The following is a 143,031-nucleotide window of genomic DNA, read 5'->3' as shown; positions in this document are numbered from 1 at the left end:
GGGCGTGGTGGCTCATGCCTGTAATCCCAGCACATTGGGAGGCCGAGGAGGATGAGAACACCTGAGGTCAGGAGTTCGAGACCAGCCTGGCCAACACAGTGAGACCCCGTCTCTACTAAAAATACAAAAAATTAGCCAGGTGTGGTAGTGCGTGTCTGTAGTCCCAGTTACTCAGAAGGCTGAGGCAGGAGAATCACTTGAACCCGGGAAGCAGAGGTTGCAGTGAGCTGAAATCACACCACTGCACTCCAACCTGGGTGACAGAGCGAGACGTTGTCTAAAAAAAAAAAAAGTATATCATCAGATGGCCAGGCACAGTGGCTCATGCCTATAATCCCAGCTCTTTGGGAGGCCAAAGCAGCGGATCACTTGAGATCGGGAGTTTGAGACCAGCCTGGCCAACATGGTGAAACTCCATCTCTACTAAAAATACAAAAATTAGCTGGGCGTGGTAGCACGCACCTATAGTCCCAGCTACTCGCGGGGCTGAGGTAGGAGAATCACTTGAACCCAGGAGGCAGAAGTTGCAGTGAGCTGAGATTGTGTCACTGCACTGCAAGCCTGGACAATAGAGCTAGACTGCGTCTAAAAAAAAAAGAAAGAAAGAAAAGAAAAAAGAAAGTATATTATTAGCTATGTAAATTGTGAAATATAGTTTCAAAGTGGTGTAAAACACACAATTCTTCCTTGAAACAAAAAATATAACAAAGCCTAGGAAAGCCATCACAACCTACCATTACCACATCCTAATCATATGTGTCTCCCTCCTTAATTATTGTTTCCAAAGTTATACTCCTGGTTGTGCATATATCCCAATGTTACCTGTCTATGTTAACTTAAAGTCAAGTTCTTTGTCTTATTGCTGGTTTCCCAAGATCTAGTACAAAACTTGGCACAAAACCTTCTCAATAAATGATCACTGAATTGAAATAAACCTCCTTTACATACCTTGGAGGCACAAATAACATCAGGTATGCAAAAGTACTTTGGAAACTATCAAGCACCATACAAGAGCTGGTTATTACCAGAATGCCACCAGAGAACAGCACCTCACCATTGGCTGTCCTCTGTAAATTCTGTTACTGGCATATGTAAACCATTGGATTATTAATACCCATATCACATATGGCCAAATTTTACTCTGAAAATTTTGTTCTTCACCTGTCATTTCTAAACGACCTCTCCCAAACAATAAGATGTCCCCAATTTAAAATACTATTTCAATCATGAGATCCAAATAACTAAATCTAAAGCAACGTAACTGTATAATAGATAGCTCCAAAAATCACGGACTTCTTTCCCATGGAATAAAAGCTTTCCTACACTGCAGCCAACCTGACACCACACTTAATACTGCGTACATTCCTGTTAAAGGCTTGCTGAATTTTAAGCAAACACAAACCCTATACTCAAACTGTACAAGATAAAATTTGCTTAAGGGTATCTGTAGACAAATGAAACAAATTAGTCAGCTCTCTGTCCTGCCCTTTCTCAGAACTCAACTTCCCTGGTCTTTGAAGTTCTGAGTCACCCTCACCCTAATCTTCAGGTTCAACCCTTCCAACAACAACCACTTCCAGAGTTAATCCTGACCCCAGGCAAGAAGTAATATAAGGACAGGAAAGACCCAGGGTTAACTTTCACTTAATTATCCCCCAAGCAACTCATTGTTCCACCCGTCAATCTACTGAGCAAACATTCATTGACTACTGTCTATGTCAGGTGCTATACTAGGCTTGAGAACAATTATGGCTTTATGGTTAATTGCGGTCTCTACGAGGGTAAGTCTCCTCACATTATTATTCTTTTTTAACGTTGTCTTAACCATTCCAGGCTCTTGCCTTTTCATATAAATTTTGGGTTAAGCTTTTCAAGTTCTAAGGAAAATCATTAGGTATATCATTTAATTTATAATTTGGAGAGAGTTAATTTTTTCTTTTTTAAAATTTATACAGTCTTTATTATTGAAACATTGCATTTCCAAATCACAGTGGTTTCTACTGACACAGTGCCTACAATTCATTTCTTTATTAATTACAAACATTTCAGAGTAATTACACAGCACTTTATCTTGTGCCAGCCAAACTTCACAACAATGCTAGGAGGTAAGCTGTCACACCTACTGTTTGTTTTTCCCTCTAAAGGAGAAGGCAGAGAAAGAAAGTCCTTTGCAGAGTTATACAAATATTTGGCAAAATTCAGAAGAAATCTGAGAGGGCTATTGATAAGAAACTCTTTTCATTATAGACATTCATTCTATCCAAGAATGAGAGAAAAAATAGAATGGAAGATTTAGTCATTACTTCAATTGGAGAAATGAGATAGGAGAGTGGCTAACACAAAAATCCCTAAATATTGTTTTAGAAAGTATGAAAAGTGGACTGGGCGTGGTGGCTCATGCCTATAATCCCAGTACTTTGAGAGGTCAAGGTGGGCAGATCACCTGAACTCAGGAGCTCTAGACCAGCCTGGTCAACATGATGAAACCCCATCTCAACTAAAAATACAAAAAAATTAGCCGGGCATGGTGGCACATGCCTGTAATCCCAGCTACTTGAGAGGCTAGGGCAGAAGAATTGCTTGAAACTGGAAGGTGGAGGTTGCAGTGAGCCGAGATTGCGCCACCGCACTTCACCCTGGGCAACAAGAATAAAACTGTCTCAAAATAAAAAAAAAATATGTAAAGTGGCATTTTTATCCTACTTTGTACACTGCTTATATCTTACCTACGTAGCTCATCCAATATCTCATTGCATCTGACAATTATTTCTGACTACCTTTTAAAAAGATGGAAATGAACCAATTTCATAATTCATTTATTTATAAATATATATTTATACAAAGGGGAAGGGCCTAAAAGACTATTACAGAACTAATTTTTTTAAAAAATTCAAAATTACATATTACCACCAGATAGCATTTTCCTAGATAGGACTTTGAGTAGGCTGGGACAGTGGCTCACACCTGTAATCCAGGCACTTTGGGAGGCTGAGGTGGGAGGACTATTTGAGCCCAGGAGTGTGAGACCAGCCTAGGCAACATGGTGAGACCCTGTCTACAAAAAAAATTTAAAACTTAGGCATGGTGGCACATGCCTGTATCCCAGCTACTGGGGAGGCTGAGGCAGGAGGATTACCTGAGTCCAGGAGTTCAGGGCTGCAGTGAGCAATGATGGGTTGGCAATACTGCACTCTAGCCTGGATGACAGAGCAAGATCCTGTCTCTATGTTAAGTAAGCAAATGAATAAATAAATATTGGCTGGGCGTGGTGACTCACGCCTGTAATCCCAACTCTTTGGGAGGCCAAGATGGGTGGATAACAAGGTCAGGAGTTCGAGGCTAGCCTGGCCAACATAGTCTCTACTAAAAACACAAAAACTAGCCGGGCACAGGGGTGTGCACCTGTAGTGCCAGCTATTCAGGAGGCTGAGGCAGGAGAATCGCTTGAACCCGAGATCGCACCACTGCACTCCAGCCTGGGCAAAAGATTGAGACACCATCTCAAAATAAATAAATACATAAATAGTCCTGGCGCAGTGGCTCATGCCTGTAATCCCAGCACTATGGGAGGCTGAGGCCAGTGGATTACCTGAGGTCAGCAGTTCAAGACTAACCTAGTCAACACGAGGCCAGTGGATTACCTGAGGTCAGCAGTTCAAGACTAACCTAGTCAACATGGTGAAACCCCATCTCTACTAAAAATACAAAAAATTAGCTGGGTGTTGTGGCGGGTGCCTGTAATCCCAGCTGCTTGGGAGGCTGAGGCAGCAGAATCGCTTGAACCCAGGAGGCAAAGGTTGCAGTGAGCCAAGATCACGCCATTGCACTCCAGCCTGAGCAACAAGAGTGAAACTCCGTCTCAGAATAAAATAAAATAAAAATAAATACTTCTACTTTGTTTATAACTAATGTTGCAATAAAAGATGTATAAGGGCCAGGCGTGGTGGCTCACGCCTATAATCCCAGCACTTTGGGAGGCTGAAGTGGGTGAATCATCTGAGGTCAGGAGTTCGAGACCAGTCTGGCCAACATAGTGAAACCCTGTCTCTCCTAAAAATACAAAAATTAACCAGGCATGGTAGTGCACACCTGTAGTCCCAGCCACTTGGGAGGCTGAGGGAGGAAAATTGCTTGAATCTGGGAGGTGGAGATTGCAGGGAGCTGAGATCACACCACTGCACTCCAGCCTGGGCGACAGAGCGGGACTCCCCCGCCAAAAAAAAAAAGAAAGAAAGAAAAAAAAGAAAATACACTTTGGGAGGCCGAGGCTGGCAGATCATGAGGTCTGGAGATCGAGACCATCTTGACTAACACAGTGAAACCCTGTCTCTACTAAAAATACAAAAAATTAGCCAGGCGTGGTGTCATGCACCTGTAGTCCCAGTTACTCAGGAGGCTGAGGCAGAAGAATTGCTTGAACCCAAGAGGCGGAGGTTGTGGTGAGCCAAGATTGTGCCACTGCACTCCAGCCTGGGCGACAGAGTGAGATAGATAGATAGATAGATAGATAGACAGACAGGCTGGGTGCAGTGGCTCACTCCTGTAATCCCAGCACTTTGGGAGGCTGAGGTGGATGTATCACCTGAGGTCACAAGTTGGAGACCAGCCTGGCTGACATAGTGAAACCCTCTCTCTACTAAAAATACAAAAATTAACCAAGCGTGGTGGTGCATGCCTGTAGTCCCAGCTACTTGGGAGGCTGAGGCAGGAGAATTGTTTGAACCCGGGAGGTGGTGGTTGCAGTGAGCTGAGATTGCACCACTGCACTCCAGCCTGGGTGACAGAGTGAGACTCCAAAGGAAAAAAACAAAGTACAAGGTCAGGTATGGTGGTTCACATGTGTAATCCCAGCAGTTTGGGAGGGTGAGGAAGGAGGATCACTTGAGTCTAGGAGTTTGAGGCTGCAGTGAGCTGTAACTACACAACTGCACTCCAGCCTGGGTGACAGAATGAGAGTCTGCCTCTGAAAAAAAGAGAGTCCATTCTAGGCTGAAGGAACCAGAGGTGCAAAGGCCCTTGGGGCAGAACTCTGTATTTTTGCCATAGGAGAATTTTGAGCAAAAAAGTGTAAATATTTTCAAAGTATTAAATTATTGGACTAGGTGCAGTGGTTCACGCCTGTAATCCCAACATTTTGAGAAGCCAAGGCAAGAGGATCACTTGAGTCCAGGAGTTCAAGACCAGCCTGGGTAACAAAGTGAGACTTTGTCTCTACAAAAAATTACACAAAAATTCAATAATTAGCCAGGTAATAATTGTTAGTGACTGGTACATGCCTGTAGTCCCAGCTCCTGGACAGGCTGAGGTGGTGGGAGGATAGCTTGGGCCCAGGAGGTTGAGACTACAGTAAGCAAAGGCCTTGCCACTGCATTCCACCCTGGGCAATAGAGCAAGACTCTGCCTCTAAAAAAAAAAGAAATTATTGTATTCCAGAATGAATCCTCCTTGTCTATTGTATTTTATTTTTGTTATTTACTTATTTTGGGACAGAGTTGCACTCTTCTTGCCCAGGCTGAAGTGCAATGGTGCGATCTCGGCTCACTGCAACCTCCACCTCCTGGATTCAAGCGATTGTCCTGCTTCAGCCTCCCGAGTAGCTGGGATTACGCCCAGCTAATTCTTTGTATTTTTAATAGAGACGAGCTTTCATCATGTTGGCCAGGCTGGTCTCGAACTCCTGACCTCAGATGATCCACCTCCCAAAGTGCTGGGATTACAGGTATGAGGTATGAGTCACTGCACCCAGCCTCATACATTATTTTAGTACACTGCCAAATTTGTGAGAATTTTGCTTTTTTTTTTTTTTTTTTTTAAGAGACAGTGTTCTCACTGTGTGCAGGCTGGAGTGCAGTGGCTATTCATAGGCACGATCATTGTGCACTACAGTTTCGAACTCCTGGCCTCAGGAGATTCTGCTGCGTCAGCCTCCTGAGCTCCTGGCAGAATTTTGCTTTTCTTTATACTCATGAGATTGGTTTCTAATTTCCTTTCTTGAACTTCTTTTGCCCATTGTATTATTAAAAAGAGACAAGGTCTCTGTCATCCAGGCTGGAATGTACTGGCACAATCATAGCTCACTGCAGCCTCAATCTCCTGGGCTCAAGCAATCCTCCCATCTCAGCCTCCCAAGCAGTTGTGAATATAGGTGTGCACCAACATATCTGGTTAATTTTTTATATTTTTTGTAGAGACAGGGCCTCACTATGTATTGTCCAGGTCCTCCCACCTCAGCTGGGATTATAGGCATGAGCCATCACACCCAAAATGTTATCCCTTTTTCTGAGTCTCTTTTCCTTCCTTCTACTGAATTGATTTCTCTATTCCCTTTTTTAGCTGTGCTAATTTGAAAACTATAGATGTGTCTGGGCTTTTTAGTAGTTACTCTTGATTTTAAAGGGACACACAACTTTAAGTTTACTCTAAATGTCTACAGCTATGTCTCTCTTCCTGGGGAATACGAAGAGATTCTTAGCACACCATTGGACAGGTCCTCCCTCACTATTACTATTCAAGGCAGCACTTCTCAGAGTATGTTCCCCAAGGCCTTTTCAAGGGTCTGAAAGGTTAAAGCTATTTTTATAATAATACTACAAATTGTTCTCAATTGATTGACATTTATTAATGGTACAAAACTGATGATGGGTAAAAGAGCTGGTGTCTTAGTATGAATCTAGGCCGTGTTATTGAACTGTCCCAGTAGTCACTGTATTCTTCATCATGCACTCACAGAAGAAAAAAAGCCAGTTTCACTTAAGATTGCCCCAGATGAGAGAATAAAAACTGTTAATTTTATAAATCCTTGACCCATGAATACACATCTTTTAAAAACTGTGACTGAAGGCCTGGCGTGGTGGCTCAAGCCTGTAATCTCAGCACTTTGGGAGGCCGAGACGGCCAGATCACGAGGTCAGGAGATCGAGACCATCCTGGCTAACACGGTGCATGGTGAAACCCCGTCTCTACTAAAAAATACAAAAAACTAGTCGGGCGAGGTGGCGGGTGCCTGTAGTCCCAGCTACTCGGGAGGCTGAGGTAGGAGAATGGGGTAAACCTGGGAGGCGGAGCTTGCAGTGAGCTGAGATCCGGCCACTGCACTCCAGCCTGGGCGACAGAGCGAGACTCCGTCTCAAAAAAAAAAAAAACTGTGAGTGATAACATAAGAAGCATGCATAAAACACTTCCACACACAGAAGTACGAGAGTTGTCTCATGGAAAGACATTTGTGCGATCCTTTGAGTTGGGCTGAACTAGCTACTTTTCTCAGGGAGCACCATTTTTATTTGCAAGAACAACTGATAGACAACCATGGATCTACAGATGTGGGTATGTGGCAGACATTTTCTCAAAAATGAAGTAACCCTGTCACTTCAAGAAAAACAACTCAGTATGTTGTAATAGAAAACATTCACGCTTTCAAGTGAAAAAGCTATTAAAATAATCCCTCTCCCAACTACTTGTCTGTGTGAGGTTGGATTTTCTTCAGGTACTTCAACCCAGAAAACACTGCAACGTACTGAACACAGAAGCATATATGAGAATCCAGCTGACTTCTATTAAGACAAACATTAAAGAGATCTGCAAAAATGTACAAATAATGCCACTCGTTACATTTTTGTCTTGGTTTAAATTTTTATTTAGGGAAAAACAAAAACAAAAGTAAATAAATAAATTTTTATTTTGGGGCCAGGCACAGTGGTTCACACCTGTAATCCCAGCACTTTAGGAGGCCAAGGCAGATGGATCATTTGAGGTCAGGAGTTCAAGACCAGCTTGGCCAACATGGCGAGACTCTGTCTCTACTAAAAATACAAAAATTAGCCAGGTGTGGTGGTGCACACCTATAATTCCAGCTACTTGAGAGGCTGAGGTAGGATAATCACTTGAACCCAGGAGGCAGAGGTTGCAGTGAGCCAAGATAGTGCCACTGCATGCCAGCCTGGATGACAGAGTGAGACCCTGTCTCAAAAAAAAAAAAAAAAAAAAATTCATTTCAGGCCAGGTGTAGTGGCTCACACTGCTAAACCCAGCACTTTGAGAGGCCAAAGCAGGAGGATCACTTGAGGCCAGGAGTTCAAGACCAGCCTGGGCAACATGGCAAAATCCCATTTCTACCAAAAAGAAAAAATAAAACAAAATTAGCCGGGTGTGGTGGAGCATGTCTGTAGTCCCAGTTACTCAGAAGGCTGAGGCAGGAGGACCACTGAAGCCCCAGAGATTGAGACCGCAGTGAGCCGTGATCATGCCACCACAGAGTGAGACCCTGCCTCAAAAAAAAAAAAAAATTATTTTGGCCTTTCATCACAAAAAAGTGTTTAGAGTCAATAAATAATTTAAACTTACTGACTTGTTAAATTAATTCCTATGGTCACATTACTTTTCTTTAAGTCGACTACTCCTCCCACTATAGAAACTACCTTTTGCTTCTTGATGTCCACACTTTCCTTCTGGATTAACTTTTCTTCTTGTAGAGGTATATCCTTTAATAATTTTTTTTAAAGATAGGGTCTCACTGGGTCACACAGGCTGGAGTGCAGTGGTGCAATCTTGGCTCACTGCAGCTTCAACCACCAGGCTTAGGTGATCCTCCTACCTCAGCCTTCTGGATAGCTGGGACTACAGGCAAGCAACACAACATCCCGCTAATTTTTTGTAGAGACAGGATTTTGTCATGTTGCCCAGGCCGGTCTTGAACTCCCAGGCACAAGCAATTCACCCACCTCGACCTCCCAAAGTGCTGGGATTACAGGTGTGAGCCACTGCCTCGGTCTGAATTCTAGAAAATGTTCAGTGATTATCTTCTCAAACGTGATCTGTCATTCCTTCCTTAGCATTAAGTTTTTCAATATCCTTGAATGAAAGTTAAGGTTTTGTCTTACTTTTTTTTTTTTTTTTTTGAGACGGAGTCTCGCTCTGTCGCCCAGGTTGAAGTGCAGTGGCACAATCTCGGTTCACTGCAAGCTCCACCTCCCAGGTTCACACCATTCTCCTGCTTCAGCCTCCCAAGTAGCTGGGACTACAGGCGCCCACCACCACGCCTAATTTTTTGTATTTTTCAGTCGAGATGGGGTTTCACTGTGTTAGCCAGGATGGTCTCGATCTCCTGACCTTGTGATCCGCCCACCTCGAGCCTCCCAAAGTGCCAGGATTACAGGCATGAGCCACCGTGCCCGGCCACCGTCTTACTTTTTAAATCTCTCCCTTTTCTTTCTCTTTTCCTACTTTATCTAGAAGGTATGCAGTTGGCTCCACCTGTTCCTCGACACCCTTCAATCAAGATCTAGGACTTCACAGTGTTTTGAACCTTCTGTGTGGATACACTAATATTACAGATTCAGTCACTTGAGCAGACAGGTTACTTTACTGTTTTTGGTCAAGAAGTCATGTTTTTCTCCCTCACCCTCACTAGGCCCATTTTCTTACAAAGCAACAGTCCCAGACAGTCAACCCTTTTATCAGCCTGCTTTCACAAGCTAACACCCATCCCAGGCCCCAGCTTTGAGGAATACTCCCAGCTCCAGGCGTCTCTGCCATGGAGTTCTCCTAAGGATCTGTTTTACAGAAAGAGATCAGAGTCCCAGCAAACACTGATTCTCCACCCAGAGCTGGAGTCTCACCGTGAGCCTCACTTGTCACTAGAGCTTTCTCTTCTTTTCTTTTTTTTTTTTTTTTTTTTTGAGACTGAGTCTCACCCTGTTGCCCAGGCTCTAGTGCAGTGGCACAATCTCGGCTCACTGCAACCTCCGCCTCCTGGGTTCAAGCAATTCTCTTGCCTCAGCATCCTGAGTAGCTGGGATTACAGGTATACGCCACCGCGCCCAACTAATTTTTGTATTTTTAGTAGAGACGGGGTTTTGCCATGTTGGCCAGGCTGGTCTCAAACTCTTGACCTCAGGTGACCCACCTGCCTCAGCCTCCCAAAGTGCTAGGATTATAGGTGTGAGCCAACTTGCCTGGCCTCTCTTCTATTTTTAGTCACGTTTTTCCTTTCTGAACATTTATTTATTGCTACATGTTTGAGGCAGAGGAATTGTGTTGAAGCTGAACTCACTTTAATATCTCAATCAGAAGTTATATATCCTTCTATATTTTATAAAAATAGGAATATATTTTATAATTTAGTAAGTTTTTTATTTTAAATTTGTTTTACTCCCTTTACTATATATGTATTATAACAGGGGCAAATAAATAGCAGAGTCATGGAAGCAAGGAAGAGCAAATTCTGATAGAGAAAATTAATTTCACGGAACCTCTTGCCACATACAAAAAATAAAAGAAAAATAAAAGATTTTATTCACATCATTTCAATCACTTGCTTGCCAGCATCCTAAAATTTTCTGTGGATTCACTGGAATGGGCAGATCACCTGAGGTCAGCAGTTCAAGACCAGCCCAGCGAAACCCCAGCTCTACTAAAAATATAAAAATTAGCTGGGCGTGATGGTGGGCACTTGTAATCCCAGTTACTCAGGAGGCTGAGGCAGGAGAATCGCTTGAACCCAGGAGGCGGAGGTTGTGGTGAGTCAAGATTGTGCCACTGCACTCCAGCCTGGGTGACAGAGCGAGACTCTATCTTGGGAAAAAAAAAGGTAAGAAATAAATAAAATTTTAAAAAATGATTAATATGGTACATTTTGTCATATGTATTTTACATAAACATAAGAAAAATATACCTGAAGATATCATCCAGGCAACTGACTTTTTTTCTTTAATAAGAAAAAAACACTTTTGATTTGGAATTTGTGATGTGAAAGGACTAACAGTTAATCTTTAGACTTGTAAAGAAAAATAAGCATAGTAATAGTAATTGTGGCTACAAAGCAGAATGTAAATATGTTATAATTCATTAATAAAGCCACAATAAACTTTCATACAACATTCACATGATATTATTTAATATTACTACAAAAAAGTAATCATGAATAAAATAAAAAGACACTCTACTACTTAACTCACCAGAAAATAGGGGGAAATACCAAAGATGCATAGAGAAATGTGTGCAAGAACTTGTGTTAATGGCTGGGTATGGTGGCTCACACCTGTAATCCCAGCACTTTGGGAGGCTGAGGAGGATGGATCATGAGGTAAGGAGTTCGAGACTAGCCTGGCCAACATGGTAAAACCCCGCCTCTATTAAAAATACAAAAATTAGCCTAGCTTGGTTGCGTGCCTGTAATCCCCACTACTCAGGAGGATTGCTTGAACCTGGGCGGTGGAGGTTGCAGTGAGCCCAGATCACACCATTGCACTCTAGCCTGGGCGACAGAGCAAGACTCCCATTTTGGAAAAAAAAAAAACAAACAAAAAAAACCTTGCATCAAAATGTTAACATAGTGGCCGGGCACGGTGGCTGACGCCTGTAATCCCAGCACTTTGGGAGGCCAAGGCAGGCAGATCACGAAGTCAAGAGATTGCGACCATCCTAGCCAACACAGTGAAACCCTGACTCTACTAAAAATACAAAACATTAGTCAGGCGTGGTGGTGCGCACCTGTAGTCCCAGCTACTTGGAAGGCTGAAGCAGAAGAATTGTTTGAACCCGCGAGGCTGAGGTTGTGGTGAGCCGAGATTGCGCCATTGCACTCCAGCCTGATCAACAAAAGAGAAATGCCATCTCAAAAAACAAATAAACAAAAAAAATGTTAACATGGTTATCTCTGGATGGTTGGATTAAGGGTGAGTTCTACTTTTTTTTTTTTTTTTTTTTTTTTGAGACGGAGTTTTCACTCTTGTTTCCCAGGCTGGAGGGCAATGGTGTGATCTCAGCTCACTGCAACACCTGCCTCCCGGGTTCAAGCGATTCTCCTGCCTCAGCTTCCCGAGTAGCTGAGATTAAAGGCATGCACCACCACGCCCGGCTAACTTTGTAGTAGAGACAGGGTTTCTCCATGTCGGTCAGGCTGGTCTCCAACTCCTGACCTCAGGTGATCGGCCCGCCCCAGCCTCCCAAACTGCTGGGATACAGGCGTGAGTCAGCGCGCCCGGCCTGCTTTTATATACATTTTTTTCCCTCTGTGATGGGATCTTGCTATGTTGCCCAGACTGGTCTTGACTCCTGAGATAAAGTGATCCTCCCACCTCTGCCTCCCAAGTAACTGGGATTACAGGCATGCTCCACGGTGCCTGCCTTGCTTTCTTCTTATTCTTTAATTTTGACCAGTTTGTTCCCCACCTCTCGACCTTTAGAATTCCCACTCCTACTGCCTAAGACACTCATCCTATGCCTTCTTCACATGGCTGGCTCTTTCTGATCACTTAGATACAGCTCACACATAATTTAATTCCTCAGAAAGACCGTCCTTCATCATCTAACGATCTAAAGGAGTCCCAACTCCACCAACCACTATTATTTTACTGTTTTATTGTCTCCATGGCACTTTATCAGTATCTGAAATTAAAAGTTATCTTCTTTGTTTAACGTTAATCTCCCAAACTAGAATGGAAGCTCCATGAGGGGAAGGCCCCGTCTGTTTTGTTTACCTAATATGTTTCCCCAGGGCCCTGAAACCTATTATAGCTCATAACATTGGTTGAAAATGAATATATTTGTGCTAACTTTGTAATCAGAACAACAACAAAAAAGAACTTTTTATTTTTGAGACAGGGTCTGGCTGTGTTGCCCAGGCTGGAGTGCAGTGGTACAATCTTGGCTCACTGCAACCTTGACCTTCTGGGCTGAAGCCATTCTCCCACCTCAGTCTCCCCCACAGCTGGGACCACAGGCATGAACCACCATGCTCAGCTGATTTTTTTTTGTATTTTTAAATAGAGATGGGTTTTCACCACGTTGCCCAGGCTGGTCTTGAACTCCTGAGCTCAAGTGATCCACCCATCTGAGTCTCCCAAAGTGCTGAGATGACAGGAGTGAGCCATCACACCCAGCCCAAATTCTCTTCTTTTCTTTTTTTTCCATCTTGTCTAAGTCTAAATCTAAACCAAACTATTTTCAATAGAGAAAATAATAAAAGCAGAAAGATTTAGTTAAAAAAAACCAGAAAGATTAAACCATAAGATACATATTATGTACATTTAACTGGCAAAAAAATGTAAAAATGTGAGAAACCTAAATGTTGGAGAAGATACGGATCAGTGAGAACTCTTTATACATTGCTGTTGGAGTATAACTTGATTCAACTACTTTTGAAAAGAATTTGACATTTTCTTATCTTTATTATTTACATATTATCCAGCAATTCCACTCCTAGAAAAACCCTTTCACAGATGCATCAGGAGACACAGACAATAGTAATGTTTACGGCAGCACTTTTCATAAAGCAAAAGACTGCAAATCCAAATGTACATCAAAAAGAGAGTGGATAAATTCTGGTATATCAGACAATGAAATACTACACAGTGGAAATGAATGCACTGCAGCCACAAAAGATAACATGAATGAATCTCAGTATGATTTTGTATTATTCCATTTTTTTTTTCCAGACAGATTATCACTCTGTCCCCCAGGCTGGAGTGCAGTGGCACGATCTTGGCTCACTGCAACCTCTGCCTCCAGGTTCAAGCGATTCTCCTGCCTCTGCCTCTACAGTACCTAGGATTACAGGCACCCGTGTCCACACCCAGCTAATTTTTGTGTTTTTAGTAGAGACAACATGGGGTTTCACCATGTTGGCCAGGCTGGTCTTGAACTCCTGACCTCAGGTAATCCTTCAGCCTCAGCCTTCCAAAGTGCTGGGATTACAGGTGTGAGCCACCTAGCCGAGAGCAATTTTTTTTTTTTTTTTTTTTGAGAAAGAGTCTCGCGCCAGGCGAGGTGGCTCATGCCTGTAATCCCAGCACGTTGAGAGGCTGACAAGGGCGGATCACGGGGTCAGGAGATCAAGACCTTCCTGGCCAACATGGTGAAACTCCTCTACTAACAATACTTAAAAAAAAAAAAAAAAAAATTAGTTGGGCCGCACGTGCCTGTAATCCCAGCTACTTGGGAGACTGAGGCAGGAGAATTGCTTGAACCAGGGAGTCGGAGGTTGCAGTGAGCCAAGATCGCACCACTGCACTCCAGCCTGGTGACAGAGTGAGACTCCATAACAACAACAACAAAGACAGTCTCACTCTGTCACCCAGGCTGGAGTACAGTGGCATGATCTCGGCTCACTGCAACCTCCACCTCCTGGTTTCAAGCAATTCTTGTGCCTCAGTCTCCCAAGTAGCTGGGATTACAGGTGGGCACAAACACACCTGGGTTTTTTTTTTTTTTTTTTTGGTATTTTTAGTAGAGGTGGATTTTCACCATGTTGTTGGCCAAGCTGGTCTTGAACTCCTGACCTCAGGTGACCCACCCACCTCAGCCTCCCAAAGTGCTGGGATTACAGGTGTTCCAGTGAGTAAACTGGAACAATTAAACTTAAATGAACACTATCTTCAATACAATTTAAACTTCTGAAGTTATGTGTATCACTTTTTCTCTTTCACATATTTAGATGGAGTCTGTCACCAATAAAATTAAGGCAAATGTATCAGCTGGGTTCACTTAAATTTTTTAAATTGTACCTGGTACCCTTTACTAATCTTCATTAACATCAAGAAAACATAAAAAGTACACTAGTTGTGCTGGAGAGAAGGAAATTACAAGCAAGACACTGGGTTAAATCTAACAACTTATTAGGAAATAAGTTGAAGATGTAAAGTATAATATACAGGCAAATAAGAGTTTTCAGAAGGACAGTACATTCTTGAGAAAACCCTAATGCATGAAAATTTAAGAAAAAGTTCTAAGATGAAATGGGATTAATAATTGTCTTTGGGCCGGGCGCAGTGGCTCACACCTGTAATCCCACCACTTTGGAAGGCCAAGGCGGGCAGATCACGAGGTCGGGAGATCAAGACCATCCTGGCTAACACGGTGAAACCCCATCTCTACTAAAAATACAAAAAAAAATTAGCCGGGCGTGGTGGCGGACACCTGTAGTCCCAGCTACTCGGGAGGCTGAGGCAGGAGAATGTTGTGAACTCGGGAGGCGGAGCTTGCAGTGAGCCGAGATCGTGCCACTGCACTCAGCCTGGGCGACAGAGCGAGACTCTGTCTCAAAAAATAATAAATAAATAAATAGTCTTTGCCTGGGCACAGTGGCTCATGCCTGTAATCCCAGTATTTTGGGAGACTGAGGCGGGCGGATCATGAGGCCAGATGTTCACACCAGCCTGGCCAACATAGTGAAACCCCGTATCTACTAAAAATACAAAAATTTGCTGGCCACGGTGGCACATGCCTATGGTCCCAGTTACTCGGGAGGCTGAGGCAGGAGAATCACTTGAACCCAGGAGGTGGAGGTTGCAGTGAGCCAAGATCATGCCACTGCACTCCAACTTGGGCAACAGAGTGAGACTTCGTCTTAAAAAAATTTTTTTTTAAAGAAATAATTGTCTTTGATGATTAAAATATTCTAGAAATCTGAATTACAAACCCCCAGTATAAAGATGAAAAATGTCACTTCAGTAAAAAGAAATAAAAATAAAAATTGATTCATGTACTTGAGTAAAAAAAATAAAAATTAGGCCGGGCGCGGTGGCTCATGCCTGTAATCCCAGCACTTTGGGAGGCTGAGGCGGGTAGATCACAATGTCAAGAGTTCAAGACCAGCCTGGCCAAGATGGTGAAACCCCATCTCTAGTAAAAATACAAAAAAGTAGCCACGCATGGTGGTGGGTACCTGTAATCCCAGCTACTTGAGAGTCTGAGGCAGAGAATTGCTTGAATCCGGGAGGTGGAGGTTGCAGTGAGTCGACATCACACCACTGCACTCCAGCCTGGGCAACAGAGCCTGGGCAAGAGAGCGAGACTCCGTCTCAAAAAATAATACAAATTAAAATTAAAAGAAAAATGTCCCATCACCTTAGGATGCCTCTCTCCTCCACCTTTTTTCTCTTTTTCCTATTTTGGCTGTCTCACTCTGTCGCCCCGGCTGAAGTTCAGTGGTGTGATCTCAGTTCACTACAGCCTCAACCTCCTAGGCTTAAGTGATCCTCTCATCCCAGCCTCCCAAGTAGCTGGAACTACAGATGCACGCCATCATGCCCAGCTAATTTGTGTGTGTGTGTGTGTGTGTTTTTTTTTTGTAGAGATGGAGTTTTGCCATATTGCCCAGGCTGGTTTCAAACTCCTGAGCTCAAGCCATCCACCCACCTGGGCCTCACAATCTCTTCAACTTCTAAAAAGATTTTGAAGTAAACAAGACCAAAGAGTAAGAAACATATACAGCTAAATTTTACAAATAAGGAGTAAAATAAAACAAAAAACAAAAAACAGTCCTATTGGTAAAGAAACAGTAATCTAAAATGTTGTATTTACAAAGAAGTAAGTGTTTTGCTGCTTGTGAGTTACATGTTTTTGTTTGAAACAGCATCTTACTCTGTTGCCCAGGCTGCAGTACAGTGATGTGAACACAGCTCACTGTAGTCTCCATCTCCCTGAGGTTCAGACGATCCTCCCACCTGAGCCTCTCTAGTACCTGGGACAACAGTTGCACACCACCATGCCTGGCAAATTTTTAATTTTTTTTTTTTTTAGAGATGGGGTTTTGCCATGTTGGCCAGGCTGGTCTCAAACTCCTGGGCTCAAGCAATCCACCTGCCTTAGCCTCCCAAAGTGCTGGGATCACAGGCATGAGCCACCGTGGCCAGGGTTACACGTTCTACTTTGCCATATCCTACAGGTATTACAAGCAAATCTTCCTACAAAATGAGATTAGACTGATTAGACTAGATCTTTAAGGCAACTTCTGGTTCTAATTTCTTTTTTTTTTTTTGAGACGGAGTCTTGCTCTGTCGCCCAGGCTGGAGTGCTGTGGCCGGATCTCAGCTCACTGCAAGCTCCGCCTCCCGGGTTCCCGCCATTCTCCTGCCTCAGCCTCCCGAGTAGCTGGGACTACAGGCGCCCGCCACCTCGCCCGGCTAGTTTTTTGTATTTTTTAGTAGAGACGGGGTTTCACCGTGTTAGCCAGGATGGTCTCGATCTCCTGACCTCGTGATCCGCCCGTCTCGGCCTCCCAAAGTGCTGGGATTACAGGCTTGAGCCACCGCGCCCGGCCTCTGGTTCTAATTTCTTACGGTTTTACAAAGACAGTAATTTTAAGTAGGTTTTAAAAATTCAACTCTTAGGCCCAGGTGCATGGCTCACACCTGTAATCCCAGCACTCTGGGAGGCTGAGAGAGGATTGCTTGAGTCCAGGACGTCAAGGCTGCAGTGAGCTGTGATCACACGACTGCACTCCAGCCTGGGTGACAGAGCAAGACCCTGTCTAAAAATAAAATTTCAGTCTTCACACCAGATGCAATCATTCTGATCCTAATGTAAAACTTTTAACCCGTAAACCAAAATACAAGCTAAAAGTGTCTCCCTCTTTTGGCAGGGGGGGTGGGAAGAACCAATTCAGGTGTCTTGGGTTTCCAGGACTAGGGTTTTTCCACTACTAGAGTGGTGAACAGGGATGTTTCTAGTCCACTACTAGAGTAGTGAACAGTGTCTCATTCAAGAGGGAACACAACAAAGTGAGTCTGAGAAAGTCTTGTGCAAAGAGGCATTGCAAAACCAGCAATCTGGATAAAGATCAAAATAAACTTCCTGTAATCCCAGATGCTCAGGAGGCCAAGGCAGGAGAATCACCTGAACCCAGGAGGTGGAGGTTACAGTAAGCCAAGATCAGGCCACTGCACTCCATCCTGGGGGACAGAGGGAGACTCCATCTCAAAAAACAAACAAAACAAAACAAAACTGAGGCTGCCTAGATGAGGTCAAGAAAAAAATGTGCCGGGCGCGGTGGCTCAAGCCTGTAATCCCAGCACTTTGGGAGGCCGGGATGGGTGGATCACAAGGTCAGGTGATTGAGACCATTCTGGCTAACAGGGTGAAACCCCGTCTCTGCTACAAAATACAAAAAAACTAGCCAGGCAAGGTGGCGAGCGCCTGTAGTCCCAGCTACTCAGGAGGCCGAAGCAGGAGAATGGTGTAAATCCGGGAGGCGGAGCTTGCAGTGAGCTGAGATCCGGCCACTGCACTCCAGCCTGGGTGACAGAGCCAGACTCGGTCTCAAAAAAAAAAAAGAAAAAAAGAAAAAAATGTCTGTACCGTTCTCCCTTATCTGAAATTTAGCTTTCCATGGTTTCAGTTACCCATGGTCAGCTGCGGTCTGAAAATAGATGAGTACAATATCATATTTTGAGAGATGAAGAGAGACCACATTCACATAACTTTTGTTACAGAATGTTGTTATAACTGTTCTATTATTTGTTAGTTGTTGGTATCGGTCTATCTTATAAATTACATTGTGTATTAGGTCGGGCACAGTGGTTCATGCCTTTAATCCCAGCACTTTGGGAGGGCAAGGCAGGCGGATCATGAGGTCAAGAGATCGAGACCATCCTGGCCACCATGGTGAAACCCCATCTCAACTGAAAATACAAAAATTAGCTGGGTGTGGTGGCGCATGACTGGGTTACCAGCTACTTGGGAGACTGAGGCAGGAGAACCGCTTGAACCTGGGAGATGGAGGCTGCAGTGAGCCGAGATTGCACAATTGCACTCCAGCCTGGAGACAGAGTAAGATGGTCTCAAAAAAAAAAAGGTATTAAAGGGCTGGGTGCCATGGCTCATGCCTGTAATCCCAGTACTTTGGGAGGCTGAAGCCAGCAGATCACTTAAGCCCAGTAGTTCAAGACCAACCTTGGCACCATAGCAAAATCTTGTTTTTACTAAAAATACAAAAAATTAGCCAGGCATGGTTGTGTGTGCCTGTAATCTCAGTTTCACAGGCGGCTGACATGGATCATCTGAGCCGGGGAAGTCAAGGCCACAGTGAGCTGTGAATAGGCCACTGCACTCCAGCCTGGGCCTGGATGATGGGTGTGAGATCTTGTCTCAAAAAAAAAAAAAGTGTTGTAGGTAATTTAGAGATGATTTAAAGTATATGGGAGGATGTGCATAGGTAATATCCACATACTATGTCACTTTCATATCAGGGACTTGAGAATCTGCAGATGTTAGTATCGAAGGGAAGTCCTGGAACCAGTCTTTGTATAACAAAGGACAAATGTAGTTCTTCCTGGGGACTGTAGCTGGGAGTAGAGCAGAAAACAATTCCTTTTGTTTAATCCACATTAGATTTTTATTTATTGATTGATTGATTGATTGATTGATTGATTGATTTTGAGACAGAGTCTCACTCTGTCGCCCAGGTTAGAGTGCAGTGGCGCGATCTCGGTTCAAAGAGATTCTCCCACCTCAGCCTCTGCAGTGGCTGGGACCACAGGCATGCGCCACCATGCCCAGCTAATTTTTGTATTTTTTAGTAAAGATGGGGTTTCACTATGTTGGTCAGGCTGGTCTTGGACTCCTGACCTCAAGTCATCCACCTGCCTCGGCCTCCCAAAGTGCTGGGATTACAGGAATGAGCCACCACGCCTGGCCTTAGATTTTTAAAAGTAACACGCAACACTTTAAACATAAAGAAAATGTACTTTTAAGAAAAGGAACAGTACGAACTTTCTACAAATTTCCAGAAAACAGGTAAAACATTATATATTCTTGGTAATTATGAACTACTAGAGTTAAATATTTTGCCTTTTTGTCTCACCACTATTTACTGGGAAACTGAGGACTGAAGTATGCTTTGCTAACACCCTGACAGCTATCATACATTGCTTTCTTTGATTTGAGGATGGCATCAGAGATGAACCTACTCAATGTAACAAACACTTACTGCCCACTAGGTGCCAAGCACTATGAATCAGAGGTAGAAACACCTCTTTCAAACCCCACAGTAATAAACTTAGTCACCTATTATGACTATATCCAAGATAGGTCCCTCACCATCCAAAAATGTTCACTGATTGTTCTGAAATTTTACTTTTGTGATCTTAGTCTGTTGGAATACTGCATTTCCTAAAAGCCCATCTAGGAACTGAAATATTGATATTGAACACTAATTTATTTATTTAATTTACACACCTACAACCTGTAGCTCAATCACAATAGCCAATTACTGGTTCAACTGCACCAGTCTATTAAGTGGCTTGTTCCCCAACATCATACTGCATCATCTACATCTTGTCTGTCATCAAACCTTCCTCTCTGGGATTATCTATCTGGCTTTCCTCCTGTTGATATAAATTTCCAGAAACATCAGCTTTCATCAAAGAAATCCCACACTGACGAACTACAAGAAAAACTGTCCTGCAGGTGTGATTAGCCCATAGTGTTTAAATTCTCTTTAAATAACTATGAGATCTAACCTCTCTAGAAAAAAACTGAAAGCTGGCCACTGTGGCCAAGCAATGCACACAGCATGAGCCTCATCTGTAACGGTCACGAGTTCCCCAGTCTCCAATTGGCTTGTTTCACTCATTTCTATTACCTGTCTGGTTCTTGTAGGTGTTTCAGTTTGCAATCACTGGTCTAGCCTACCTCTATTCCAAACTAAAGCTATTCTTTCACATAAATAAAACGAGAACCTTTTATTCTAGCAGACATGCCACAGGAAAAGCTACTTTTCAAAAATTCTTCTAATCTTCTTAAACAAATACTGATTTCATTGTTTTGTTGAAACAGCTCTGTCCAAGAGACCTTTGCTATTGTCAGAGGTTATTCTTTAGACAATCACAAGTACCTGTTCTAAAGATCCTGCTCAAAAGGACAGCATGACTGAGTCAGGTTTAACTTGCACAATATTCAAATAAAGGCACATCTCTCTAAACCTCTAGTCCGTTTTGATTAAATAAATTAACCCTGCCGGGCATGGTGGCTCATGCCTGTAATCCAAGCACTTTGGGAGGCCAAGGCGGGCAGATCACGAGGTCAGGAGTTCGAGACCAGCCTGATCAACATGGAGAAACCCCATCTCTACTAAAAAAATACAAAACTTAGCCCAGCGTGGTGGGGTATGCCTGTAATCCCAGCTACTCGGTAGGTTGGGGCAGGAGAATCGCTTGAACCCGGGACGCAGAGGTGAGCCGAGATCGCACCGCTGGGCAACAGGATGAGACTCCATCTCAAAAACAAACAAACAAACAAAATACAAAAATTAGCCAGATGTGGTGGCGAGCGCCTATAATCCCACCTACTGAGGAGACCGAGGCAGGAGAATTGCTTTAACCTGGCAGGCAGAGGTTGTGGTGAGCCGAGATCGCACCATTGCACTCCAGCCTGAGTGACAGAGCGAGACTCCATCTCAAAAACAAAACAAAACAAAAATTAATGAATCAACCCATTGCTAGTAATGGGTTAATTTAACCCAGCAATTATTATTAAGTGCCTCCTTTTAAGGGTTGTACAATGTGCTAAGTTTTAGGAATGCAACGAACAATACACAGTCCTGCCTTTGAGGTTGCAGTCCAATACAAACATGCAACATTGATGGTAAGCACATAACGCAGTGAAAGCACATATGAAGGTTATCACAGAGGCTCAGGGATTTGTAAGGGGGAATTAACTCTAAACTAGTATTTGGCAGATGCGAGGAAGTGGAAGTTACACAAGTCAGAGTACTAATGGGCAGAGAGGGTGTTGAGAGCTTAAGCCGAGTACCAAGGGAGAATGGCAAGAAATTATTTTGGACAGATAAGCAGGAGTCAGATTACAAAGGGTCTTTGAGCCAAGAGTTTTCAGAAGTAAAACCTGAGCCTCATTCCTGACTCCTATGTCTTATGTCAATTGTAATGCAAATTTTATCCTAGGAAAAAGGAGTCATTAAAAGAATGAGAAACAGGGGCCAGACATGGTGGCTTATGCCTGTAATCCCAGCACTTTGGTAGGCCGAGGCCGGTGGATCACGAGGTCAGGAGATCAAGACCCTCCTGGCTAATATGGCGAAACCCCGCCTCTACTAAAAATACAAAAAATTAGGCAGGCGTGGTGGCACGCACCTGTAGTCCCAGCTACTCGGGAGCCTGAGGCAGGAGAATCATTTGGACTTGGGAGGCAGAGGTTGCAGTGAGTCAAAATTGCACCACTGCACTCCAGTCTGGGCAACAGAGCAAGACTCCATCTCAAAAAAAAAAAAGAGAGAGAAACAGGATACGAAGCTGAAGAAACACAAAAGGGAACAAAGAGACCACTACGATGGCAGAAGTTGGATTCCAGAGCATAGTAAAAGAGGAGAGCTGTAAATAGATGCCTAGTATAATGTGATAAAAAAGGATGCAAATACAGATTTTATAGATACAGTAGGGTCTTGTTCAAGGCCTTGGCTTTTACCACCTTCATGAATCAGAAAGCCATTAGACAAATGTGTTTATGGCATCAAGGGATGAATCGCAAAAGTAGAGACGTGGAATAGCCAGCGGAATAAGTGAAAAGCGTGACTACCAATTGCTTCATAGCTTCATGATCCTAGCAAATATTGAGACATGGTTATGCACTCCTCACTTCCATTGTACATGGTTATAATACATCCACAATGTATGAATATACACTGGTAGAGACACTAATCTGCAGAATTGTGATTGACTTCACTACAGCACTATCATCATTCTTCAGAGAAAGAATTCACTCCAATTATTTGTTGAACACCTACTACATCATATTTCTAAGACTTCAATGAAGGGGAACTTTCAGGAATCAGATCAAAAGCAGTGAGGTGGGGTCATAAAGCAAATAGGGTATTTTCTTTTTTTTTTTTGAGACGGAGTCTCGCTCTGTCGCCCAGGCTGGAGTGCAGTGGCACAATCTCGCTGCAAGCTCCGGGGTTCACGCCATTCTCCTGCCTCAGCCTCCCGAGTAGCTGGGACTTCAGGCGCCCGCCACCGCGCCCGGCTAATTTTTTGCATTTTTTTTTTTTTTTTAAGTAGAGATAGGGTTTCACCGTGTTAGCCAGGATGGTCTCGATCTCCTGACCTCGTGATCCGCCCGTCTCGGCCTCCCAAAGTGCTGGGATTACAGGTGTGAGTCACTGCGCCCGGCCCAAATGGGGTATGTTTATGTATTTATAATTGCCCAATTTGTCTTTGGTAATGAGCTTACTGGTCCTCTCAAACTCCAGGAACAAATAATCCAGAATAGTACACTCAATTCATGCAACTGTTAGAAACTATACCCTCTGTGGAGAATCAGCTTTCAGGAAAAGTTCCATGAAGAATTCAGAAACGGGGTGTTCCATTACTACAAAATACATGTAGTGATAACAAAGGTTTCTGAGCAGGGGTGCAATGTCCTATAATTGCGTGGAATAGCAAAAAAAATTAAGAAACTTAGTCTGTAAAGTGACGAAGAAAAACAATGGCCTCAGGTATATTAGGCTTCCAAAACATTTTAAGCTGGCCTTAGTGAACATAAGATAGTTCTAGTTTCAACTCACCAAGTCAATAGCTGTCTAGGCCCAATTACGGTTTCTAAAATTTTATTATTCCCTGTCACCCAGATGGTAGTGATATGGAAACATCCTGATAGTGCCAGGAAATAGTGGCAGCCTCTGGTGATACACTCTGGGTGCTTCTGAAAAGACACTGGGTCCAAAACCACAGCCACTGGTGATACACTTTGGGTGCTTCTGAAAAGACATTGGGTCCAAAATCACAGCCACTGCTCTTGTCAAGGTGTTTTTCTTTTGAGACAAAGTCTCACTCCTTGTCCAGGTTGGAGGGCAGTGGTACAATCTTGGGTCACTGCAACCTCCGCCTTCCGGGTTCAAGCGATTCTCCTGTCTCAGCCTCCTGAGTAGCTGGAATTACAGGCACCCACCACCATGCCCGGTTAACTTTTGTATTTTTAGGAGAGACAGGGTTTCACCATGTTGGCCAGGCTGGTCTTGAACTCCTGACCTCGTGATCTGCCCTCCTAAGCCTCCTAAAGTGCTGGGATTACAGGTGTGAGCCACTGTGCCCTGGCAGTCAATGTTGTTTCTATGCCAAGAATCCCAAAACACCCCAACTCCTCCAGAAAATGTGTACGCCTAATGTGGTATTCAAGGACCTTTACACTTTAGTCAAATGACCTTATCTCATTCTTTACAATTTTCCTTCATATGCCTCATATCGTTGGGTTTTCCATCTTTTTTCTAACACTTTTTTTTTCCAATTTGCCCAAATCCTAACAATCCAAGACCTATTTCAAATGCCACCATCCTGAGATCACATAGATGGAATTTGCTTTCTCCAAATTTTACTTCCTTTGAGGGCATTTTCACTTCCTTACTACTGATTTATCCCTCTTAGACTCTTGAAGAAACTTGTTTTTGACTCTTTTTTTTTTTTTTGAGACGGAGTCTCGCTCTGTCGCCCAGGCTGGAGTGCAGTGGCCGGATCTCAGCTCACTGCAAGCTCCGCCTCCCGGGTTTACGCCATTCTCCTGCCTCAGCCTCCCGAGTAGCTGGGACCACAGGCGCCCGCCACCTCGCCCGGCTAGTATTTTGTATTTTTTAGTGGAGACGGGGTTTCACCATGTTAGCCAGGATGGTCTCGATCTCCTGACCTCGTGATCCGCCCGTCTCGGCCTCCCAAAGTGCAGGGATTACAGGCTTGAGCCACCGTGCCCGGCCTGTTTTTGACTCTTAATGTCTTACTATCTATTTCCTACATAAGTCTTACAGATTAGGTGGAGCCTAAACGGCATCCAAAAAAACAACAAAAACAAACAAAAAAACCCCAAAGCCAGCCCACTATATTTCCAATGTTTCCCTTTTTTGAGTTGGGGGTTCTCACTGTTGCCCAGGCACCAGCAAGTGCAGTGGCACCATCATGGTTCACTGCAGCCTTGAACTCATGGCCTGAAGCAATCCTCCCAGCTCAGTCAGTTGCTGAGTTTACAGGCATGAGCCACTGTATCCAGCATCAATATTTTGCTTTTTGCCTTTTCCTGTGTTTCACACATTCAAGAGGGTTAGTATATTCTAACTTCTCCAATGACTATCCAGTAGGTCATTACATCGGTTACTCTTGAGATGTTTGGGGCCAGGTTCTTCTTGCCTTCTAACTGATCCTCATACTACCCACCAACCCACCCTGCCCCACTGCCAACCAACTTAGGATCATCTGTTAATCATAAACCATGTATTACTCACCACCTCCAAGTTCTTCAAGACTTCTATTAGAATGACATTAAAACCACGGTCCCTTGTGTGACTTGGCCTATCTCTCTCCAATCTCCACTCACCTTACATGCTCACACACACCCATCCCATCTACCATTCAGACCTCATTTTTTGTTCAAGATGTTATGCTTTCCCATCTTATGGTTTCTGCACACCTACTGCCCCAAACACTGTTACCCAATGAGACTTTGTGCAAACCCTGACTTCTTAAATCCTCAGTTCCAAAGTCTCTACTCAGATGCACTTTCTCTCTTACTATGTGCAAAGGATAATAACAAAGCACACTGTGGGCATTCATATATATGTGCTAAATGCAATTTTTTGGTTTGCAATAACTGTCTGCTCCCACCATTTCCTGTGGTCTAACAAGGTTAGCCCAGATGTATACTGTTGTTAGTTCTTTCAAGTAAACATACAGAAAATACTGAGCACTTAAAAAGTGCCAGGCTAAATTCTTTTACATATATATTAACTTGTTTCTCACAAACCTATGAAACTTATGACTACCATTTGAGAAGTACTTGTTCCAGGTCATGTAACTAATAAATAACAGAAAAGCATTTGATTGCAAGCTCTAGTTTTATGCTTACTCTAAATGACTGTTTCTTCTGGCTCATCTACCTATCCAACCTCAACACTGTATCACATACAAAATATCCACCCTAAGTGTGCTCTTTTACCCCTTACTTTTCCCCGTAGACATTCTGTATTTAATAAAAATAATTATTCCTTATAGTTCCCAGGATACAACGAAAACTGCTCAGGACAACTGATGCATATCGTAACACCTTCTCGATGTAAACTGTTCTGGACACAAATTTTAAAAATGGGCTCAGACAAGTATCATAAATAATAAATGAAAGATTTTATTCATCTTTATAGATAACAAGCAGTCAAAGGTTAATGAGTGAAGGAGATAATCATCTCCAAATAAAGAGGCTTTTAATAAAGCAGAAGCAAAAATCTTTCCACTTTTAGATGAAAACTAAAAAATAACTTCTGACTTCAGATATGGAAATAAAGCACCGTTTTTCAAATGGTAGACTTGGCTTACTTAAAGTAAATAGCCCCAGACCATCTGAAAAAGAAAAACATTTCAATGCCCCTTGTGAGTTCTAATTACATGGCTAAATATTAAGGAACGTCTCTCTCTGAACCTACTAGTAGACAAAAATTATACAGATAATACACATAAATGTAGGCTTCCATTTCATTTTTCATTTGCACAAGCTTCCAGCTAACCAGGTGACAAATCAAAGTGACGAGATGTACTAATATTATTTGTGACAACTTTAAATTTTAAAAGCTAGTATTTAATTACCCTTAGTGAGCCTGTTTACTTACACTAAAAATTATCCTATCAGTCATGATTTTTTATTCAACTAGACCATTTAATAATCCACATGGTCTAACATTTATCACGCTTTGTTCAGACCTCCTTACAATCATATCCCATGCATGACTTATGCTTCACATAATCCCTTACCAGTAAAAGTGAAGCCTTAAGATTGACCTGGCCCCTCTACTAACCTTTGCGATCTTGTACCACTTCATAAAATGCTTACTCTAAACCACTAGACTAGTTTGGAAATAAATGGACCTTTTCCTCAGAAATAATCTTTCCTGGTGTACCAGCTGAACACTTTAACCTTCATTTATCACTTTATTATTAATACAACATCCCAAGGAATAGACTCCCAAATTTCATCACCTTTCCTTTTTTTTTTTTTTTGAGGCGGAGTCTCTCTCCGTCACCCAGGCTGGAGTGCAATGGCGCAATCTTGGCTCACTGCAACCTCCTCCTCCTGGGTTCAAGCGATTCTCCTGCCTCAGCCTCCCGAGTAGCTGGAGTTCCAGGCACGTCCGACCACACCCGGCTGATTTTTGTATTTTTAGTAGAGACAGGGTTTCACTATGTTGACCAGGCTGGTCTCAAAAACTCCTAATCTCAGGCAATCCACCCACCTCAGCCGGGGCCCGGCCCCTTTTCTCTCAATTTAAAAACTGCTTTAAAAACTACAAATCAAGTATTGGGTTAATATCACTTTACTGTTACTGATTCCTCTAATATTCCAGAAAGAGCACAAGATTTTTTCCATTTTTGATAGCTGCCTATTGTCAGTTTTAACTGGAGCTGAAAAACAGAAGACTTAAGTAAACTGAAAGCCATCATCAAGTTTTAAAAAGGGACATTGAAATAATTCCTCTTGAAGATATTTTCTTTAACGGCCACTTATTTCTACCCTGCAAAAAGCTTGAAATATAAAATTAGTATTTAAAACACCATACAAAATAAAAAAAAAACAGACAAAGGAGTAAGGTATGTTCCAATTTAATCTTTATGCACACAAATTTGTAAAAAATGTTAAAACATATATACATTAAGTCACAAAAGAGATGCAATAATTATTGCTCACTTTTAAACATTATCTTATGCTATCAAAATTTGGCTACTTACTCATCACTATTACATGCACTTAAAGTTACATACTTACCAAATTTTCACTGTCTGTTTATTCCTGCTAGGAAAGGACACAGTTCCTTAGAAATTTACTTCACTTTAAATCTTAAAGACACAAACGGAGGGTCCATACTTTGTTTAGTGCTTATCTAAAAGAATGCATTGCCACATCACATGCTTAGATATCGATTTTCAGATTTCAGAAAACTATCATTGTTCATACTAAAAAGCATCAGAGTTGACTATTCATTACTAGTTCCCAAAGATCACAGGAGGAAACAGAATGTAAAAACATTCTTAGTATATGCTAGTTTTTATCTAGGATACAGTTAAAAACTAGAGGGAAAAAATAATCCATGCGTTACATATACCGAGGCTAAATAAAGCAGGGCATAAAGTAATTAGAAACATACTCAGAAGCTTTCACTGGTATACGTGGTCTCAGAAATCAGTATTTCTAACTCCAATTTTTCATGCAGAGTTAGAGTGGCTTAAATAATACTTTTGAAATGTTTAAGCCTCTCAAAGAAACCCTGTAAGTAACTGGTCTGCATGAAGAATTTTGATTTTGGTAAACCCCTCTTCCACCCGAGCTCCAGCTTACTGCTCATGAATCACTGCAACAACAGCTCCAACAAGAACAGAATGAAGTTCTGTTATCTTAACTTTACACCTATGCAATGTCTCCAAAGCACTGAGAAAAATCTTTTGGCTGCCAACTAAAAAAGAAAATGTTTAAGAACTTTCTTAAATACTAGTTTTAACATTTATTCCATCTCATGAAAATGAAATAATTTATGTGTTAAAAGTTTTTGTAGGCCGGGCGCGGTGGCTCAAGCCTGTAATCCCAGCACTTTGGGAGGCCGAGACGGGCGGATCACGAGGTCAGGAGATCGAGACCATCCTGGCTAACACAGTGAAACCCCATCTCTACTAAAAAATACAAAAAACTAGCCCGGCGAGGTGGCGGGCGACTGTAATCCCAGCTACTGGGGAGGCTGAGGCAGGAGAATGGCGTAAACCTGGGAGGCGGAGCTTGCAGTGAGCTGAGATCCGGCCACTGCACTCCAGCCTGGGCGACAGTGCGAGACTCCCTCTCAAAAAAAAAAAAAAAGTTTTTGTATTTGTAGTCTGTTAAGTGAAGGTCAGAAAAAGGTGAACTTTTTTCTTAAAAAAGCATTAAAAGGGAAATGCCAGGCGGTAAAATAATTTTCTAATATTCTTGATTCAAGTAATATCCAAAGAGATGTAGAAATTCAGATTGCTCCCCTCTTTAATCAAAGTGTCCTAGTTCAGTTAATTTTAGAAGGTAAAATTATAATATATAAAAGTATAAAATAGTACTCACCAGAAAGGCAGCTTTAAAGAGATGGTTTTAAGGAAAACCATTTCCACTGCATCTACACCATTTCATATACAAATTAAACTGTGAAAGGCAACGAAACTTAAGCCCTTGTGCAATTTTACATTAAAAAACAAGTGGATATCTTGTAAGATATATTTTATTATCAGTTGATAAATCCATGTTTTAAAATTTAACAATATGCACAATTTCCATATAAAGATAATCTGTTATCACAATGGCTAACCACCATCCAGTTCAAGAGGAATTCAAGATTAACTAGTTTTATGGCTAGATCGTCTCAAATTAGGTATCACACAAGGTGAAAAGGAAGAAGCCATACATCCTACCATCAGATTAGGATGGTTCAGGCTTGCGAAAATTAGAAATTAACTTGTATGCTTTATTCCTCCCTCCTCACAGTGCTTTACATTTGTATCAACCTAAAAGCACAACATTTAAAGGTTAAAGGATGGTTCAAACAACAATGAACTTGGGTAGAATGAAAAAAATAAAAATAGAAATGTTAAACACATCTTCCACAACCCATTATGTCCCCACTGCCCCTCAAAAGTGTTACATGAAGAATCTAGCTACATTTCTTGATGGGTAGTCAGCTTTCAATATTAAAAAGGTATGTTATTCTTAGTTCACAGTAAAATGAACTCACTGGTACACCAACAGGATACGTTATAGTTTACAAAAAAAGAAAAAAAAGGAGTACTTGTATCTACAAGTGTTGCTAAAAGAACAAAAAAGCATTATAAAAACATATTCTAGCTTATGACTGTACACCATTTATCATTTCTAGATGTGAGGAAACTTGCCTTTTTTCTTAGGTTGATTCATACTGTAAAAAGTTAAAAGGTGAATGAGAGAACCACCATAAAATAGCTTAAGTAAAAGACCCTGGACCCAAAGCCCTGGACTCCGTATCATCTATCAACAAAGGCACAGCCAACTCAAACTGTCTTTTCCTTTTATGTACCATGTATCTACTTAGGTTGAACCACAAGGAGATAACAAAGGAGCAGTATTACACCTTTATTACAACTGGGGTTAGCAAACCTAGATCTACTTTGGCCCAAGTACTGAGTGTTTAAAGTGTCCAATGGATCTATTATTAGTTATACTCACATTTAAGTAATCGCACAGCTTTCTTCCTTGTGTGAGTTATATGGATATGTTTGAAAAAAATAGGAACATCAGGTACTTACAGATTAAACTAACCTGTACTGGCAGGGCTGTGGGATTTTTCTTCTCTACCAGTAAGTAGCAAATGCTGAAATTCTGCTGCTAGTTAACAAAAACACAAATTGTATTAAACTGAGGAGTTCAATCCATAGTTTAAAAAGTCAATGTGCATTAAATTTCCTCAGAGTCTGATATTAATACATTTAAAACTTTTCCCTATTTTTTTTTTTAACAAAAGTTACCCTATATTGGCTATTTAGAATGAGCTAATTAACACTGAAAATCTCTTGGACACATCTCAATTTTAATAAACTATGTATTCCAGTATGTGAACTGTGATGGAAATTGATTATTCTAAAAAGGGGATGGGCATATATCTTAAATATGTGGCAATTTCTAAATTTAAACGAGTATGTAGACACACCCCCACAGACAAGCAATTTTTAAAAGCTTTTAATTCAACTTTCACAAAAATTAATTTTGTCACATCAGAGAGTCTCAATTTCAAAAACATGTACTGAGGCAAATTCTACTGTTTCTCCTTGAATAAGTGAACAGGTAAAAGTGGGCTTTGCTCAATAACTAGATGCTCCATATTTTTTCTAACTCAGACTAACTGTAACTGTAGTAACTCTTCCCTTGCTCCACTTGGGTAGGTAAGCAGCCTCATTCTATTAGTAAAGACAGGGATACGATGGTGCAAATCTTTTTTTTTTTGACCCCTGTGATTGCTAAACTATTTATAAAATTTTAATAAGAAGCTACATTAAATAATATGGTGAGATCTCAGTAACAAATGCAAACCATGAGTAAGAATGCTGTTACTTTTCAATAAATTTAAGGTTCTTAAGTCAAGCAACACTACCCAGTGTTCTCTCCCAAATAATCACTATTGGTCCATGTGTAGTAAACTGGGAAAATATCATTCTTCATTTTTATCCAAGTTGGCCATCAAGGAATTTCACAGTTCCTCAGACTTAACAGACTTAACTAATGGTGAAGGAACACAGATTCAACCATAATGGTAAAATGCAAACCAACCAATCCAGAAACTAACAATGTCAGAGGGCTTAGAAAATGCCAATAAAGGACTTCACCTTTTTACAAACACAGCACACATTACTGAAGCTGTGCCACATTACTACCTTACAGACCATGACATCATTTAGAATTAATAGGTGGAGTCCAAGTAATCAACCACTAAGACAGTTTACTCACATGTACCTCCTCTGAGGTTATTTTGATAAAAAGTGAAACATATACATAAACATTCTTATAACTGATTGTATGCCTCTTAAAGAACCTAACCATCAAAGTTTCCATCTAATTAGCCAGTCTGGATTTATAATAGCTTTCAATTTGCTTCAAATAGGAATAGTTCAAATTAGTTTCAGCGAAGACCTACCTCATTTGGGCTACAAATTTCTGCCTCAATATGACTACTACTTCTGCTTAGTAAAATAGACATTTTACCCTGAGAATACATGAGACTAACCGAACAGATTTAAAGAGAGATGGTTCAGATTTCTCAAACTAATTTAGTTCCAAACTATTCTTTTCCAGAGTTAAGAAAATGAAAAGCTTTTCCTTTCTAGACTAAAATATTATGCAAAAATGTATAGAGCCAAGAGTAAGAAAAAAATAGTAGTTACTAAAAGCAATTATCTTACTGAAGAATTTTTTTTTTAATGTTACTTTAAAACTTAATCTATTTTCTAACAAAAATGCCAGGTAAAAAAAATAAAGACAGATGTTTTAGGGCTTAAACACTTGGAAAAGGTGGATATATTTAAAGTTATTGGGAAGCTCAAACCGAAATCCTACTTTCTCCATTTCCTACATATTGGTTTGAATTAGATCCATAATAAGGTGTCTAAGAGCTTAAGATACTAGTTTAGAAAATTCAGCACTAATCACAAAATTAATGAATATCCATTATGTACACGACCATACAACATCAAGTGCTTATTTTGCCAAGAAACATCACACAGAAGTCAGATGACTTCTTTGCTATAAAAACAAAAGGTTGTTATTTGAATGATTTAATGACAGAAACTGAAATACTGAGAAAGGGTTTCAAAAAAGGAGTAAACTTTACTGTCATGAGATAGTTAGCATAAGTGGAATTGGGGGAATGTTTACTTATAAAAATCTGCCCTATAGCCAAACAGCCTTAAAACTGAATCCCCTTTCAAAGGACTTTTCCATAAAAGTTACAATGAGGAGCAAACAAATTTCAATTTGGAATAACGCAGAAAGATTATTCAGTATTAGGTCAATAACTACAACCTTTTAAAAAAGATACATGTCTGTATAAATTTTAGGGTATCTACTTCTAGGGTACATGTCTACTTTCATCAGCTTATTCAAACAAAATTTTGACTCGGTTAAAGTGGTGACTTCACCATTTTCTTTCATTTGCCAAGTTTTACCATATTACAGACACCTAAAAATTACATAATTATCGAAATCTTATTTGTCTGAGTCAGAGAAATACAAAAAAAAAAAAAAAAAAAGGAACTATCTGGAACTATCTTAGTTATCTATATATATTACCTTCAACAAATTATGACATTACTAAATTCCTCCCACGCCCAGTACTCAAGCAGATAAGAGCCTGTATTTCCAGCACACTTTTTTCAATTATCACCATTAGAATTACGACAAGCAACTTAGAAAGACTTCAGCATACTGGGGGATGGTAGGTAATAGAGAAAACAGATCTCCAATTAAGGACTCTTACATGTTGATTACTGAGGTTATAAAATAGTTGAATGGAATATTTTGTCATGGAAGCAACAAAATTCTTTAAATATTAAAATCCTTTTACAGTGAAAAACATGTTATTTAACAAGTCAAAATTTGTAATTCACTTAATGCATATTTTTTCTTTATGCTTCCAAGAATGAAAACCATATACAAACAATTCCAGGTTTGCTAAATGCTACACTGTTCATTGTTACTGCTCAGAGTAAACTGCTATCTGGATAGAACGGTGGCTCAAACACAAGAAACAAAAGTAATTCAGGTTTGTTTTTGGCCTCTCTTCCAATTCTCTAATTATTCCCTACAACACACACACACACACACAACTTTTCTCACCAAATAAAAGCAAATTTTAGTTGGAAACAAAAGTGCATACTTTTCACATGTCCATAAAACATTGTTCAGTGAGGCTGAAAATGAACCTCAAAATAATCACTCCAAAACCATAGTTTATCTTACTTTACCACATGATCAGGTATCAAATTTCAGTTTGGATACCTGAAATTAGCAATCCATCCATGCTGAAAGGTCTGTAACACCCAAATTCTCGTTGTATCAACTGTATGGTCTATATCCCCACATACACAAAGCACGCACAAAGACACCACCTTCCCACCTTAACAGGGCTCTACATTAACATTTGCTCTAATGTGGTGAGGCTTGAAAATATTTAAAATTAAGCATTTCCAGATGACCTTTTAGCCTTAACATTCAATGCATAAGTTAGTGATTAAGAATGCAGACTTTGGCCAGGCGCAGTGGCTCACGCCTGTAATCCCAGCACTTTAGGAGGCTGAGGCAGGCGGATCACAAAGTTAGGAGATCGAGACCATCCTGGCTAACATGGTGAAACCCTGTCTCTACTAAAAATACAAAAAATTAGCCGGGCGTGGTGGCACATGCCTGTAGTCCCAGCTACTCGGGAGGCTGAGACAGGAGAATCGCTTGAACCCAGGCCAAGATTGCGCCACTGCAATCCAGCCTGGGTGACAGAGCGAGACTGTCTCAAAAAAAAAAAAAAAAAAAAACAAAAAAAAAACAGATTTTGGCCAGGTGTGGTGGCTCACACCTATTGTTATCTCAGCACTTGGGGAGGCTGAGGACGGGTGGATCACCTGAGGTCAGGAGTTTGAGACCAGCCTGGCCAACATGGCAAAACCCCGTCCCTACTAAAACATATTTAAAAAATAGCCAGATATGGTGGCAGGAGCCTATAATCCCAGCTACTCAGCAGGCTGAAGCAGGAGAATCACTTGAACCTGGGAGGTAGAGGTTGCAGTGAGCCGAGATCGCACCACTGCACTCCATCCTGGGCGATAAGAGTGAAACTCCATCTTAAAAAAAAAAAAAAAAAAAATGCAGATTTCAGTATCCAGTGGCATTTCCAACGATTAAACTTATCCTTGAGGTTAAATTTAATAGTTTATGGAGAAAATAAAACCAGTAAGATTTTCCTAAAAGTGAAAGTAGAAAATTTGAATGAAACATTTCATGTCTCCAAATCAAAAACATCAAATTTTGTGAATTTACTAAAGTTCAATATAGTAACACAAGCTTTACTGAAGCTGTTAATTATGTAACACAAGGCAAATTACATAAAAATGCATATGAAATACTTAGGTTTATTAACACCACAGTCAAACGTGAATATTAATATAGAGCCTTCTCTGCCAAAAGAGTATAAAAATCCTAAGTTTAATTAAATTTAGGGGCCTTCACCAAACTTGCTGCAAGTTTGGGGACATAAATATCCAACAGCCATAAAGCTGTGAAAGCCCCTATAAGGAATAAAATAAATCCCACTTGCCTCAGACTGAACAGGGCAACACTGAGACTCAGCCTCAGCCTGTCCTATGGCAGGGCTATAGGAAGAAGAAAATTTTAATTTTAGAAAAACAGTTCCCAATTAATTTAAAAGACATGCATTAAATTTAAAAAAAAAAAAAAAATCCCAATGATCAAGCAAGCAAAAGGAGCAGCTTTGTTTTTAAAACTACCGTCCACTACAATTCCATTCTGAGCCCGTACTTCTTTTTGTTGGGGAATCCCCCTCCCCAATTAAGTTTCATTAAGGTGAGTCTAAGTTCAAAATGTAACTTAGTGGAATAGGAGTACAGTAGGAATATTTTAATCATACCTAATGGCAAATGTGTGAGAGACTACTAAAATACTAAGTATTCAAATCAAATAATTCCAGCAGCCACTCAAAAATTAATCCTCACCTGCTGTGGCCTTGTTACTGTTACACAGTATGAAAACTTACACAACAGAAACTAGTGCCAGACAAAATGTTTGTTTTTCTAAAAGGGGTGGATGTAAGGTAGAGCCAAAGCTGCCAGCCCTACTAACCTTACAGCTTCCTTAATTATGGCAATCAGCTTGAATTATCAAGTCCCAAAACCTGTCTTCTGTGAGGGCAGTTGACATCCACTTTGACTCAACTTCATCTATTACTTAAGGAAATTTGAGTCAGAGTCAATTATATGAATGTAATTTGCTCTACTCATGATTCAACCACGCTATGGACCCCAGAAGCATTTAGATAAAAGGTATTTTCTAGAAGCTTAATTATGCTTGGATGCATGCAAAAATTACCCTTCAAATATATTAAATGGGTACACCACCTCTGAGCCTATAGCTACAAACTCAGGAACTCATGAGCTTAAGTTTTATATGCCAATGCCTAACACTTTCAATTAATTTTTAATTAGAATTCTATCCCATATTAAAAATTTCCATTTTTGCCCATCAGACATATACAGAGAGCAAAAAACCTTGCTATAAAGTATCAGCCTTCTTTGCATAAAATGCAAATAAAGTTTCACGTAATTTCTGAAACAGGTCTACTAAACCTATTGCAGTTTGTCAATAACCCTGTACATGAAATTCTTGAGAATTTGGGAGAGCATCCCTTACTTAATCATTGTAAATTTAATGTCACCATTTTTATCTTAAAGATTTTCAACACGAGTTTTTCTTCGGCAGTATATTAAGTGTGCTGCCAAATCAAAGAAGCATGTATTAATTTTGAAACCATTTAGGTAGGCAGAGGTTCAGAGGGGAAAGTGGTTTGAGACTTGGTGGCTGGCAGAAGGAAGAAATACATTCTTGGCAAAATATGGTAGTTTTACTTTCAAACTATGAAAAATTTTTGTACCACTATGGTACCACAAGCACAGGAGCCATAAAATCATTGAAGCCAAATAATCAGGTATTTAAATTTATTTTTTGACAGTCTCACTCTGTTGCCCAGGCTGGAGTGAACATAGCTCACCACAGCCTTAACCTCCTGTGCTCAAGTGATCCTCCTCCCTCAGCCTCTGGAGCAGGTGGGACCACAGACACACACTAAAGCGCCTGGCTAATTTTTAAATGTTTTGTACAGGTGGGGTTTTCCCATGTTGGCCAGGCTGGTCTCAAACTCCTGGACTCAAGCAATCCTCCCACCTCAGCCTTCCAGAGGGCTGGGATTACAGGCGTGAGCCACTGCACCCAGCCAATAAGAGTTAAAATAGCATTCAGCTTTATAATACTTGCAATGTTTTGCTTAAAGGCATGACTTCTACCTGTCACATATATACAAACTCTTTTGTGATGGTTAAATCACTTTTCAATATATTTTCCTTCAAAGTTAAAGCCCTTTTTTCATTACAACTTCAGAGTCCCTGTCTTTTATCTATACCTTCACAGTAAAGTTATAAAGAAATGTTACCATTTTCTTGGAAGTCTTAACTTTACAATGAGAAAAACTCGAGTTCATTATATTAATACTTTGCACAGGTTATTTGATGCCTAAAAAATCATAAAACTACCCTGCAAAAGTAAAGATCAGAAAAACAGATCCCAAAAAGGTCCACAAGAGCTATTAAGAGGTTGTAACACAAAATACTGAATAGCAGTCATCTCTACAGAAAAGCTCTCTGTAAGAACACAACATTCAAAATTTCCAAGGATAAAAAGTTGCACAGTAAGGCTACCTAGGCTTAATAACAGAAGGTACTCAAATGAATAATGTAATCTTCCAGGAACATAATAAAATTAAAAATTGCCAACCCATCTGTTAACCATCCCAACAGAGACACATTTAGATTCTCAGCATTACACTTAAAATAATATATTACAACCCATTAACAGCACAAGAAGCTATTACTGCATGCACCTAAGCTTCTAGAAGTTTGTACCTGAAAAGCTTCTGAGGTCCATGCAGTACTGAAGTCTCAAAAATAATCAAAAGGAAATGAATGGGTCTGGCACTAGGCTCTAAACATCTCAGCAGGAAGGAAAAGTGTTAACATTTACATTTTAAGTATCTATGACACGTGATGTGTACTGACACCAAAGAGGGTGGAAAGGTGATTATAAAGATTTCATACCCATTATGTAATGACTCATGTATCTGTTTTTCTCTTAACTGAAACATTAACATACAACTCTATGCATATTCAGTTTAAAACATGCAGCTAAGAAATAACCTACAACTCAAAAGACAGAATCCAATGATATATCAAAACTGCATTGGTAACTATAAATTTTATTATGTGGACATCTACTGTGGCATGCATCTGTACAAACCTTTCAGGCAGTGGTCCACAGCTGGGTTATGAATAAAAAGGCATAAATTTTTCTCTCATTTTATTACAATGAAGTTTAACAGTACAGAAAAGTCACATGACCTTGGTGGGTCAGATTTCTTAAACCCTGCAACATGAGGAACTCTAAATACATTAAATATTGTTACACATTCAGACTTCCAATGTACAAGTACTTGGAAACAGTTACAGCCCTCACCAAGCTAGGTTGGGGACATGAAGTCCAACAGCATCTGAAATGCTGTGAAGGCAAACTTTACAAATAGCAATGTAAGCTTACAGAACTTGCCTTTATTAAGGTGGTATGTTCATGTAATTCCAGCGCCTTCACAATTTAACGAACCAAATTTACTATACTTCACTTCTAAAAACCTAGATGAAACATGAAAAAGAAGCCATACAGTATAAATTGCAACTTCAGGAAAAGTTCCTGCTTTATTATTCCAAATAATTTTTCCCATGTAAAATAAATGTCCAATAGTTCCTGGTATGTGGGAAGATAATGTTTGTTAAAGTCACAATGAAGCCTTATTGACGGAAGCTTGGCTATATAAACAGCACAAGTTGATAAAAGGTTTAATCTCCAAACCTATTAGACTGGATGAAGTAAGATCAGTAACGGCCACCTTGCGACATTACAGGAGGTCTCATTCCCATCGGAGGTCGAGGAGGCCCACCCTGGTAAGGGGGCACCATGGGCGGTCCCTGCCCATACGGGGGCATAGCACCAGGAAGGTATCCTGGCATGCCTTGATGATGACCACCATATTGACCTAAAAAACAAGAATTTCAAACACAAAAAATAGATTGTTACGTACTGTACTTTTAAATGCAATGTATACTGCAGATAAATTTAATATTTTATGCATGAACTTAGAAAATCCACTAAATATGATAAACATAAAAAGAGGAATACCATGAGGTGGCATTGGGGGTCTCATTCCTTGTTGCTGTGGGATGCCTGGCTGTGGTGGCATCATACCTCCAATTGGTCCAACTGGTGGATTACCGATGGGGGCCTGTCCTGGCCGAGGAAGATTACGTTGATATTTAGGTAACTGTGCCCTTCTCTCTTCCTGGGAATAAAAATAAGCACAAGGCTAAATACTCAAATGTAGAGGCTCATCAAGCATAAAGGCACGCATCTAAAATCTTACAACGTTAAGAGTAATTTTCAAAAATTTACCCTTACATCCCAACTGTTTACTTTTGCCAGACAAACCAATCCAACTACTTAAACTCTAGATACCTTAAAACTTCACCTATTTGTAAACTTGAAGCATGGCTAACAACTTTCCAGGAATTACAAATTGCTTCAACAAGAAAGTAATAAAGTATTGTTAACATTTTTTTTTTTTTTTTTTTTTTTTTTGAGATGGAGTTTTGCTCGTTGCCCAGGCTTGAGTGCAATGGCCAGGTCTCGGCTCACTGCAACCTCCGCCTCCCGGGTTCAAGTGATTCTGCTGCCTCAGCCTCCCGAGTAGCTGGGATTACAGGCATGCGCCACAATGCCCAGCTAATTTTGTATTTTTAGTAGAGATGGTGTTTCTACATGTTGGTCAGGCTGGTCTCGAACTCCCGACCCTCAGGTGATCCACCAGGCTCGGCCTCCCAAAGTGCTGGGATTACAGGTGTGAGCCACTGCGCCGGGCCAACATTCTATTTTCATTTTTCAAGATGGAGTCTTGTTCTGTTGCCCAGGCTAGAGTGCAGTGGGTAATCTTGGCTCAATGCAACCTATGTCTCCCAGGTTCAACTGATTATCCTGCCTCAGCCTCCTCAGTAGCTGGGATTACAGGTACCCGCCACCACACTCAGGTAATTTTTGTATTGATGGGGTTTCACCATGTTGGCCAGGCTAGTCTTAAACTAATGATGTGTCATTTGTCTGTCTTGTGATCCGCCTGTCTTGGCCTCCCAAAGTGCTGGAATTATAGGCGTGAGCCACCATGCCCAGCCGTTATCAACATTCTAAACATTAACTTTATATCAAAATTAATTCCTTTATACGGGACTTAAGGGATCTGCAGATTCTACTTCACACTTAACGTTTCTTCAATTAACACGTGCAAACTTATGTTTAACTAAAATGATTTTTAAGAGTTAAGAACCTGACTTGCTGTCTTCTTTTAGAAACAGTCTGGAGGAAGGGGATAGAAAGCACCTAAGACCAAAACATGCAATATCCATTCACTTTAAGTATTTTATGATTTCTTAAGATTCAGAATGGCAAAAACCACTTAGTTAGCATTAAACCAGATCACAGACCATCTGAGTACAAATTAACACTTTTTAAAGGGACAAACTGCTATAATGGCTTTAAATTAAATGCTGCTAGTAGAAAACTAAAAACAACTTACCAGGGATATATCCTCATCTGGATGGATCAACTTACTGGTTGCACTAGTTGTTGTGAGTGTAGCAGGCTTACTTGTTATTGAAGCTGCTGGTTTAGCTGCAGTACTATTTGTTGTACTAGTGGTTGAAGCTGTAGACTGTGTATAAGCAGGGAATGTAGGCTTTGGGGGTTCTGTAGTTGTTGCAGGGGTACTATTTAAGGGTTTGAAATCTGTACCAACAGGTCCTTGGACAGCTGCCTGAGCCTGTAAAATACAATACTTCGTCAATAAAACCTCAAAACCCAAAATTAACTATATCTACAACAGTTTAACTTAAAACAAGGCATCAACATCAAAGCACCAAACTTTAAATGAAATTAAAACAAAGTTTACATGTGATAAACACTCCACAAAATTCAAGATAACCCATCAGAACATCAAAAGATGCTGGGTTAAAGTCATACCCACAACACAGCAATGGAAATAAGACTGTATTTAACTTGTTAGATGTCTTCTACCTCTTCACCAAAAATTAAATTTACAATGCTCTGTATTTATCCCAGATTGCTGAAATACAGTATAATAGAATAGCATGTGTTCTATTTTTACTGTTCTATTAATAAGTTATTAATCTATCAAACAGCTAAAAAAACAAAAAACTACAGAATGAGAGTTTAAGTTCCAGTTACTAAGTATAACATGAACGAGTGTAAATGGTGACATATTAAAGATACATCCTTTAGTAGTATTCTTTATATATATAATCCCCTCCAAATTAACAATGGCTGGATAATTATCAAGGACAAAAGGGTTAATTTAGCAGGATCTTTTAAAGTAACAAGTTACCAGTAACAAATGTGTTACTTTTCATAATACCACACATCTAAAACATGTAGACTAGGCCAACTTTAGAACCAAAGCAATGTATTAAATTTTCTTACATTAAATGTGATGCATTAAACAGCACAAATCAAAATAGCTTAATCATGCATCAGGCTAACCATTGGCCACTATAATGCATTTACTGCTTACATGCTTTTAACCCTTTAGAACCACAAGAGTTCGGGGTAGTTTTTTTAGCATGAATTAAAATTTTTAAATACCATTTGACTTATACGGCATTAATTTTGCTTTAAAAAAGTAAACAGTATATTTTTGGAAAAATATTCATTTTTTAAGTAGGGTCCAAAGGGTTAAGTTATAAAGCCATTTTAACAATTTTAAACTGCAACTTCCTGCGTACTTGTGCTGTGCTAGGAAACAGAGCTTTAGAAGATGCAGACAGACTTTCTGAATTGGATGAAGCTGTACTTGAGCTTGTGACAGGTGTCCCCATCTGTAGCATAAAAGAAAGGAAACAATGAAAAGTCTCCAAACAAATGGGTCAAAATAAGCCATGTGGTAGACTTTCTAGTAGATTGCATATTTGTAACTGCAAAATTTAATGCAATCAAATGTCATTTACTTTAAAAGGCAGGCAGTTAATGCATTTACAATAAACAAGATTAAAGTATGAGCCTCAAAATTTTAATTCTATACCAATAAAACCTAGTTAACTAGCTTTTCTAAAACTACTGTGTTTTGCATTATTTCAAGAATGATACCTGAAACTGAGAATAATTATGTATAAATACTGACACTTCAATCCAATTCTGTATCAATGATTCTCTACAAAAAGATTTTTGCCAAATTTTACATCTCTCAATACATAAAATTCCCGTCCACCATAAAGCTAGGTTAATGTGCTTAATAAAAGGCACTTAAAGAAAATGCTTTTAATTTAGCACCCACAAACAGAAAAAACAGTTAAAAAAAAATCTAAGGGATAATCTAAAAAAGAAAATGAATAAACATACATCCTGATCTAAATTCTGAATAAATTAAACCTGAATCTGCTTAATTCTCAATGAAACGAGGAAAAAAAGCAAAGGTGTTAACCATTATGTGCACACTACATAGAACAGAAGCATCTTTCCCTTATGCTCCGGAAAAAAAGTTGTAAAAGCTTTGAAAAAAGACCAATAAGAAATACAAGTGTGCCTAGGTCAAAAGCCATTAAATTACGCCATTTTAGCACAAGTGTGGCATTGTAGCCCATCACTGTTCCATACTAGAGGCAGAGCCTGACAAATAATTTGCTACCATCTTAGGAATGCTCATCTTTGACTTTGCTGTCCTTCCATTCACAGTTCAGCTAGCAAAGGAAAACTTCTAAACACTCCAGATATTAAACTTTCATTAGCTTAAAAAAAAAAAAAAAACTAAGAATAAATAGGGTTCACAACTATGAAAAAGTAACATACTAACTTTGGCTCCATTTAACCTTTTATGGGTAGAGGAAATCAGTGTGTAAACATGGAAGTGGATAAGCCACCTTTTAGTACATTTAATAAATAATATTAAAAATATTATAAACGAAAAAAAAACTGACCTACGAGAATTTCAAAGACTTCTGTAAACAACTGTACTTTATCTTTAAGTGCACTCCTTTACAGGATTTTCACCTTACCTGCCCAGCACTGGGGAAAAGAGGCTTAGTAACTGGAGGCTGCGGAGCAGGTACAGTTGCTGTTGGTGCAGGTGGTCTATTAAGAATACCTGGCGCTGAAACAGCCTGTGCTTGGGTCATTGGAGGAATTCCAGGACGTGGAACAGGTGGGGGCATACCTGCAGAGAAGAAATGTTTGGGGAAACTGAGTCACTGAAATATTTAGTGTAGGAAAAAACACTTCTATACTACAAAGTTATGAACAATTAACTGCTCAATGACTCGATTAAATCCAAGGAACTCAGGCATTTGCCCCATGCAATATTCTTACCTCAAATTTTCCCTTCCTTTGGACTGCTTCAGAATTTTACAAAGTGGAAGATAACACTAGACTCTGCTGCATGCACAAAACATCTGGCAATTATGCTTACTGATCCTAATGACTTAGCAAACTTCTTGCAATATATAAAATAATTATTTCAATCATCTACAAGACAGATATTTAAATGTTCCCTGAACTCTAGTGCAAATTACAATAAAAACTCTATGAATCAAATACCACGAACAATAAAAACTTTTCCAAAGTTAAACACATCACTACTACATTCTTTAAACTTCCTCAACATGACAAAACTTTTTTTTTTTTTTTTTTGAGACGGAGTCTCGCTCTGTCGCCCAAGGCTGGAGTGCAGTGGCCGGATCTCAGCTCAATGCAAGCTCTGCCTCCCAGGTTCACGCCATTCTCCTACCTCAGCCTCCCGTGTAGCTGGGACTACAGGCGCCCGCCATCTCGCCCAGCTAGTTTTTTGTATTTTTTAGTAGAGACAGGGTTTCACCATGTTAGCCAGGATGGTCTCAATCTCCTGACCTCATGATCCGCCCGTCTCGGCCTCCCAAAGTGCTGGGATTACAGGCTTGAGCCACCGCGCCCGGCCATGACAAAACTTTTAATGACTTCATATTATCAAATGAACATCAATTATTATTCTGTATTCTTTTAAATACCTAAATATGTATCACAACATAATGTATATGGAGCTGCCAGGCAATTATTCGTATTTTGTTGATGCTTTATTTTTCCTGTGTCCCTTTACATCAATTATTTTCAGCACTCTAAATATGCTACGGATTGCAAACACACCAACATAAAAACCAGGCTAGGGCCGGGTGCGATGGGTCACGCCTATAATCCCAGCACTTTGGGAGGCTGACGCAGGTGGATCAAGAGGTCAGGAGTTCGAGACCAGCTTGACCAACACAGTGAAACCCCATCTCTATTAAAAATACAAAAATTTGCCGGGCGTGGTGGCACATGCCTGTAATCCCAGCTACTCAGGAGGCTGAGGCAGGAGAGAATCGCTTGAACCCAGGAGGCGGATGTTGTGGTGAGCTGAGATCACACCACTGCTCTCCAGCCTGGGTGACAGAGCAAGATTCCATCTAAAAAAGAAAAGAAAAGAAAAGAAAAAGAAAGAAACAGCCTCGTGTGGTGTACCTCGCTGGCCAACTGAATCCCTCCCTTTCCTTGTGCTGTATTTCCTGCTTCATAGGCCAAATTCTATATACTTAATTTCCCAGGTTCCCTCACAGCCTAATATGTAAGGAGCTAAGGCGCTTCTGGGAAAGTTATTTTGCTTCCAAATAGAAGAAAAAGGAGGTCAGGTGCTGCAGCTCACTCACACCTGTAATCTCAGCATTTTGGGAGGCTATCCGGCTGCAGTGAGCTATGATCGTGCCACGGCACATCAGCCCAGGTATCAGAACAACACCCTGTTTCAAAAAAAAAAAAAGGAAAAAAAGAAAATGGAGAGTGCACTACTACTGACACCGCTTCTTGTCTGTGCTGTCTTATAACCAAATGACCTTTCTGAGGAAAACAAGCTAAGATTAGCAAAGTCAAAAAAGCATAGGTTAATAAGTATCACTGAGCCACTCGTTTGTTGACTGAGACAATAAATGCCTACACCGTTTAATACAGTTTGTTGGAGCCGCGCGCAGTGGCTCACACCTGTAATCCCAACACTTTGGGAGGCCAAGGCAGGTGGATAACCTGAGGTCAGGAGTTTGAGACCAGCCTGGCCAACATGGCGAAACCCCGTCTCTACAAAAATACAAAAATGAGCCAGGTGTGGTAGTGGGTGCCTGTACTCCCAGCTACTCGGGAAGCTGAGGCAAGAGAATCACTTGAACCCTGGAAGCAGAGGTTGCAGTGAACCAAGAGCATGCTCCAGCCTGGGTGAGAGTGAGATTCCATCTCAAAAAAAAAAAAACAAAAAAAAAAGTTTGTTGGATTTCTCTATTACTTGTCTAAAATATTCCTAACAAATACAAGCGCTCTTAAGTACATGAGATTCAGCACATAGGCCATGACTCACTTTCGCTGCTTTGAAACCTATCATCTATTTCAAACTTCAAGAAAGGGCCATGGTCTTCAGATATCCACTAAAATACATTTTTGTAAATAGGGCCCATATAACACTTCTCACAGGAACTTGCAACTTACGAAAATTTTTAAATTTCATTATACCAATGCCCACAGATGTCTAAAAAAACTTAGAATTAAAGCCTGTACATCATATTAAAAGGAAATTGTCTAACATATCATACCTGGTGGCATTCCAGGCATCAGAGGTGGTATTCCTGGTCCAGGTGGCATCATTCCACCCATTGGCATCATTCTATTAGAAAGCAAATTTCAAGAAACAGTAAGTTAATGAACAGCATAAACCATTAAAAAATATTCTGGCTAAAGCCTGAAACAACACTAGATAGACTTGAATCTGACCTCTAATATTGATATGAATCAAGCTGAAAGAACACACAACACACTGTAACAATCCTATCAAAATAAATTGTTTAAAACCCAGCAAACTCTTTGGTTTACCAATAAAAGAAAAAAAAAATGTTGACAAAACATTTAAAGTCATTGAGAACAAATATACTCTCAATATGTATAAGAGACCTCATCTAAAATACGTGTAATGGAAAGCAAAATTACCACTTTTTCCACTTGTAAAATATCCACACAGAGTATTAAATAAAAAGAAGAAACCTCTATTTTAGAGTTGTGTCAGATTTTGAAAAGGAAAAGATTGAATGAATGTACCCTTTGAAATGAGATTTTTTATTTGGCTAGGTGCAGCAGCTCACGCCTGCAATCCCAGAACTTTTGAGAGGCCAACGTTCAAGGACTGCTTGAACCCAGGCTGGACAAAAAGTGAGACCATATCTTTTTTAAAAAAGTATCTTTTTAAAAAAAATTTCAAACATTAGCTGGGTGCAGTACTGTGTGCCTGTAGTCCCAGATACTCAGGGGGCTGAGGTGGGAGGATCACCTGAGCCCAGGAAGTCAAGGTTGCAGTAAGCTGTGACTGCACCACTGCACTGTAGCCTGGGCGACAGAGAAAGACACCCTGTCTCAAATACATACACACACACACACACACACTTTTAGAGGAAGGAAATGCTACCACCAAAATTAAAGACACTCAAAAGTAAAATCAGATGGCCTAATATTTACAATAACTACCTAACACTAAACCATGACTTAAAAACACAACCCATTCATTTTTTTCCCCTAAAAGAGCTCACCTTCAAATATCAGTGTCCAATTCACTTAAAAAACGACAAATTGGTCAATTTTCTTCAAAATTTTTAAATTTTTTGTGGGCAAATTCAGTTCTTGATTTAAAATTTTTATCAGAAGATTAACTTCTATTGATAGATTAGAAAATTCCATTACATCCTATGATAATAGAGCACATTTCACAGAATATAGTCTTTCTTAAATACTAACCCTTATTATCAGGTCCCATTACTTTTAAGAGTTTGGAGAAAAATCACTGCACGTTTGAAGTATGTTTATATGGGTCTATTACCATTTCCTAAAAGATGTTTTATTTTCCTTCTTTAAGAGACCTGTGTTAATTAGCTTTCAAGTTTTAGTGAGGAAGGTTAGAAAATTTCTGAAGTCAACTGAATAGATACCATTAAACACACACATAAAAAAATGACAGTATGATTATACCTCCTGAATTACATTATGAATGAGATGCTTACATGTTTTCACCGCAAAATGACTGGGTGTATTTTCTCTGATGATGCAATCTGTGAAAATGTATGACAAAATCAAAATCTAACTGTGATTTTCAAAATACAGTGGGAAAGTGTATTGTATACCTCTCACATCCAACAATATTTAAGTAAAAGTGATGGGCACAAGCACCTCATACTCATTTTAGTTTTGATGCTTTGACAAATAAATCATTTACAGAGTTTGTCTGCTTCTTGTCGCAACTACAAAGTGTCACAGATAGTTCTGAATCTCAGAAACGCAAATCTATAAATAACCAACTACTTTAATCACAGTAAATGCAATTGAAGTAGATGGTTGCTTACATATACCCTAAAACCCAAAAATCTATTCTTCAGAGGCAAATTTATACTCCTTAAATTTATTGGTTGATCCCTTTATTAGACAAGATTTATATAGCCCATACCTTCTTCTAAAGCAAAAAATGGAAACTAACATTTCATTCATATAATATCCAAATTGAAAAAGATTACTAGGCACAAGCCTACAAGATAAATAAAAAAATTTTCTTACCCAGGTGGCATGCCTGGCATAACTGGTGGCATTCCTGGCATCAGAGGAGGAACACCTGGCATTAATGGAGGTATGCCTACAAGCAAGAATTTCAATCAAAATAATAACAAATATTAAAGAGTCAGGGGGAAGAAAGTAATACTTCGATACAATATAAATAATGCCCTAAAAATGTAAGATTTTAAGCAATCCTATGTGCTACCTGGAGGCATTCCTGGTGCTCCTGGTACTGGTGGCAGTCCTGGCTGTGCCATTGGGGGAATATAACCTTGCTGAGGTTGAACAGGCTGTGGCTGAAATGAAGTTGAGGCTGCAGAGTCATCATCATCATATTCATCAGAATCATCTTGTTGTTTCTTTTTTTGACTTTCTGTTACAAAAAAATCTTAATTATTTCCATGGAGTAAAAACTAAGAAAGTTTACTTACAACATTCAATATTTAAAAATACTTATATTGGTAAAATTAGTTCATGAGATTTTTCTTCCCCCAAAATTCAATATTGCTCTATGTTCTTCAAATGTGTTTTCACCCTATATTAAACAAGGTTAACGTTCTTTCCCTGTCCCATAAAAGGTAAAATGATTATCCTAAATCAGTATTTTTTCTTTTAAATTTTTAGTAGGGTCTTGCTCTGTGACGCAGGCTGGAAAGCAATGGCACGACTGCAGCTCACTGCATTCTCAAACTCCTGGGCTGAAGTGATGCTCCCGCCTCAGTCTCCCAAGTAGCTGGGACTGCAGGCACATGCCACAACACCGGGCCTTTTTAAAAAATTATTATTATTATTATTATTTTTGGTAAAGATCAGGTCTCGAACTATTGGCCTCAATTGATCCTACTGCCTCAGCCACCTAAAGCACTGAAATTATAGGGGGTCCTTCATTTTCATATGCCTTAACACTTGTTAATTCTATTTGGAATTCAATTATGAACAATAATATAAGAAAATGGAATGATCCAAATAGTACTGCATATATACCAATCAAGTACATGTCTTCAAAAACAGAGCTCAAATTTAAAATTCCAAATAGATAGATCTACCATTCAATTTTATCTATCTTATCTATTAAGTGACTAATCAATTAATTTATCTAGATAGGATCTCACTCTGTTACCCCGGCTGCAGTGGAGAATTCACAGCTCACTGAAGCCTCAACCCCCAGGGCTCAAGACATACTCCCACCTCAGCTGAGACTACAGGCATGTGCCACCACGCCCAGCTAATTTTTATATTTTTTTGTAAAGACAGCATGTCACTTTCTATTGCCCAGGTTGGTCTCCCAATTTCTAGGCTCAAGCAATCTTCCTGCACCGCCTGCCCATAGTGCTGGGATGACAGGTGTGAGCCACTGCAACTAACCTACCATTACATTTATAATTGAAAATAGTAACTATGGGCTTCAGTGAGGCTGAAAAAAGAATATTATTACAAGGGGAGAGAGATGGTGGCTCACACCTGTAATCCCAGCACTTTGGGAGGCCTTGGCAGGTAGACTGCTTGAGGTCAGGAGTTTGAGACCAATCTGACCAACATGGTGAAACGCCGTTTCTACTAAAAAATATTAAAAAAAACTAGGCCAAGTGTGGTGACTCAGGTCTGTAATCCCAGCACTTTGGGAAGCTGAGGTGGGCGGATCACTTGAGGCCAAGAGTTTGAGAACAGCCTAGGCAACATGGTGAAACACTGTCTCTACGGAAAACACAGAAAAAAAAAAAAAAAGCTGGGAATAGTGGTACACGCCTGAAATCCCAGCTGAGCAGCTGAGGCACGAGAATCACCTCAGCCTGTGAAGCTGAGGTTGCAGTGAACTGAATCATGTCACTGCACTCCAGCCTGGCCAACAGCTAGACTCTGTCTCAAAATAAATAAATTAAAAAAAAAAAAAAATACAAGCCGGGCAAGGTGGCTCACGCCTGTAATCCCAGCACTTTGGGAGGCCGAGGCGGGTAGATCACTAGGTAAGGAGCAGATCACGAGGTCAGGAGTTCGAGACCAGCCTGACCAACATGGTGAAACCCCTCTCTACTAAAAATACAAAAATTAGCCAGGTGTGGTGGTGCGCACCTCTAATGCCAGCTACTCCAGAGGCTGGGGCAGGTGAATCGCTTGAACCTGGGAAGCGGAGGTTGTGGTGAGCCGAGATCATACCACTGCACTCCAGCCTGGGCAACAGAGACTCCGTCTCAAAAATAAAAGCAAACAAAAATCAGCTGGGTGTGGTGGCATAAACCTGTAATCCCAGCTACTCAGGTGGCTGAGGCACAATAATCACTTAAGGCTGGGCACAGTGGCTTGCGCCTGTAATCCCAGCACTTTGGGAGGCCAAAGCGGGCAGATCACCACTTAAGGTCTGGAGTTCAAGATCAGCCTGGCCAACATGGTAAAACCACAAAAATTAGCTACTAAAACCACAAAAATTAGCCGGGCGTGGTGGTGCATGCCTGTATTCCCCAGCTACTCAGGAGGCCGAGGCAAGATTACCACCTGAACCTGGGAGGCACAGGTTGCAGTGCAGTGAGCCGAGATCATGCCACTGCACTACAGCCTGGCAACAAAGCAAGACTCCACGTCAAAAAAAAAAAAAAAAAGAATCACTTAAACCCCGGAGGCAGAAGATGCAGAGAGCCGAGATCACACCACTGTACTCCAGCCTTGGCTGGACAGAGTAAGCCTCTGTTCTCAAAAAAAAAAAAAAAGAAAATTTATCCCAATATTTACCTTGTGTTTTCTGCTCAAGAAGTCGTCGTCTTTCATCCATGTCTTTTTCTGGAATACCTTCCATACCGTATATTTCCAATTCTATGTCTGTTCTTCCAGGTATTGCATTTGGTACGGCATCTATTGTTTCTTTATGTACCTAACAACAACAATTTCCAGTAGATAAAAGTCTTTTTTTAAGAATAATTATGAATTAATCAAAGACTACTTAGTATAATGGGTCTCACTCTGCCGCCCAGGCAGGAGTACAGTGGCATTATCTCAGCTCACTGCAACCTCTGCCTCTCAAGCTCAAGCCATCCTCCCACCTGAGCCTCCCAAGTAACTGGGACTACAGGTGTGTGCGCTGCCATGCCTGGCTAAGTTTTGTATTTTCTGTGGCGATGGGGTTTTGTTACATTCCTCACACTGGTCTCAAACTCCTGAACTCAAGGGATGCACTCGCCTCAGTGTCCTAAAGTGCTGGGGTTACAGCGGTGAGCCACCATGCCCGGCCCTGAGGCACTTCAACATGTTTCTTGCAACACACTGAAAATCTGGGATTTTTTTTTCTCACCATATTGTTTTGCTACATAAATGTTTCTAATCTTCAGATCTGGACAACTTTTGCCAATACCCCTCCCAGTCTTGGTTTCTTCAGCAAGCCATTTTGCTGAAGTAGACGTCAAAGTATTTTGCCTAGACTATCAAGTCTTTCTGGAAATGCTAATGCATGCTCAAGTTTGAGAAGCCCTGATTTAGGCTAATGACTTAGATATACTCGCCCAAATAACATTCATTTTTTCTTTCCTCATAAAACATTTTCATGTATGAACAGAAAAGTAACTACAAAAAGGTAAGTATTTTCTTCTTAGCAATGTATCTCACTTAAAGATTTGAAACTGGGGCATGCAAACCAAACTCAGAAATTATCTTAATATCAGAGACGGAGTGTCGCTCTGTCGCCCGGGCTGGAGTGCAGTGGCCGGATCTCAGCTCACTGCAAGCTCCGCCTCTCGGGTTCATGCCATTCTCCTGCCTCAGCCTCCTGAGTAGCTGGGACTACAGGTAACCGCCACCTCGCCCGGCTAGTTTTTTGTATTTTTTAGTAGAGACGGGGTTTCACCGTGTTAGCCAGGATGGTCTTGATCTTGTGACCTCGTGATCCGCCCGTCTCGGCCTCCCAAAGTGCTGGGATTACAGGCTTGATCCACCGCGCCCGGCTAATATCTGATTGTTAAAAGCTATTCCTTATATAGCAATTAAAATATTTATGGATAAAGCGGCTCAACAAGTGACTTAATTGCCCTGTTTCCCAAGGATTTTTGGAATATTTTGCTATTCTTAAAGAGATGACGCAACAGGCATTCTATAAACAATTACATTCACATACACACTAATCTTCACTACATTTCTGAGGGCAACAATTTACTAATTTAAAGGTGTTATCTATTATGGTACAGCCAGAATTAGATTTCTTGGGACCTTGTCAAGCAAAGTCATAGGGTCTTGGTTGAAAAGACAGGAGGCAAGCATTGATGAGAAACTGCAGGTAACCACCTAACTTACTAATCATGTCTTAGGGTTTATCATCTATAAAACTGGTATGATTTAACTGCCAGGCCTATCTCACAGGTTGCTGTGAAAATATAGGACTAAATAAAGGCACTCAGACAATTAATAATGTTACTAACAGTTTCTCAACTAACCTCCTTGCAGCTTCCACACCACTTCTCTGCTCTTCATATAGTACAACTCCCTAAGAGTGCCTCCGCTTCCTCTCCCTTTGTCTCTTCAAAGCACCGTAATCACACTTCACCCTCACCACTCTTAGCAATGACTCTTTGTCAAGTCACCAATGACCTTATTAACCCAGTCTCAGTCCTCTTACTGAACCAACCACCAGCATTTGACTCAGTTAAATAAGTCACTCCTTGAAACACATCATTGACTTCCAGGGCACTATTCTTGGTTTTCCTACCTTTCAATCTCCTTGGATGATTCCTTTTAATCTCCTGACCTTCAAATGTTGGAACTGGCCAAGAGCAGAGAGCACCTAATTTCCATCCACATTAGATTCCCTAGAAAGGAAATCTAGTAGCATGGCTTAAACTAGCCACCCGTACATTATATGCTTCCACATTTCTATCTCCTGTTTTAACTTCTGTGAATTCCTGACCTGTACATCAAACCGCTTAGGCAACCTTTCCGTCTGAATATTTAATAGACCTCAAACATACCTACACTCAAAATTAACACAGGCCTCCCTTATTCTCATTCTTAAGTCTATTATTCCTGTAGCTTTTCACATTTCGATATATGCTAACTCATTTTTCACATTGCTCAGATAAAACGTTTTTGAGACAGGGTCTCACTCTTGTAGCCCAAGTTGAAGCCGAGTAGTGCTATCACGGCTCATTGCAGTCTTGTCCTCCCTAGCCCAAGCGATCCTTCCTGCCTCAGCCTCCTCAGTAGCTGGGACACAGGCACGTGCCACCATGCCCAACTTTGCATTTTTTGTAGAGATAGGGTCTCATTACATTGCCCCGGCTAGTCTCGAACTATTAGGATCAAGTGATTAGTCCAACTCGGCCTCTCAAAGTGCTGATTACAGGCGTGAGCCACCGCACCTAGCCAGACCATCTTGAGATCACCCTTAACTCCTCAGTTTTTCTTATATCCCATATCTAACCTATCAAACTCTGGTCTCTGTCACCATCTCCTCTTGTCTGTAATATTCCAAGTCTTCTAAACTGGTCTCACTGTACTCTGCACTCTACTTTCAACCCTGCAGCCAGAAAAATCCTTTTAAAAAAGTCTTACAGGCTGGACGCCGTGGCTCATGCCTGTGATCCCAGCACTTTGGGAGGCCAAGGAAGGTGGATCAGGTCAGGAGTTCAAGAACAGCCTGGCCAAGATGCTGAAACCCCATCTCTACTAAAAATACAAAAAAATTAGCCAGGCACAATGGTAGGCACCTGTAATCCCAGCTACTCGGGAGGCTGAGGCAGGAGAATCACTTGAACTCGGGGAGCAGAGGTTTCAGTGAGCCAAGATCGCGCCACTGCACTCCAGCCTGGGCAAAAGAGACTCCGTCTCAAAAAAAAAAAAAAAAAAAAAAAAAAAGTCTAACGGAGGCCAGCTGCAGTGACTTATATCTGTAATCCCAGCACTCTGGGAGGCTGAGACAGGATCACGTGAAGCCATGAGTTCAAGACCAGCCTTGCCAACGTGGCGAAACCCCATCTCTACTAAAACTACAAAACTCAGACAGGCACAGTGGTACAAGCCTGTAATTCTAGCTACTCAGGAGGCTGATACACGAGAATCACTTAATCCCAGGAGGCGGAGGTTTCAGTGAGCCCAAGACAGAGCAAAACTCTATTTACTTATTTTTTTTTTTGAGACAGAGTGACAGAGCATACATCTCTATTTAAACCCCCATTTCATTCAGAATTAAAGAAAACAGCCAGGTACAGTGTCTCACAACTGTAATTCCACCACTTTGGGAGGCTGAGGTGGGAGAATCGCTTGATCCCAGGAGTTGGAGACCAGCCTAGGCAACATAGTGAGACCCTGTCTCTATAAGCTAAAATTTTAAAAATAGCCAGGTATGGTGGCACACACCTGTGGTCCCAGGTACTCAGGAGGCTGAGATGGAAGGATCATTTGAGTAAGGGAGTTCAAAGCTGCAGTGAGCTATGATCTGCACTCCAGCCTGGGCAACAGGGTGAGACCCTGTCAATCAATCAAAAGAAAATGTTCTTATCCACATTATCCAATATAATAGTTAGCTACGTGACAGAGACACTGAACATTTAGCTATTCATAGAATTTCAAATAGCCACATGTAACTAGTGGCCGCAACAGTGAACAGCTGTGGGTCTAACATGTAGTAGGTTCTCTAACATTTTTTTTTTTTTTTTTGAGACGGAGTCTCTGTCACCCAGGCTGGAGGAGTGCAGTGGCACAAACTCAGCTCACTGCAACCTCCACTTTCCAGGTTCAAGTGATTCTCCTGTTTCAGCCTCCTGGGTAGCCAGGACTACAGGCGCCCGCCACCACGCCCAGCTAATTTTTTCTATTTTTAGTAGAGATGGGGTTTCACCATGTTGGCCAGGTTGGTCTCAAACTCCTGACCTCAGGTGATCCATCCGCCTCAGCCTCCCAAAGTGCTGGTATTACAGGCGTGAGCCACCGCACCTGGTCAACATTTTAAAGTGAGTATTAAATTGTTGTTAAAGTATACGGAGTGAAAAGGATCTATATCAATTTATCTTTAAACCCAGAGAAACCATGTCTCCCTACCTCCCACCAACAGTAGTTTCCAATGATTGGGTATTTGATCTTCTCATATTTCTCTAAGGTATAATTTAGCAAAAGTACAGACGGCTCTAGGACTAAGCAAAAGTAGAATAACGTTGAATGAGACATGAAGGTACTTACTAGATCTTAAAAACTGTAAGTTACAATGCTCTATTTTCTAAAAGAACTTAAGAAACCTAGAAATTATTGTTACTATTACTATTATTATTTCGGGGATGGAGTCTCACCCTGTCGCCCAGGCTGGAATGCAGTGGCGCCATCTCGGCTCACTGCAACCTCCACCTCCAGGGTTCAAATGATTCTCCTGCCTCAGACTCCCCAGTAGCTGGGATTACAGGCACACCCCACCACACCCGGCTAATTTTTGTATTCATCATGTTGGTCAGGTTGGTCTTGAACTCCTGACCTTGTGATATGCCCACCTCGGCCTCCCAAAGTGCTGGGATTACAGGCGTGAGCCACCGTGCCTGGTTGAAACCTAGAAATTATTAAATGAAATACAATTCTGGGCTGGCACAATGGCTCATGCCTATAATCCCAGGGCTTTGGGAGAACGAGGCAGGAAGATGGCTAGAACCCAGGAGTTTGAGGCTGCAGTGAGCCATAACCATGTCACTGCAATCCAGCCTGGGCCACAGAGCAAGGCCGTCTCTTAGAAGCAAAGAATACAACGCTGCCATTCCAATAAGTTGCTGAAATTAGCCTAGCCCCAAGCTACAGATAATAACAAATCCTTCAACGGCAGTGAGTAATGACAGCTAATTAAGTATTAATCCTTATGGCCAGACCACCTACAAAATCTAAATCGCTGATCCTTGTTCTCTGCTCCAAGAACTCAGGAAATATTTTGTGATTTCAATCTGTTACCAATCTACCCTAGTAAGGTACTATCAAACTAAATACAAATATAAACTCTCTTTAAACATAAAAAGCCAGTTTTGTTTATTGTCTTGATGGCTATCGAACAATTTTTTCTTTTTAAGGCTGACTAGCTATCTTATCTTTTGCAGTAAGTAAATGAACAACAACAACAAAAAAATTACAGTTGTCAGAGAAATAAATGATTATTCTTTCAGCCAGGCGCGGTGGCTCATGCCTGTAATCCCAGCACTCCGGGAGGCCCAGGTGGGTAGATCACCTGAGGTCAGGAGTTCAAGACCAGCCTGGTCAACATGGTGAAATCCCAGTCTGTACTAAAAATACAAAAAATTAGCCAGGCATGGTGGCGGGCGCCTGTAGTCCCAGCTACTCGGGAGGCTGAGGCAGAAGAATCACTTTAACTGGGGAGGCGGAGGTTGCAGTGAGCCGAGATTGCATCACTGCACTCCAGCCTGGGCGACAAGACCGAAGCTCAAAAAAATAAAAAAGATTATTCTTTCAAGTTGTTTCCAAATCACAAGCGGACAATAAATACAGAAGAAAAATCCTTACCTGCATGCAATGAATAGCTAAGCCAGGTCCTGTATACAATTTCTTGTGACATATATGGCATTTAAAATGCTTTGCTTTTTGGTGCTGTATAAGGATCTTCTCATCATCAAAATCTCTATTACAATACCTGATCAATACTGTTAAGGCACAAAAACAGCATAATGATGACACTGCCTGTAATAAAAACACATGGATAACACTACAATATAAGAACAGCTAAAACCAAAATGGTACTGTACAGAAACCCTGCTTTTGATATTTATTACACAATTAAGGACTGCACATGCCATGTAATTTCAATATTTTCAATTTCCTAGAAGCCCATCTCTCTTCATTACCTCAAAAAACACATCAGTCATCAGCAATATACTTTGTCAAATTCCTATGTTCAACAGAGATGTCTGTGAAACTTTTGTTACAAATATTTCAACATTTACAAATGCACACTGAGGACAGGAAGGAGTTCAGTTAAGAAATCCCCAAGGTTCTGTCTAGACAATTACTTCACTAGATACGTAGACGATAGCCATAACTGGATTAGGAATTTAGCAATATTTAGAATCTAAGATTATATGGTGAACAATAATCACATAATTTCGAATGAACAATCCATAAAATTGTTTCCAATTCCGAATGAATTTGTTGCCAAGCAATGTATTTAAATTCACAGATCAATAAAATCAATAAAACAGAATTCTTACCTCACTACTCAGATTTTCCTAAAATCCCATTACAAAATTCGTAACCGTATTTAAGCTATTTTTAAAGCTGTTTCATAAATAAATGCAGTACTGTAACAGGCCGCCTTTACGTACAAAACTAAACAAAATCAATTTTAATGTAAAGACTATTAACGCTTCCGGAAAAAGTATTAAATAATACCACACTGTAGTAAGAGTTTTCCTTTCTAATAAGATAGTCATTTTTTAGTCCTACAAAGTTGGGTAACAGAAACTCCACCCTGTGAGAACGCTTCCTGCAGATTAAGGCGCCTCTGGGTGAGACACGGAAGCTAGTTCTCCTCCAGCCCCAAGAAGAAAAAAATAAAAAAGGTTCGAAACCAGGGTTGACTAACTTGGGCCTTTACTAAACCGCCAATTCGAAAAAACACAAAGCACCCATAAAGTACATAAAAACAGAAAAAGTGGGTGACAGACTGGGAAGCTCTTCCCCAACCCTCCATGGAATTAATAAGCCTATCGCACTCGAAGAAAAGTCCCTTTGTTGAATCGTCACCAAAACAACGGAATGTGGCTGAATAGTCCCTAGGGGACACTGTCCTTGGCGGAGGGGTCCAGGCCGCCTCCCAGAGTCTAAAATTCGCACCAAACAAGATCCTCCTGAGTCAGTCACACGATCCACAACTGCAAGATCCTCTCGACCTCGGAATACCATTTTCCTAGAAGCCTTCCCAAGTCCAATCCCAGCCACCAGGCCACCCACGCCGACGCTTAAATACAAACGCTCCACGCCATAGGCCAAACCCAGGCCTCCCAGTCCCAGGCCCCACCAACCGGCACCCCAGCGCGACCTCGACTTCAAACCGACAAAGGATACCAGCACCACGGCTTCAGCTGCTTCTTCTTCTTGCGACCCATAACTGTGTTCTACCGACAAAGTAAAAGGGAGGAGAAAAGAAGCAGGAGAAACGAGGCGAAAATCCTTCACTTTCCCGACCCAACGGGTACGACTGCGTCCCACAGGAAGCAGACACAAAATGGCCGACGGCCTCGTTCGCCGCTCCGCCTCCCGTCAGGCACTGCGGCAGGAGGCGGAGCCAGGAAGGGAGGGTCACAGGACGCAGACCTCCGCCCTGAGTGGGTGGGACTAAGAGGCGCGAAGCGGTGGCTGACATCTTGTCCGTTTGAGAGTCTTTCGCTTTCGCTGTCAGTACTTGCGGAGCACTTCGGATTTCTTTTGTAAAGGAGCCAGAGACCTAGGTACGCCAAGGCACATGCAAATGGAAAACAGAAAACGAAAAAACGGGAAAGATTGCCAGTGCAGTTAGGGCCGATCACAAATAGAGATAGAGACAGCGCCCAATTTTAATTTTGTTTTCACAGTAAATGTTGATTATGTGCCTATTAAATGCTAAACCAAAGAAGTTAGTCTCTGCTTTGTAACTCGCAGATTGGTGACAGACGAGTACACAACGCAGAGCCCTCAGTGCGGCGTTGGGGGAAATGTGAAGTGCTGTAGGACCTCAGAGAGCGGGAGTCCTAAGGCGGCCGTAGTGGTAGTGATCATTGGGTTGTCAAGAAAGGTTTTGTTTTTCTTTGTTTTGTTTTATTTTTCTAAGACGAAGTCTCGCTCTGTCGCCTAGGCTGGAGTGCAGCTGCGCGATCTCTACTCACTGCACCCTCTGTCTCCCGGGTTCAAGCGATTTTCCTACCTCAGCCTCCTGCGGGACTGCAGGCCCGCGCCACCAAGCCCGGCTAATTTTTGTATTTTTAGTAGAAATGGGGTTTCACCGTGTTAGCTAGGCTGGTTTAGAACTCCTGGGCTTAAGTGATCCGCCCGCCTCGTCCTCCCGAAGTGCTGGACTGCAGGCTTGAGCCTCTGCACCCGACACAAGAAAGGTTTCTTGAAGAGTCAAAGGGGCAAGCAAGGTGAAGGAAAGGGTATCTCAGTAAGGGAGCAAAGAGTTGAAGTCTTTGAGGCTGGGCACGTGAAAACACTAGTCGTGGTAAGACTGGAGCTGATAGCCGGGCGCGGTGGCTCACGCCTGTAATCCCAGCACTATAGGCCGAGGCCGGGGCCGAGGCCAAGCGTGGCGGATCACTTGAGGTCAGGAGTTCGAGACCAGCCTGGCCAACATGGTGAAACCCTGTCTACTAAAAATACAAAAATTAGCCAGCCGTAGTGGCAGGCGCCTGTAACCTCAGCTACTCTGGAGAATGAGGCAGGAGAATCACTTGAACCTGGGAGGTGAAGGTTGCAGTGAGCCGAGATCTCGGCATTGCACTCCAGCCTGGGTGACAGAGCGAGACTCCATCTCAAAAAAAAAAAAATACTGGAGCTGTCAGTGAAGGTGCTGGTCACAAGAGATAATCCTAGGGAGGCTAGCAAAGGCGGATTCTGGCAAACCCTAGAAACATTGTCAGAAGTTGGATTTCAGGCTGAAGTCTCTGAGAAGGCACAGAGGAGTTCTTTTTTTTTTTTTTTGAGACTGAGTCTCGCTCTGTCGCCCAGGCTGGAGTGCTGTGGCCGGATCTCAGCTCACTGCAAGCTCCGCCTCCCGGGTTCCCGCCATTCTCCTGCCTCAGCCTCCCGTGTAGCTGGGACTACAGGCGCCCGCCACCTTGCCCGGCTTATTTTTTTTATATTTTTAGTAGAGACAGGGTTTCACCGTGTTAGCCAGGATGGTCTCGATCTCCTGACCTCGTGATCCGCCCGTCTCGGCCTCCCAAAGTGCTGGGATTACAGGCTTGAGCCACCGCGCCCGGCCTGGCACAGAGGAGTTCTAAGAGGGCAACTGGAGGATCATGCAAGTGAGAGGTGGTTAAAAGCCCAGTGCTTGGGTTCATAGTCCACCAGTGCCACTGCCTAGCTGCCTGACTTTGGGCAAGGCACTTAAACTTCATCTGGCTGCACTCCGAACAGAGCTTGGCATATAGTAATAACTAGTGATGTAAATTATGTGTTACTATTAAAAGCAGAAAATAATAGCAGACATCCATGGAGCACCTACCGTGTGCCAAGCATTGTAGTAAGTTTTAACATTATTTATCTCAGCCTCTGGGGTAGGAGCCATTATTGTCAACTTGTTAATAGAGATGAGATAAAAGAGACTTAAGAGAGCTGGAGTAATTTGCCCGAAAGCACAAAGTAAGTGTAGGGCTAGATTGAATTTTTAAAAGGATAAATTCAAACAGGCAGTGGCTCCATGCAATCCCAACTACACTCCTGGGAGCTAGGAGTGGAGTGGGATCACAGGAGTCAAGGAGTTGAGATCCAACTGTCTGGCCAGCATGGTGAAACCCAGTCTTTACTAAAAATACCAAAAAAAAAAAAAAAAAAAAAAAAATAGCCAGGCATGGTGAGACGCTGCCTTGCTACTAGGGATGGAAGCCAGGAGAATCACTTGAACCCGGGAAGGCAGAGGCTGCAGTGAGCCAAGATTATACCCTGCCTCCGGCCTGGGCGATAGAGAGCTGTGTCTCAAAAAGGAAGTTCCAGGCTGGATGCAGTTGCTCAAGCCTGTAGTCAGTCTTTGGGGAGACCGAGGCAGGAGGGAGTGGCTTGAGGCCAGGAGTGTGGGAATCAGCCTGGGTGCCATAGTGAGACCATCTCTATCAAAAATGAATTAAAAATAAAAACTTCAAAACCATATTACAATGTATACCAGATATTCCCACTCCTTGAAGGCATCACACCAATGTAGTAGCATTAAATTAGGACCTTTACTTGAGTGAATTAAATAAATGGTATTAAGGTGGATTAGTGGGTTTATTATTACAAAGTGCTGGAAGGAACTAAACTCACACTCTCTCCTACCTTCCACCAAGTGGTCACAGCAAGAATGTCCTGTCAGACGCAGAGTACTTGTGCAATCTTAGATTTCCAAATTTCAGACCATAAGAAAATAAAAATTCAGGCAGGCCTTGATGAAAATGACCTATAATCCCTATGCTTGCTAGGAGCTGAGGGCCAGAGATTCACCCAGTCAGAAGATCGAGACCATTCTAGCTATACTGAGTGGAAACCCCGTCTCTATAAAAAATACAAAACTAGCCGGGCAAAAGGGTAAAGCGCGCCTGTAGTCAGCTACTCGGGAGAATGAGGCAGGAGTAAACCAGGGCCCGGAGCTTGCAGTGAAGCTGAGATCCTAGCCACCTGCCTCCAGCCCCTAGGCAGAGCCAGACTCAAATCTCAAAAAAAAAAAAAAAAAGAAAAGAAAATTCAGTGGGCATAAGTGGCTTCCGCCTGTAATCCCAACACTGGGAGGGCTGAGGTGGGTTGGATCCTCCACCGAGGTCAGGAGTTAGGAACTAGCCCTGTGCTATAAATAGAGCCTATCTCACCTGAGCTGAAAATACAAAAAAAATTAGCTGGGCATGGTGGCGGGCGCCTGTAATCCCAGCTACTCGGGAGACTGAGGCAGGAGAATCGCTTGAACCCAGGAGGCGGAGGTTATAGTGAGCCAAGATCGCGCCATTGCACTCCAGCCTGGGCAATAAGACCAAAACTCCATCTCAGGGTAAAAAAAAAGAAAAAGAAAAGAAATAAAATGCTGGCCAGGTGTGGTGGCTCATGCCTGTAATCCCAGCACTTTGGAAGGCTGAGGTGGGTGGATCACCTGAGATCAAGAGTTCGAGACCAGCCTTGCCAACATGGCAAAATCCCATCTCTACTAAAAATACAAAAATTAGCTGGGCATTGTGGTGGGCACCTGTAACCCCAGCTACTCAGGAGGCTGAGGCAGGAGAACCCAGGCTGAGGCTTGAACCTTGCAGGTGGAGGTTGCAGTAAGCTGAGATTGCACGACTATACTCCAGCCTTGGCGACATAGTGAGACTCCATCTCAAAAAAAAAAAAAAGATAAGAAATACAATTCTGTTACTCATAAATTCCCCAGTCTGTAGTGTTTTGTTATAGCACCACAAACAGATTAAAACACTTTTACTATGAAAGCAATAAAATATTGCTGTTAGTTGGGAGGCTTAGGCGGGCGGATCACTTAAGGTCAAGAGAGAGACCATCCTGGCCAACATGGTGAAACCCTGTCTCTGCTAAAAATACAAAAATTGGTTGGGCCTGGTGGCGTGTGCCTGTAGTCCCAGCTACTTGGGAGGCTGAGGCAGGAGAATCACTTGAACCCAGGAGGCAGAGGTTGCAGTGAGCCAAGATTGCGCCACTGCACTCCAGCCTGGCGACAGACCGAGACTGTCTCAAAAAAAAAAAAAAAAAAAAAAAAAAATGCTGTTAGAAATTAAAGAAGGCCTGGTGGGCTAGATCATTCCCAGCACTTTGGGAGGCTGAGGTGGGAGAATCACTTGAAGCCAAAAGTTTAAGGCAAGCCTGGGCAACAAAGCAATATCCTATTCTCTATGAAAATAAAAATTAGCTGGGTTTCGGTGGCCCAGAATGGTAGAGTGCAGTGATGCAATCGTAGCACACTGCAGCCTCGATCTCCTGGGCTCAATGGATCCTCACACCTCAGCCCACCAAGTAGCAGGGACTACAGGGCCATGCCACCATGCCTTGCTAATTTTTTTATTTTTTGTCGAGATAAGGTCTTGCTTTGTTGTCCAGGCTGGTCTTGAACTCCTGGGCTCAAGTGATCCTTCTGTCTTAGCTTCTCAAAGTGTTGAGATTACAGGCGTGAGCTACCATGCTGTGCCTCTCGTTGTAGTGGGTTTATAGATAAGCAAGGGGAGGAGGCTAGAATGATCCATGTGGCCATGGATTAGAGCTGGAGACACCAGTATGAACTCATGTTTATTTTAAAATAGATACACAGAGAAATATTTATGGATATGGGTATATACTCAAGTTAGTATAGATACATATATTTCCTTGTCTTATCAGCTGAGAGGGCCTAGAAGCAATAATGCCCCATAGCAAGCATACTTTGCCCCCGGGTCTTGGTTTATAATACCATTCTCCAGTAAAAGCAACCTGAGGTTCTTGGAGAAATGACTGATTTGGGCCGGTCACGGTCGTGGCTTATGCCTATAATCCCAGCACTTTGGGAGGCCGAGGAGGGCGGATCATGAGGTGAGGAGTTCGAGACCAGCCTGACCAACATGGGGATTCTTCTGCCTCAGACTCCCGAGTATCTGGGACTACAGGTGTGTGCCACCACGCCTGGATAATTTTTATATTTTTTAGTAGAGACAGAGTTTCACCAGGTTTGCCAGGCTGGTCTTGAACTCGTGACCTCAGGTGATCCACCTGCCTCAGCCTCCCAAAGTGCTGGGATTACAGGTGTGAGCCACTGCACCCGGCTGGGGTAATTCTTTTCAACCTAGAATTCAATGTCCAATCATATCAGTCTAAAATTCTATTTCTTTCTTCCCCCCCCCCCCCAAGACGTAGTCTCGCTCTGTTGCCCAGGCTGGAGAGCAGTGGCACAATCTTGGCTCACTGCAGCCTCTGCCTTCCAGGATCAGGTGATTCTCCTGCCTCTTGATTTGATTAAAGCAAATTAAGAGAATAAACCATAATTTAGAAAAAAATGGGATTGACAGGGAAGAATGTGAAGAAATCCAGATTGGAATAGAAGAAAGGGTTGTTGTGGGGACTCTCTATTAGTTTCTTTCTTTCTTTCTTTCTTTCTTGATACCCTGTCTCTATAAAAAATAAAAATACAGCTGTTTCCTGAGTGAGATTTGGTTTTCAGTCCGGGCAAATGAAGACCATTTTGGGGTTAAAAGGGCTCTTTTTTCTCCATTCCTTGATATGGACCTGTGCTGGGGACTGGTCAGCTATTCAAGTATAATGCACCCAGTTTTGGTTCTGTGCCAGGATTAAACCCATGATATTTCACAATTTGTATATGAACCCCGATGAAGTGTTTCTAGGAGGTGGTTGCCTTGTAACCTATGTTTTGCCAAATATCTACTATGAGTTTTTCTACCATCCTCGTGACTGTGGTATTGTAACTTAACCTCTCCAGGAAGTTCTGCTTAAAACTAAAATCAAGTGTATCTCAAGAGACTACTGTCCGATCTGAAATGCCTCTGTCGTGTGTTGTCCGCAATTAGAATCCTCTTTTAAATGTAGTTGAAATGAGAGATAAGGAAACTGACAATGTTACTAAATGGGAGATAGAGGTGAGGATACACATTGTGAATGAAGACATGGCAGTAACTTCTGCAACACAATCTTTTAAGAATGTGACTGCTATACTCCCTTGTTCATCAAATGAGTACCCTTATTGCAAGAGAAGAAACTGTGCTATCCACTTTGATATTGAGAGGCAATTTGGAATCTCTGCTGGGATTGCTTAGGACTGAGGATTTAATGTGCTATTTTGTGAAAATCTGAGAAGCAGGAAGGGGATTTAATGATCTCAACTGTTATCCATCTGAAAAACCTAACTTGTAATTTTAAATAAAATGGCAGGCTGCCTTCCAGTATTCCCTTTTTAAAGTAGGAACTGCCCCTGCTTTTAACTTTATGAAGTTTTATTTATGAATAAAGTTTGTACTACTAAAAAAAAAATACAAAACACACGCACACACACGGTGGCTTAAAACAATGGAAATGTATTGTTTCACAGTTCTGGATGCTAGAAGTTGACATGGAGGTGCTGGTGGGGACATACTCTCTTGAAGCCTCTAGTGGAGAATCTGTTCCATGTCCTCTCCTAGCTTCTGGTGATGACCATTAATCCCTGACATTCCTTGGTTTGTAGACACATCACTGCAGTCTGCCTCCTCCTTCACGTGGTGCTATGGTTTAAGTGTTTGTCCACTCCCAAATTCATGTTGAAATTTAACTGCCATTGTAAGACTATTAAGAAGTGGGGCCTTTAAGAGGTGATTATAAATTGCCCACTCTTTGGTATCCTTTTATAGCATCATAAAATGAACTGAGACAGAAAACTGGTACTGGAGAATAGGGTGTTGCAGAAACAAACACCTGAAAATGTGAATTGGTGTTAGAACTGGGTAATGGGCAGAGACTGGAAGGGCTGCTGGGATTACAGGCGTGAACCACCACGCCTGGCTAATTTTTTGTACTTTTGGTAGAGACAGAGTTTCACCATGTTGCCCAGGCTGGTCTTGAACTCCTGACCTCAAGTGATCCGCCTGCGTCGGTCTCCCAAAGCACTGGGATTACAGGCGTGAGCCACCGTGCCCGGCCTTTTAGTTTTTACATAGTCAGATTTTTAAAACGTTTTCCTGTATGATTTCTGTTTTATTATGTTTGGAAAGACCTCCTTAACTTCAAGAATTAACATTATCCCATATTTTCACTTTAACAAAATTCATTTTAAATTCTTAACTTTTTTATCGAACGGGTGTCTGTGCGTGCTGGCACGCGAACAAGGAGGCAGACAAGTAGCCTTATTCTTTTCCATGTGGCTAGGCAGTTGTGCCACCCTCATCACATAGTAAGTTTCCTAGACGACTCAAAGGAAAATAAGTTCAAAATAAATGGTAAAAGTTTTTCAGTAAAGGCGAACTCAGTACGCCTGTCAGCCCCTGTGGGGTGAAAAGCCTCCCTTTCCAGGGCAGTCTTTGCCTGCGAACCCGGGAAAACCAGCGGAACGCAGGTGTGCGAGCGCCGGGAGCCGGACGAGCCCGGATACTGACGGCTGCACGGCAGCAGGGGAGCGGTTTGGCGGAGACACAGGGCCACCCAGAGGCCGTCGCGATGCTCCCCTCCTTGCAGGAATCGCTGGATGGAGATGAAAAGGAGCTAGAGAGTAGCGAGGAGGGAGGCTCAGCCGAGGAGCGGAGACTCGAGCCGCCGTCCAGCAGCCACTACTGTCTTTACAGCTACCGCGGAAGCAGGTGCTGGCGCCCAGCTCGGCCTGCCAGCCCGCCTGCCCCTGCGGCCCCGCCCCCGGCCCGCCGCCCGGCCTTGCACCCCACCCCCGGCCCGGCGGCCCGGCCGCTCCTAAAAGCCATCTTCTCCTCTCCCAGCCAAGGTCTCTGGCCTGAAGGGCGCTCCTTGCCTCACGCTGCTCTTCCCAGCCCCCATCGTGGACTTGTATGCCTGGCCCAACCATACCTGTGCCCTTCATCTGCCCCTATATCATCCCAGCTCCTTACTCTGCAGCTGCCCTTTGTTTAGCGCAGTGCCCCGCACGCTCAATAATTTCAGTTCCCGTCCCCTCTCCTTTCTGTCATTATCTCCCCACTTTCTCCCATTTCTGTCACACACACCCCTGTCCCCACCCTCTGGTTTTCCTCTGTTCTTGCTTCCTCTTTTCCCTTCTCCTGACTGACTTTCCTGGAACCTTCTTGGCCCTGTCAAGTTTGGTTTTTAAAGGAGTCTCCTTGAACCTTCTGGGTATTTAACCTTTCCTCCATCCCTTAGGTGGCCTGGAGAGAGAAGGGGCTCTTGTCAGCACTGCTGTATGGGTTTTCCTTGTCATGAGGATAGGCAGTGCACTTCCACCTTGCAGCATTTTTAGTTGACTCCTTGCCTTACCCTGCTTGCAAGGCCCCCATACTCCTCTTGGTTTAGAGCCCACAATTGATAGCACTATTGGTTTTGTGGCTTGCAGATTGGCACAGCAACGAGGGGACAGTGATGACGGAAGCCCAAGTGGCACAAATGCAGAAACTCCCTCTGGTGATGATTTCAGGTAAAAAGAACTTCACCGTAATTCATGCATGTGCTTTTATCTTCCCTGTATCTCTGGCCTGTGCATGTCAGTGGGTACTCTATTTCCACTGAGCTTTCCCTGAGTCAAACCATCAATTCCTCCTGTCCCCTAGGAACCTCATCCTGATTTCCTCATTGGCTGGTTCATTCAAGGCTGGGACAAACAAATCCACATACTTGTGCTTGGTGATTAGCTAGAAAGAAATCCTTTTTTTTTTTTCCTTTTAAATTGAGACCGGGTCTTGCTCTGCTGCCCAGGTTGGAGTGCAGTGGCATGATCTTGGCTCGCTGCAGCATCAACCTCCCCGGCCTCAGGTGATCCTCTCACTACAGCCTCCCCAGTATCTGGGACTACTGACCACCACGCCTGGCTAATTTTTGTATTTCTGATAGAGATGGGGTTTCGCCATGTTGCCCAGTCTAGTCTTGAACTCCTGGACTGAAGTGATCTGCCCACTTCTGCCTCCCAAAGTGTTGGGATTACAGGCATGAGCCACCTTGCCCAGTCCTGAAATTTTTTTGTTGTTGTTGTTGTTTTTTGAGACAGTCTCCCTCTGTTGGCCAGGCTGGAGTGCAGTGGCACGATCTCGGCTCACTGCAAGCTCCGCCTCCCGGGTTCAGGCCATTCTTCTGCCTCAGCCTCCCGAGTAGCTGGGACTACCGGCACCCACCACCATGCCTGGCTAATTTTTTTGTATTTTTTTAGTAGAGACGGGTTTCACTGTGTTAGCCAGGATGATCTCAATCTCCTGACCTCGTGGTCCACCCACCTCAACCTCCCAAAGTGCTGGGATTATAGGCATGAGCCACTGCGCCCGGTCCCAGCCCTGAAAATTTTAAATCATCAATTATACCTCAATGAAGTTGAAAGATAAAAAAGATAAGAATGTGTGCAGGGGTGTGATTATAATGACTGACCATGGAATTAAGGTGGAATAAGGAGGGAAATGAGATGAGAAACTTGAGAGACTGTGAAAAAGAGGTAGGGTCAGTGGATTGGGGGTTCCAGTGGAGTCACAGTACTGGAGAGAATGAGCTGGAAAGATAGGACTATTTTAAGCTATTTGATGAGGTAGATCATACTTAGTGACATACATTCCTAGGAGCTTCACCAATAGGATTTATAAGGACAGCTTCCCACCGTCCTTAAAAGAGCCCTTGGCTTTGGTACCATTCTGTCTGACTTAATGGGTGTGAATACACTAGTCCACTGGTAAAGAATGTGTGTCTTTCATTTGTCAAGCCTCTCCTTGGCGGATACTAATCTACCATCCGAAGTGGAGCCAGAGCTGCGCAGTTTTATTGCTAAGCGTCTTTCAAAAGGTGCAGTCTTTGAAGGGCTGGGTAATGTTGCATCTGTGGAGCTGAAGTAAGTGCAAAATGTGCTGTGTCCTGAGTTTTTGTTTCTGAACTAAATATGAGAAGTGATGAGAAACTCCAAAAGATCAGCTCCTACTAGACCTGCAGAATTTGTCTTTGTTCTCTGGCAGCCCGAGCACTGGGCCTCACACATAAACATTTGTGGAATGGAATTAATTGAATGGCAGAGACCCTGGCACGCAATTGCACTTTATTTAATTAGCTTATTTTTTTGAGACAAGGTCTTGCTTTGTTGCCCAAGCTGGAGTGCAGCGGCGTGATTACAGCTCACTGCAGCCTTGACCTCCTGGGCTTAAGCAATCCTCTCACCTCAGCCTCCCAAGTATCTGGGACTGCAGGCAGGCACTACTATGCCCAACTAATTTTTAAATTTTTTTTTTTTTTTTGTAGAAATGACATCCCACTATGTTGCCCAGACTAGTAAGTTTTGTACTTAGAAGAAAGAGTTGATTATTAAAACTAAATTTGTATACAATTTCTAAAGTATTTTCACAAACTTTTGTAGTTTTCCTTACAAAGGGGAAATATAGCAGGTACTTTTATTTTCATTTTCAGATGAGGAAATAAACTCAGAGAAGTTTATGTAAGCTCAGGTCATGAGGCTGGTCAAATTGATGGAGTTCAGGCTTAAACATGAGCATTCTTAGTTCAATTCCAACTGTCTTTCCATTACACCTCTATTTTTTTTTTTTTTTTTTTTTTTTTTTAGACAGAGACTCATTCTGTTGCCCAGGCTGGAGTACAGTAGTCTGATCTTGGCTCACTGCAACCTCCACCTCCCTGGTTCAAGCAATTCTCCTGCCTCAGCATCCCGAATAGCTGGGATTACAGGCATGCACCACCACACCTGGCTACTTTTTATATTTTTAGTAGAGATGGGATTTCACCATGTTGGCCAGGCTGGTCTCATACTCCTGACCTCAGGTGATTCACTTGCCTTGGCCTCCCAAAGTGCTGGGATTACAGGTGTGAGCCACCACGTCCAGCCTCCATTACACCTCTTAATTATAGTTCAACTCAGGCCGTGAAGTTAGCATACAGGTTCCCTCAGGAGTTTGAGGCCACGTCCCAAGGATGAGGCCACCTTCAGGCACATCTGCCTGAAACATCAATTTGTAAAAGTTTGGGAGAGGGGAGAACATGCTTTTTTTAAAAATATAAACGTGGGTATGAACTAGAGTGAAATTTGTGTGAATTCTTCACGTAAGACAGGAGAATTCAAAGAAATTTCATGTATGGTAGTGGCTGCTTTAACTAAAGCCCTCCAGGGTACACATTCGTTTTTCTTTTTTTTTTTTTTTTTTTGAGACGGAGTCTCGCTCTGTAGCCCAGGCTGGAGTGCAGTGGCCGGATCTCAGCTCACTGCAAGCTCCGCCTCCCGGGTTCACGCCATTCTCCGGCCTCAGCCTCCCGAGTAGCTGGGACTACAGGCGCCCGCCATCTCGCCCGGCTATTTTTTGTATTTCTTAGTAGAGACGGGGTTTCACTGTGTTCGCCAGGATGGTCTCGATCTCCTGACCTCGTGATCCGCCCATCTCGGCCTCCCAAAGTGCTGGGATTACAGGCTTGAGCCACCGCGCCCGGCCCACATTCGTTTTTCTTTGCTGCTACAAGCACACCAACAAGAAGTCTGGGAATCTCTGAGTTACTGGGCAGTTTAATGGTGTTGCCAGATCAAGATGACCGAAATTCAGAGCAGTCCACAAAATTATAGATGCATGAGTAACCAAAATAATGCATTTTACATTTTCTTTCTTTTCTAGAATTCCAGGTTACCGAGTTGGTTGTTATTACTGCCTTTTCCAAAATGAAAAATTGCTTCCTGAAACAGTAACGACAGACTCTGAACATAACCCTTCAGAATATGTGGTCTGTTTTTTAGGAGGGTCTGAAAAAGGACTTGAGCTATATCCTTTCTTTGGTTTTTGAGAACATCAGGAAGAAAAACATGGGAAGGCAGGTGGAAGACTATTACTACCAACCTCCAAAAAGCTTTTCTACTCCTCGTGTATTTAGTTGAATTTCATACCTTCATGTGGCCATTTTGCCTTGGCTTGCTTGCATTTGCAGCTTACATTATTTGAGAGATTTTATATTTCTCATTGAGAGACAAAATACTGTCTTCATTATTCATCCTTTATTGCTTCCTTAAGAACATACTTTCAGGCTTGAATTGGACAAGTACGTTCAAGGGCTGAAAAATAACATGAATTGTGAGGTAAGGTGACTGACTTAATGGTTTTTAAAGACTGAAATGGGGCCAGGCTCAGTGGCTCACACCTGTAATCCCAGCACTTCGGGAGGCCGAGGTGGGCAGATCACAAGGTCAGAGACCAGCCTGGTCAATATGATGAAACCTCGACTCTACTAAAAATGGAAAAATTAGCCGGGCATGGTAGTGGGTGCCTGTAATCCCAGCTACTCCGGAGGCTGAGGCAGGCGAATCACTTGAACCCGGGAGGCAGAGGTTTCAGTGAGCCGAGATCGCACCACTGCACTCCAGCCTGAGCAACAGAGTGAGACTCCGTCTCAAAAGAATTAAAAAAATAAAATAAAGACTGAAATGATTAATATACTGTGATTGCTCTACTTGTCAAATCATATAGACACAAAGACACCTATATTCTAGAAACTTGCCACTTTGTGAGCTAGTAGAGAGGTGAGTTTTTTTTTTTTTTTTTAAGACAGGGTCTTGCTTTGTTGCCCAAGCTGCAGGGCAGTGGTGCGATCAGGCAACCTGCAGCCTCAGCCTCTTGGGGCTCAAGCAATCTTCTTGCCTCAGCCTCCCAAATAGCTGGGACTACAGGCAGATACCAACACTCCTGGTTAACTTTTGGTATTTTTTGTCGAGATGAGGGTCTCACTTTGTTGCCCAGGCTGGTCTAGGATTCCTGGCCTCAAGCAATCCTCCCAACGCAGCCACCCAAAGTGCTGAGATTACAGATGCAAGCCATTGTGCCTGGCCTATAGGTGGTTTCTTTTTCTTTTTTCTTTTCTTTTTCTTTTTTATTTTTTGAGATAGGGTCTCACTCTATCACCCAGGCTGGAGTGCAGTGGCACGATCATGGCTTACTGCAGCCTTTTCTGGGCTCCAGTGATCCTCCCACCTCAGCCTCCCAAGTAGCTGATACCACAGGCATGCACCACCATGCCCAGATAATTGTATTTTTGGTAGAGGTGGGGTTTTGCCATTTTGCCCAGGCTTGTCTTGAACTCCTGAGCTCAAGTAATCCACCTGCCTCAGCCTCCCAAAATGCTGGGATTACAGGTGTGAGCCACCACACCCAGCACAGGTGATTTTAAAGGGATACAGGGAACATAGTTCTGTAAGTGCTGAAAGTTTCACAAGACTACTTCTGATGTTTTGTATCTATGAAAAATTTGATCTAGCCGGGCGCGGTGGCTCATGCCTGTAATCCCAGCACTTTGGGAGGCTGAGGCGGGCGGATCACAAGGTCAGGAGATTGAGACCACGGTGAAACCCCGTCTCTACTAAAAATACAAAAAATTAGCCCGGGCGCGGTGGCGGGTGCCTGTAGTCCCAGCTACTCAGGAGGCTGAGGCAGGAGAATGGCGTGAACCCGGGAGGCAGAGCTTGCAGTGAGCTGAGATCGCGCCACTGCACTCCAGCCTGGGCGAAGGAGGGAGACTCCATCTCAAAAAAAAAAAAAAAGAAAGAAAAATTTGATCTATTCAATGGCATGTAGTAACATGCCTGGCGAGGAAGAGGATGTCCTTTTCCTGATTTCTAGGCATATAAGATTTGTATTATGGTCAGAAGTAGTGGTCCATGCAGCCTCTGGCACAAAGACATGCTATGCAATAGTATGGCTGTTCTTGAACTCAACATCAAAGATTCTTAAAAACATTCTATTTTCATTAATTGATCTTTTATGAATTAGGCATATCCATATCAACTTATTCAAACCTTTGAAAAACTGGCTGGGTGTGGTGGCTCACACCTGTAATCTCAGCACTTTGAGAGGCTGAAGCGGGCAGATCACTTGAGCCCAGGAGTTCAAGACCAGCCTGAGCAACAAGATGAAACCCCTTCTCTACAAAAAATACAAAAATTAGCCAGACATGGTGGCACGCACCTGTGGTCCTAGCTACTTGGGAAGCTGAGGTGGGAGGATCGCTTGAGCCTGGGAAGTTGAGGCTGCAGTAGCTATGATCGCACCACTGCACTCCAGCCTGGATGACAGAGTGACACCTTGTCCCAAAAAAGCAAACAAAAACTGCTTTCAGCTTGTAGCAGTTGTTAGTCATGACTCTCACAAATTTACAACCTATTACATATATAGTAGGAGTTTTACTTTTCACATACTTAGAAGATACTGCAGGAGAGAGGAAGGGATAGTGCAGGAGTGAGCAAGGGATGCAAGTCTAATAGAGCTGTTCTCCCAGACTAGAGCTCTTCCTGTGTGATACTGGTCTTTAGGGAGCAGCATAGCCTAGAAAGCCAGATGTGCTCATGGCAGCATGCCTGACATCTGAAGTGGGGTGGAGTGCTTTGATGAGTTACTTGTATCCTTCCCTGTTCACATTCTGAATACGAATGAATTCTGTATCTACATGCCTTTAGTCATTCAATAGGCACTTAATAAGCTCATACTATACATGTTTTAGACACTGTACCGCAAGTGCTGGGGAAATGAGGATTATTGAGTGAATATCTCCATTGAGTGCACAGTATAGTGGGAGGACAGGGGCATGTGAATGCCCAACTCTTCCCTGTGAAGAAATAGCATGGAACCCTATTAATTCAGTCTCTTCATTTTATAGAATGTATTTCTTGGTGTGTTTTAAATAAATTCAGCACAGAATTAATCCTCACCCTGCCCAACAAGCCAGGAAAGATATATCGCAGTTTCTTTTTTTGAATTGGTGGTGTTAGCTTTAAAAAGGGAGGTATCTATCCTGGTCTTTTTTACCATCAAGGACATGATGAAGAAAATATGAAGTCCACTAAAGGGAAGGCTTCTATTAAAGCAAATGGCATTCTTTCTTGATTTAGGAAAGGGGCCTGGAGAGTCACAGAAAGTCCTATCTGAGCAGCTGGTTTGAGGATGTTGTATGCCCAATCCAAAGGGTTGTTCTTCTCTTTCAGGAAAAGCTTACCTTTCTGCTACATGCTGTAAGTACTGCCCAAACGAGAGCATTTCCTTAACTGAGAATCACTTTGGATCATTTAGAAACATACTGATTTTCTCCGAGTATGACTCCCATCCCTCCCCAAATATTGAAACTACGCTTGCTATCAAGATAGACCACACTTTATTTTCTCAGATCTAGAAAGTGATATTACTAAGGTAGAGTTGGATTTCAAATGCTAAGTCTTCCTAATAGGATAAAACATTTTAAAATAATTACTTTTCAAAGTCATCTGGGAAAGGTATAGTTTCCAAAACAATTTGAAAAGGTAAACAAAAATCCAAAGCAATTTTGATTCTATAAAATGTTAATGAGCAGTGGCTGAACAAGGCTCTGGAGAGTTTGTGACCAGTGCCCGTCAATCGTTGTCCAGTGTGGTAGGGACTTATAGGGACATTTAGTCATGAGTAGCTGCTCAAGAAAAACTGGAATATATATACCAATCAGGTTTCATTTTTCTCTCATAGGCTTTGAGTTATACTCCTGTTGAAGTTAAAGAATCAGATGAAAAAACAAAGAGAGACATTAACAGGTAAAGAACACAGTTTTTTCAAAGAGAAAAGATTTTCCACAGCAAGATTGACATCTATGTTTGTAAACTGCTCCTCCCATCCCTTCCCCACCAGCCTAGTGCAAAATAAATTTGTTTTCACCCTTCCGTCCTGCAATATTGTTTGTGGAAATGGACTTGTGTGTGTGGCAGGTTTCTGAGTGTGGCCAGTCTTCAAGGACTTATTCATGAAGGCACCATGACTTCTTTGTGCATGGCCATGACAGAGGAGCAACATAAGTCTGTGGTCATCGATTGCAGCAGCTCCCAGCCTCAGTTCTGCAATGCAGGTGAGCTACAACCTCTGAAGCAGCCTTCCTACATCTCTTGCGAGTCCCCATCTTTGCACTGAGAGCATATGATACAACCTTATTCTTCCTGCCTTGCGCAGTTTTACATGGTTATCTCAAACAATGAGAAACCACTTGCTGAAAACAATATAATTCTAGAAACATGGAAATCATGCTATGCCTAGCAATTCCACGCCTAGTACATAAAGAAATTCAAGTATGTGTACACAAGGAGACGAATTTTAAAATGTCCATAAAGGCATTATTTGAAAAAAGGAAGGAATTGGAAGCAATTTAAGTGTTTATCAACAGGAAAACTGTTAAACTGCTATATTCATGCAATGGAATATAACAGAGCAGTGAAAATGAATGAACTAGAGCTACTTGTGTCAATATAGCTTTCAAACATACTATTTAGTGAAATAACCATAAAAGAAAAAATACATAAAAGTTTTAACATATGCAGAATAATGTAGATAAGGCTGGCACACACAAAGGTATATGGGAAAAGTTTAAAGACGTCTGTGGGAATGATCATGCTTTCTGATGGGAAAGGAAGGGGGATGTGATTGGGAAGGGGCATACAGGGGGCTTCAGCCATTTTGGTATTCCTTAGCCATGTGGTGAGCACACCATTTTTTTTAGGCCATTATACAAGTCTTAAATAATTAATTATAGATGTTTTATATATAAATAAATGGGTCGGGCGTGGTGGCTCACAGCTGTAATCCCAGCACTTTGGGAGGCTGAGGCAGGTGGATCGGAGGTCAGGAGTTCGAGACCAGCCTGGCCAATATTGTGAAACCCTGTCTCTACTAAAAATACAAAAAAATTAGCCAGGCATGGTGGCAGGCACCTGTAATCCCAGCTACTCAGGAGGCTGAGGCAGGAGAATCACTTAAATCCAGGAGGTGGAGGTTGCAGTGAGCCAAGATCATGCCATTGCACTCCAGCCTGGGCAACAAGAGCGAAACTCTGTCTGAAATAAATAAATAAAGCTTTGTAAAATTTCATTTTATTTAGTCTCTCTGAAATGTTTTATAGGAAGTAACCGGTTTTGTGAGGATTGGATGCAAGCTTTTTTAAATGGTGCTGAAGGAGGTAACCCTTTTCTTTTCCGACAAGTACTGGAGAACTTTAAACTAAAGGTAATTAGTTGGCTGTGTGCCAAGTCGCACATGAAATTTTTGTCTGAATTTTAATTAGTACCAGTGACAGAGTAACAAACTTGCTTTATAGCTGTGATGCTTGTTAATTAGGATGTTCTCAAAACTGGAATTATCAGAAGACACTTACGTTAGTTTTTGGTAGCTTCTGTATACATATCATTTCTAATAAATTGGGTTGAATGCTTGCTTATATTTAAGGAACATCAGTCTTGGTCACAATTTGCGACTTATCTTAGTTGCAAAGCACAAAAAAAGTGGTTCAGTGCCTAAGTTTTCAAAATTCTGTTGGGGGCTGGGCGCGGTGGCTCACGCCTGTAATCCCAGCACTTTGGGAGACCACGGCAGGTGGACTGCTTGAGGCCAGGAGTTCAAGACCAGCCTGGTCAACATGGCAAAACCCTGTCTCTACTAAAATTACAAAAATTAGCTGGGCATTGTGGCACCTGCCTGTTATCCCAGCTATGTCAGGAGGCTGAGGCATGAAAATTGCTTGAACCCAGGAGGCAGAGGTTGCAATGAGCCCAGATTATGCCACTGCACTCTGGCCTGGGTGACAGAGTAAGACTTTGTCTAAAAAAAAAAAAAAAAAAAAAAAAAAAGAATTCTGATGGAGACTTGTTGTCACCTTATTTAGGAGTTTTGTTTGTTTTAAAGAGACAGAATATTACTTTCTCACTCAGGCTGGAGTGCAGTGGTGCAATAATGGCTCACTGCAGCCTTAACCTCCTGGGTTCAAGCAATCTTCCTGTCTCAGCCTCCTGAGTAGCTGAAACTACAGGTGTGCACCACCACACTCGGCTAATTATTTTATTTTTTGTAGAGATGGGATCTCACTGTGTTGCCCAGGCTAGTCTCAAACTACCGGCCCTTAAGCAATCCTTTTGCCTGGGGCTCCCAGAGTGTTGGGATTACAGTCATGAGCCACCATGCTAGGCAGGAGATTATTTTAAAGTATTTTTACTTCGTATAAGAGATTTTCGGCCGGGCGCAGTGGCTCAAGCCTGTAATCCCAGCACTTTGGGAGGCCGAGACGGGTAGATCACAAGGTCATGAGATCGAGACCATCCTGGCTAACTCGGTGAAACCCCGTCTCTACTATAAAGTACAAAAAACTAGCCGGGCGAGGTGGCGGGCGCCTGTAGTCCCAGCTACTCGGGAGGCTGAGGTAGGAGAATGGCGTGAACCCGGGAGGCGGAGCTTGTAGTGAGCTGAGATCCGGCCACTGCACTCCAGCCTGGGCGACAGACGGAGACTCCGTCTCAAAAAAAAAAAAAAAAAAAAAAGAGATTTTCAGCTGGGCGTAGTGGCTCACACCTGTAATTCCAACACTTTGGGAGGCTGAGGCGGGTGGATCACTTGAGGTCAGAAGTTTGAGACCAGCCTGGCCAACATGGTGAAACCCTGTCTCTACTAAAAATACAAAATTAGCCGGGTGTGGTGGCGCACACCTGTAGTCCCAGCTACTTCAGAGGCTGAGGCAGGAAAATCACTTGAACCCAGGAGGCGGAGTACAAACTCCAAGATCGAGCCATTGTACTCCAGCCTGGGCAACAAGAGCGAAACAAGAAAAAAACAGAGAGATTTTCTTCTACCAAGGGCAAAGCATACTGCACTGTAAATTTTGGAAATATGTAATATGAAAAGCAAACAATTCAGGAAGATATGTTGAGTTCTCAGCTGGATAGGAGTTATTTTTTTTAGCTTCATTATTATTTCACTTAACACATTTTTAACTGGGTAATCTTTTTCTAGGCCATACAAGACACAAACAATTTGAAGAGATTTATCCAACAGGCAGAAATGAATCATTATGCTTTGTTTAAATGTTACATGTTCCTAAAGAACTGTGGTAGCGGAGATATACTTTTGAAGATTGTTAAAGTGGAACATGAAGAAATGCCTGAAGCCAAAAATGTGGTAGCTGTCCTTGAAGAATTCATGAAAGAAACTCTTGACCAAAGTTTTTGATCATATGTTTTCAGATAATTGTATGATCAAGTGATATATTTAAGTCTTAGTGTTTGAAATTGCAGTTATAATTGTTCATAGGATTGCTATTTAAGATGATTTGAAACTCAATCCAGATTTTCTTTTCGTATTTTACCAATTTAACTTAAACAAAAATCTGAGGAACAGATGCGTATGTGAGAGTTGTGGAATTTTCTTCACTGAGTCCTGGACAGATGCGTATGTGAGAGTTGTGGAATTTTCTTCACTGAGTCCTGGACAGACGCATATGTGACAGTTGTGGAATTTTCTTCACTGAGTCCTGGATAGATACATATGTGAGAGTTGTGGAATTTTCTTCACTGAGTCCTAGATAGACGTGTATGTGAGAGTTGTGGAATTTTCTTCACTGAGCCGTAGGTAGATACATATGTGAGAGTTGTGGAATTTTAGTGTCTCACTGGCCCCGTAAATTCCAGGCTTCAGGAAGCTGTTGCTTAAAAAATTTCAGAGATGATTTTGTTTGTGGCTTTTCTCAGGAAAAGCCTGAGTCTGCTGCAGTATTTAGCAACTTTTCTTAGAAAAACCATAATACTTCCTTTTCAATGGATTGTAGCTTTTTAAAAAAAAAAATGTAATCCTAGTCTTAGAACAGATTAATACCACTACACCATTTCAGAGATAGATCTGTGCATCCTGTGGGTGCTTGATACATTTTTTTGTCTAGTTGATAATGGCATGGATGATAGTCAAGATTTTAAGTCAATATGCAAATCCTGAGTATGTAGAAAATTAAATGAGCTTTAAAAATCGATGCACTAGCTTCAAGATAAAACATTATCTTTGAGAGAAAGCTACTGCAGAAATCGCCCCCAGTCACCATTTCATTTATTTGTTCACAGGTATTTATGAAGAGCCTGTGTTTTCTTTTAGGTGAAAATGCTGGAGTTTTTTTTTTTTTTTTTTTTTTTAAGACGGAGTCTCGCTCTGTCGCCCAGGCTGGAGTGCAGTGGCCGGATCTCGGCTCACTGCAAGCTCCGCCTCCCGGGTTCACGCCATTCTCCTGCCTCAGCCTCCCGAGTAGCTGGGACTACAGGCGCCCGCCACCTCGCCCGGCTAGTTTTTTGTATTTTTTAGTAGAGATGGGGTTTCACCGTGTTAGCCAGGATGGTCTCGATCTCCTGACCTCGTGATCCACCCGTCTCGGCCTCCCAAAGTGCTGGGATTACAGGCTTGAGCCACCACGCCCGGCCAATGCTGGAGTTTTAAAACAGTGTTGAGAAAAGAAACAAAATACATACAGTTTACAAGCAAACTGTAACATAAGGAATGCAAACAGGTTCTTCATATTAGAGTGACTCATTGATTTTAGTTTTTTGTACATTTGTTACCAGCCTCAGATTGTTTTACTCTGAATCAATTGAAAGTGCCCTCAGCTAGCCATTTACAATTCCCATGGAAGCCTATGTAGCTACACACATACAATTGCAATTTGCTTGGCATAGCTCTTTAATAAATTCATTTGATAATGATTTTTGCTTAGAAGAACAGAAGAAGTCTTGTGTTCTCACTTCCCTGAGGATGCTCAGAGGAGCACAAACCCATAAAACTGAGGAATCCTTTCTTAAATGGATCTAAATTCACATTAAGTGCTGAGTTTTAACTTTCAAAATGACTGACAATGGCCTTCTGGTTTTTCCTCTACGTAAGCCTCGGGACATGACTCACCAAGCATTTCTTTTCCTTTAATGAGAAATACAATTCAGGATCTTCATAAATGCTTTCATATGGTTTTAAACTTTAATAACTTGGATTGTAGGTAGTATAGAAAGAAATCGAAGTAGCATTTTTCATAGTATTAAAATGAGAGTGGCTGGGCACGGTGGCTCACGCCTGTAATCCCAGCACTTTGAGAGGCCGAGGTGGGTGGATCACCTGAGGTCAGGAATTTGAGACCAGCCTGACTAATATGGTGAAACCCTGTCTCGACTAAAATTACAAAAACTAGCTGGGAATGGTGGCGTGTGCCTGTAGTCCCAGCTACTTGGGAGGCTGAGGCAGGAGAATCGCTTGAACCCAGGAGGCGGAGGTTGCAGTGAGCCAAGATCGCGCCACTACATTCCAACCTGGGCAACAGAGTGAGACTCTGTCTCAAAACAAAGTCAGGGTGATTAAGGAAAACCAGTAATTTTATGACACTATCGTTGAATCTGTCTGTCTTTTCCCAGTGCAGTTGGTTCCCCATTTAGAAATCATTTTTTTAAGTAAGCCATATTAGCACATCAGTGTTTTAGTCTGAAAAACATACTTCATTTTCAAATTCATGTCATTGAAGAGTCTGTTGTAAATGGCATTTAAAAGCAAATGTGTTACCTGCTTCACATCATTTATGGATATAGGCAAGGTGTAATTATATATTCTCTCTGTGGTTGTATATATTTTTATAATGTAGGCTCACTACATTACACAGCTCTATATGATAGTCTTATCTTTTTTTTCTTTTTTAAATGAAATGTGGTCTCACTATGTTGCTCAAGACTGGTCTTAAACTCTTGAACTCAAGCTTGGCCTCCCACCTTGGCCTCCCAAAGTGAGCCACCACACCCAGCCTCTGGTAGTCTTATTTTTAAAAAATAAGTCTGGGCCAGGCACGGTGGCTCACGCCTGTAATCCCAGCACTTTGGGAGGCCGAGGCGGGCGGATCATGAGGTCAGGAGATCGAGACCATCCTGGTGAACACAGTGAAACCCCGTCTTTACTAAAAATACAAAAAATTAGCCGGGCATGGTGGCGGGCACCTGTAGTCCCAGCTACTCAGGATGCTGAGGCAGGAGAATGGCGTGAACCCAGGAGGTGGAGCTTGCAGTGAGCTGAGATCGTACCACTGCACTCCAGCCTGGGCGACCGAGCAAGACTCCGTCTCAAAAAAAAAGTCTGACAAACTGTATATCACTACTCTAGACAAGGAAAATGGTGTCATGGAACTGAATATCTTGGTCATGAGAAGAAACCACAGAGCTCATGACTAGAAACATGTACTGTATTCAAATTTTAATAAGCTACTATCTTGGCTTTTAAAGTTTTTTTGTCTTTGTTTTTGTTTTATTTTTTGAGACGGAGTCTCACTCTGTCGCCCAGGCTGGAGTGCAGTGGCTCAATCTCGGCTCCCTGCAACCTCCGCCTCCCAGGATCAAGCGATTCTCCCGCCTCAGCCTCCCCAGTAGCTGGAACTACAGGCACCCACCACCACGCCCGGCTAATTTTTTTGTATTTTTAGTAGAGACAGGGTTTCACCGTGTTAGCCAGGATGGTCTCAATCTCCCGACCTCGTGACATGCCTGCCTCAGCCTCCCAAAGTGGTGGGATTACAGGCGTGAGCCACTGTGCCCAGCCAGCTTTTAAAGTTTTAAAAAGGATTTGTTGGCCGGGCGCGGTGGCTCAAGCCTATAATCCCAGCACTTTGGGAGGCCGAGACGGGCGGATCACGAGGTCAGGAGATCGAGACCATCCTGGCTAACACGGTGAAACCCCGTCTCTATTAAGAAATACAAAAAAAACTAGCCGGGCGAGGTGGCGGGCGCCTGTAGTCCCAGCTACTCGGGAGGCTGAGGCCGGAGAATGGCGTGAACCCGGGAGGCAGAGCTTGCAGTGAGCTGAGATCCGGCCACTGCACTCCAGCCTGGGCGACAGAGCGAGACTCCGTCTCAAAAAAAAAAAAAAAAAAAAAAAAAGGATTTGTTTAGACATGGAATATAGTTATGTATATTACTTGTGTGCTGTACACACAGAGGAAATGTATGTTTGTCATGTATGAAGACTGGCTTCAGTTTATCTGTAATTTGTAATTATAATAATAAAACTTAGCTTCTTATCAAGATAGTCGTTTTTGTTTAATGAGCTCAATCCTCAAGCCTAACATTTGTATTCCCAACAAGTTTGTGAGGAAATTATACTTGTTGTACTAAGGAATTTGTTGAAGAAAATCAAATCGCTTGCTGGGATACACACCTTTCTGCTTCTTGCAGGAGGCATCATGCACAGTCTAAGAGCAATTTCCCTCACAATGTTTTATTCATCGTCCAGTAGAGTTATACCCGTAGAACTCAATAAACCAAGTTACTTCCTTTCACTCTCATTCATTATTCACCATGACAGAATGCCTGTCCTCTACCAGAGGATCCCTTAGACCAGGTGCCAGGAAAGCCTGTGGGCTTCTTGGAAATCAGATGCAGTTACCAGGACCATACTTTCCTAACAGTGTGTCTTCTCAGTTAATGGAAACCCTGCTGGCTTCAATGAAGTCTTTCCACTTGGAGGTCTGAGAGGGCAGCCCAGTTCTCTTAATTGCTAAAGTTCCTAAATGTGGCTGGGTGTGGTGGCTCAGGCCTGTAATCCCAGCACTTTGAGAGGCCAAGGCAGGAGGACTGCATGAGCCTAGGAGTTCGAGACCAGCCTGGCAACAGAGTGAAACCCCATCTCTACAAAAAATAAAATTAGCAGGACCTGGTGGTATGTGCCTATAGTCCCAGCTACTCAGGTGGCTGAGGCTAGAAGATTGCTTGATCCCAGGAGCTCAAAGTAAGTGAGCTATGACTGTACCACTGCACTCCAACCTGGGCAACAGAGTAAAACCCTGTCTCAAATATAAAGAAATAGGCCAGGCATGGTGGCTCACGCCTGTAATCCCAGCACTTTGGGAGGCCGAGGCGAGCAGATTACCTGTCGGGAGTTCCAGACCAGCCAGGGCAACATGAAGAAACCCCATCTCTACTAAAAATACAAAATTAGCCAGGTGTGGTGGCGCATGCCTGTAATCCCAGCTACTCAGGAGGCTGAGGCAGGAGAATCGCTTGAACCTGGGAGTTGGAGGTTGCGGTGAGCCAAGATCATGTCATTGCACTCCAGCCTGGGCAACAAGAGCAAAAATACATATATATGGAAGCAGTAATGAATCGAAAGCTGGGGTTTTTCTTGTAAACTACTATGAGGGCTGATAAAGTGAAGGTCCTATTACACGAACTCTGAGTGAATGTCCCGAGGTTCATTCCTGTTACCGGATGGCCCTAGGCCTAATGCAATGAGATGGATCTTTAAACAAAGACCCTGAGGCCTGCACATGCTTAGTGCCCTTACAGTCCTGTGCACATACTGAGGGCTGACAGCATGAACTTTGGTACCAGCAATCTTGGGTGTGAAGCCAGCTTGTGCCACATACTACCAGCAAGTAACTAAATTTCTCTAACCTTTTCCCTTGTGTATAAATAGGGGGATATTTATACCTAGTTCACATAAAGTAGCTGTGGAAATGCCTACCTCAGTGCCTAGCACATAGTAGGTACACAGTAAATTGTCTTCATTTTCTTTTTTTTTGAGATGGAGTTTCACTCTTGTTGCCCAGGCTGGAGTGCAATGGCACGAACTCGGCTCACCGCAACCTCGGCCTCCCAGGTTCAAGCGATTCTCCTGCCTCAGCCTCCCAAGTAGCTGGAATTACAGGCATGCTCCACCACGCCTGGCTAATTTTATATTTCTAGTAGAGACAGGATTTCTCCATGTTGGTCAGGCTAGTCTCGAACACCCAACCTCAGGTGATCCGCCTGCCTCAACCTCCCAAAGTGCTGGGATTACAGGCATGAGCGACTGCACCTGTCTTTTTTTTTTTTTTTTTTTTTTTGAGATGGAGTTTCGCTCTTGTTGCCCAGGCTGGAGTGCAATGGTGCAATCTCGACTCACTGCAACCTCTGCCTCCTGGGTTCAAGTGATTCTCCTGCCTCAGCCTCCCGAGTAGCTAGGACTACAGGCATGCACCACCATGCTTGGCTAATTTTGTATTTTTAGTATAGGTGGGGTTTTGCCATGTTGGCCAGGCTGGTCTCAAACTCCTGACTTCAGGTGATCCACCTGCCTCGGCCCTCCAAAGTGCTGGGATTACAGGTGTGAGCCACTGTGCCTGGCCCTTCATTTCTTAATTACCTTATTATTGGGAAGTGCCTTATTAATGTATTGAAGAATGAGAATCTACTATTAATAGAAGGGAAGAACCAGGAAAGTAAAAAAAGGAAAGGCGGCAAAGGCAGAGAATTCAACAGCTTCTGGCTCTCCGAAGAGCTTGCCTTTATTATTATTATTTATTTATTGAGACAGGGTCCACTCTGTCACCCAGACTGGAGTGCTGTGGCAGGATCTCGGCTCACTGCAACCTCTGCCTCCCAGGCTCAAGCAATTCTGCCTCAGCCTCCCGAGTAGCTGGGACTACAGGTGCGTATCACTACCACCCAGCTAATTTTTGTATTTTTAGTAGAGACAGGGTTTCACCATGTTGGCCAGGCTGGTCTGGAACTCCTCACCTCGTGATCTGCCTGCCTCAGCCTCCCAAAGTGTTGGGATTACAGGCATGAGCCACTGCGTCTGGCAGTTTTTTTATATTATTAGTAGAGATGTGGTTTTGTCATGTTAGTCAGGCTGGTCTCGAACTTTTGGCTTCAAGTGATCTGCCTGCCTCGACCTCCCAAACTGCTGGGATTACATGCATGAACTACCGTGCCTGGTGGGAGCTTGCCTTTAAATGGCTCAGGTACTTGTGCCTGAAGTTGACCTATAAGAGCATTGATGCTCAGAGAGGGTCCTGATTTCTCCTTCTAGGGAAGTTGGATCTCCACACTCTAAACAGAAGTGGGTTCTTTGGCCTTTAGCCTTAACCGCACTCTAATGTTTGTTCTTGGATAGATTCTGCAGTATTTAGATTTTCTTTTCTTTCTCTTTTTTCTTTTTCTTTTTTTTGAGACGGAGTCTAGTTCCGTCGCCCAGGCTGGAGTTTAGTGGCATGATCTCAGCTCACTGCAACCTCTGCCTCCAGGGTTCAAGCGATTCTCCTGCCTCAGTCTCCCGAGTAGCTGGGATTACAGGTGCCCGCCACAACATCCAGTTAATTTTTGCATTTTTGGTAGAGACGGGGTTTCACTGTGTTGGCCAGGCTGGTCTCGAACTCCTGACCTTCTGATCCGCCCACCTCAGCCTCCCAAAGTGCTGGGATTACAGGCATGAGCCACTGCGCCCAGCTGGGTTTTTTTTTTTTTTTTTTTTTTTTTGAGACGGAGTCTCACTCTGTCACCAGGCTGGAGTGCAGTGGCGCGATCTTGGCTCACTGCAACCTCCGCCTCCCTGGTTCAAGTGATTCTCCTGCCTCAGCCTCCTGAGTAGCTGGGATTACAGGCACGCGCCACCATGCCCAGCTAATTTTTTGTATTTTTTGTGGAGATGGGGTTTCATCATGTTGGCCAGGCTGGTCTTGAACTCCTGACCTCAGGTGATCCACATGCATCAGCCTCCCAAAGTGCTGGGATTACAGGCGTGAGCCACCATGTCCGTCCTACATACACATTTTTATGGGAAGAGAAATCACAGCTTTCATCAACCACTCAAAAGAGTTCAGTGATTTGAGAAAAGTAAGAAGCACAGAGCTACAGACTGGTGCTAAGCACTGATGCCCCGATCTGTATGTTATAGAAATCCTAGATCCACCACCACTGCTGTTCACCCTCTCCCACCCATCCTGACCTAGACCCAGATGAAACAGGCCCTAATGCCAGCCCTTCAGGTCACTTCCTGAATAACCAATGGCTTGGAAAAAAAAAATCTTTAATGGAATCTGTGCTCAAATAATATGTTACAACAAAAATATACAGAATGTACACAATACAAAAATACTTAGAAACAAACATTGCAGTTTGTGTTTTGTTTTTTCCACTTACTCAAGTCCTCGGAGGAGGCAGTTCACTGTTGGGCACTGTTTTTAAGGCAGAGGAGAACCGTGCTTTCCAGCCAGCACGGGAAGCAATATGAATGATGCCAGGAAGGGCTTTCACGGCACCCAGGGAATCTGCATTACGTATTTGCAAATTAAACTGGACGCTGGGGGAAGATCCCGGCTTGGTGAGCAATGGCTCCTCTAATCCTCTGGGCAAGAATGGTGCTCATGGAAATCGAGAGTCCTATTAGCTGGCAAAACAGCCTCATTAGGGAGCTTTTCCTAATTAAAAAACGAATGATGAATGTGTCATTAAAGTGAAATTTCTCATTTGAAGGTCTGCTTTCCCTTCCCCAGTTTCTGTGATTCCTCTCCCGTTTAATGAAGGCCAGTGAGTCTATGGCTGCTGTTTGGGGATTCCCCAGATTTCAGTTTCCGTATCCTGTGGATAAAAGGCCAATCTACCTCCACTGGCCTGAAGATTTATACACCCTCTCTGGGCCAGCAGCCACCTTGGACAAGGAAGGAGGCAGGGAGGACACGGCCAGCCTTGGCCATGGCGAAGTGCTGCCGAGAGGGTGGTGGGACCTGCTGAGGAGAAAGTCAGATGCCACAAAGGGAATCCCTCTGACCAGACAGCTGCCTCCTGACCCTGTGACCCCACCCGGTGGCCCTGCTTGGAAGTCATGGTTGGGAGAGGTGGTGGAAGTGGGTGTGCTGACAGGGAACGGCTGGGGCTGGTGGTCTAAGGTGTAGACCAGGGTCCTTGGCAGCAGAGGACACACTTAACATGGTGGGAGACACGATTCTGCCTCCACTGTCCTTCTCAGTAACAAGCTTCCCTTGGAGTCCCCGAGGGAGCTGAGTGCTTCTATGAGGGATTTCTAGAGTCTTCTAGTTCAATGCCTTCTCACCCCTGAGAGAGGAAGCCTCCTCTCCAGGTCATACAAGACAGAGGTGGCACTCTGCTCATTCCACCCACACCACAGAAGCCCCAGGGGCCAGGACAGGGATCTGGATGGGATTCTCCATCCCTCCAGGAAAGGACCTCATCGCTCAGCTTAGTGTGGCTGCAGCCCAGGCAGAGGCAGCAATGTCCTGGCTCCTTCTGCATCCTCCCCCTGTCTTCCCTGAGCCCAGCTCCACAGCCTCAGAGCCTCCTCCTCTGATGCGCTGACTCTTCCATCTACATCTTTCTATCACTAGGGCAGAGAACGGCAGGCAGGGCACACACAAGACGCCCCAGGCTGACACAACACCGCCAAAGACATGGGCCCACAGTGGCACAGGCTGCAGCCCTCAGCACGGCACTGATGCGGGGGAGCAGGACCTACGTAGCTACATATAAGGCCAGGGCAATCTATTTAGCATTGGGCCAAGATGGGGTAGGGCTGGACCTCGCCTGCCAGTGAGTGAGTGAGCCCATTTACATGTAGTTACCGGGCTGGGAAGCCAGTGTGGCCCAAGACCCCAAATGCCTGGCTTGACTGACCCTGGAGCCCGCTACACTCAAGGGCCAGGATGGGCATGAGGCTGCAGAAAGACCATTCCCACACTCCTGCCCGTGTTTCTGGACACGCCCAGCCCCCTGCCTCCTCCCAGGCCTGGCATTCTTTGTTCTTTTGGGCTGTCAGTGGTTGCGAATTCCAAGAGCACGATAAAGGCAGTGTCATCTTTTGTCAAAGGTCAACGTCATACCCGCCACTTGGGGCCTGCACCAGCTCCTGTTAGGAGAGTCATTCCCTCCATCTTGTTTTCTCACCTGTGAAATGGGGTGGGGTGGATTTGATAACCACCATATTCTCTCCCGCATCCAAGCCTCCGAGGTTACCGGCTGCCCTCCCTCTCAGGCTCATCCATGCACCCAAAAATTCTCCTGAGGTAAAGTTTTCCAACTAAATTGGAATTCCTCTTCCTGTAGCCTCCTGTCCCCCTAATTCAAATGGACACATGGTCTCAACATTCCCACCCCAGCCTCTCTTGCATCCCCAAAGCTCTTTCTCTCCTAAGGGAGACAGGATGGAACATTTTTGGATATGAGGGCCATCTCAGAGGAAAACAAGAGCTGAACCTGGCAAACCTCAGCATCCAGGGATCCCTGGAGGGCCTGAGCTCTCCCTCCAGCAGGGCCATTCTGCCACCAGTCAGTGATGCTCAGGAGCAGGTGTGGAAGGGACAGGAGATGGGAAGGAAGGTGGTAGGCTTTGTCAAAGCAAGGATACTCAGCAACCACAGCACACCATGGTCTCCCACCTCTCACGGACACTCACATGGGCCCCCTGCATCCGCTGTGCCTTCTCTGCAGGCGCTGACTTGCCTCAATTACCTTTCCCATCACACACACACACACACACACCACACACATACGCACACATACACACACGCAAGAATGTATCAAAACACTGTCTCCATAACCAGAGAGGCACAAAGTAGTGTCAGGGCAGCAAAAGGAAAGAAAACGACCCTAAAAGACGGCTGGACATGGAGGCTGGGGCACTGGTGTGAGATGCCAACATCCTGGAAGAAAGGGAGGGAGAAGTCTGAAGTTGGTCCTGGGTCTGTCTTCTCCAGGGTGGAACTTGGAATGAAGTTTATTCCCCCTACTTGGGTCCCTCTCACTGGGTACCCCCAGCGCAAAAGGGGGCCTAGAGCCTACAGCGTCCCTGGCTCTACCCAACCCAGGCACAACAGATCATGCCCCAGTGCCCACCAACCAGCCCAAGAAGGCACCCTGGTTTCAGCCAGGTCACAGCTGACATGTCCAGTAGGCCCTCTTTTTACTGGAGCTCCAGACCCAGCAGGTGTCGAGGAGACACCACATGGCCCGCAATTATCTCTGAGCTAGAGAGGGGCCATGCCTCGCTGCAACAACCCTCAGGCCTTCCCATGTCTCTTAGGGTCTCTGAGGGTAGAGGATGAGGAAGAAGCTGCTGCTCAATCCACAGCAGCGAGGGGGCACCCCTGGCCCCATGGAACAAGCCCAGCCCAGGTGAGGGAGGGCCACTCACACAGCCCACCCCAGACCTTCACCCTGGCCCGATGTCATCAGAGCAGCCTAGAAAAATGACAGCAGCCACATTAACTCCTCCGCCAGGTGCCTTTCAGAAAAGGGTCTCCACTGTCTGTCCAAATCTAAACACAAACATTACAGCAGCCCGGAGTCTTCTGTCCTCGCCTGCCTGGCCTAGCTGAGCTGGTGATGAGAAAAAACCTCACAGGCGCTCCCTGTGGGTGCTGCTTTTCCCTCCCCTCCCCCACCTCGGGCCTCCAGCCCTCAGGGAGGAGGCGGCAGCTTCAAGTCCAGCAGGGTGTAGGCAAAGATGTTCCAGAAGACGGCAAACAGCACGAAGACGGTGTACATGGCCACAAAAATCCACCACAGCGACTGGTCCTGGAGCCTCTGCTCGTAGTTCCTCAGGACCACCACGCCCAGGGTGATGCCCACGGCCACGCCACCCAAGTGCGCCATGAAGCTTGGGTGAGGGCACGGGGGATAGGCCGACGGGTGGAAGCGGAGCCACACAGCCCGCCCAAACTCCATGCTCACTGCAAGGGGAGGAAGCAGAGAGACGCCACAGGAGGGCCCTGAGCAGGGGCTGAGGGCCTTCACTTCATCACCCACCCATGCATTCATTCCCTATTAGGCCAAGCACTGTTCTCTGCACTGGGGACACAGTAGTGAAGGAGGCAGGCAAATCTGTTCTCCCAGAGCTTATAGGGTCTAGTGATAAACCAGTAAGCAATTACATACATAAGATAATTTCAAGAAGAGAGACACCTATGGAGGGAAACAGGTGATGTAAAAGCAATGCCTGGTTTTAGGAGGGAAATTCTTTAGCTTGGGGAGTCATGCAAGACCTCTCTAAAGAGGTGACATTTGGCCGGGCGCGGTGGCTCACACCTGTAATCCCAGCACTTTGGGAGACCGAGGCAGGTGGATCACCTGAGGTCAGGAGTTCAAGACCAGCCTGGCCAACATGGTGAAACTCCGTCTCTACTAAAAATACAAAAATTAGCTGGGCGTGGTGGTGGGCTCCCGTAACCCCAGCTACTCGGGAGGCTGAGGCAGAACTGCTTGAACCCAGGAGGTGGAGGTTGCAGTGAGCTAAGATTGCACCACTGCACTCCAGCCTGGGCGACAGAGTAAGACTCTTGTCTCAAAAAACAAACGAGAAAAGAAAACCCAGACCCCAACAAATTGATGAATTGATCCCTTAACAGATTCTTTTTGTTGTTCTTGTTGACGCAGGTCTCACTCTAGGCTGGAGTACAGCGGCACCATCACAGCTCACTGCAGCCTCAACCTCCTGGGCGCAGGTGATCCTCCCATCTCAGCCTCCCAAGTAGCTGGGACTACAGGCACCCACCACCACATCTGGGTAATTTAAAAAACCCTTTTTTTTGGCCGGGCGCAGTGGCTCACGCCTATAATCCCAGCACTTTGGGAGGCCGAGTCGGGCGGATCACGAGGTCAGGAGATCGAGACCATCCTGGTGAACACAGTGAAACCCCGTCTCTACTAAAAATACAAAAAACTAGCCGGGCGTGTGGTGGGCACCTGTAATCCCAGCTGCTCGGGAGGCTGAGGCGGGAGAATGGCATGAATTCAGGAGGCGGAGCTTGCAGTGAGCTGAGATCGCGCCACTGCACTCCAGCCTGGGCGACAGAGCGAGACTCCGTCTCAAAAAACAAAAACAAAAACAAAAAAAACCTTTTCTTTGTAGAGATGATGTCTTACTATGTTGCCCAGGCCTGAACTCCTGGGCTCAAGTGAGTCTCCTGCCTCAGCCTCCCACAGTGCCAGGATTACAGGCATGAGCCACCACACCCAGACCCTTAACAGATTCTAAGATGCCTTCATCCTGATCTCCAATCCACGCTTCTCGTGTGAACTTTCTGGGTCAGCCAGTCAAGTGGGGATGAGCCTCTTGAAAGGACGGGTGCTAGGAAACTGCCATCCCATTATCCACTACCAAAGAACATTGAGGGTAGGTATTCTTATTCCCATTTTACAGATGAGAAAACCAAGGCAAATTTGACATTGAAATAAAGCCCTTTGAGGGGAATTTTGTACCTGTTTAGCTACCAGTTAATCAGCCAGGGCACTTCTCTCCACCCTAACCACTGCAGGAGTACCAGAATCTCCAGGGACCTTCATTTCCCTTGGGGTTGCCCAGCCTTCTGGGCTGAGCCCTGCAACTCCAAGGATGGCCGATAGATGGCAGAAAAGGCGCATCCAGGGATGGACCCTCGGCCCTCCCCTCCCCAACTCCTGTCCTGGGACAGCCTTCCAGCCTTGGCTCCCCAGGTCCAGGGTTTGATAAAGGAGGTTTGAAAGATGATGGTCTCCAACTCCGAAATAGCATTTTAGTTTTTATGATGCTTACAGTTGGATTTTTTTTTTTTAAAAAAACAAGACTCATGCTTCTCTTTCCTTCCTCAAAAACAAACTCAGAGCCCAAGCTGACGCAGAAACTATCCCACACCCACTGCCACCCCACTGCACCCTATGCCTTGACTCAAGGAGTCCTCAGGTTTTAAGGCTGGAAGGTCCTTCCTGGGATGAGAGATCCTCCAGCCCCATCCAGGAAACTGAGATCCAGAGAGACCAACAGAGGCTCAGGGGCAGACCCGATTTCCTGAAAGCCATGGGGTAAGAAGCAAGGAAGGTGGACATGAATTGAAGTGGAGCCCTCCCAGGCCTGACCCTCCGTCCCAGGTTTGCTCGGACTCAGTCTCCCTCTTACCTACACAGCAAGTGGCTGACCCAGAGAAAGCCCAGGTGCTCACTGTTTAGCTTGGCTAACATGTGGGGCATTTGAAATGGCACAGGCTGGCCTTGAATTCTGGCTCTATCATTTCTTAGCTGGGTGATCTTGGCCAAGGAACCTAACTCTCTGATCCTGGAGTTTCTACCTATAAATTAAGCTAATAATAATGCCCTTTTTAGGCGGGTTTGGAGGACTGGATGAGAAAATGCGTTCACTCCCTCTTCTACCCTCATTGCTTTGCTCTTTTTTTTTTTTTTTTTTTTTTGAGACAAAGTCTCGGTCTGTCGCCAAGGCTGGAGTACAGTAGTACGATCTCGGTTCACTGCAACCTCCGCCTCCCAGGTTCAAGGGATTCTCCTGCCTCAGCCTCCTGAGCAGCTGGGATTACAGGCGCATGCCACCACACCCGGCTAATTTTTGTATTTTTAGTAGAGACAGGGTTTCATCATGTTGGTCAGGCTGGTCTCGAACTCCTGACCTCAGGTGATCTACTCGCTTCGGCCTCCCAAAGTGCTGGGATTACAAGTGTGAGCCACTGTGCCCGGCCTTTTCTTTTCTTTTCTTTTTTTTTTTAAGGCAGGGTCTCACTCTGTCACACAGGCTGAAGTGCAGTGGCACGATCATAGCTCACTGCTACCTCAAGCTCCTGGGCTAGGACTATAGGCACAAGCCACCATGCCTGGCTAATTTTTAATTTTTTTTTTTTTTGTAGAGACAGGGTCTTGCTCTGTTGCCCAGGCTGGTCTTAAACTCCTAGGCTCAAGAGATTTTCCTGCCTCAGTCTAAGTAGCTAGGACTACAGGTGCAAGCCACCATGCCAGGCTAATTTTTTTGTATTGTTTTTGTAGAGACAGGGTCTTGCTATATTGCCAAGGCTGGTCTTGAACTCCTGGGCTCAAGTGATCCTCCCACCTTGACCTCCCAAAGTGCTGGGATTTCAGGTGTCAGCCACACTGCCCAGCCCCTTCTTCCATTGCTTCTGTTCAGACTCATTTCTTTCGATCTCAGAAAGAGTCCTTTGGCTTCTGGTCTTATCCCCCTTGTCCCCACAATCTGTTCTCCACACTGCAGCCTGACTGGTTTTCTAAAACTCTGATTATCCATCAATAACTCTCTTGTTGAAAGCCCTCCAGTGGGATCCCAGGGAATGCAAGGTGAAGTACATTTTCTTTTCTTAGCATTTAAAGCCCTTAATGGTCTGACTCCTACTATTTCACTAACTTTATCGCTGATCAAAATCACACACAGTCCCAAAACTAATTCTTTGGTTTTGCTAACCAACTCGCTGGCCATGACCCTTCGCCCATCTATGTGTTAGTTCAGGCTGCAGCTTTGCCTGAAATGTCCTCTTGCACCGTGTTTACTTGGTGGACACCTGCTTGCCGCTAACACTCAGGATGACTTCTGCAGGTAGAACTGAGCTCTCCCAACTAGGGCCCTGAAGATATCTTGTTCCTAGGGGGTTCTCGGACTAGTCACAGTTTGTGAACCTGCTAAAACTGCAGCTTTTGATATACGTGTGTATGCACATGAGTGCACATGTATGTATTTTTCTGGTGACAGGGCCTAGGGCTTTCAACAAGGGATCTCAAAGGATCAGTTTCACGACCAAAATGTTAGGAAGTTATTTGTCTTGATCTGGGTGCTGGTCCTTAAGCACTTTTCTGTTTGCATATTATATGTCAATAAAAAGATGAAAAAATAGGCTGGGGCCAGGTGTGGTGGCTCACGCCTATAATCCCAGCACTTTGGGAGGCCAAGGCAGGCAGATCACCTGAGGTCAGGAGTTTGAGACCAGCCTGGCCAACATGGTGAAACCCCTTTTTTACAAAAAATACAAAAAAGTAGCTGGGCATAGTGGCACATGCCTGCAATCCCAGCTACTTGGGGGGCTGAGACAAGAGAATCACTTGAACCTGGGAGGTGGAGGTTGCAGTGAGCTGAGATCATGTCACTGCACTCTAGCCTGGGCGACAGAGGGAGGCTCTGTCTCCAAAAAAATAAAGGCCGGGCATGGTGACTCACACTTGTAATCCCAGCAACCTGAGAGGCCAAGGCGGGAGGATTGCTTGAGCCCAAGAGTTCAACACCAGCCTGGGCAACATGGCAAGACCCCCATCTCTGCAAAAATTTTCACACGTGTAGTCCCAGCTATTTGGGAGGCTGAAGAGGGAGGATCACTGGAGCCCAGGCAGGAGTCTAATGCTGCAGTGAGATATGACTGTGCCGCTGCACTACTGCCTGGATGACAGAGGGAGACATCCTGTCTCAAAGAAAAGACGAAAATTTAATTTTTAAAAATAGGTAAATAAATAAAAGATGAATGGTTACGAAGCAGCACAGCAGGACAGACAGCTCTCACAATAGCCCTACTCTTTCACACATCATTGACATGTCCCACTTTTTTTTCCTTGACCACAAGCCCGTGAAGGGCAGGGACTGTGCCATCTTTGAACCCCAGGGCCTGGAGCCGGGCTTTCATCCCCTAGCTGTCCCATCAGTACTTACTACAGATAAGGGCCACAGCCATCCGCAGCAGCTTGAACTGGCACTTCATTCCTGACCAGTTCTAGGGAAAAAGGAGAGAGTTCAGTCAGTTCCAGATTAGACCACTCTTCTGCCAGTGTGTCTTGCTTAAGAAAACCTGACATTAAAATAAGGATCTCCATGAAGTACTGAAAGAGAGAGAGGGCTGTGGCTTAGTAGCAGAACACACCACATGGCTTTGAGATTTAGGCAACAGCAAGTTTACTCCTGTCATAAAAGCTCTTGAGCTGGACTAACAGAGGAAGGGACTCCAGATCTAGGAAGAGGAGAGGCCCTGTCTCCTCAACATGGACAGAGAACATCTCAGAGCTGCATTCATTGCTGGGCTCCATGGTTGCAAAAGATGCAGGACAGCCAACCAAGCAAAGTCAAAGCAGAAACACCAGGATGATAAAAGAGCTCAACATCCTGCAGATGAGGAATGAATGGGGAAGCCAGGATCTTTTAGCTCAAACAAGAGGAGACTCAGGGGTCAAGTTCATTGTTGTCAAATATCGAATGAGTCAACACAAGGAAAGGGCACATTCGATTCAGTGTAACCTGCAAGCAGAAGATGCAATGGATGAAAACTTCAGAGAGAGACTTTTTAGCTCAGAGTAAGTTTCCATTTCTAGTAAGCAGAGCTCTCCAGAGATAGAATGGTCCATCTTGCAGGGGTCATGAGTTTCCCACCATCGGGGATTTCATGTCACTCGGAAAGGATGCTCCAGAGGCGAATCAGGTGCTGGAGAGGGGGTGGCCTAGGTGGCCTTCAAACAACTCCCTCTCTCCCCTGAGAATCTCGGAAAACTTGGAACCTCCAAAGCAGATAAACAGTACAATTATTCACTTTACAAAAGGACTTTTCACTTTACAAAAGACTTCACCACAGGGTTCCTTTGAGAGGCACTCCTGCAGTGCATTCAAAGCACTATTCCATTTATACAGAGGTGCACGTGCACAGAAATAAGCCCGGAATCTTCCTGGAACACATAAGCCCCAGGGAAGGAGGGCACAACCAGGGGACTTTGGTTCCCTCCCACCACCCAATCTGCCTTTGCTGCCTGGCCCAGGCCCAGCTCGGGGACATGTCTGGCGCTTCTGTGAGGTTGCAGGAACATCCGTGTAACTTTACAGAGGCCCTGAACACTGGCACGGACAACATCTATGAAAGCTTCAGTCAAGCAAGCAGGACACACAGCAGATGCCAAAGAGGGGGAAATCCTCATAGCCTTCAGTTCTCGCTCACCTCCTCCCTTCTCCCCATCCTTCCTCACTGACCGGCAACCCCTTCTTCACAGAAAGTGAAGTGTGGGCCACCCGTGGTCCCGCTTTAGGTGGAAAGCCTATCTTCGCTTGCCGACATATTCTGTGCTAGGAAGCAGATGGCAGGATATCGTTGTCATCTGCTGGTGTCTGCCCACAGAGGAGCCTTGCCAGGAGACAAGGAACAAAACAGGAGTCGGTGCCCTCCCCTGGATCTAGCGACCCAATCTGAGCTGGCTCAGTTAGTGGATGGTGGGCACCGCAGCCTCCCTCCAAGCTGAAACCCTAGGATGGGAGGAAACTTGGGACTCATCTAATGGGACATCTCTTCCCAAAGGTGGACACCCACTGCCAAGCAGCCAACAAGATGGCCCTCCAGCCCACGTGAGGGGGTGCTCCCTGCCTCCTTGGGAGCCCTGGGAAGGGCTCTCACCCCTAACAGTTCTGCCTGCTATTGTTTGCCAGGCTTTCCTTCCCTATAATGTCCCCTCCATGGGTTTCAATTCTCCCTTAAAAGTGATACCCGGCTGGGCGCGGTGGCTCATGCCTGTAATCCCAGCACTTTGGGAGGCTGAGGCAGGTGGATCACTTGAGCCAGACTCTGTCTCAAAAAAAGTAATAATAATAATAATAATAATAAGTGATACCCATGTACATAGCAGCATTATTCACCATAGGCAAGACGTGGAAGCCACCCCAGTGTCCATGGATGGATGGATGGATAAATGAAATATACATACATGTCTATATATTTGGTTTCTTTCTACCTCCTCCCTTCCCCCACTCTTCCTCACTGACCAGCAACCCCTTCTTCACAGAGTGTGAGGTGAGCCACCTGCCTTCCCTTTTTACGTGGAAAGTCTAATCTTCACTTGTTGACATGTTCCAAGCTATGAAGCAGATGGCAGGATAACATTGTCACCTGCTGATATATACATACAATGGAATGCAATTCAGCCTTCAAAAGGCGGTGGCTCACTCTCAGCACTTTGAGAGGCCGAGACAGGCAGATTACGAGGTCAGGAGATCGAGACCATCCTGGCTAACACGGTGAAATCCCTTCTCTACTAAAAATACAAAAAAATTAGCTGGGCGTGGTGGTGGGCGCCTGTAGTCCCAGCTACTTAGGAGTCTGAGACAGGAGAATGGCGTGAACCCAGGAGGCGCAGCTTGCAGTGAGCCGAGATCGCACCACTGCACTCCAGCCTGGGTGACAGAGCTAGACTCCATCTCAAAAAAAAAAGGGGTGGGGGGAGGGAATTCTGACCCATGTTACAGCACGAATAAACCTGGAGGACCTTATGCTAAGTGAAATAAGGCAGTCACAGAAAGCTAAATACTGTATGATTCCACTTAAGTATAGAGTAATTAAATTTCACGGAGACAGAAAGTAGAATGGTGGTTTCCAGGGGCTGGAGGGAGGAGGGGGTGGGGAGTCATTGTTTAGTGGGTACAGAGTTTCAGTTTTGCAAGATGAAGAGTTCTGGAGACAGATGGCGATGATTGTACAACAATGTGAATGTATGAATGTACTTAATGCCATTGAACTGTACATTTAAAATGTAACTGTATACTTTAAGATGGTATATTTTATGGTATGTACATTTATCACAATTAAAAGCAAAAGTACAGAAGACTTTTTCTTTTTAAGAGACAGGGCTTCACTCTGTCAACCAGGCTAGAATGCAGCAATGCAACCATAGCTCACTGCAGCCTCAAACTCCTGGGCTCAAGTAATCCTCCCGCCCCAGCTTCCCAGGTAGCCAGGATTATGGGCATGTGCCACCATATCTAGCTAAATTTTTTATTTTTTGTAGATATGGAACTTCACTATGTTGTCAGGTTGGTCTCGAACTCCTAGCCTCAAGTGATCCTCCAGCCTCGGTCTCCCAAAGTGCTGGGATTATAGGCCAGGTGCTCACGCCTGTAATCCCAGCACTTTGGGAGGCCAAGGCAGGAGGACTGCTTGAGCCTGAGAGTTTGAGACCAGCATGGGCAACATGGCGAAACCCTGCCTCTATAAAAAATTAGCTGGGTGCTCTTTTACCAAGGACCCGCCAACATGGGCCGCGTTCGCACCAAAACTGTGAAGAAGGCGGCCCGGGTCATCATAGAGAAGTACTACACGAGCCTGGGCAACGACTTCCACACGAACAAGCGCATGTGCGAGGAGATCGCCATTATCCCCAGCAAGAAGCTCCGCAACAAGATAGCAGGCTATGTCACGCATCTGATGAAGCGGATTCAGAGAGGCCCTGTAAGAGGTGTCTCCATCAAACTGCAGGAGGAGGAGAGAGAAAGGAGAGACAATTACGTTCCTGAGGTCTCATCCCTGGATCAGGAGATAATTGAAGTAGATCCTGACACTAAGGAAATGCTGAAGCTTTTGGACTTCGGCAGTCTGTCCAAACTGCAGGTCACTCAGCCCTACAGTTGGGATGAATTTCAAAACGCCTTGGGGACCTGTTTGAATTTTTTCTGCAGTGCTATATTATTTTCAATAAATCTGGGACAACAACAACAACAAAAATTAGCTGGGCATGGTGGTGTGCACCTGTAGTGCCAGCTACTCAGGAGGCTGAGGTGGGATGATTGCTTGAGCCCAGGAGGTGGAGGATGCAGTGAGCTGAAATTGCACCAGGGCACTCCAGCCTGGGCAACAGAGTGAGACCCTTTCTCAAAAACAACAGGTCAGGTGTGGTGGCTCAGGCCTGTAACCCCAGCACTTTGGCAAGCTGAGGGAGGCGGATCACTTGAGGTCAGGAGCTCAAGACCAGCCTGGCAAACATAGTGAAACCCCATCTCTACTAAACACACAAAAAAATTACCTGGGTGTGGTGGTACATGCCTGTAACCCCAGCTACTCTGCAGGCACAAGAATTGCTTGAACCTGGGAGGTGGAGGCTGCAGTGAGCTGAGACTGCACCACTGCACTCCAGCCTGGGTGAAGGGTGAGATTCTGTCTCAAAACAACAACAAAACACAAAGCGCTGGGATTACAGGCATGAGCCATTGTGCTCAGCCCCCTTTGAGTAAATATCTTATTATTTTTCTTTTTTTTTTTTTTTCTTTTGAGACAGAGTCTCACTCTATTGCCCAGGCTGGAGTGAAGTGGCATGATCACGGTTCACTGCAGCCTTGACTTCCCGGGGCTTAAGTGATCCTCCCACTTCAGCCTCTCAACTAGCTGGGACCATAGGCACACTCTACCACACCCGGCTAATTTTTAAATTTTTTTTTGTAGAGACGGGGTCTCCCTATGTTGCCCAGGCTGGTCCAGAACTCCTGGGCTCAAACAATTCACCTGCCTCAGCCTCCCAAAGTGCTAGGATTGTAGGCGTGAGCCACTGAGCCTGGCCTGAGTGAACATCTTATCTGAAGACAGTGTCTTTTTCACTGTGTCCTGAGTGATAATATCAGGCAAAGTAAGTTAGAACGTGTGGATGGCTCTCTCCTTTATCTGAGGTCTCCTGCCTCCATGCCCCTCCTGGGCCCTATCTGGGATAGATGTTAAACGCACCATCCTTATGCTTGGCCTGGTTGGTCATCGGTGGGGTGGCTCAGAATTCCTTTTTCTCTATTGTTTTCATTTGTGAATTTGAGGTAACAACAGCACCTTACCTCAGTTACCCACCTCATCGGGTGGTTGTGAGAATGAAATAAATTAATATATGTAAAGTACTAAGACCACTGCCTGGCACACAGTAGGCATCATCTAAATGTGTGGCAGTATCTTGACCTGAGACAAAGACGGGGAGTTTGCCCTGCAGAGCGGCTTGAAAAATTCTGAATCTGAATGGCTCCAGTTTTGCCACAGCACCTCCCAGGGACGCTTTATGGGTTTACAACACCTGCCCGGTCCCTGAAAGCCCTGGAGCTTGCCAAACTGATCCAGTCCATCCCTCTGCCGCACACTTTAGGGAAGAAGAAACTGAGGATTCAGGCGGGCTGGTTCAAGGTCGTGGTGAGTGAATGGCGAGCTGACTGGGCTCCTGGTCCAGGGCTCTGTCCACCTACACTTCAGAGGTCACATTCCATGTGCCTGTGCCGTCTGTCCCAGCTGCCCACAAACGGAGCGAAGGAACGCCAGTAAATATGATCTGCCTCCCAGCAGCCGAGGGGTTAAACTAGAGAGTCCCTGCTTCCAACCAGCTGCCTTACTTTCCCAATCCAATATTCCCGCCAATAAAATCAGCACTGAAACAACAGGAGAGAAGAAAAAAAATCTCACACGCAGCCAGCACTGCTGCTGCTATAAATGCCGAAAAGCCCGCAGATCCTTGGGGAATACAAACCTTTTGCAGGCCCTTTAATTTCATTCTCTCCCAGAGCCTCAAAGAGTGAGACAGTAACTCACCCACAGCGAACAAGTTGGTAAGCAGTCCCCTCAGCATCTTGCTCACCCAACCAGTTAAGAGTGCAGAGGCTGAAAGCCAGGCCGGGAGCTTCCATTCCAACACAGCTTTCTACATCTATCCCTGGTAGAAACGATTTCTTGTGAAATGACTTCAAGAAAACCCAACACAGGGAATGTGAGAGCATGACACAGATAAATTAGGGAGTGATTCTTTGTCCTATAAAAGGATTTTTCCTTAATAAAGTAAACCCTTTTTTTTTTTTCTTTTTTTTTTTTTTTTTTTGGAGATGGAGCCTTACTCTGTCACCCAGGCTGGAGCGCAGTGGTGCAATTTCGGCTCACCGCAAGCTCTGCCTCCCAGGTTCACGCCATTCTCATGCCTCAGCCTCCTGAGTAGCTGGGACCACAGGTGCCCACCACCAAGTCCAGCTAATTTTTTGTATTTTCTTTTTTTCTTTTAGACGGAGTCTCACTCTGTCACCCAGGCTGGAGTGCAGCGGCGCAATCTTGGCTCACTGCAACCTCTGCCACCCAAGTTCAAGCGATTCTTCTGCCTCAGCCTCTCGAGTAGCTGGGACTACAGGCACCCACCACCATGCCCAGCTAATTTTTGTATTTTTAGTTGAGATGGGGTTTCACCATATTGACCAGGCTGGTCTCAAACTCCTGACCTTGTGATCCGCCTGCCTCAGCCTCCCAAAGTGCTGGTATTACAGGTGTGAGCCACTGCACCCAAACATTTTTTTTGTATTTTGTAGTAGATACGGGGTTTCACCATATTAGCCAAGATGGTCTCGAACTCCTGACCTCATGATCTGCCCGCCTCGGCCTCCCAAAATGCTGGGATTATAAGCATGAGCCACTGTGCCGGGCCAATAAAGTAAAGCTTATAACAAATCTTTAGTGTCTTTTAGGCAACCATCTTCACTTGTGCTTTGACAATATGGTTCAGTTTGTGAAAATTCAGATCTCAAATATTTTGGGAAAACATCAATCATACAGAGCAAAGTGTAAGTAAATATCTTGTAGATTAAAAAATGGAATTCTGGCCAGCAGGAGGCAATTAATAAAGTATTCAATTAGGTGTGTCTGTATCTTTCTAGTGTTTAAAATAAGAAGTCTTGGTGGGGCATGGTGGCTCACGCTTGTAATCCCAGCATTGTGGGAGGCAGAGGCAGGTGGATCGCTTGAGTTCAGGAGTTTACGATCAGCCTGGGCAACATGGTGAAACTGTCTCTACAAAAAAAGTAAAAAAAAAAAATTAGCTAGGCATGGTGGCACGAGCCCGTGGTCCCAGGTACTTGGGGGGCTGAGGCAGGAGGATCGCTTGAACCCAGGAGGTGGTGGTTGCAGTGAGCTGAGATCGTGCCACTGTACTCCAGCCTGGGCGACAGAGCGAAATCCTGTCTCAAAAAAAAAAAAAAAAAAAAAAGAAGTCTTGATTATAGGGCTTTTCACATTCCAGATCTTTTGTTGAAATATTTTGTCCATTTTCTCATCTCCCAAACAATCGTTTTGTGAAGATGGGATTACAGATGAGACAACTGAGGCTCCAAGAAGTTGAGTAATAGACTCATAGCTATTAAGATGGTGACACTGGTACTCAAATGTGGATTTTCTCTCAAATCTATGCTTTTTCTTTTAGTTCTGATGAGGTACTTTACTGTGTATAACACACACACACACACACACACTTCAAATCTTCCTTTTGAAGCTGAAAACAATAGTGTATCTATTAGGTAGAACCACATGAAATTGCCACTATTCAAATGCTGACGGCCCATAGAAAGGGCAATTTTTTTTTTTTTTTTTGAGACAAGGTCTCCCTCTGTTGCACAGGCTGGAGTGCAATGGTGTGATCTCGGCTCACTGCAACCTCTGCCTCCTGGGTTCAAGTGATTCTACTGCCTCAGCCTCCTGAGTAGCAGGGATTACAGGCGTGCACCACCATGCCCAGCTAATTTTGGTGTTTTTAGTAGAGACGGGGTTTCACCATGTTGGTCAGGCTGGTCTCGAACTCCTGACCTTGTGATCCATCCACCTTGGCCTCCCAAAGTGCTGGGATTACAGGCTTGTGCCACCGCCCCCGGCCAGAAGGGGCAACTTCATACGGGTCAACCCAACGCATCTCTGAACTGCTTGGCACTGAACTAGTTAGAGTAAAGGTAGCCTCTTGACCAAGAGAAATCAACCTTGTTAATGAGACAATGAGTTTTCTTTCATCGTCAATAACCACCACATAACTTTCTTTCTTTCTTTTGAGACAGGGTTTCACTCTGTTGCCCTGGCTGGAATGCAGAGACGCAATCTCAGCTCACGGCCCTCTGCCTCTCTGGCTCAGGTGATCTCAGCCAGCCTCCAGAGTAGCTGGAACCACAGGTGCATGACACCACACCAGGATTTTTTGTAGTTTTGGTAGAGATGGGTAGAGATGTTGCCCAGGTTGGTCTTGAACTCCTGGGTTCAAGCGATCTGCCTGTGTTGACCTCCCAAAGTGCTGGGATTACAGGTGTGAGCCAGCGCGCCCAGCCCATACAACTTCCTAGAGAAGGGCTCCCCACGTGTCATGCTTTGGGGACTGCACAGCTCCCAGTTGGCTAGGGAAAGCCATTTGCTTCTGGAAGGCATTGGGCTCAGATGGGGCTGCCGGTCTCCACAGCCGCAGGCCATGGGCTACTTGCCAGACAGAAGCGTCAACTGGAACAAAACTGCTCTCACACCTCTCTCGACCCCCATGCCCTACTCCATGGTCCATGGGTGGTCTGACTTCACCATGGGAACTTCTGGGCCATCAGGGCTGTTTCCCATGAGGTGGGGAAGAGGGTGGGAACAGGGCATCGTTATGAACTCCAGCCTGTGTCTTCCTCCCTGTGTTCTCTTTCAGTTGAGCTTGTTCATCACCCCTACACACATACAAGTCTTGGGCGGAATGGGAGGGAGGAGGTTAGCATTTCCTTCCCCTACTGAAAGGAATTGGGGCAGGGGGAGGGGGGAGTGGAGGAGGCAGAATTCAGAGGAAAAGCTGTGTCTGGGGAAAGATGTGGCACTGATACAGAATGACCCATTTAAAAGGGCCATGGGAGGCAGCCCATACGCTCGGGTTTTCAACAAACTGAGCTGTGTGCATGTGCAAACACACCTGCACACACACACTGAGAGGCTCACCGTTCCACGTTTCCCAACACCCGCAGCCTCTCTCTGAGCACTCACCTGAAGGTGCCAAATTCAGGCCAGTAGCAAGTGTAGGCAGGTACTCAGTGTCTCTCTCTCCCCCTCTCTTCCTTTCTTTTCCCCTCCCTCTTGTGCTCTCTCTTCTCTTGCTCAATGTACAATGGGCATTTTGATAAGAACAAAAGGGACAGGGTTGGGAGCAGGGTGGGTGACAGTGAGATTGATAAGGAAGAAAAACATGGGATAATTCAGGAACTCCAAGCCCTGTGCACTGCGATCACTGAGCATTCAAACATCTGCCACGTGGGCGAAGACACTGATGGAGGAGTGGGTGAGAACAGGAGGACCCCAAAGAAAAGCTATGCCTTTTCTGGACATTGTTCCTTCCTTCCTTCATTCACTAAAATGTAGCGGGCACCATCTACCATGCTCCCAGCTGTAAGCCAGGTACTGGGGAAACAGACAACCAAGACCTGGAGGCTCCCAGGCCAGCAGAGGGGTTGGGCAGGGTTAGCCACTGACTCCTCCATCAGCCTTCAGACTTCAGACTGCCTCCAAAAAAAGGATTTTGACATCCTCTAAGACTATCAGATCCCAATTTTTGGCCTTCAAGGCTTTGTCTAGTCTGAGCCCATTCTGGCCTCTTCTGTCAGGAGAAGGAAATTAATTTTACATTTATATAGGTGGTTATTTGAACTTTATCTCATTTACTGTATATCATTCCATTTCTTTTCTTTCTTTTTTTTAAAATTGAGACAGGGTCTCACTCTGTTGCCCAGGCTGGTATGCAGTGGTGCAATCTCTGCTCACTGTAACCTCCACTTCCCAGGCTCAACCGATTCTCCAGCCACAGCCTCTGGAGTAGCTGGAACTATAGGCATGCACCATCGCGCCTGGCTAATTTTTGTATTTTTTATAGAGATGGAGTTTCACCATGTTGCCTGGGCTGGTCTTAAACTCCCGAGCTCAATGCAATCTGCCCACCTCAGCCTCTCAAACTGCTGGGATTACAGTCCTGAGCCACTGTGCCCAGCTCCCATTCCATTTCACAGATGTAGAAAGTGAGGTGCAAAGTCGTTAAGTAATTTGCCCAGAGTGTAGCAGGGATTTAGACCTAGGCTGACTGGCTCCACAGCTCATGTCCTTCACTATCACACTGTACTACCTTCCAGGAAAAGGCAGAGGATGAGAAATGGAGTGCTGCCCTCCTCCCATGACAGGCTGGGATAGGGGAACAACTCTTTTTTTTTTTTTTTTTTTTTTTTTTTTTGAGATGGAGTCTCGCTCTGTCGCCAGGCTGGAGTGCGTTGGCGCGATCTCGGCTCACTGCAACCTCTGCCTCCCAGGTTCAAACAATTCTCTTGCCTGGGCCTCCCAAGTAATTGGGACTACAGGAGCATGCCACCACGCCAAGCTAATTTTTGTATTTTTTTAGTAGAGACGGGGTTTCACCATGTTGGCCAGGATGGTCTCCATCTCTTGACCTTGTGATCCGCCTGCCTCGGCTGTCCAAAATGCTGGGATTATAGGCGTGAGCCACCGCGCCTGGCCAGGAAACAACTCTTGAATGGTTGTCAGGAGATATGGGTTCAAGCCCTCATTTTGCCACAAACTTAATTGTGACTTTGGACAAGTCACTTAACCTTTTAAATTTTGATAAGATAATCTCTAAGGCCCTTTTAACAATCTATGATAAATAAGCAATTCCAATGGCCATATACGCTAGTGGCCAAATGTTAACTCTTTAACGTCAGTGAATGGGAAAGAGGCAGAAGAAGGAGATGGGCACGGTCCTAGGCCAAGCCATGACTGGAGAAAACAGGAATCACATTCAGAAGGCATCCATTTGAAATGGGCCTGCAGAGGCTGAGGAGCGTGTGAGAACTCTGCTCCAGGTCAGGCCTGCCTGGCTGTTGGTGAGCCAGCTCCAGTGGATTAATACTCAGGCCCAGTGATGGCAGAGGACAGGGCCAGAAAGACACGCTGAGAATGGGAGGTGCTCACCATGACGATGTTGGCCAGATGGGCAGAGACGAGAGCATACACCCCTCCAGAAGAGCCCACAACTGGAGCGGTCATGTCAGCCACAGATACCGCCAAGGACCCTAGTACAGAAAGACAACGAGAATTCTCAGGAATGCGGGACTCGGCTCACCCACCCCAGCCTCAGGCCTTGGATTCTGCAGGCTCCATGCTAAGACTCCAGAGCAAGAGGCTCCACCTCTTCCTCCTCTGAGTCCATGTTGCCTGGGAGATTCCCCCCCCTCCGCCCCCTCCCCTCCCCTCTCTCCCTCTTCCCCTCCCTCGCTCCTTTCCTTTCTTTTTCTTTCTTTTTTTTTGGAGACAGGGTCTAACTCTGTCACTCAGGCTGGAGTGCAGTGGCACAGTAAGCTCACTTCAGTCTTGACCTCCGGGCTCAAGTGATCCTTCTGCCTCAGCTTCCCAAGTAGCTGGAACTACAGTCGTGCGCCACAATGCCCAGCTAATTTTTGTATTTTCCTTTGTAGAGACAGAGTCTCACTATGTTGCCCAGTCTGGTCTCAAATTTCTGGACTCAAGCAATCCTCTTGCCTCAGCCTCCCAAAGTTCTGGGGTTACAGGTGTGAGCCACAGAGCCCTGCCTCCAATGCATTTCTTAGAGGATTAATTTCTGGCTGAAAGAACCATTTGATTCTTTGACTCAAAAGAGGGAAGTGTCCAGCCCAAAGTAAAATTCAGACTTCTACCTGGATTATCTGCCTCTCAACCCAACCTCTGCCTGACATGGTGTTATGTCAGGGTTCTGGAACCATAACAAAAATAGTAGCAGTAGTTATTGCAGAAACAGCTGCCACCTAGGTGACATGGATACCAGGCAAACATTTTACAGACTTTCTTCCCTTCAACCCTCAAGACAGCCCTCTGAGGCAGGTGCCAGTAGCCTCATTCCCAAGATGAGGAGACTGAGCCCAGAGTCTCCTGGTAGGAAGTGCTAGAACCAGGATTTGTCTGGGTCTGCCTGATGCAAAACCCACCTGTGTTCTTGACCAAAGCCCGCACTCTTGGCCTCTCTAGCAGCCACGCCCCAAACTGGCCCAGAGGTTAACCTCCACGCTCTTCCATCTCTCCCTGTGTTCAACAGCATCTAGAAAACTGCTTACTTAGGGTTACTTCCACCCTTCCTCCAGCCCAGCTAAATCACAAAAGGCCAACAGCATCTCTCAAGTGGGGCTCCTTTGGAAGAAACATGTCCTTGAAAAGTCACAGGGAAGAGAAAGAGATGATGTCATATCCTCTGGGGGAAAGGAAGGGTATGTGAGGCTTGGTTTGGGGGATGACAAACTTTTGTCCTGGGAGGGAAGGAAGCTGAGCAAAGAGAAGAGGGGAAATTTATTGTTCTGGTCTCATTTAAGTGTGATCAATGCTTTGGCTTCCAGGGAAGGACATGGGAGACTAAAAATAACTAGGAGGTAGAGCCCAGGGCTCAGAGGATGAGAGGTGGCTGGCCTGGGTGAGTGTGCAGAAATTACCACTGGAAAATGCCTGCGGGCTCAAGAGCCAATTAGCTGCTGGAGAAAGGAGGGACAGGCAGAAAGCCAAATTCTGCAGGCTCTATGGGGTGCAAGATCCACGGACTTAGGAGGAGGCTTGGCCCAGCCCAGCAACCAGAGCACCCAAGGACCTGGCAGCAGAGCCCCCTGATAAACTCTTCCACCTCCCCTGCCCCCACCTCCATCAAGGCCTCCCCTACTCACTGAGGTCTTCAAGAAAGAGATTCCCTACAACCAATTCTTGGTCTCAAGGGGGATGTAATCTCTAAAAAAAAAAAAACCTGTCATGAACTGAGGACTCCCAAGTCCTCCTCCCCTCCTAGGGCAACTATAAATCTTTCATGCCTTCCCTCTGGCTTTAATTAGGTATTGATCTATTGTCAGATAACTTTCTTTTGCTTTTGCTTTTTTTTACTGCTTAGCCACAGGGTCAGCCATATATAACACGAAAGAAAAATCCCAGGGTGGCAAACAAACAGGCAGCAGGATCTGCATGACAAAGGTTTCCCACGCTCTCCTGGTGGGGCTGTCTGCGAAGGCTGCATTGCGGGGCTGCAATGAGGGCTGGCTGCCCAGGCTGCTCCTCATTAATTACCTTTTGGACAGAGGAAGCCCTAGCCTCCCTAGGCTGGCCTCTCTTTGCAGAGCAGGTCTGTACAAACCCGCCCAGAGTCCACTCCCTCGCCCCTGCCCCAGCGCGGTCCACCAAGGCAGAGCCGCCTCAGGGCAGCTCCAGGCAGGGAAGGGCCCCTGCCAGGGTCAAGCTGACACACCCTGACCTTTCCCTCACCCCATCCACACTCAGAGTCCTGACCCTAGGGTCAAGGGTCAGCTTCGGATTGTGGCAGGAGTATGGAAGGGGCCTGGCCAGCTAGCTGTGTGACCTTGGGCACAGTCCCTGAATTCTTTGGGCTTCAGTTTTCTTTCACATCTATAGAGTGAGGTCTAAGGCTTTCTGACTTTTGAGCAGCAAAATTCTCTTCAAAGCAAACCTTTCAGGGATGCCCTAAGCCACGGAGCAGAACACAGGCAGCAGCTCTGGCTACGCGGGGACGCGGCCTAGGGAACAGTTTGCCAGTGCTGGAGGGGACCTCCCTGGTTCCTTCCAGATCAGAAATTCAGTGACCTGAGTTTTGGCCTAAGATCCAGGGGCCGAGGCTTGGGTTCCGGTTCTGGAACCTCGAAGGTAACGGCCTGAATCCACCTGCCCCCCAGTGGTGATATAAAGACTTCTGGGCCAGTGTGGTGGCTCACCCTTATAATCCCAGCACTTTGGGAGGCTGAGGCAGGCAGATAACCTGAGATCACGAGTTCGAGACCAACCTGGCCAACATGGTGAAACCCCATTTCTACTAAAAAAAAAAAAAATGCAAAAATTAGCTGGACATGGTGGCACACACATATAGCCTCAGCTACTCAGAATGCTGAGGCATGAGAATCGCTTGAACCTGGGAGGTAGAGGTTGCAGTGAGCCGAAATCACACCACTACACTCCAGCCTGGATGACAGAGCAAGACTTCGTCTCAAAAAAACCTCAAAAAACAAAAAAAGCAAAGACTTTCAGTAACTGCAGGTGAGGCCTGGACTAGAGCAACTGGGAGAGACCAAAGACAAACATGGGGCTGTGTACACATCAACACAGTAATAAAGGCCCTCCCTGGGCAGGAAGTGTGGGTCAGGGAGGAATCCCTTCACAAGCTCTGAACGATCCTAACAGGTACAGGCAGATAAGACCAGTATGAATTCCACAGAGGTCATGGGGGCAGAGGACCAGGAGAGAATGAACTGGAGTGACACGCCACACCTCTGCACAGAGGCAACCCATGGGCCTTAGTTCAGGATTACAAATTCTGTATCCCGCACCCCAAAATTCCAAGTTCATGCCAGCACACAGATAAACTGGCAACTTTGCCATAGTGTACAGCTGTGATAATTTTAGCCCAGAAAAACTTAAAGCAGGTGTTCTTCAACATCTTCTTTGGCCTTAAGAAAAATCCCAAAATTGGCGGAACATTTATCTTTAAGTAATATAACTTTATTTACATATCTTTCCTTTTTTTTTTTTTGAGATGGAGTTTCACTCTTGTTGCCCAGGCTGGGGTGCAATGATGCGATCTTGGCTCACTGCAACCACCGCCTCCCAGGTTCAAGCAATTTTCCTTCCTCAGTCTCCTGAGAAGCTGGGATTACGGGTGCCGCCATCATGCCCGGCTAATTTTTGTATTTTTAGTAGAAACAGGGTTTCACCATGTTGGCCAGGATGGTCTCGAACTCCTGATCTCACGTGATCCGCCTGCCTCGGCCTCCCAGAGTGCTGGGATTACAGGTGTGAGCCACCAGGCCTGGCCACTTTCCTTTATTCTACAAATATTTATTGCCTAACATGTGCCAAGCCCTGTGCTAGGCTCTGGGGATGCACATGTGGTTAGTAATCTATACAATCTGTAATATAAGATTGGTGATACATTTAAGATATTGATTTTTTTTTTTTTTTTTTTTTTTTTTGTAGAGATGGGGTCTCATCATGTTGCCCAGGCTGGTCTTGAACTCCTGGCCTCAAGCAATACCCTCACCTCCGCCTCCCAAAATGTTGGGATTACAGGAGTGAGCCACTTTGCCTGGCCCAAGATACAGGTTTTAAAAATACCTACATTGTGTGCCATATAATTGCTAGCCATAAGTAATTTGCACATTGGCCTCAAGCATTGGTTAGAAGCACAGGGCTTGGGAAGGGCTCCTCCCTAGTTGTAGTACTTCTCAGGTAAGCAAATCTACAAGTCATTTCACCTCTCTGGGCTGCCTGTGAAATGGGAGTGACAGTACCCACCGGCTGTGATGAGAATAGCATCCACGAACATCCGCGAACCCCTCATCATATGCCTGGAGCACGTATATGCTCCATAGAGGTTAGCTATCCTCGTTACAAAGTGTGGGTTGGAAACACTTTCACTGGGCAGGAATTAGAGAGTAAGGCTGCCAGACATCTATTAAGGTCTCCTTTGGTTTTTTTCTTTCTTTCTTTTTTGAGACAGGGTCTTGCTCTGTCACCCAGGCTGGAGTGCAGTGGTGTTATCACAGCTCACTGCAGCCTTGAACTCCTGGGCTCAAGCGATCCTCCTGCATCAGCATCCCAAGTAGCTGGGACTACAGGCCTACACCACCATGCCCAGCTAATATTTTTAAAAGCTTTTTGTAGAGACAGGGTCTCCCTATGTTGCCCAGGCTGACCTCGAACTCTTGGACTCAAGTGATCCTCCTGCCTTGACCTCCCAAAGCGTTGGGATTACAGGTGTGAGTCACTGCACCTGGTCTGCCTTGGTTTCTGACAATAAATTAACTGCAAAAAGGACAGGGCCCATCTTTTGGTTCTCATCACACTATTGTAGTGGTTGAGATCACAGCCTGGGGGGTCAAACAGCCTGGGTGTGTGCCCAGCTCCACCACTGTCTAACTGTGTCTTCTTGGGCGAGTCACTTAGCCCTCTAAGCCTTGGTTTCCTATCCGTACTGGGGGAGAGCAATAGTGTCCACCTTGTAGCGTTGTCGTGTGGATGAATTACGGCCTGCATATGGTAGGCACTGATAACTGCCACCCGTCCAATCCAGGGCTGGCTAGCTGTAAACCAGCTCCCCTCTCAGAGGAGAGCTTGGGAGGACAGGAAAGGGTAGACAGCAGAGGCAGATCAATCAACTCAATCATAGAGATCAGTGACATGTGTGGTGACCAGAGTGCCCTCTGGTCTTAATCAATGACTCAGACAGAACAGTGCATGCCATGTGCTCAATGATACAGCCCTACATGCTCACATTCAGGTGATGAGCTCTGCTTCTGTCTGAATCTTCCCACTCTGCACTGGTGTCACTGGGGAGGTGACACCTACAATGTCCCCCCACTGCATGTCACCTGGTTTGGGTGAGGTCTGAGTCCGTTTGAATCTTGTTTTTGTCTTCTGGGTTATTGGCATTCCCATCTAATTGAATACTAAGGCTGCAAATGTTATTAATGTCTTCCCTGTTCCTTGCTATTTGACATCTGGGTCTCTGGGTATTGAGGTACGGAAAATGGGGCTATAAATCCTCAGATGTCAGGATTAGGGGGTGTGTGGGTGGCTGAACAAGTCTGGCACTTAGAGATGCTCATTAGCCCTTTGTTCAAGGACGCGGTGAGCCTTGGATTCTGGGAGGGGCTTGCAGGGGTGCTGTCCAAGGTGCCAGTGATTTTAACCTCAGTGCATACAGGAGCAAAGGAGATGGTGCAGGGTGAATCTTCCAGGTCAAGGGTTCATGCACTAGCAGACCAGCCTCCTGTAGGTGGGGTGGGACCCTTCCTCTTTGATTTCTGAAACCACTTCAGTTACTCCCAGGGTCCCTGCCTGCCTCTTGTTTACAAGGCTGACACTGCCCGGCTCTCCTGATGACAACTTTAATACCACTCAGAAAGGATTAAGATCTTACTTAAACATACACACAAAGCTCCCTTGGGCACAGCTGTCAAGCTGAAGAGCTGAAGCGGCAAACCTTGTTAAAAAAAAAAAAAAAGAAAAAAAAAAACAGCTGGCAATAAAGTTGGAGACATCACGAGGGAGATCCTCATGTTCAGAGGCCTGGCTGGCAGACTCTTCCTGCAGAAAGCCACGCTCTGCCCAGCTCACTTCACCCACCTCACCTCCCACTGGGGAGGGGCAAGCCACGCTCTCCCCAGCTCACTTCACCCACCTCACCTCCCACTGCGGAGGGGCAAGCCACGCTCTCCCCAGCTCACTTCACCCACCTCACCTCCCACTGGGGAGGGGCAGAAGGTGGAAGGCTCACTGGAAGTCACTCTGGCCACTATCCATGAAGGATGATCACCTGCCACATGTGTGCCCAGTCAGCTGGAGGCCCAGACGCCTTCAGATGGAGCCAGGGCTCACTGCCTCTTAGGCCAGACTCCCTGTCAGCAGTGGGTCAGGCAAGGGAACTGCAGTTGGTCTGGGTAGCAGCCAGCTCTCCTTTTGGGGACAGGTGCTATGCGGCCAGGACGGTACCTGGCTCCACTCACCCCTTTGATTCCCCCTTGGGGATCTCACTGTGCCCTTGCAGTTATCAGAGCACTGTTGTTCCATCTGTTGCCTCACTCACTCCACCCTCCGAGCAACCCTATAGGCAGATCTCATTAGTTCCCTCTTAAAGCTTAACATGGCCAAAAGAGGTTAGGAAATTTCCCCAAGCTCAGAAGCTACCACGTGGTGGTGTGAGACTGAGAGTCGGTTGGCCAGCCTGTCCCAAATCCAGTGCTCTCCTCCCCCGTCCTGCCACACACCTCCCTCTCTGGGCAGCAGTCCCCTCTCCAGCCTCCTGGGGAGGTGCGTGTGCCTGGAGGACAGCCCGGTAAGTCAGGAGCCTTGGAGATGAGGATCTTCTGTGTGTCCTGGAAGCCTGGGGCTTGTCCCACCCCACAGGGTCTCCCACCCCACCCTGGGGCAATGTGCCTTTGTGGACACAGGGCCTACCTGCCTACCTGCCACAACGCCGGCCACGTAGACAAGCCCAATTCGGGTGGCTCCATGCACCATCTCCAGGGGCACCCCCACCAGCAGCTGCAGCACCACATTGAGTCCCAGGTGTTCTATCCTGTGACAGAGAGACTACACTCATTCATTCATTCATTCATTCAACAAACACCTGCATCCCCCAAGATGCCAGGGATCCAGGAGTGAACAACATCATCTCTGCCTTTGAGGAGCTCATGGTCTAGGGGAAGGAATGACAATTCAGACCATCTTGGAAAGAGTGTTCCTTCCAGATGGGACAGGAACACATGTGCAAGGCCTGGGCGATGACTGGCAGCATTTCAGTTGGCACAGTGAGACAGACTAACCACAGTCAAGATCCAGCAACTAGGCTGGGCGCAGTGGCCCACGCCTGTAATCCCAGCACTTTGGGAGGCCGAGGTGGGCAGATCACAAGGTCAGGAGATCAAGACCATCCTGACTAACATGGTGAAACCCTCCTCTACTAAAAATACAAAAACAAAATTAGCCAGTGTGGTGGTGGGTGCCTGTAGTCCTAGCTACTTAGGAGGCTGAGGCAGGAGATTGGCGTGAACCTGGGAGGCAGAGGTTGCAGTGAGCTGAGATCGCACCACTGCACTCCAGCCTGGGCAGCACAGCGAGACTCTGTCTCAAAAAAAAAAAAAAAAGATCCAGCAACTCCATCAGTTAACCTGTGAAAAAACAAGGCTCAGAGATAATGACCAGTCACAGTTAGTGGCCATGCTGAGACAACAGCTCAGGTCTCTAATCTGCCTGACCTGCTCCATTCACTGGGTCATGTGGTCGTTCCGGCTCTATTTGTTGTTTGTTTGTTCTTGTTTTGTTTTGTTTTGTTTTTTGAGATGGAGTCTTACTCCGTCAACCAAGCTGGAATGCAGTGGCATGATCTTGGCTCACTGCAACCTCTGCCTCCTGGGTTCAAGCAATTCTCCTGTCTCAGCATCCCGAGTAGTTGGGATTACAAGCATGTGCCACCACACCGACTAATTTTTGTATTTTTAGTAGAGATAGGGTTTCACCATGTTGGGCAGGCTGGTCTTGAACTCCTGAACTCAAGTGATCCACCCCTTGGCCTCCCAAAGTGTTGGGATTACAGGCATGAGTCACTGTGCCCGGCCATGTTCTGGCTCTATTTGTAAGAGCTACGGATGTTTAAAGAAAAATATGTTCTCAAAACAAGTGCAGGCATTAAAGATACATCTTATAACTTAATAATTCAAAGTTTTCCCTCAAAGTCAATTAAAGGGAGGTTTCTCTTTCCTGGTATAAGAAGAGACCTAGGCCGGGCACGGTGGCTCAAGCCTGTAATCCCAGCACTTTGGGAGGCCGAGGTGGGTGGATCATGACGTCAGGAGTTCAAGATCAGCCTGGCCAATATGATGAAACCCCGTCTCTACTAAAAATACAAAAATTAGCTGGGGGTGGTGGCAGGCGCCTGTAATCCCAGCTACTTGGGGGGCTGAGGCAGGAGAATTGCTGGAACCTGGGAGGCGGAGGCTGCAGTCAGCCGAGATCATGCCACTGCACTCCAGCCTAGGTGACAGAGTGAGACTCCATCTCAGGGAAAAAAAAAAAAAAAGAGAGAACTATTCTGCTCCAAAATCCTCAGGACTGGGAGATGAGACCCCAGGTTTTCTGACCCTGTGAACGCCTGCCTCCCTATACTACCTGTGACTAGATCTTGCTGCTAAAATTGTGGGGTGTCTAGCTGTGTGCATATTACCAGAAAAGATTGTAACATGACTATCACTAAATCAATCGGGTGCTTCCAACTTTATACAGCACTTTAACACCCACTGTCTCATTTAAATTGAGCAGACATCCCCCGGGAAGCTCCCAGGGGATGCTGTATGTCAGGGAGTAACAGCCTTTAACAGGGAGCCTGGGCCCTGCCTGGGTCTCCGCCTTGCTGCTGGCCACAGGGCCCTGCCTGGAGGCCCAGCTGTGCTGCAGAGGAACTGTGGGCAACACATGGGCACCTGCTTACTCAGGAGTGCACCTGCGAGATAGTTCAGGCAGGTTAGGCTGTGTCCTAAATTCCTACTATGCTAGAATCTTCTACCCACCACTGACTGCTACCTAAAGGATTCTAGGGAGATTAGTGGTGTCAGGAGAAGTCACTGGAAAGAGAGCTGAGTGACAACATCAGATTCCCAGGCGGAGGGGCCTTACAGGCTTTTCTAGAACCATGCCCTGTTTTACAGTCTCAGAACCTAAGACTAGCAGAGGCCAGGGGAGGAACTCAGGGCTCCTGCCTCCTAATCTGAGCTCTTCTTTACCACACTGGCTTCTGGATTCCCAGGCCTACAGTGTGTCTCTGAGTAACAGGTCACTTTTTTTTAGGTGACTTTTTTTTTTTTTTTTGAAACAGGGTCTCACTGTTTCCCAGGTTGGAGTACAGTGATGCAATCTTGGCTCACTGTAGCCTTGACCTCCTGGGCTCAAGCGATCCTCCCACCTCAGCCTCCAGAGTGGCTGAGACTACTGGCAAGCACCACCTGGCCTGGCTAAGTTTTTTATTTTTCGTAGAAATAAGGTCTCACTATGTTGCCCACGTAGATCTCAAACTCCTGGCCTCAAGTGATCCTGCCACTTTGGCCTCCCAAAATGCTGGGATTACAGGTGTGAGCCAATCAATACACCTGGCCAACAGGTCACTTTGCTGCGATCTCCCTAGATGCTGGCCAGCTGTCCCTATCTCCTATCTACTGCTATCTCTGTTACACCAGGCAAGAGCCCCTTGTTCAAAATCCATAGACCTGGAGAATCCTCCCAGGACTCTTCCTGGCAGGCGTTGACCCATCAAAGGAACTACTGGAGAAAGGCCCATGGCCAGCCCTCTAGGCCTCAGCTGGGGGCATCCAAGCCCTGTCCACTGTGAGCACACTGTTTTTGGCTCCAGGAGGCAGAGGATGGAGCAAGGAGGCTTTGGCTATTCTCCTTCCTCAGCCTGAGGCCCCAAGAGAAGTCAGGGGGCAGTCCTGCAAAGAAGGCAGACAGTCCCAACCCACGTGCGGCCACTGGCTTGGGATGCCTGGGCAGGGAAATCCCCGTGTCTATTGTCACCCCTGGCTTATGAGTGGATGTGAGTGAAGCATGACAGCCATCCTGCTGCTCCTTATCCCTGTGAGATCGAAGCCTGGGGCAAGCCAGACAAGGTGAGCAGCCTATACCAATGGTAATCTTCGCCCGAGCAGAGGCGTTCATTCAGGTCTCTTCACCAGAAAGCACCCTCCCCTGCAGGTGCAGCCAATTCGCGATTAGCTCTTGCACCTGCTTTAGAGGCTCTGGGGAAGGGAGGCTCATGGGACAACCCTCTTGGTCACTGCGGGTCTTTCTGCTGAGCAATGGGAATGATGGCGTCATTGGGGCCAGAGTCACCCCCTTCCCAGTTCCCACTCCAGGGCCAGGCACCCCCAGGGCTTTCTCCAGGCTAACTGTGAGCTCCTTCACTTCTCTGGAGAGGCTGCAGAAGAGAAGACACCACAAAGGCTTGGTGTCTGGGGTCTCTCCTCTCCCATCAAAGGGCTTCTACCATATGAAAGCCTCCGGACTGCTGCTCAAGGGACATGGACCTGGGTGGTCACCTAGCCAGCTGGTAGGTTTTTATCATGAAGTGGGAGGCACCAGTGAAAACTGATTGTGCTCCAGCCCCAAAATAGGCTACAGGGCTCTATAAATAGAAACTATAATTATCATCAGAGTTCCTCAAGAAGACCCTCTATATATATGGAGACCAGACTGGGAGGAACTCACACACAGTGAGGGCACTCACACAGTTATGGACAATAAATCTGGTGGCTTGACATCCCTTTTTGCTCTAGTGGCCAAAGCAAAAGCTCTAGGAAGCCACTAGGAAGCACTAGAATAAATTTTCAAGCCACCTCTAGCAAGTACATGGAATCAAATGCTGTGTATGTGTGTGCTGTTCTCACTGCTGGCTTTTAGCATTTTCCTTCTTATATATTTTTCCCTTTCCCATTCACTCTCAATAATTTACATAATTTTGGTATTAAATGAGTTTCAAGCAGCCATCTCAAATCCTGTGTCCAAGTAGATAAAAATAAACTAAAAACTATATTTCAATCCAGGCTATCTTGGCCACTTGTTTTTCTGTAGGGTCTTTTGACAGAGCAAAAGAAGACAGGTACTCACCCTGCATGCATGAAGATGTATGTCAGGTAGCGCCAAGCCTGTGCTCGCAGCTGTGGGTGGTAAACCAGGGAGTTCTTCAAGTAACGTGGGTGAGTTACCTGCAGTACAAATTGACCTAGCGACACCCCATTGTAGAGGAAAAAGGCAACCTGGACAGAACAGAGAGAGTCTGTTACTAGGTGCACACTGCCCAGGAAACTTCCTGTTGTGCTAACTAGCACTGGGAGTCCCTGCACAGGAAAGGTCACCCTTTCCTTCTGCAGAAAGAGGTGATATTCCCACAGTACTCAACTGAGCAATTTTTTTTTTTTTTTTTTGAGATGGAGTTTTGCTCTTGTCGCCCAGGCTGGAGTGCAATGGCATCACCCTCGCTCACGCAACCTCCTCTCCTGATTCAAGCAATTCTCCCCTGCCTCAGCCTCCTGAGTAGCTGGGATTACAGTGTATGCCCACCACGCCTACGGAATGTGGTTTTTGTACATGCTTCTCCATATTGGTCAAGTTGGTCTTGAACTCCCAACCTCAGGTGATCCTCACCACTCATTCTCTCCAAAGTGCTGGGATTACGTAGTTTCACTCCATGCCCGGTCTAAGCTGAGCTTTTAACCATCCCTCACCCATTTCTTTTTGCTTATTTTGTGTCAAATGGAAACAAAATGGTCCTGGGGTCTCTTTGTCCACACTTCCTCCATGCTAAGTAGAAAGGATTTGGAGGATTTTGAACTTTAATTCCAGTAATAACTCACATACCCACTTGGGAGATGACAAATTCCACACAGGTTGATTTCTTTAAAAGCTATAGTGAAATAAACATGAAATTTACCATCTTAATCAGTTTTTTTGGGTTTTTTCTGAGACAGGGTCTTGCTCTGTCGCCCAGGCTGGAGTGCAATTATGCAATCTTGGCTCACCGCAACCTCCGCCTCCCGGATTCAAGCGATTATCCAATCTCAGCCTCCCAAGTATCTGGGATTGCAGGTGTGCACCACCATGCCCAGCTGATTTTTGTATTTTAGTAGAGATAGGGTTTCACCATGTTGGCCAGGCCAGTTTAGAACTCCTAACCTCATGTGACCTGCCCACCTTGGCCTCCCAAAGTGCTGGGATTACAGGCATGAGCCACTGAGCCCGGCCTTAATCAGTTCAGTGGCATTAAATGACATTCATGTTGCTGTGCTACCATCACTGCTATCCATCCACAGAACTCTTCATTTGCAAAACTGAAACTCTGTACCCACTGAACAATGACATCCCACCCCCTCCTCCCCTCCAGCCCCTGGCAACCACTATTCTACTTTCTGTCTCCATGAATTTGACTACTCTAGGTACCTCATATAAGTGGAATCATACAGTATTTGTCTTTTTGTGTCTGGCTTATTTCACTTGGTATAATATTTTCAAGGTTCATCCATGTTGTAGCATGTGTCAGAATGATCCCCCCCTCTTTTTTTTTGAGACAGGATCTCGCTCTGTTGCCCTGGCTAGAGCTCACTGGGGCAATCTCAGCTTGCAACTTCTACCTCCCAGGCTGGTCTTGAACTCCTGGGTTCAAGCGATCCTCCTGCCTTCTCAAGTGCTGAGATTACAGGCATAAGCCACTGCACCCAGCCTTCCCTTCCTTTTTTTTGAGATGGAGTCTCGCTCTGTCCCCCAGGCTGGAGTGCAGTGGCATGATCTCAGCTCACTGCAACTTCTGCCTCCCGGGTTCAAGCAATTCTCCTGCCTCAGCCTCCCAAGTAGCTGGGATTAGACGTTTGCCACCACACCCAGCTAAGTTTGTATTTTTAGTAGAGATAGGGTTTCACCATGTTAACCAGGCTGGTCTCAAACTCCAGACCTCAGGTGATGCACCTTCCTCGGCCTCCCACAGTGCTGGGATTACAGGCGTGAGCCACCGGGCCCAGCCTCCACTGTGAACATAGACCACATTTTGTTTATCCATTCGTCTACTGACGGACACTTGGGTTGCTTCTACCTTTTGACTATTGTGAATAATGCTACTATGAATATGGGTGTATCAATATCTCTTCCAGTCCCTTTCAATTCTTTTGAGATATAATCAGAAGTGGAATTGCTGGATCATATGGTAATTCTATGTTTAATTTTTTGAGGCAACGCCAGACTGTTTTCCATAGCAGCTGCACCACTTTACCTTCCCACCAACAGTGCACAAGGGCTCCAGTTTCTCCACATTCTCACCAACATTCCACAGAAGTTGATTTTGCACACGTGACTGAAGCATACTTGTTTAATCTCTAAAAGGGTATTTATCTTAACTCTTTTTTTTTTTTCTGGGACTCCTGCTAAAATGTATCATTTACGTCCCTGTGTTCTTAATCAGGGCATATGCATAACTGTTTAAGAATATCTCAGGTATGAGCTGGGCGCGGTGGCTCACGCCTGTAATCCCAGCACTTTGGGAGGCTGAGGCGGGCAGATCACGAGGTCAGGAGTTTGAGACCAGACTGACCAATGTGGTGAAACCCTGTCTCTACTAAAAATACGAAAATTAACCAGGCTTGGCGGCAGGCGCCTGTAACCCCAGCTACTCAGGAGGCTGAGGCAGGAGAATTGCTTGAATCCAGGAGGCGGAGGTTGCAGTCAGCCAAGATTGCGCCACTGGATGACAGAGTGAGACTCCGTCTAAAAAATAAAGAAAGAATATCTCAGGTATTGATCTGGGCTGTAAGAGTGATATTTTCTCCAGCAACCCCAGGAAGATGGCATTTTTTGTTTGCTTTTGTTTTTGTTTTGAGATAGAGCCTTGTTCTGTCACCCAGGCTGGAGTGCAGTGGTGCAGTTTCACTGTAACCTCTGCCTCCTGAGTTCAAGCAAGTCTCATGCCTCAGCCTCCCGAGTAGCTGGGATTACAGGCACCCACCACGACACATAACTAATTTTTGTAGTTTTAGTAGAGATAGGGTTTCACCATGTTGCCCAGGCTGGTCTTGAAATCCTGACCTCAATGATTCACCCACCTCAGCCTCCCAAAGTGCTGGAATTACAGGTGTGAGCCACCACGCTCAGCCAGGATAGTGTTTTTGCTCGTATACCCAAGGCTCTATTTTTTTGAGACAGAGTCTCACTCTGTTGCCCAGGCTGGAGTGCAGTGGCACTATCTTGGCTCACTGCAACCTCTGCCTCCTGAGTTCAAGCAATTCTCCTGCCTCAGTCTCCCCAGTAGCTGGGATTACAGGTACCCACCACCACACCTGGCTAATTTTTGTATTTTTAGTAGAGACAGGGTTTCACCATGTTGGCCAGGCTGGTCTTGAACTCCTAACCTCAAGTGATCCGCCCACCTCAGCCTTTGAAAGTGCTGGGATTATAGGTGTGAGCCACTGCGTCCGGCTAAGCCCCCCAAATTCTTGTATGCCTTTTCCTTTTTTTTTTTTTTTTTCTTGAGACAGGATCTCGCTCTGTCACTCAGGCTGGAGTGCTGTGGTATGGACACAGCTCACTGCAGCCTCGACCTCCTGGGCTGAAGCGATCCTCTTGCCTCAGCCTCCCATGTAGCTAGGACCACAGGCATGCACCACCACACCTGGCTAATGTTTTGATTTTTTGTAGAGACAGAGTCTCACTTTGTTGTCCAGACTCGTCTTGAACTCCTGGGCTCAAGAGATCCTCCCACCTTGACCTCCCAAAGTGCTGGCATTACAGATGTGAGCTACCGCACTCAGCTAATTATTGTATTGCTTTAAGATTCAGGTCTGCTTTAAACTTTTCTTTTGTCACTTCCTTCACTGCCAGGCTGTCGGCTACTATTTCTTTTCTTTTCTTTTTTTTTTTTTTGACATTTATAGAAAGTTGGTTTTAATTTTTTTTTATTATTATACTTTAAGTTCCAGGCTACATGTGCATAACGTGCAGGTTTGTTACATATGTATACTTGTGCCATGTTGGTGTGCTGCACCCATCAACTCGTCAGCACCCAAATTGCTTGCTGCTAGTGGACCCCTTTGTTTCTTCGCACCATGTCCCTCCTATTTTCTATTCATTATGGAATCCGAAAGCCAGGTTACTTCTTTTGTATAGAAGGCAAAAGCCTTGGGCGTTATAGCACAAGGGCTTTGAGATCGTTATTTCAGCTATTTGAGCACTTCCCAGTTTCTTCTAGATTGGCGGTTTGGGTTGACATAGCTGAGGTTCATACGAAACAATCTAGACACAAAATCACTCCTCTTGATCAACCTGGGCAAACTGAATTCTCTGGTCCTCAGTTTCTTTATCTGGAAATGGGTACCAATACCCAGACTTCCAGAGTGGCCATGAGGTTTAAAAGTGATAAACTATACACAAAGAGCCAGCCCCTTGCCCGGCACACACTTAGAGAAGGAAGCTATAATTAGTGTCGAGTTAAAACCTTCTGCGCTCAGCCTGGGAATGGCTTAGTCCCCTGGTAGCTGTATTCTCCTGGGCTCTCTGAGGAGCTGTTCTGTCCACCTAACACCATGAGGGTGGCCTGGCAGCAAATCCTGCTTCCAAGGCATCTTGTTATTATTGGGCCTCAAATAGAAGTTAATAAATAGACCAACACAGTAAGCACTTGAAGAACAAGTCCAAGAATATCTCAGAAAAATCGCAACTTCAACATGTACTTGGATGAAGCCATAACAACAAACAGGGGAACGCTGGCCTGCAGACCAGATATTCTGACTTAGAAAAAAAGAAGAAGGATGCCGTGAAGCTTAACGATCCTGCCGTTTGATTAGGCAGGAACTTTACAAGAACATATGCAGAGGCGGTAATTAGGCCCGTGGCTTTGGAAGAGAAACAGCGGAGATCATCAAATCCCAGAGTGAAGCCAAGCATCCGTTCAGGAGCTGGAGCTGGGGTGGGCTACACAGGTTCTTGAGCGGAGAAGCCAAAAGAATTGAGTTTTATCACACATGGGCACCAACACAGCGAGGGGTACCTTTGGATTCTGGTGCATAAGCAATAGAATTTAGCATAACAATAGGCACAGAGGATTAGGATTCCCTCAGGGGAGAATGTTCTTTCAAAATGTTAAGCCCACATTTACCTGTTCACACTCCCTCCCAGATGTGTTTGTATGAGGCTTTGTGTTCAGAAAGCACCACAGCCGTTCTCTCACTATAATAAAGGTGTCCTGGGAGAGGGAGGGCAGGTCTGGCTATTTCTGATTTTCAGGCGGGAAAATGGAGCAAATGACTGGTCCACATTACCCACCTGGGGAGGAACTAAATGAACTGGCTTTACTGAGTTAGCCTGGCTAGATCTCCCAAGTCAATGAACTTATGACATCGTTTTTGTTGCTGTTGTTTTGGGGTGGGTGGGGGGCAGTGGTCTTATGGGGATTTGGCTGCAGTCAATATTGTTGGAAGTAATAACCTTTAGAATATCTTTGCACTGACTTGCAATACAACTATTATTGGATCCTCAATCATCGCCCTCCAATGGAAAAGAAATGTCCCTCTTCCCTCATGATCTGTGTCATCCTCTTGGCTCCTCTCCCCATACCCGCCACCACTCCCCAAGGCAGAGCGACCCCCTCCCCACCCCTTGTTCTTGCCTCCAGCAGCGTGACTGTGATCATGAACCAGGGTGGGGGGCAGCAGGTGTAGCTGTCATAGTACCACTTGCGGTCAATTTCCCGGGGCAGGGTCTCATAGGCCACGTGGCGGATGAGTCGTTGAGACAGGCTCAGCCCCTTCTCCTCCAGCAGAGCCTTGCTGCTTAGCCTGCGGTTGCCCTGCAGGATGGCCTGGCGGAAGCTGTTGGAACGCTTGTTGCTCATCTGTGCAGGAAATGGAAATGGGAGAGGGTCAGAGCTGGGGCCCAGCGGAGCCCCCCACCCACTTCCCAGCCAGCATGTTCCTTGCACCAGGCCTGATCCCGCATTTCCCTTTCTCCTATAATAGTTAATAAGAAGCAACATTCACCAAGGTCTTGTTAGGTGTTGGGGTTATTCTCAGCCCTTCATGTCTTTTGGCTCATTTGATGATCACCAGTCTTCCCGTTAGATAAGGACTAGTAACATCCCCATTCTACTGGATTAGGAAACTGAGACACAGAGAGCTTTAGGAATCCATCAAGTTCACACCCAGTAAGCCTCCAGAGCCTGTATTTGTGTTCACTATACCTTCCGTCATCCACTCATTCATCATCCGTCCATCACAATTTACTGAGCAACTCCTAAGTGTCAGGCTTATTACCAGGCACAGGGAGGGATACGGTGGTGCTCAGGACAGATTAGTAACCAGCAATCACAGTTCAGATGGCTGCTGTGGGAGCACACAAGAGGGAGCCCAATCCATTCCTAAGGGAGGTCAGAGGTCAATCAAAAGATGAGCAGGAGGTAGCACCCTCAGACACACTAGCTTGGGAAGAGGCAGGCAGCCCTTGGTTTGCAGAGAGGCTCCCAGAGCCAAAACCCAAGCTGTGCCTGGGGAAGGTCACCACTCCTGAGGGCCTTCACAAGACCTGCAATGCCTAGCAAGCCCAAGGACTGGCTGCAGAGCTCCACCTGGAGACCCGCTCTATCCTCAGCGGCCTGAAGCTTCCCTGACACATACTGGGTAGAGCTCTGGCAGCCTCACCCAGTGGTCAGCCTGACTCCGAGACCAGAGGTGGCCTTGCTGACTCCTGGCCTCCCGAGGCCTCCATTACCTCCCACCTGCCTTCCATGGCCAACTCTAGACCCTTCTCATGGGGAGAAATCCTAGAGGTATGGCTCTCCCAACCCCACACCTCAGCTGTCCCCATGTTTACTGGTGTGGGGATTATCAATGTATTCCTGGGACTCTGGGCCCAGCAGTAGACATCAGGCTAAACCCGAAGGCAGGAGCCCAGTGGGCTGGTGCCATAGCACAGGGGTTGTAGGCCTTGTCAGAGGGCAGGTGGCTGGGGAGGATCTAGGTTCAGACCACGCCAGGCGGTGTGGACTTCCATCTGTAGGGTCCCCCTACCTCACATTCCTGAGCTCTGCTGTGTCTCACAGTTAAAATCTAGCTTAAAGTTTGCCCCCTCCAGCAGGTTGTCCCAGATGAACCTTTTCTAACCATTCTCTGTCCCCATCCTCTCCACGCATACAAAGCTTAGATCTAGTTCTTCTCAATGGCCCAGAAGCTCTGTAAATGTAGGCCAGGGTTAGGGTCCTCGTGCACACTGTGAGTCCAAGACAGGATCATGTTGTCAGATTATTTTGTGGCCACTCTTACCTGTCTCTCTCCCAGTCCCTGAGGATGCACCTGCACAGGGGCATATGCACAGCGCGCGCACACACACACACACACTCTCTCTCTCACACACACACACACTCACACACACTCTCACACACACACACTGACACACACACACACTCTCTCTCACACACACGGCCCAGGGGCCCTGAAGACCCATGGTGAGAGCTGGCTTAGCAGGATTACACACTCACCGTCCACCTGTGTCCCTCACGTGCCCAGTGCTGTGCTGGGCACAGTTGTGACCATGGGCTCAGGCCTCATGGAGCTTACAAGGGGAGACAGAAGTGTAAAAACAGCAAAAGAGGGTGCCATCGTAGTTATTTGGCGCCCCGTATTATTTTGACATTACAAATACGGGTACTGAAACTACTCACTGGAGAGGGTGAGTAGTTTCCCCAGGTACTCATACTTAATAAACCACAGAGTCAGGACTCAAATCCAGATCTGCCTGACTCCACAGTCCACGCTAGCCCATACGGACCTGTTGTGCCAATTAGATAAAGCAGCCTCTTCTTCTGGATGGGTGCACCCATGCCAAGCCTTGGGGAGCAAAGTCCAGGCCGGATTTCAGTCTCCATCATCTCTCAGCTAGGCACCCTTGTACAGTATACAACCTGCACACTCACACATGACTACCCAGGCTGCTCGGCTGTAATGCAGTGTGGCGGTCTGTACTATGAGAGAGGCCTGGGCAAGGCACTGTGGGGGCTCTGAAAAAGGTTGACTCACTCTGCCTGGATTGGGCAGGTAAAGGCTCACAAAGGATGCAGAGGAGTTTACCCGGTGGAAGAACATTAAGAGACATCAAAAACATTCAAATACTTTTATTTGATCCTTGCAGCAACCCTAAAGAGGGGATCCTTTGGCTTCATTTTACAAATGGGAAAAGCCAGGCTCAGAGGCTCTTTCCCAGTGAGTGGCAAAGGCAGAGCTAGACCAGGACCTGGGTTTGCCAGACTCCAGGTCCTCAGCTCTCTGCTCTACTCAGAGCTTCCCCTCTGGTGAGTCCCTTCTTTGTCTGCTCTCCAGGGCAGCCCTGCTCATACGGATCCAGTGCAGAATTTGAACAGAGAAATCCCAGAAATCCCAGCAGTAACAAGTAACTGGCTGTCCTGAGCTGACACAGAGGCTCCATTGACCCCTGGCTGGAGAGAAGCCACTCCTGGCCCCGCGTGCCCGACTCTGCCCTATGACCAAGCAGGGTACCTTGCAACAAACACACAGGTGCTAGGGCTGGGGCTGTGGATGAGCCTGGGCAGGCTCAAACTTTTGGCCTGGTCTTTGGCTGCACTGCCGGGTTCCAAGTCACAGGACTCACCCCCACTGCCTATCCTGTGAATCCTGACTGCCCCCTCCCCTGCTCAGCTCAGCTCTGTCCCTTGCCCTCCACAAGGTCTGCTATCTGGGTCCACTCTGAACAGCAGTCGATTCCTCCACTCCTAAATGCCCCACAGCAGCTCCCTGCAATCACGCCAACCCTTGGACCAAGGCTGGCCCTCAGCCAAGAGGTTGTTGAAACATCTCCTCTTCCTGGGCATCCACATCAGAGCACTCATGTGGCACAACGACAGGCTCCAGTGGTGGCAGCTCCCCCATCACTGGTGCCCTTGAATTCTAGGAGCCTGGGGCGCTTCACACAAGTTATTTCACTCTCACTCCCTCCATGGGTGACACGAAGAGAGGTGACCAGCTCCATCTCACCAGTAGGGAAACCCAGCAAAAACTGTGGGTCTTATTTTCAACCTGCTTGTTCATGCCACTTTTTTACTGATGTCACCTGCATCCCATGGTGGGTAAAATACTGCCTGCTTAACCCCACTGAACTCCAGTCCACAGCAGCTCCTGAAACAGCACAGCATTAACCCTCAGTGAGGGGAAGTCTCTGCTCTGAGATACGGGCCGCTGGGCAGGATTCATGGGCCTCTCTTCTCCAGCCTCTTTGGCAGCCCAGGGCATCTGCTGAGCAGATCTGCTGAGCTCTGGCTCCACCACGTGCTGCACTGACGCTCCTGGCCCCCACTCCCCAGCCCCTTCTCCTGCCACTAATACCCTACCTACTCCCAGTCCTTCATTTTGGTGGAACTGACCCCACTCGCAGCTCCAGGGGTGGGGCTATGATTGGTTTAACTCAATCTACCCATCCTACTGACCCAATCTAGGCCAATGAGAGGGAGAATATACCAGGCCTTGTGCAAGAGCTACCCCAAGAAGGATCTCTCTCTCTCTCTCCTCTCTCTCTCTCCTCTCTCTCCCCTCCCCTCCTCTTCTCTCTTTCTCTGTCTCTCTCTCTCTCCTCCGCTCCCTCCCTCCCTCCTTTTCTCCCTCCCTCCCTCCCTTCTTCTGCAAGGTGCAGCCTGAGGGTAGGAGGGCTGGAACAGCTGCTGCCACAATGGGAGGGTCTGAAATTGCCTTGAGGATGGGCTGACAAGGCAGAGGGCAGAGCCTAGAGACAGAGAGAAGATGAGTCCTTGGTGGCACACTTTCACCTGCAGAAGCCTGGACTTTTTCAATGCTGCAGACCAGCAGATCCTTTGAATTGCCTAAATCCTTTAAATGTGTGGAAGCCACAACCTTCAAACAGGTCCCTCCCAGCACCCAGGGCCCCAAAGCACTCACTAGGCTGATAAAATCATGGTAGCAGATCTGCCCATCCGCGTGGCTGTCGGCAAGGGCCAGGAGTACCTCCCTTTTGTGAGGGTCCAGCTTGGAGCTGTGGCTCTCCAGAAGACTCCGGAACTTGCCTGTGCTGATATAGCCTGTGTTCCCAGGGTCAAACTGAGGGAAAAGCAGACAGCAGCGGGGTCAGCAGGGCACCACCTCCTCTTCACACTGATGTGGGTGCCCCGATCTCCACTGCTATTCACTGGCTTTAGTCCCCAGCCCCTGGCAAAGAGTCTCAGTCAGTGTCTGGGAGGTTTCCAAGGACCTCCCTGGGAAACATCTAAATAGGAATGACAATCACTTGAAGTCCTAGAGGACCTGCAGACCTTCAGGATCACCCAATCCAGCCATCTCATGTGGATAAGGAAACTGAGGCTCAAAGAGGTTAAACCGCCTCCTCTCACCATGGAGAGGGAAGCACAAATGAAAAGGCAATGGGTGGAGGAAGATGAGAAACTTCTGGGGCCTGGAACAGGGGAGAGGACAGCAGGAGAAGGACGTTTCAGCTGTGACTGGCAAAGGGAAAGGGGACTGGGCCAGAGGGACTCCAGGGGGGATGCCAGAGGGCCCTGGGGAGCAAGAAGCACCGCCTTGCAAGTCCTTCCGCCCCTGGCCACCCTCCCACAGCCCCTCCCACACACCCAGGCAGGGAGGATTGGCGGGGCTCCCCAGAGACACTCTGCTCTGTGGTTTTTGTTTTGGGGGGTGTTTGTGCGCGCACATGAGTGTGCATCTGTGTGTTTTACACCATGCTCTTTCATCGTTTGCAGCTTTGCACATGAATCTGCCTGGGATTCCCTTTCTTCCTTCGTCTCCCTGGAAGACTCCGACTCACCCTTCCTGACTACTCAGATGTGCCCTTCTCTTGGAAGGCTCCCCTCAGGCATGGCCTCTTCTTACTGCGCCCTCCGCTCTGTCCAGACCTCTGGGCCTCCAGCCCACACTAGTGTCTGTCTGCTTTTGCCTCCTCCTTGGACTGTGCACCTCGCAGATGAGTATCACAACTTATCCCCGAGGCTTAGCACAGAGCCTGGCATTATCAGCACTCAATCAAGATTTGTTGGATGAATAAATAGTGGGTGTTCAGATGACCAGACAGGCACTGATTTTCCATGAAAAGCCTCATCGGTTCAGTTAGAAAAGGCAGGATCAGGCCGGGCACAGTGGTTCACACCTGTAATCCCAGCACCTCGGGAGGCCGAGGCGGGCGGATCACGAGGTCAGGAGATTGAGACCATCCTGGCTAACACGGTGAAATCCCATCTCTACTAAAAATACAAAAAATTAGCTGGGCGTGGTGGCAGGTGCCTGTAGCCCCAGCTACTTGGGAGGCTGAGGCAGGAGAATGGCATGAACCCGGGAGGCGGAGCTTGTAGTGAGCTGAGATCCGGCCACTGCACTCCAGCCTGGGCGACAGAGCAAGACTCCATCTCAAAAAAAAAAAAAAAAAGAAGAAGAAGAAGAAGAAAAGACAGGATCTTAGTCACCTCTCCCAGAGAAGACCTTATCATTTCTGTCCCTTCCCTCACAGAACCCACCCAATGCCCATGGCAACACTTTTGACACCAAGCATCTCCTGGGTGCCAGTTTTCCTGTTCACAAGGTGCATCCTGGAGATGCAGCTGTGAGTTGCTTAAAAGGCAAACAGACATTGAGGGTGTATGTGTGTGCATGACGAGGGAGTCCGGAATACCAAACCCACGTTTTCGCGTTTTCTAGATGGTCAATGAAGGCTATTTCAGGAAAGTGGATTCCGCGTGTAGCACTTCTGAGACGATCAAAGAGCAACAGTCTGGATCTGGAATCCCAGTCATGGGCTATTTCAATTCTCCACCAAATTCAACAAGAAAGGACATCTCCAATGAGGTCTACTGTTTTTTGTTTTGTTTCAGACAGGATCTCGCTTTGTCACCCAGGCTGGGGTGAAGTGGTGCCATCCTAGCTCACCGAAGCCTCAACCTCCTGGGCTCAAGCAATCCTCCCACCTCAGCCTCTCAAGTAGCTGGGACCACAGTTGTGTGCCACCACAACCAGCTAATATTTAAATTTTTTGTAGTGATGGGCTCTTACTATGTTGCTCAGGCTGGTCTCGAACTCCTGGGCTTAAGCGATTCTCCTGCCTCAGCCTCCCAAAGTACTGGGATTACAGGCATGAGCTACCACGCCTGGTCCTGAGGCATATTTTAAAATCTGTATCTCCCACCTTCAAGCCAAAATGCCAGGTTTCACGAATGACATCTGTTTGGTTCACAACATCAAGTATTTCAGGAAACTCACCTACTCGTTGCTTAGTAAAGATCTTGAAGAATAAAAACATCTAATATTTGCTGACTTTTCATGGAGCCAAGTACTGTTCTAAGCACCTTATGCATACAATGTCTTTGACCCCTACACAACCTTATGTAGCAGATCCTATCCATGTCCCCGTATTACAGATGAGGAAATAGAGGCACAGAAAAGTTATCACGGAGACATGAAGTGATTTGCCCAGCAAGCGGCAGAGCCTGGATTCCACCTCCAGCCAGCCAAGCATGATTCCTCTAAGCCATGGCCAGGTGCCTCTGACCTCCAGCTCCAGAGACTGCTCTGATGCCCAGGAACAAAATTTAAGTACCAAAGAGGTGAGTGCGGGGCCCAGGAGAGGAAGGGGCTCCAGGAGGCTCACAGCCCTACAGCAGGCAGAGATATTCTTTTTTTTTTTTTTTTTGAGATGGAGTCTTGCTTTGTCCCCCAGGCTGGAGTGCAGTGGCCGGAACTCAGCTCACTGCAAGCTCCGCCTCCCGGGTTTACGCCATTCTCCTGCCTCAGCCTCCCGAGTAGCTGGGACTACAGGCGCCCGCCACCTCGCCCAGCTAGTTTTTTGTATTTTTTAGTAGAGACGGGGTTTCACCATGTTAGCCAGGGTGGTCTCGATCTCCTGACCTTGTGATCCGCCCGTCTCGGCCTCCCAAAGTGCTGGGATTACAGGCTTGAGCCACCGCGCCCGGCCCCATAGACAGAGATTTTTAAATCAGGAAACAGCCCCAGACAGCAACAGCTCCAACCTCCTTCGTTGCTCAGCTAAGAAAATGGAGCCTGGAGAGGGAATGTGGCAACCGCAGCCAGGGAGGGTCTGTTTCCTTGGTGCCTGGGACCCCTCCCATCTCTACAAGCCACCTGTGCCAATCCCTGCTCCATCACAGGGTTTCACTAGCCTGGCCCTCCTGTGCTGGGTGGGCAGATGGGGGGGTTGCGGGCTGAGAAGGAGCAGGTGGAGTCCTGGGAAGCCCCCCAGTGGGGGGTGCAAGGGGGCCACTGGTCTTCAGCACAGCTTGTGCAGTCTCTCCTGCCTCGGCCTGGGGGAGGGAGCCCAGCGGCTTTGCGTGCCCTGGGAGCAGGCACCAATCCCCTTCTAGGGGCTGCCTCCCAGGCTGGGGAGGGCCGTGGGGTGGGGGTGTGGTGGGGGTGCTGGGATCAGGCTCCAGACAAAGAACCACCTGCTCTCTCCCTCAACCTCCCCCTCCAGGGCTCCCTGCTGTTGTCCTAGTGACATGGCCCCTGTGGCTCCTCAAGCCCCCACCGCCAACCAGGGCCTGCCTGCCCTGCCCCGAGCATAGTAACAGGCTCCAGACAGCAGAGAACAAGCTGGAATCAGGCCGAGCCTCGGTTCTCTGCCAAAACTCTACCTTTCATGGCAGGGCCAGACAGGCCAGACAATGGGGGGGTCACCGCTACCCTAATAATGAGGCCTTGGGGATGCCCAGAAGACAGCTGGGGGAGGGGGAGGGAGAGGCAGCAATGGGGCCGGCTGCCTGGGCTCTGTGAATGCACAGGACACCTTTCGACCCCCACCCCCAGCCCCAGGAAGATGAGAGCAAGGGCAGGTGCTGACAATGCGTGTGGGGCGTGGGGGAGACAGACAGGGAGGCAAAGGGACAAAGAGACAGAGAGAGAGAGCCAGGGAGAGCATGAGTGCCCAGAAAGCAGGAGAGAGGTGCATTCCATTGCCCCAGAAGGAAGCTGGGAGCTTCTAACAGAGGCTGCACCCCTCACTCAGGGGTAGCAAGGAACAAGGCAAACCTCATGCTTGTGTCTGCCACTAACCCGGGTTTGTGTAATTTACCGTAAACTCCCGAGCCACAACTACCTTATCTACAAAGTGGGCTACCTTCCTCTCACAGGGCAGCAGCTCAACAGGACCTGGGCTTGAAGGCCAGACCAGCTTCCCTTGCCGCAAAGCTGGGAGCATCCTGCTGTGATGGAGGTGTGGCCAGCCCTCTCTGGGCACATATCCTACCCTTCGCCTCCTTCACAGCCTGCTTAAGGGGGATGGGATCATTAGGCAGATCCAAACTGTGGTTTGGAGCTTTCGGGAAAACAAGCCCTTTTAATGCAGTTTCCTTGTTAATACCGTGGTGCTGGTCCTGAAGCTCCCCTCCCCCAGGCGCTGTGCCCCGGCTTCACCCACTTTGGTAGTGAGGTGCTTCTGATGGGGTCTGGGCTGGGTGGGATTGAGGCGGCCTGACCAGGGCTGCTCTGGGGCTTGTCGGGGCAGTCATTAGAATGTGGGCTGCGAATGGGCCACAGGGGCCCAGCAGAGAGCCGGGAGCCTGGGAGCGTCCTTCCAGCTGCCTCCTGAATAGGGGTCAGCGCCGTGGAGGGAGGGGCAGCCAAGTCCACATTCAGCCTGAGCGGAGGATACAGACGCACTGAGGAGCTGGCCCGCCCACCTGCCTCAGCCTTTAATCACACCAGCACCCAGCGTCCGACCCTAATCCTCCAGGTCACAGCTCGCCCCAGCCTGAGGCCTCCCACACGGTCTGCCATCCCCTATCCTCGATGCTGGACTCCTTCCTGGGGCGCTCAGTCCACCTAGGTGGGGGAGCTGACCCACCAGATTCTCTCTTTGTATTGTTCTTCTGGGGCTCCTTCCCTACTCTGGGGCAAGGGGAGGAAGAGAGTTCCAGAAGGCTCCACTCGCAGCTGTTGTGCCACCTTGGGTAGTTCATTCAACCACCCTGCCTCAGTTTCTCCATCAATCAAGCAGAAACTCTTCTCAGGGAGATGTAAGGGCCAGTCACCCCATGCACAGAAGCGTGCCATATGAAAATGGGGGGCAGAAAAGGAGAAATCCACAACCCATGCAGCCCACGAGGGCAGCCAATCTTCTATTCGGAGTCTTTGCACAGTCAAGGGGCTACGGGACATTCGGGATCGGAGCAGGCAATTCCACACGGGAGTGAGGAAGGGCTGGGGTCATTTGGGTCTGTGCTGTTGGAAGGGCCTGGCAACACTGGGGAGAGGGACAGCAGGTCAGGGAATCAGAAATCACGGTACAGGAAAGCAGGAGGGAAACTCAGTGGTTTTCAAACTGCGCTGCAGAGTTCTAGGGGCTATGGGGCCTCCAAAGCCCAGAGGTGCTGGGGAGGGGACTGAGGAGCAGCCCCCAGCTCTCCTCAGGCAGGGCAGCTCCATTCGGAGCTAGTTTATGTGCTGACCTTCTGCATACTATCCCGGTGAACAGCAACACGATAAGGGCTGATATATGTGGAAAGTTTGCTGTGTATCAGGCACCTCTTGACTGAAACCTCAGGCCACCACACATCCTGGTTTTTCTGTGACAGTCCTGGCATATACCTGTTGTCCAAGCATAATAATAATTATTGTTCTTGTTTAAGAAACAACAGGATCTTGCTCTGTTGCCCAGGCTGGGGTGCAGTGGTGTGACTGTAGCTCACCGCAACCTTGAATTCTTGGGCTCAAGCAATCTTCCTGCATTGGCTTCCTGAGTAGCTGGGACCACAGGTATGTGCTATCATACCTGGCTAATTTCTAATTTTTTGTTTTACTTTTTGTAGAGACAGGGTCTTGCTATGTTGCCCAAGCTGGTCTTGAACTCCTGGCCTCAAGCAATTCTCCCACTTTGGCCTCCTAAAGTGCTGGGATTATCGGCATGAGCCACCATGCCGGCCTTGAGTGTGATTTACAATGGCTCCTTCACTCTCAAATGTCCTAACTTGGCTGGGCGCGGTGGCTCAAGCCTGTAATCCCAGCACTTTGGGAGGCCGAGACGGGCGGATCACAAGGTCAGGAGATTGAGACCATCCTGGCGAACCCGGTGAAACCCCGTCTCTACTAAAAACTCTAAAAACTTGAGCAGGAGTAGAAAGCTGAAGCCTGTAGTCCCACTTCTCAGGAGGCTGAGCAGGGAGAATGGCGTGAACCGGGAGGCGGACTTTACAGTGAGCTGAGATCCCAGCCACTGCACTCCAGCCCTGAGTGACAAATGAAACTCCGTCTCTCTAAAAAAAAAAAAAAGTCCTAACTTGGTCACTTTGAGAGTGGTCCCCTATATAAACCTCACAGCAACCCTAAGAGGTAGATACTACTGTGAGCTCCATTTTACAGGAGAGGAAACCAAGGCACCAAGAGCTGGGGTGCCCAAGTGTGAATGGCTGGTCATCGGTGCAGACGGATTCATATCCAGGCAGAGGGGTGAGAGCCTGCACTCTCCCCCATCACTAGAGTGCTGTGGCTAAAGAGAGTTTGAGAGACCCTCATCCGATCCTCTTACGTGTCCACCTAACACATATTCACTAAGGATCAACTGTGGCCCAGGCATCACACTCGTTTTATGGGGAAACGGGTGCAGAGGGCAAAAGGAACAAAATAAACTAGTCCAGGTCAGAGAGTGAGTTCGCGGTGAAGAGAGAAAGAGTTCAGGATTCCTCCACTGTGCTGGTTGGTCCCATCTTGCCCTCCCTTGTTTTTCTCTGTCTTGTTCAGTTGAAGGAAACATAGCCCGAGTTTATTTTTATTTTTATTTTTTTTGAGATGGAGTCTCACTCTGTCACCAGGCTGAAGTGCAGTGGTATGATCACCAAGATCTTGGCTCACTGCCATCTCCATCTCCCAGGTTCAAGCAATCTTCCTGCCTCAGCCTCCTGAGTAGCTGGGACTACACCACCCACCACCACACCTGGCTAATTTTTGGTATTTTTAGTAGAGAAGGGGTTTCACCATGTTGGCCAGGCTGGTCTCCAGCTCCTGACCTCGTGACCTGCCTGCCTCAGCCTCCCGAAGTGCTGGGATTACAGGGGTGAGCCACCGCGCCCGGCTGATGTTTAAGCGTTTCCCCATGTGTGTCCTGTGGAATACCAGGTACCTGATGGTACCTGAAATAAGGGTTCTGTGCTCCTACAAGTAGAAAACCCTTGGCCGGGCGCGGTGGCTCACGCCTGTAATCCCAGCACTTTGGGAGGCCGAGGCGGGCGGATCACAAGGTCAGGAGATCGAGACCACGGTGAAACCTCGTCTCTACTAAAAATACAAAAAAAAAATTAGCCGGGCGCGGTTGTGGGCGCCTGTAGTCCCAGCTACTCGGGAGGCTGAGGCAGGAGAATGGCGGGAACCCGGGAGGCGGAGCTTGCAGTGAGCTGAGATCCGGCCACTGCACTCCAGCCTGGGCGACAGAGCGAGACTCCGTCTCAAAAAAAAAAAAAAAAAAAAAAAAAAAAAAAAGAAAACCCTCTTGGAGGGTCATAATGCACCATATCGCGGACTCTGCAAGGTCTTAGGCTGGAGAAACCTGTCTGATTTTGTTCAGCCCAGCATTCTTCAAACTTATTTGACCTTTGATCGTAGTATTTTTTCACAGTAACACTCGATGGAACACTCTTTGGGAACAAGGCATGAGTCCACAGCAGTCATGTTTCCCTTTGGTGAACCCAGCCCCTTTGCCGCTGGTTCAGAACCAGAGCCTTTCACTTCCGCCCCATGAGTAGCACAGGCTCTCCGGGCAGCTGACGCTTTGCTGGAGTCTTCCAGCAATGCTAGAAGTCTGTGGGCTCCAGGCCCAGCCTGAGGGTTGACTGGGGACACCAGGCCCCGGGAGAGGCTGAGGAGTCTGTGACTGGCCTAATGGGGCTGCTGAGCTGAGCTCTCAGGGAGCAAACCCTGCTGGAGCTGGGATTTGCCTGCTCAGCACCCAGGACAGCAGCACTGCTTCTCCCCTCCCAGGGGCCGGCCCATGAGACAGGCCAAGGCTTCAGAATCTGCCCAGCAGCAGGAAAGCACGAGAGAAAGAAGGGCATACCTCTATCTTCTTGTGTCTATGATGTATGTGTGATTTCCATCAGCTGCATTTCCAGGACAAATACAAGTCTCCTCCAGCCCTAGCACCGTACTCTAGCCTCCAAGCTTGAATTCTCTCTCCCAGGAGGACCCTCTCCCTGTCCATGATCTAGACAGGCCCTGGACCTCAGGGAGGGATGTGAGTACTCTCAAGGACCTCAAAGGCAGTACCCGGGGCCAAGGAACCAGCTGCCACTGGGGTAAAGACCTCTTGGGCCAGGAAGGTAGAGACCTGGGATCTAGAGCGGGTTCCCACCCGGATCCCCATTGTCTTCTCCCGTGCACACATACCAAGGCAGAATGAGCCCTGGGAAATGAGCACAGGCACGTGTGCTAGGGCTGGAGTCCGGTGCTAGGGCTGGAGTACGGTGCAGGCAGCTGTCTCTCCCCTCTGGTGGGTGGTGATGAAGGTTACCATGGCTCATCTGCTGGCCCCCTGCCTCATTACCCGGCTTCTGAGCAGAGCAGAATTAACGAGGCTGCCCAGGGGTTTATGGTTCAGTAGAGCTCTCCCCACCCAACGGCCACAGCCCACCAGGGAACTCTGGCCCATTCATGGATATTTACAGCCCCATAAATTAGGTCCAGGCTGCAGCTGCCGAGGTCAGCAGGGAGGTTAGGGGAGTAGGAGCTTTCTCTTCCAGTTCTGCTTCCTTGCAAATGAGGATGCTAATTTGCCCATAGAGAAAACCACCTCACACTTTCCCCTGACCTTTTCCCCTGACTCTTTAAAATACTGACTTTCACAATTTGTTTTTGTTTTCGTTCTCATGCCAACCCTAGAGTAAGTCTGGTTCGTCCCATTTAACAGATACAGAAACTGAGGTACTCAGAGACATGCCCACTGCCTGAGGCAGTCTGGAAGGGGTGGACCCAGGCAGTTCGGCCTGCTTCAAGCTGGGGCTGGGAGTGGGTTTTCAGAGACCTCAAGCCTCTGTGGGAAGGAGAGAGACCAGCTCTTAAAACCAGGTTCTGATACCTCTTGTCCTCCAGCCTCCCCAGATGGAGGCATGAGGGGCCCTTGTGACCCCTACTCCCCTGGGATCTGGCCAGGCCAGGCTCCTGACGGCTGGAGAAGCCTCCAGGATTCCCAGTCGTATTATTTCTGCTCCCTCAGCTGCCACCATAGAGGGGTGGGGGAGGCAGCGCAGCCCTCTAATGGGGCTTCTCCCAAAAGCCCCAAGCGGCCCCCTGAGCATCCCCCTTGCCCTAAGTCAAACAGCTGAACCCTAGGATGGGGGTAGGCAGGCTGACTAGGGAGAGGCAGGGATCCTGGCCTGAACTCAGGCTGAGCCCTTGACAATCGGCATGCTTCCGGAAAACCACCCAGCTCTCCCAACACCTGGGCAGTGAGGGCAAGAAATGACCACACACCTTCCCTGGAAGGCATGCAGCCGGGGATGGGGAGGGGGCAGCATGGGGTGGGGGCCTGCCTCCTCCACTGGGCCTATTCCGTCCCGCCCCTGGGGGACTCCTGCAGGCTCCTTTTCCTTCTGACCTCCTCACAAGGACTCTCAGGCACACAGACAGCTCCCTCCCCATTCCAGATCGGCCCCTGCCTTTGCCAGGCCACTGAGGGGGCTGCTGGGGGCTGTGACTCAGAGGCCCTTGGGTACCCGGGAGGAGCAGATGTAACATCCACGCTGACTCATCCGGCCCAGCCTGACGTGCCGCCTGGGGACTGAAGCCGAGTCATGGCCATGAAGCCCAGGAGTCTCAAGGGAGCTGCAGGCAGGGAGTGGAGAGTGAATGTCAGCAGGGAGAGGTCTGACATCACTCCATCCCTCCCCTTCAGCCTAAACCTCTGGCTGCTGCTGCTTCCCCTGGCAGCCACCAAAGGGTCCCGCTGGTCCCCCAGAGGAGAGAGAGCTGACAGATCCAGGGAGAGAGTGGAGCAAGATGCAGAGGGGGTGCATGGCAGGCAGGATAAAGGGCTGGAAGGATAAAGGGTGCTCAGCTGTTCCTGTATCTCCTGGCCCGTTTCAGGAGCCACCCAGAAGCCTTGTGGGGACACACACGCGCAAACACACACGAACACACGCGCACGCTTACACACATATGCGACTGCAGAAGAAGGTCCACACTGCTGTCTTTGGGCAAACTCCACCCCCTCAAACCTCACTTTCCTCTTTTTTATTTTAAATAGAGAACGGGTTTTGTTATGTTGACCAGGCTGGTCTTGAACTCCTCCCATCTCAACCTCCCAAAGTGGTGGAATTACAGGTGTGAGCTACTGCACCAAGCCAGTTTCCTCTTTTGAGGTGCAGCACCACACACCTCACAGGGCTGCTGAGAGATCAAAATGAGACAACAAATTTATATGCACGCAGTTAGACATCCAATGTTTGCTCCCTCAAAGAATATTTACTGACTCAAATATACTGATTTCAACCTGTACCTTGCTTCACAAAAGCCTGGGGAATGGTGATGGGGGCTACCTCTAGTTGTTCACAGCTTAAGACACACATGGACTCGTTTCTTTAGCACAAGACAATGGCCCCAATGTCATGACAGCCCACTAAGTAAAGCTCCAGCAGGAACTGCCAGATCAGAACACCAGACAGAGGAGTGCCAGCCCTGTCTCCCTGGTGGCCAGACGCCTCATCTCACCCTTCACCCTCTGCCATGCACAACACTCCCCAGGCAGCTTTTGTCCAAAATCTTCTCTCCTTTCTCTCTGGAAAGTTCAGGGGAATGTGATTTTTCAGCTTCTTCCCTAAAGCAGGCAGCCTGATATGGTGGAAGGAACCCCAACTGGGGCTCTGAACACTCCGATTCAAGACCGAGGTCTGGCCGGGCGCGGTGGCTCACGCCTGTAATCCCAGCACTTTGGGAGGCTGAGGCAGGCAGATCGCTTGAGGTCGGGAGTTCAAGACCAGGTTGGCCAACATGGTGAAACCCCGTCTCTATTAAAAATACAAAAATTAGCCAGACGTGATTGCACATGCCTGTAATCCCAGCTACTTGGGAGACTGAGGCAGGAGAGTGACTCGAACCCGGGAGACAGAGGTTGCAGTGAGCCAAGATGGCACTGCTGCACTCCAGCCTGGACAACAGAGTGAGACGCTGCCTCAAAAAAAACAAAACAAACAAACAAACAAAAACAAAAAAACCTACTCTATTATATGTCTTTTAAAAATTTCTTTAAATGTAACACCCAATAGTATTTGATGACGGAGCTCTCTGCATACTGTCGCCCAGGCTGGAGTGCAGTGGCAGCAATCCTCGGCTTCACTGCAAGCATCCGCCTCCCGGGTTCACGCCATTCTCCTGTCTCAGCACTCCACGGATGTAGAAAACTGGAGACTGACGAGGTGCACCTGCCACTGCGCCCGTGCTACATTTTTTCTATTTTTAGTAGAGACGGGGTCTTCACCTATGGTCTCGATCTCCTGACCTTGTGATCCACCCGCCTCGGCCTCCTCAAAGTGCTGGGATTACAGTGCGTGAGCCACCGCGCCCGGCCACGTGTGTATCTATTATGTGTCAGGAAGGCAGCCAGGCCACGTTCAATCTCGGATCCCTCGGCCCTGTTGCCCAAAGCAATCAAATGCATTTCTGTGAGTGGGCAGGAATAAAAGGGTTAATGTCAGTATAGCTGATGGGGTCACTGGGGCAGGAGCAAGGTAGAGAAGCAGGCTCTGTGGTGGAGAGGAGTCCACAGCCTCAAGGGTCGAGAGGCCACCTGATAAGGAGTTGGGGGTGCAGAGCCCAAGGGCTCCAGTTTAGCCTGTGCCTTTGTTCCTCTCTGGGAACCCTGCTGTGTTGGCTAATTGTGAGTTCTGGGGGTGGCCAACACCCTGTCTCTGGGGCAGGCGTTTTCTCTGTAGCTCCTTGCTAATCCCTTCAGGGGTCTTATGCAGTAAACCGACATCGCTGTAAGCCAGCTCTGAAGCATGGGACTACAAGAGTGAAGTTAGGTCTCAAGGCAAATAGCCCAACAGGAACTGGAGGAGCAGGGGGCTGGGAAGGGGAGACACTGGAAGACAGAAAGCAGAAAAATCCTCTGGGCTCAGAAGTGTCTGTTGAGGAGCTGCCTTCCCCACAGGGGCCCGGATCTCAGAAAGTCTGGTCCTTGTGCTTCTCCAATCTAATTCTGATTCTCAATGAAGATACATTTGTTGAATGTCCACTGTGAATCAGATATTGCAAAGGGAATTTCCACTTCCATTTGATTCTCATAGTCACCCGGGAGTTAAACATTACTGTCCCCATTTTACAGAGGAGGAAACTGAGGCTCAGAGAGCTAATGTAATTACCTCCAATCACAAAGTGAGTAAGACTTGAACCCAGGTCTATCTGAGTCCAAATCCAAGTTTCTGCCTCCAGCAACCCACCGAAGCGGTGGCCCCAGGCCTTCTGTTCATCGTAGCACATGTTTATGTTTATAATTTTGGTGAGAGAGTACTTGTCTGCTTTCCTTCTGGGAGATTAGCAAAATTGGGGTCTCTTTTGGGGGTCTAGGAAATACAGGCTCCCGGTGAGAAGGAAAAAAGGAAGACAGTCAAGTTACTTTCAATTTTGCCTTTTCCCTTTTGTTCTTTGGAGCTTGAAAGCAATTGTGCTTTGTTGACTTAACAGAACTCTGCTCCAAACCCTTTTGTTCATTAAACATTCAGAGATCTTGGAGGCATTTTTACGGGTAAACCTGGAAATGACTTTTCCAACCCAAGAAGCCCTTTGTGGGTTAACTGGGCTCCAGTCCCATATCTGTCACTGCCTCGCTATTTGGCCTTTGACTAAATATTTGACCTCGGATCAAAGCTCCCTGGGATTCAGGAAGGGACTGAGAATAAGACTATCAAAGCATAACCCGAAAAAGGGAAGCTTTTCAGAAACATATGGAACAGATATAAAGCGATAACTAAAGGGGACATTACCTGTGCAAAATTATAAATACCAGTGGCATAAATCAGAAATAAAAAATAAACCCAACCACACACAAAAATTTACCAAATAACATTTCTCAAACAATATAATAAAGAAGGCTTACTTAATAAGTGATGCTAGCATAGCTGGATAGGAGTCAGATGCAGGTGGAGTACAGGGTTATATGATGTTTTAAATCACAGAAAAAGCAGTAGGAAATAGAAGGGCATATTTATGAGATCTGAGGAGGGATGAAAACTATCTCAGGTCTGAAGCAACAGAAGGAATCATGAAGGAAAAGCTCAACAGATTCCACAGAAAATAAGACTTTTTTCTTTCACACAATTTTTTTTTTTAACTTTTAAAAAACAGGGATGGGGTCTCGCTCTGTTGCCCAGGCTGGTCTTTAACTCCTGGGCTCAAGCAATCTGCCCACCTTGGCTTCCCAAAGTGTTGGGATTACAGGTGTGAGCACCCAGTCAGAAAAATAAAACATGTTTACTATGATATTATACTGTAACAACAGACTAATATTTATGGTAAATTTTAAACCTACTTAAATATTTAGGAAAACCATCAAGATCTCCAAAATATGAAAAGACGACTCCCTCAAGAAGAAGTTTGAACAGGACATGAACACATGGAACATACCGAGTTGAACTGATGACCTTCAGGTCTCCCGCCTGCTGTTAACTTCTGGGACCCATGGGGAAGAAACGGCGGAGTGGGGGTGCATGGCATGGATTGACTCTGCTATACTCCTGCTTGAGTGGGCCAAATGCCAGAATGCCAGGGAGGGGTCACCTGCTTTCATCACCTCCAATTCCCACAACAGGTATCCTGGCCATTTAGTTTAAGGGTGACCATATAGGACCAACAAGACCAACGCCATGGCTTCTAGCCCTTGGGGTCCAGTTGGTGTCATGCTAGATCAAGGCTACTCCACATGCTGAAGAACCAGACAGTACAGAGGGACTGGTTTAATCCATCCCTAACACCTGGAACACAGATCCTAACAGATCCCAGTTTTAAACTGGGTGACCACTGGTGTCTGCTTGACCCAAGAAGGGAGGGAGGAGATGCTTGACTGGTTCTAGCCTCCCATGCCACTGATCTCTGGAAGGTGAACTCCAGAGCCACTTGTGCTTACAGGGACTCTGATGGGCATCATGTCCCATCCTTGACTGCAGTTTGACCTATCAGGGTTGCTTGCTTCTTTTTTTTTTTTTTTTTTTTTTTGAGAAAGGGTCTCACTTTTTGGGAGGCCATCCTCCTGTCTCAGCCTCCCAAAATACCAGGATTACCGGCATTAGCCGCTGTGCCTGGCCTAATTTCTTTCCTAGAATTAATTCTGGGCAGGCCTCCCAGAAGCAGGGGTATGCTCTTTGTGACACCCAGGACCTACCTTCAGTTGGAAAAAATTGGATTTCATAGACCACTAGCTACTATCAGGTGCTACACATTCCCTTGAGTTCCAAATTCTTCCTACTAAAAGCTCTCTTCCTTTCACCCAAATGGTTTGTTTTAAAATGTACACATACACACAAGGACTGGCAAAGGAAATAAATCAAATGAGAAAGACAGACACAGACAGAGAAAAAAAAGAACGATACACTTTGTTCTAGGTTCTGATTCTAAATCTGGCAGGAGGTGTGAAGGGCTGGCAGCTTGGTGGTAGTGGTGGCAGTGGCGCAGCGGGCTCCCTCCTGCCTTGGGGCATCAGGCCAGCAGCTGCTGTACTCTTAGGAGCCAGAGGGAGAGATGCTCTACCCGTCAGGACAGGAGCCAGTGCATGCTCTGAACTTCAAACCACAGCCAGGCCTCGTGGTTAATGTGGATGATAACCCCAAATCCTCACCCCAGGCCTTTCACACTGCAATTCAGTGTCATCACGCCCACTCCAGCATCTGCAACCAGCTGGCTCCTCTAACTGAACTTGTCTCAAACCAAAGTTGTCATTTTTGCCAACGTCTCTCCGCACTCCAACTTGTTTTTTGTTTTTGTTTTGAGACAGGTCCTACTCTGTCACTCAGGCTGGAGTGCAGTAGCAAGATCGTGGCCCACTGCAGCCTCAACTTCCTGGGCTCAAGCAATCCCCCTGCCTCAGTCTCCCATGTAGCTGGACCCACAGGAGTGTGCTACCATGCCTGGCTAATTTTTTAATTTTTTGTAGAGATGACGTCTTACTTTGTTGGCCAGGCTGGTCTTGAACTACTGGATTCAAGTGATCCTCCTGCATTAGCCTCTCAAAGTGTTGGGATTACAGGTGTGAGGCACCACACCCCGCCCCACTCCAACTTTTTCTTTCCCTCCTAGGTTCAGAATCTCAAAGTTAGATATGTGGTTCCCCTCATCTATGGTCTACTAAGATCTTCCAATTCTTCCATCTCCATGTCCCTCTTCCTGTCCATCCTCATTGTCACCTTCTTGCCTCCATTCAGTGCTGCAGCTACTGCCTAGCTTCCCTGGTCCCTGCAGGCCATTCACCCTTTGTCCCCTAAGACACTGGAGCTTTCCCAAGCCTGGCTTGGATCACGTAACAACCCTGCTAAAAAAACTTTCTAAGGCTTCCCCTGCCTACGACTAAGTCCTGGTTCAAGCTAATTTTTCAGCTTTATCTTCTTCTCCAACCAACACATTCCCTCTGGCCCACTCACACCAATTTCTTAAAGTTGCACAAACTTCATGGCACAATCATTCTCACCCCAGGACCACAGCACTCAACTATCCTCCAACATGGGGCAAAGAGGGAGAAGGAAGCACATAACAGCACCCACCACGAATGCTAAGCAAAGAGGAGAACCATTTCCTTGCTGAAGGTTAAATGTCCACCTCCAGGTTCAAAAGCCAATACTTGGCACCCCCAACCCCACTCCCTACACCTAGACTCCAGGCATTGCACAAAGAATCACATACAATTTCCCCTCTGTAACCTCCCAGCACTCCCTCATCCCTAAGACAGAATTAAAATCACTGAATCAGCCTTCAAAAGAGTCCGTACTGTAAGTCAGCCCCCCAAGGATGGCAGAGATTTGACCTCAGTGGTGGCCATGGACCCTCCATAGTGGAGGTAGAAAGGGAGAGGGATTGTCAGTCCGAGCCCTTCCCCCACCTCTCCAGCCCCCTACTGCAATCCCCTGGCATACGGAGGATTTCCCAGGCATTCAATATATAACGTCCAATTTATATATGGTGTAAACCCGGCTCTGGTGCAGCAGAGTAGGGAGGAGGCGGGAGGGAGATCCTCTCAGGGGAGTCCATCTCTTCCTCCTGATACCTGGAGAGCAGCGTCGTTCAGTCCCAGAGATGCACGAAGCCACACCCCCACCCCACGTCACCATCTCAGGAGCGCGGAGCTAGGGAAGCCCACGCAAGCAGGGAGACTGAGACCGATTTCAGGGAGGGCTGGAAGGAAGTGGGGGGTTAACTGCTCACATACCTGATCAAACAGGACTTTCCAGTGCTGGCAGAGAGGGAGGCCATGCAGGAGAGAAGGAATAGGAGAGAAAGAAAGACACACTTATCACCAAGGTCTCTGTAGTCCTCGGATGTTTCTGACATAGCCTCCCAGCGGCTGCCCAAGAGTCATGACCAGGCTCAGGGACTGGCCACAGGAGAGCAGGGGAAGTCTGGGAGGAGCTCCCCAATGAGTCCACACTGAGCAGAGGGAGGAAGCTCACAGTAAGGGATGGGGTGGGGGCGGGGGCGGCAAGGTGGGTGTTGCTGGTTCTGGAACTGGCAGAACAAGTGATTCTCAACAATTACTAAATAAAGGCGTCCAACTATGTCCAAGAGCCTCTAATAATTTCTGCTGCCTAAAGCTTATGTCCACAGCTACTCCAGGCCTGGGAGAGCATGGCCAGGTGCAATTCCATCAGACCCTGCCGCAATGGGTCTCACCTGCTGGGGGCTAGAGACCCTCGCCCCACAGAAGAACTCACCTCTGCATAAACACTAACATTTTGCCTGCAGTTTTTTTTGTTTTGTTTTTTGTTTTTATTGGGGGGGGGGGCGGGCGGGTGGGGGGTGAATGCTGAATGCGGTGAAGCCCACCCATTCTCTTCCAAGGCTGAGTCTAAGAGGTGACTACATCAGATTCTGCCAGGGATTTAGGGCCAGAAGGAAGTGATAGATTTAACTGCAGACGCCAAAGACAGAAGATGGTAAATTATCCCCCAACCCCATTCAGACTTTCCCGCTTTGGTTGTGTAGGTTGGGAGCCTGGTTTCACTTTCATCTCCCCACCCTGAGGAGGGGGGTGGGCAGGGCAGGGTGTCTGCCCGGTTTTTCACCCCTATTTGTAGGTTAGCCCCGGGAGGTTAACCCAATAAACTCCAGTTCCCAGGGCTTCCCAAGGCCGGCCCGCAGGACCGGAGGGATGGAGACCAGAGCAGGAGAGGGCGGGGAAGCCCTGGGGCAGCCCCTCCCTCTTCTCGCCCAGGGGACCGTCCCCTGGCACAGCCACGGTCTTGGACTCACGGGCCTCCTTCTAGGAGCAAAGCCGCTCCCAGCACTTTCCCTCCCTGCTCCGGCCGGGGTCAGAGGAGGGGGCCGACTTGAATTTCAATCAGAGTCGCGACAAGGCGGGTGCCGGGGGCGGGGGGGGAGCTAATCCGGGAGCGGAGGAAGGGGTCGCCAGACCCGCCTGCACGGCCAGGGACCGGGACTCTGCGGCGTCGGTTCCTTCCTCAGCTCCGGGAGCCCGCAGGTCGCGGGCGTGAGGGGAGGGGGAGTCACTGCCGTGACGCGGCCGCCTCTGCGGGAAAACGCCGTGTCCCCGGCACTGCACCAGCGGCGGGGAGGGGGCTCCGGCGGCGACAGGTCCGCGGCGCAGCTGCGGGGCTGTGTCCCGCAGGGAAGCCGCGGGAACCAGAGCGAGGGAAGCGGTGCGCGCGCGTTTCGGGGAAACCGGTCCCTCCGCCCCCTCCTGCCCGCGGGGACCCGGCCAATCCGGGGCGCTCCCGCGTCACCTTGAAACCTCCAAGTTGCCCGGCGTGGGGCGAGACAGGGGCGGCTTTTCCCCCAGGCGCCCCCAGAAAGTTTGCCGGGCGGGGAGGGGGCACTCACGTCCTCCGGCGCCGCGGGCAGCTGCTCCTCGGCCTCGGGTTCCAGCTCCTCGATGCGCTCCGCCTCGGCGCAGGCGGCCACCGCGGGGCCCGGACTGGGGTGCTCGCCCATGGCCGAGACGGAGTCCGGGGGCGGCGGCGGCTGCGGGGCTCGTCCCGGGGCGCCGGGCTAACTTTGCGCCGCGGCGGCCGCGCCGCTCCGGGGGCTCAGTGCGCACCGCGCCGCCTCCGCGCCCGCCCCGCAGCCCGCGCCCGCCCCCATGGCCCCGGTCCCCGCGCCGCCACCGCCTCCTCGCGACCCCGGGACGCCCGGCCCCTCCGCCGCCAAACTTCTCTGCGCTCGCTGCCCCGCTGGCCTCCGCCTCCGCCCCGGCCCCCGCGCCCGGCTCAGAGGCGAGGGCGCCCTTGGGCCGGCCCCGGCCCCGCCGCTCCCCGCGCTCCCTTCCCGCTTCTCGCGGCCCCCGCTCTGCGCCCGAGTCTCCTCCTCCCCGCGGAGTCCTCGGGGGCGGTGCGCGGGCGGGGGCGGGGCTGCTCGCGGGGAACGCCGGCCCCCGCCCCGCACCCCACCCCGGGCGCCGCCACCCGGGCCCAGTCGGTCAGAGCGGCGCGGCCCGGGAGGGGGAGGGCTGCGGCGGGGCTGGCGAGAAAGTGGCTGCGCTTCCCGGGGCGGGGATGGGGACTGCGCCGTCCCCGGCCCCGTCACCACCGGCCTGCACTCCGGGCCTGGGCTTGGCTCTTCCATCGGCTTAACCATCACTTGGAGGTGGCAGATATGTGATGGAGACACTCTGTTGGCGACGTCAGGGTTAACTAGGAGTGAATTGGGGGCGCGATGTTGTAAGGACGGGATCCCTTCTCCCCCGCCCCATTATCCTTACGTCCTATTCACTGCGGTCTCAGATTCTGGGAGGTCTCGAGAGGCCCAGAAATGGGAGAAGTCAGATTGCGGGGTCCTGGTCCCCAAAGCCTAAATCTTGCCCTTCCTACACCCAGAGCTAAGTGACCATGCCCAG

General features: G+C 46.1%; 3 protein-coding genes across 13 annotated transcripts; 1 reads left to right on the top strand and 2 right to left on the bottom strand.

The window, feature by feature from the left end:
- Nucleotides 1-28,603: 28,603 nt before the first annotated feature.
- On the bottom strand, nucleotides 28,604-57,364 carry ZNF207 (zinc finger protein 207). 9 transcript variants are annotated; one of them, XR_639017.2, is made up of 15 exons: nucleotides 56,827-57,364; nucleotides 55,270-55,396; nucleotides 49,534-49,672; nucleotides 47,015-47,182; nucleotides 46,813-46,888; nucleotides 46,266-46,313; nucleotides 44,814-44,884; nucleotides 42,228-42,385; nucleotides 40,962-41,054; nucleotides 39,740-39,982; nucleotides 38,296-38,455; nucleotides 37,969-38,152; nucleotides 37,669-37,751; nucleotides 34,598-34,652; nucleotides 28,604-30,126 (listed from the first exon to the last, which is right to left on the bottom strand). XR_639017.2 is itself a non-coding variant. In XM_009190086.2 (13 exons), the coding sequence occupies exons 1-12, from the start codon at nucleotides 56,865-56,867 to the stop codon at nucleotides 37,992-37,994; spliced, it is 1,485 nt and encodes a 494-aa protein (XP_009188350.1). In that variant the 5' UTR covers nucleotides 56,868-57,364; the 3' UTR covers nucleotides 37,302-37,751; nucleotides 37,969-37,991. The 9 variants fall into 9 exon arrangements, 5 of the variants coding, with proteins under 5 accessions (XP_009188350.1, XP_003912632.1, XP_003912633.1 ...); XR_001896296.2 differs by having other exon boundaries at nucleotides 28,604-30,123; XR_002518051.2 differs by lacking the exon at nucleotides 37,669-37,751.
- Nucleotides 57,365-64,518: 7,154 nt separating this feature from the next.
- On the top strand, nucleotides 64,519-76,234 carry C17H17orf75 (chromosome 17 C17orf75 homolog). Its single transcript, XM_003912586.5, has 10 exons — nucleotides 64,519-64,736; nucleotides 65,456-65,536; nucleotides 66,800-66,925; nucleotides 68,700-68,843; nucleotides 69,097-69,154; nucleotides 71,954-72,073; nucleotides 72,558-72,622; nucleotides 72,794-72,930; nucleotides 73,975-74,078; nucleotides 75,852-76,234. Exons 1-10 carry the CDS (start codon nucleotides 64,597-64,599, stop codon nucleotides 76,065-76,067), a joined length of 1,191 nt encoding a protein of 396 aa, XP_003912635.1. The 5' UTR covers nucleotides 64,519-64,596; the 3' UTR covers nucleotides 76,068-76,234.
- A 10,643-nt stretch (nucleotides 76,235-86,877) lies between these two features.
- On the bottom strand, nucleotides 86,878-142,274 carry RHBDL3 (rhomboid like 3). 3 transcript variants are annotated; one of them, XM_003912581.5, is made up of 9 exons: nucleotides 142,020-142,274; nucleotides 140,392-140,415; nucleotides 123,927-124,085; nucleotides 119,639-119,863; nucleotides 114,103-114,251; nucleotides 109,914-110,026; nucleotides 102,889-102,989; nucleotides 92,073-92,133; nucleotides 86,878-87,339 (listed from the first exon to the last, which is right to left on the bottom strand). In XM_003912581.5, the coding sequence occupies exons 1-9, from the start codon at nucleotides 142,128-142,130 to the stop codon at nucleotides 87,068-87,070; spliced, it is 1,215 nt and encodes a 404-aa protein (XP_003912630.1). In that variant the 5' UTR covers nucleotides 142,131-142,274; the 3' UTR covers nucleotides 86,878-87,067. The 3 variants fall into 3 exon arrangements, with proteins under 3 accessions (XP_003912630.1, XP_003912631.1, XP_009188348.1); XM_003912582.5 differs by lacking the exon at nucleotides 140,392-140,415 and having other exon boundaries at nucleotides 142,020-142,273; XM_009190084.4 differs by lacking the exons at nucleotides 123,927-124,085; nucleotides 140,392-140,415 and having other exon boundaries at nucleotides 142,020-142,269.
- Nucleotides 142,275-143,031: the final 757 nt, after the last annotated feature.

Source organism: Papio anubis, chromosome 17 (genome assembly GCF_008728515.1).
Source record: "Papio anubis isolate 15944 chromosome 17, Panubis1.0, whole genome shotgun sequence".
Lineage (NCBI taxonomy): Eukaryota > Metazoa > Chordata > Mammalia > Primates > Cercopithecidae > Papio > Papio anubis.
The sequence above is the reverse complement of the archived record's forward strand: the minus strand, read 5'-3'. Positions and strand labels throughout refer to the sequence as shown.

What these genes read in the sequence shown, in the direction of transcription:
- ZNF207 (XM_003912583.3), bottom strand. Translation starts at nt 56,867, where the DNA reads ATGGGTCGCAAGAAGAAGAAGCAGCTGAAGCCGTGGTGCTG. An exon ending in CAGCTGAAGCCGTGGTGCTG is followed by an intron (nt 55,397 to 56,826) that starts GTATCCTTTGTC and finishes AGTATTGATCAG; the next exon opens with GTATTGTAATAGAGATTTTG. An exon ending in TGTTTCCTAGCACAGCACAA is followed by an intron (nt 39,983 to 40,961) that starts GTACGCAGGAAG and finishes TGTATTTTACAG; the next exon opens with GCTCAGGCAGCTGTCCAAGG.
- C17H17orf75 (XM_003912586.5), top strand. Translation starts at nt 64,597, where the DNA reads ATGCTCCCCTCCTTGCAGGAATCGCTGGATGGAGATGAAAAGGAGCTA. An exon ending in TACAGCTACCGCGGAAGCAG is followed by an intron (nt 64,737 to 65,455) that starts GTGCTGGCGCCC and finishes TGTGGCTTGCAG; the next exon opens with ATTGGCACAGCAACGAGGGG. An exon ending in TCTGAAAAAGGACTTGAGCT is followed by an intron (nt 68,844 to 69,096) that starts ATATCCTTTCTT and finishes TTAAGAACATAC; the next exon opens with TTTCAGGCTTGAATTGGACA.
- RHBDL3 (XM_003912581.5), bottom strand. Translation starts at nt 142,130, where the DNA reads ATGGGCGAGCACCCCAGTCCGGGCCCCGCGGTGGCCGCCTGCGCCGAG. An exon ending in TGCCCGCGGCGCCGGAGGAC is followed by an intron (nt 140,416 to 142,019) that starts GTGAGTGCCCCC and finishes CCTCTCTGCCAG; the next exon opens with CACTGGAAAGTCCTGTTTGA. An exon ending in GGCTGTGGCCCTTATCTGTA is followed by an intron (nt 87,340 to 92,072) that starts GTAAGTACTGAT and finishes CTCCCCTTGCAG; the next exon opens with TGAGCATGGAGTTTGGGCGG.